Below are 106,392 nucleotides of genomic sequence, written 5' to 3'. Positions count from 1 at the left end.
ACAAATACAAAATATATTTATTCACGCAAAACACTTGTTGGTGCTTCTCCGAGAGAAACACAGATTACCTTTAAAATTTTCCTTTTTATATTTTTATTTTTTGGATAATAATCCAGAGAAATTTATAATTACTTGAAAGCATTTCATTCCACGTATTAGCATCAATGCACTTTTGAATTTTTTCTCAACCACTTCCTGCAAGCATTTTGGAGCTCTTCAGCTGACATACTGTTCAAAATGTCATTCATCCCATGGGTTAACCCATACTGCTTTTGCGTCCCCAAAATCCCTTGCCATGAAGGCTCCCCTCTTGATTTGGTGAAAAAAAAAAGTAAAACGTTTTTAGGGAATAGTGAGGTCTGCTTTTGTTACGTTGCAAAAAGTAGGTTTTGTAAGCTTGCCTGGTTTGGGATTGCCTTACGTAGTATGTAATCATTTGTTTAACATCTTTTTTCGCGTGCTTGGCGGGCCCATTCGTCAAGATGGTCCTGGGGGTAAGTTATATAAGAATGAGGCACTCTCATGCTTCTTCAATACAGAAACAAACAAAACGGGTGAAACAACACTTAATGCCTAATAATTAATTAACTTGCCCTCCATTGAAATTTGTTGAAAAACAATTGTTCATTGCTGATGTAGTGACATCATTGTTACAAATATATATTGTGAGCATAGCGAAGATGCGTGGGTATGCGTCCTTATGTTCTAAGTTTATTAATTTGTGATAATTAGAGTCCCCCGGAAGTGTGTGTGTTTAGGCAAAATTTCATAAATGCCTTTTTTTGTATCTTTTTAAAAATGAATTTTTTTTAATTTTTCTTGCCGCAAATGTTTATTTCGCTATTCGTGAATTTATTCGTGAATTTTAGATGCTTTATTCTGTAGAACTTAGATATTGTTAACATTGAGAACTTCAAAACGATTTTATATTTAAAATCTTCAACCCTAGTGAAAGACCGTAGTACGCCTTCTCGAGGCCGTGGGTTTTCCTCAGGGGCCAGACTTGCAAGGGTTATTATTATTATGAAAAATAAGTGTAAATTTTGTGTGGGGGCCCCCATTCGTCTCGGAACCCTGGGTCAGTGCCCCGGTTGCCCCAGCCTGGTTACGGGCTTGCTTCAGTCAGGGCCATCTTAAGAGCACCATGGGGCCCCCGGGCCAAGTGATTTTTCTGACGCCCTACGAGGCAAATTTACATGCATACTTTTCGAATATTTCAAATATATCTCATTTTGTGAGACCCCCGGGTCTTGCCTGGATGGGCCCTCACTGACCTCAGTACGAATTAATGGACTCGGTTGATTGCCATCAAAATGGAAGGGTTTGAATTTTCGTGTTCCCGCCGACAGGTTGATTGCCCTGTCTGACTTTCGTCATTGCCATTGAAGGTGATTGGGGTAGGAGGGGCGAAGTGCGAAAACTCTCAAATGTTATTTAAGTGATTAGTAATCATGCGTAAAAAGTATGAGCAATTTGGTCAAGAAATGCAAGAGCGATCAAAAATTCGTTGATACATATGGCCAAAGAAATGGTTCTACTGACGTCCTCTGCTGTTAAATTAAAACATTAATTTCTGAATTGATGCATATATTTTATAGAAGTATTTTATCTGTTTTTTTTTTAAATTGATGTTGTAAGTTATCATTTTACTGAAATTTATTATAGTTCAGCTCAGTTATAAAGAAATTTGATGCAGTCAAATATCGGTTAACACATTTTTACATTGTTTTGTTGAAGTGAAGGAATTTTATTTCGTTTCAAAACAGTTTAAGTTTCGGTTTTGTGCGTGTCAAAAGAAATCAGTTTTGGTTTTAAGCGTCATCTATTGTTCACTTTAAATATCGTTTTCTAGTTTTACACTTATAAAGTTTTGGCCATATTTCTTTAATTTATATCGTTCTTTTTATACAAGAAATCAATTTCTTTTCAATAATTTACAAAATAATTTATTATTTTGGTAAGTTATGCCCACTTTCGAAATGATCGGATACAATGAAATATCGGTTAATGTGATGTTTCTTTCTTATGAGCCACAACCATTAACCAATCCGATGTTTCTGACGTTATATTACGTCGGAAGTTCCATGGTAGAACTTTCCCTTGCCAAGTGTGTGCTGCGATTAATGTAATCTTGACAGTGCCGTCTTAACGCATGGGCCCACCCGGGCATGGCCCGGGAACCTCACAAAAATGAGAACTGATTGAAATTTTCAAGAATTTACCAAGCAGGGCTTCAGAAAACTTACTTAGACTGGGGGCCCGTGATGCTCTTTTGTGTCTGATTTTTCAGTGCCGTCATCTATATTTTAGAGGTGAAGTGACAAGTGTAATAATTGAATATTTGTACCGTTTTTACGCCCGTTTAAAACTGACTAGTGCGTTCAAATCAGATTCTATGATATGAATTGGGAGGGCTCAAATATATTGTGGGGGGGGGGGGGGCAAACCCAATATTTTTGTATTTTTGTATGTGCGGTAATTTCTCACTTATTCGTCAGTGCAACGGAACAAGAAAAAAAGACGCTTAAATGAGAGAGGCGTATAAGTGAAAATCAAGAAAAATGCACTCAAAAAATATTTATGACGTGAAAATTGACAGCGCAAGCGTGTGTATGAAATTTTAATAGATATACTATAATTTCATTCTCAGATAATATTTCTTCATCGAAACCATGAACTTGAAATCGAACATTGTTTTTGTCATCGTCTATTCTGGAAAGCCGTATTTTCGATATGTGATTGGAAGTTAGTTGCAAAAACTATGAAGTCTGAAGAGCTTCTAGCCCTGCTAAAATTTTTTTCAGATGTCCCTGAATGTGTTTAAAATTATCATCGCATTAATCATCTCTTCATTACTGTGATATGCATTTCAGACGAAATGTTTTGTAGTGCTCCTAACTCAGTTATACTCAAACTTTCATTCGTTCATTTTGTATGGAATCAATAGCTGTTTTCATTTACCCTTTTCAATTATGGGAAATGTACCAAAGCTAATACAGACTGAAGTAAGTAGTCAAACAGGAAATTAAATCTCTTGCCAAAAAAAGTGCCATCTTTGGCACATTTTTGGCAATTAGTTCTTAACCCTATCACCATACTTTCATCGCATCAGTTTAAGTAACCCGTTCAGTTGAAATCTCTGTGCACTTATGAAGGGACCTGAGCAATTGTTACTGATAAGCCGCATTTAACAAGGTGATGATGAGTATTAGAATCCCACCGTCAGGGTTGTACGGAATTGAAAAGAACCTTCACACACACACATAGGGAAACACATTCGGCCTAATCGTCAGTAAATAATAAACAGGTATACGAGGGGTATAGTGCAAAAAAAGAAGAGAATACGCTCTCTGACATAAGTATAACAAACTTAGTTCGCATGAAAGCTTCTCCATTGAAAATCTGTTTAGACTTTTTGAAAAATCATTTTTTGGGGGAGGGGAGCAAAAAATCCATACTTTCTGCGACTCATAAGTGAGAGGTAAACCGCAAAATGAGTCAGTCGTATGAATGAAAAGTCATATTAATGAAAGTGGTATAAATAAAAAAGAAATCGCATTCTTTCTCTATCTCTTTGACTGGAAGCTGAGAAAATCGTCTTATAACAGAGAGAAACGTATAAGTGAGAGTGTGTATAAATGAAAGGTAATTTTAATATCGAGATGGTGTAAAATACTGAGTGGGATTGGGCTCATGGACCGGGTAGAAGTTTAAGCCTATGATAGTTCAGCATTATAGAGTATAGTTTAATAGTAATTTATCAGTCATTATACAGTTATCTGTCCATTATAATATACCCAATATCCCCCCCCCCCCCCGACAAGATATTACGTTCGAAAATCAATTCCTCATTTCGTATTTTTTTTATTTAATAAATGGTCCTTTCCACGTCATTGATCTATGCATGGTGCTAGAATCTAGTTGTGCAGTTTGAGTGGAGGGAATTAAATTCAGGAGGTCGGAAGATTAGACCCGTGGTGCTCGGCTTGAGCTTCAAGTAAAAATTCTGATTTTTGAATTTTTGATATTTGATTCTGGTGTGCTCGGTCAAATGCTAAAAATATATATATACATCGGAGCACCCATGGCTCCGATGCAACAATTTTACACACGTAGCTCCTATTGCAGGAAGTTTTAAAATCTATCGTTAAAAAAAGAAAAGAACGGGGTTTGTTTCAAAACAAGAAACGAATGAGGTATCAAATGCTGTACCTGTTCCTCGGCTGAGAACTGCTACCTGCTGTAGCGACTGATATTCAATCGCAGATGCCGCCCCATCTATATATACAATACCACCAGGGCCGCAACTAGATGCTTGGTCACCCGGGGCAAGTGCGCATTTAGACGCCCCCTTGTAATGTTGCAGGAGAGGTCCGCCTATGCTTCCAAATTCATTATACGTCCCCCTTTCTTTTCATAGTATTTTATAATAAGCAATTTGTTCAGGGAAAATTTCCCATATTCTTCTCTACCATTCTTCTGTATATTATATAGTGTTAATCTTCTTCGCAATTGTTTGGATGATCCAGAATAAAAAGAAAAATGATATCATATTTTGTCCTATAAAAGGTGAATATCTTATTGCATCTTGCAATATTAAAAATTATAAATAATGGTATTTTACCTTCCCAACCTTATTCAGCAAAGCATACATATTATTCTATCATTAACTACTTCTTACTAATATGTTCAGAAACAAAATTCAATTAAATACTCACACATTTTTCTTAAACAATTTCTAGGTAATTCTCTAGGCTTCTCAGTACAAAATTCTATAATTAATTATATCAATGATAAAAAGATAAATTCGATTATAAAACATGTCTATACAAGCCTATATAGCTCACTAAATAAAAGGATAGTTAATAAATAAATGATAATTAATCGAAAAAAAAAATCTAAATTATACATTTTCATCAGGAAAACCTACATTATAATCCAGTACCAGTAAAAACCACTTTATTACCAATAAAAAAGTGTTTTCTATAATAATCTATATCTATATATCTATATATATATATATATATATATCTTATATATAAATGTGAAAGTATGTATGTATGTATGCTCTTTATACAAATCTACAGTTTTAGACCGATCGTCGCCAGATTTTGCATATATACCAAACAGGTCCAGGATTGAACCGTAGGCTACTTTAAAAGTTCGTCAGAGCTGGGCAAATGCCCGAAATGGGCGAAAAACTGTCGGGCAACAATGGTTTTGGGGGCCTCAACAATCACTTTCGGAACGTTTACTTTGGTTACCGTGGTTTCCAACAATGCGTTTCAGACGGGAATATATGCCTTTACAATGGTTTGTCACACCTTTAATTCTGTCATTATAACAGTTTATTCATTTATAACGGTTTGTCACTTTTCCAATCCTCCCAGTAATTGAAGAAAACCCGGGAAGAGCGCCGGGTATTGCTGCTAGCCTATATACAGGGTATCCTGTAAGTGCTAATGTGGCCTTTATCTCATCAACCGCCCATAGTATAGGTATAGTTTCAATTTAGAAAATGCTTAAAGGCGTTTGAATAATATTCGCTGGACATGGGACGTCACTAATAGCAGAGAACAACAACTACGGCGACAAAACTGAGAATAAAAATGTTCAACTCCAGCTGCCAGTCGTTAGATAATTATTAAGGTATACATATATAATTTTTTTACGGGGCGGGCAACGTCGCCGGGTATCAGCTAGTCTTATATATAAATGTGAAAGTATGTATGTATGTATGTATGTATGTATGTATGTATGCTCTTTATACAAATCTACAGTTTTAGACCGATCGTCGCCAGATTTTGCATATATACCAAACAGGACCGGGATTGAGCCGTAGGCTACTTTAAAAGTTCGTCAGAGCTGGGCAAATGCCCGAAATGGGCGAAAAACTGTCGGGCAACAATGGTTTTGGGGGCCTCAACAATCACTTTCGGAACGTTTACTTTGGTTACCGTGGTTTCCAACAATGCGTTTCAGACGTGAATATGTCTTTACAATGGTTTGTCACATCTTTAACACTGCCATCATTACAGTTTATTCCTTTATAATGGTTTGGCTCTTTTCCAATACTCCCAGTAATTAAAAAAAAACCCTGGAAGCGCCAGATATTTTTGCTTGCATGTATACAGGGTGTCCTGTAAGTGCTAATGTGGCCTTTATCTCATCAACCACCCATCGTTGAGGTATAGTTTCAATTTAAAAAGTGCTTAAAAGGAGTTTGAATAATATTCGCTGTAGAAGCTGGACATATGGCGTCACTAACAACAGAAAACAACAACTACGGCGATAAAACTGGGAATAAAAATGTTAAACGCCAGCTGATGAACTCAATGCTTGCCTCAAATCATCAGCACTCCACTTCACCAAACACCAACTCTAGCCATATCGCTACATTGCAATTTACTGCCATTAGTGAGATGGGTTGGAAGTGAAGGTTCTGTCTATCGGTGGTCGCCTCGAGTTTGTTAGGACATCAACACTCTGGCATGAAGCTAAAAAATTATCATTATCCACCAACATGCGAGCTCAACTGCAAAATGACTCAGCACTGCTATCATTTTCACATCAGTTGATCAAACTTGGCAATGGAAGAATTCCCGTAGACCCAAGCACTAGACTGGTAACGTTCCCAACTGGATTTTGCCAGTTATTATATATATAAACTCAGTTCAAGAACTTGCAGACCACGTTTTCCCAAACATTCAACAAAATCACCGAAACCATGAGTGGCTTTGTGAGAGTGCGATTCTGGCACCGAAAAATGGCAGTGTGAACAAGATCAACGGAAAAATCCTAAAAATTATTTCGGGAGACTCCACATCTTACAAATCGGTTGACACTGTCACAGACACAGCGCAGACAGTTCTGTATCCTGCAGAATTTCTGAACTCTTTGGATATTCCGGGTGTGCCACCACACAACTTGACCCTCAAAGTCGGAGCACCTATAATGATTTTGAGAAATTTGGAAACACCAATGCTCTGCAATAGCAACAGACTCTGCGTGAAGAAATTGCACAATTACATCATCGAAGCAACGATTCTAACTGGATGTGCCAAAAGAAGACGTCTTCATTCCACGTACCCCAATTATCACTGGAGAAATGTCATTCACTTTCAAGCGATTACAGTTCCCGATTCGTTTAGCTTTTGCCATGACAATCAACAAAGCGCAAGGCCAGTCGTTAGGCCAGTGGCAGGTATCAACTTACTTGAGCCCTGTTTTTCACACGGACACCTTTTCGTCGCCTGTTCGCGTGTTGGTAATAGCAAAAATTTGTACATCTACACACCAGATGGAAAAAGAAAAAGTATTGTGTATCCACAAGCGATTGCCTGAAGATTTTAATTAAAATATTTAAAAATAAAAGTAATTTTTTCTTACTTGATGCAGAAATTTTTTTGATTAAGAAGTAATTAATAAGCTATACATTTTTCACGGGGCGGGCAACGTCGCCGGGTATCAGCTAGTATATATATATAATTGATCTTCTGTGTGTATGTTCTCTATACAAATCTACAATTTTAGATCGATCGTCACCAAATTTTGCATATATACCAAATGGGGCCCGACTTGAACGATAGGCTACTTTAAAAATTCGTCAGATCAGGGCAAATGCCTCAAATGGGCAAAAAACTGTCGGGCAACAATGGTTTTTGGGTCTCAACAATCACTAACCGAACGTTTACTTAGATTACAGTGGTTCCCTAGCAATGAGTTTCAGACGTGCATATGCCTTTACAATGGTTTGTCACTTCTTTAATGCTGCAGGTATATGTATAATAATTTATGCCTTTATAATGTTTGCCCAATTTTCAATAATCTCAGTAATGAGGCTTTTTGAATATACGTCATAATCATCATCAGCATCGCTTTGAGGGTCAGGAGAAGGGTAATCCTCATAGAAATCAGTGTTAAAATTGCCGATTTTACTATAGAAATGCGGAAATTTGGCGGGGTCGCTTAGAGATATACGAAGCCCAGGAGATTAAATATGAAGTGATTAGCCAGACCTACTTTTGAGTTGGATGTCCATGCAGTAACATTGACTTCAACTTTTTATTTATATCTTCTCAAGTATGAAAATTAATGTCTCCTTATTGTCTAACTGCATAAATTCACATATAGTTTAGATTGTTTTAAAATTAATTATGGGCTCATAAAGTACATCGAAGAAATTCCACAGTTTTAATATTTTTGGAAGCAGAAACCGGCAGATGAATAACTAGAACTTCAGGGGGGGGGGGGAATCGAAATACTTGGCACCCATTGAAAAAGAAAAAAAAATATATATTCATTTCTACGTTTCTTTAAATCTAGATTTGGTTATTTCATGATATGCAGTAAGTCGCCATATTGGTCCAACTTGAACACGGTTTGTATGTCCCTCAAAGAAAGAGGGAGATATCACGTGATCCAGAAAGCCTCATTGAAGAAAACCATCGAGGAGAAATCTCCTCTAAGAAGAAAACCCGGGCAACGCCGGGTATTATAGCTAGATTTTCTATAATATATAGGCTATAGTTTGAAAGGAAAAAAAGAAAGTGCTTCGTTTATCAGGCCAATTTCAATTTTTCAGAAATTTTAGCAATCAGTTGGCGGCGTTGCTGATTTTTGGCAATAATTGGCGGTGTCCCGTATTTTTCCCGAGTCGTTTTCAAGAAATATGGTCATCTGCTATTAAACGCACAATTTGGACATTTTCACAATTTGCAGTCAATGGCGTCCTATCTGATAGTTTATTAAAATCTTTGGTTCAAGCCGCCTGAAGCAAAGCCGCTTTGGCCTGAAGTGACGAGAATCGTGAAATAGAGGCTTTTCACATAGTAATGTTTTTCTAAATTTTCCTTCACTGTTGTTTATTTTTGTGCAATTTAGAATCTTTTCTGTATCTAGAGCATGTTATTTTTATTCCTATCTCTTGCAGGGAATCCCCCTTTCGGATGTCATTTTAGGATTTGGTTTCCTCCTTCATTGACGCTGTTTTATTTCAAGATCTGTTCGTGAAATGATTAGGAAGAAGCAACTCGATGATTCTTTGAAGAAATGTGCTGGCTACAGATTTATTATGGTATTTTGACTTATTTTCCTGTTTATATCCGATATCTGTTTTTGGGGCCCCAACCGGTTCAAACACCAAAAATTCCAAAAGCTTTATTGATTTACAGTGAAAACTCAAATACAACGATACACTGCGGACCAGGGAAAAATATTATTGTTAAGGGCAGATTATCAAATTTATGCTGTTGATACCATCTTTTCTAAATCAGCATTATTTGCACAACCAGAAAATGGTTTTTTTTGTATCTATTGCCGCAAAAAATTGCAATTGATTATTTGATTAATAAAATTCAGGTGAATTCATTTCCACTGTGAAGTTGTTTACCACATTGCACTGTAGTGCCATACACAGGCACTGTGGTGGTCAAATGTTCATATTGATGGACTTGCGTAGCACGGACCCAGGTTCGAGCCCCACAGTCACCACAGTGGTGGGTCCGCTGAAGTTGGTTTTCGTGGTTCCCAACTTAAAGGTGCAAATGCGAGCTGATCTCCCCTTTTATAAAGTCTCGCCACAGAGAGCAGCACGGAAAAATCAGATGCAACACCAGATACACGCTCAGACTGTTAGGTACATGCACTTCTGTCACAACTCACTAGGTAGTAAATTGCCTATGGCTATAGACCTGAGTTGCGCTAGGATCGAAAGGAAAAAAGATGTCATACACAGAAAGTAGCAACACCAATCACTTCCTTACTGCTTTCATTGATCCTGCAAAGTATTGATGTAATAACATGTATTTGGAAGAACAAAAACAAGTGACGAAGTTAAAATGAAACTCTAAATTTTTATAAATTCCAAATAACAAATTCACTCTCCCGAGTTCAAAAGCAAAGTTTGAAATATAAAATTGTTGTTTTCTTACCTTTTTAGTCGTAAGTGATTGGAGGATGAGGCTAGTTACCCGGGAATTAGAATCATGTTACATAGTGTAATTTTGATTTGTTGAAAAGGATTTCTTTTCATTTGCTATTTTCATTTTCTAATTACTATTTGCATCATGAATTATTTTTGTGTTCACTGTCCATCACATACTTAATATACATGATAATTTATTTTATTAGCCTGCTGTAGCTGTTGGAAATGTTGGGCAGCTTGCTGTCGATCTTTTACTATCAACATTGCAGATTGAACACATAGGCTACTTGCAAAATTCCTTAGTTCTTCCCATGGTTGGACCAGATCCTTTTGAACCACAGAGTCATAGATTAGTGACAAATTGGGAAGGTAACAAAATTGTAATTTTTATTTGTCAGGCACAGTATGTACAACCAATTATAATTACAATAAAAGTGCATTACTATGAGAGCTATTACTCACAGGATAAATTTACTTCAAAAATGATTGCTCGTTATAAGCACATTTAAATTTTTTGCTTTCTCTCAGGCAATAGTTGTAGAAAATTAATATTTTATCCATAGGCGTAAGCAGAACTTTTTAGGGGAGGGAGTTCAATTTTTTTTCTTCTTTAGTGTTTCATGTTGTTTCCTGCAATGTAACACTATAATCCCCAATAGAACCCCAACCCCCCCCCCCCCCCCCCCCCGCTTTGCATATGCCTTGTCTTTTAGATTATTTCATTCTAATATTTGGGAATGAACAGGAATCTGATCATTAAGTTTATTTTTCGGTTCACATGACAAACATGTTTTTGCATAGAATTTCTCGAAAACGTTCAGCCAACTGACTGAACACTCGTGGTTTTACGGACTCGTTAACATCTTTCCATTGATCAGAAAGGTTTTCTTACTTAAGAAAGTCTTTCTCAAGGGATCTCCTGATTGTACATTAAAAAATTATCATGATTCACACACACACATTAAACTATTTTACTTATACATTCCAAAAGTTCAGAGACTTATTTTATTGTGGAAGAATGAGTACAGATAGAACCTGTTTATTTGGTGTTCCCTTCAAAGTAACTATCCTGTGTAATTATGTATTTTTGTCATTGTCCAATTCATTCGATTCAAAGAGTGTGGATTACAAGCCTTTTCCTGTGCCTTTGTTGCTGCTTGTTGCACTTTGGAAACGAAGAATTGCCCCTTAAGCAAATTCTTTATCCAAGGAAAAAGTCACATGGGGCAAGATCAGGGAAATAAGTTGGTTGTGGAAGTATCGGAATGTGATGTTTTGACAAGTGACCTGACACACCAGGAGGGAGCTGTGAGTCCTTGAACGTCTGCATGATTCTGTGAGACACAAGCGATAAGATCTTCTGAAGGCTAAGTCGTGGATGCTCCATCACGACAATGCACTGGCTCACAGATCCGTCCTGGTATCAGATTCTCCTTGTGATCTTGCCCATGTGACATTTTCGTTCTTTTGATAAAGAATTTCCTTAAGAGGCAAAGATTCTCAGGTTCTGGAATAGTGTAGCAAGCAGCGACGAAGGCACTGGAGGGTGTGACAAAAAAACTTTGCGATCCATATTTATATCTTTTTATGAACAGTGGTTAAGGAAATAATTTAATTATCAATGAAAATTCATATTAAAAATGAGGAAATAGTGTCAATGAAATTTAATATTAATGAAAAAAAAATCTCAGAATAAGTAAAATTTTTCAATAATTTAGGGCCGCCCTATTTGCCTTGAAGCCCTGGGCCCCATTGTTTTTACCAATTAAGATGTTACTGCAAGAATCAAGATATCACCGCATGGCTTATTCATTGGCTGTCAAACCGAAAGATACCCAGGTCACATCGCCATATGGCAATATCTGCTCATTGTCCTCACATTATTATTCATTGGCTATTTGGGATTCATGGAAATTTTTTTTTCACTCGCACTGTCTTAAAGGTTGAAAACACGTTTTTTTTTAGACCAGGTTATAGGGCTTTGGGCTTCAAGTTGGTGCCCAAGTGGCGCAGTGGTAAGAACATCAGGAGAAAGTTCTTTACTTAGCGAGCCTAGGATGACCACTGATAGATGGCATCTATTTCCCACCTAACTCCACTAGTTGGAAATTGCCATATGGCGACATATGACCGGAGTTGGTGTGAGGTAAAGTAATAGTAGGGCGTCGGGTTATAGGGCTTTTGGGCTTTTTCCATGTTGATTCTGATGGGGGGGGGGGGAGCACACCGGTTACTTCGAGGTTCAGAAGAGCACAAAGAAAAATCCACTCTCCAAAGAAATTTCAAGTTTTTAACCTTCAAAAAGGATTTCAAATTCACAGAAATAGATTAGAACTGCATTTAAAGAATTTCTTTCAATATTTTAACAGTTTTTAAATTTCTTTCTCCTGATTTTTGATCATTTTGTGATGTACAGCAGCAGGTTAATTAAATCGTTATGTACTAAATATTTTTAGGTCTTAATTAGAACTAAATGCCCCACCCCCCCTTCGTGTATATCTTTTACAGGGGGAGCATCAGGATTTTACAAGATGCTTTGGTGGGGCATGGCAGAAAAAAGGTTGGGAAACACTGGTATAGATCATAAGAGGTCTTCTGAAAATGGGTCGATTATTCAAGTTTTGATTTAGGGTATTAATTAAGTATATTTGTGTGTGGATAGATTAAACTAGAAGGCAACAGCCTAACTGGATGACTAATGCATTTGTCTTTCACTTTATTTATTTTACTTTTTCTTTTCTTTCACAGTTTACGCTTGTCATCAAGAAAAACTAGTTATAGTACAGCAAAGAGCTCCAGTTGTTCCAGTAAGCTATAATTTTTTATTTCATAATTTAGGAGTAACAGCATGGGTGAGATCAATATACACAAGTATTAATAAAATTTCCAGCGTTGCAAATATATTTTTTGAGAACTAAATATGCGTATCATTTGAGTTTTCTAGATTTGGCTTTGTTTTCAAGCAAAGAGTTGATAGAATAAATGTATATCAGATTAAGACAGGGGTTCTCAAACTTTTTCCACCCGCGGAACTCTTTTTCCCTAATCAACTCTTATCCGTGGCTTTCCAGAGCAGTTTAACAAAGAATCTTGTCAACAGGTTAGGGCTATGTCAAATCAAATCACATAACCCTAAACACCAATTAACTAATTTTTAAAAAATTTATGATGGTTGCCATTTGCAGACCTGCCAACTCTCCGGATTTAGGCGGGAGACTCCAGATTTTTCATCCTTCCTCCTGCTCTCCGGATTTTAGCAGAAAATTAGATTTTACACGAGCTTTCCGTTTTCGTGATGTTAATGACTGCCGTCATCGTTAGGGAAAGAACACCCATAGAGGACAGCCGTGGCCATTTCCATCGAGCGGCCGTAAAAAAAAGTCTCTGTGATCGTATTTAAGCAACTGGCAAAGACATGACTGTTTACTTAGCGTTTATCGGCAATCATTTATCAGGGGAAAGCCCTTGGTTGCCGAAATTCCTGTATAATCGTTATTGTATTCCATTAACAGCCGTGCGGTAAACACAAGTTTTTTTCGTCAGCAGCTTTGTATTTTGAAGTTTTTTAATTGTTTCCTCTGATTAAATATGTCTTCAGAAAGAAAATATAAAACTTTAAGCTTTATAAAGCTAAATATAAAGCTTTTAAGAGTTCATATACCCAAGATTTTGTCCTTGTTGTTGCTATTAAATTAAAAAAAACAAAACTTTGTCAGGACTGCTTCCTTGCGGTGCCTCTGACAAAGGTTCACGTCACTCCAGGGTGCCACTGTGCACTGTTTAAAAAGTCCTTTATCAAGGTCATGTTCATCGATATTATATACATATACAGGCCATATTGATTGAAAAAAACCCCAATAAACTAGAAAAAGGAACAGCTTTAACAAAAACCATTTTGTTGTAGGCATTTTGCAGAATTAAAATTTTAACAAGTTCATTATAATTGTAACTATACAATACTTTTATTACCTTTATCACTTTCTAATACTAACCTAAATTATAAAGCAATTTTGTTTTGCACCAGGCAAAAAAACTGCAAATGATTTCTTAGTCTTTTTCCCCTTCTATCATTCTATTGTTTTAGGGAAAGATGCAGTCATACATAGAGTATCTGGTTGATTGGATTAAAAGTCAGAGATTCAGTTCCATTGTTTTATTGTCAAGCAGTTTCTCACAGTTCTTTTCATCCAGCAAGATAGAAGGGTAAGTTTCTATATTTGATGAGGGGAGGGGAAATGTATGTTGTCTATTCATTCAACCATATTGCTTTTGTTTTGCTTCACACACTGTTGCAAAATGGTACAAATATTTTTTCTTGATATGGTAATGTGATAACATCAATCCATCTCATAGGCATACACAGAATTTTATTGAGCAGAAAATTTTCTTCGGAGGTGAAGTTTAATTTTTTTCCAGCAAAATAACACTATAATCTCGGCTTGGGGTTGTTCTACCCCCCCCCCTTTTCGTACACCACCAATGATCTGTCCAAGTTGAAAGGATTTACTAAAATAAAGTCATTTTGTGACTATATCATGGACTTTTCATTTTCTACAAGAACCATGATTTTTATGAGTTCTTTTTTTCTCTCTCTAATTCCTGATATAGAACTTATACAGTTAAGTGATATTTTTTTATGTGTAATATTCATACACATTTGTTTCCTGACTTTTTCGATTTCAGGGTTCCCATGCATTACTTGTGTACATCATCAGCTAAGTCTGTTGAAAATGTCTTGAAGGACCTGAAATGGAAGGAATTTGATGTAGATGCTTTTAAAGCAGATGATTCGAACAGACTGAGGATACCCGGAGGAGGAGCAACTGAACACTTGTTTCAGTCATGGTAAGGAATTATCTTCATCAGGAATTCATAAATGGTTATGTATATGCAGGGCTCCACTCATCCTATTTTTCCTACAATGTCTAGTTTTTGTCCTACTTTTTTACCAGAACCTATCAACAAAAATTTGTGTAATTGATTTTAATTAAGGAGGGAATCACCGATATCAATGTCAAATAATCAAATGTTGTAGATTGCAATTAATGATTCTGCCAAAGCAGAAATTGTATAGTTTTTAAAGTTATTTGGTGGTGGAGGGGCGGGGGTGTATGTGGACCATTGTGGTTTATTAATTTTTCATTTGCTTAGTTTGAAGGTTCAACAAGTAGAGTAGGGATTAAAACTTCTGCCTGGTTGAAAAAAAATAATATTGTAGGCTCCTGTATATATAAAAAAGAAAATTATTAAAAACCAGTTTGTCTTTGGACAGTAACATTCATCATTCAAAATTATGGTACACATTTTGTATATAGGTGATATAACAGTTTGCATAGCAAAGCAGCTGGATACATAGGCCTATTCATTCTAGGTTTGGTGATTCTTATGCTGCCTAATAAAATTCAATTGTCTTCTGTGTTTTTAGGGCATGCAGAGGCATAAACAATATTTACAATGCTCAGCAAAGAGCTAGAGAAATGAAAGTTCTTCATTTGTCAAAAACGATTACACTGGCATTGAGCGCTAAAATTTAAACAAATCCTTTTAAAAAAGGGATGGACAACTCAGTAAAACCATCTGGTCCACCTTGACATATTTATATCGGACCTTGTAATTTACACATTTTGCACTGTGCTTTTGGAAGTGGTCTCAAAAAGAGTGTCATTCTTAAATAAACTTACATTATGTCTTCATAATTTGCTGTGTGCATTGCTGATGAGAGTTGACAGGCTGGACTGTGGAAGACTCAAAGGAAAAAGAATGTAATATATATATATTGTGAGGAGCGACAGAAAAGAATTATCTGTGGTTGCTAATACTCTATTTTGGCCAAAACTTGCTTTTGTTACCAAGTCATTTCTGTCAGTTTGGTTTGGCTTAAGTCAATCTTGCAGGATACTGAAATAGTGCTATGAAAAAAAAAAAAAATTTTAATTAAAAAAAAAAAAAAAAAAAAAAGCATTTTTAGGGATTTTTTTATTATGCTGATTATGTTCTCTGGGGGAAGGAGGGTAACTACCCCATCCTACTTTTTCTAATTTTTTGAGTGGGGGTCCTATATATGATTTGAATACTGACTGTCAATATGTCCTTTGATGAGAACAATGAACAGAGTTAAAATGTTTTTATTACATATCTATAAATAAGGAGTTTATTTTCAAAAGAGAACATTTCCACTTTTGCTAAATTTACAGTAAAAGTAAAAATTTCGTTAGAATCTGTTAGTCTGATTTGTTAGAAATTCCTAAGAGGAATGTGTATGAGATGCATGTACGGTTAAGTAGTAGTAGTAAAAGTAAAAACCTTTTTTCTGTCAGGAATGGACTGCTTTATAAAAGTAGAAAATAGTTCAATATAGGTGGCATGTAGAAATGGTAGAATATTTAAATATTATGTTTCTTGATCAACATTCAGGGGAGCTATCTTCATTCAAATTTTGAAAGTGTTCCGTTTTGAAAGAAAATTAGTTGGAATGTTACCTTTTGATCAAAATTGTAACTGGTTTATGTCTGAAAAATTGGAAATTTCTACACCACCCGTTTATTCCAGACAGTTTCACCTAGCTAAGTGAGGTAATCTTACTTCTCTGTTGTGAATAACAAAAACAGAAAAAAAAAATCATAATCATTCTACAGTGGAACCTCCCATAAAGGACACTCCCATTAATGGACACCACCACCAACGAGCACTTCTTTTAAAATTACGTCAACAGGACTAAATGTATTTGACTACCCATTAATGGACATTCCTCATTAACAGACAATATTTTTGGCGCAATAAGTGTGTCTGTTATTAAGAGGTTCTACTATAGAATGCCACTTTGAAAAGGCGTTCGAAAAATATGCCATTTTGAAAAAAATACCTTAATGCCAATGGGAAAACTACTTTGTTACGTTTCCTTTTGAATGAAAAATACCAAAGTGAGTGAACAAGGTGGATATGCTCTCTTTTGGTAGAAGCGACCCACTTTTCATTATAATTTTGACACCAGAAATATTCCAGAATATTGAATAAACTCTGTTGGATAATCCGACAGAGCTCATCCCAAACATTCAGAAACCATTGAAAAGTGCATTTTGATAAAAGTTGAAATGTTTCCTCCCTTTGAAAATAAGCTCCTCAAATGAAAATGTAAGTGATTAATTATAAATTTTAATTTCCAGGTTTGTTGGTTTTTTAAATTCAAATTTGATTTTTTGCAGCCAAGAAAAAGAAATTTCTCTTGTCGTGATGATATGTGTGTGTTCAGAGGGCAACAATTATCCTGAAGGAATTAAGATGGCTGATTGTTTGAACAGCTGGCTTAATATATACCAGGCATGAAAATTTTTTAAATATTATTTTTCATTACAGTCAATTCTGTATATAATAAAGTTGCTTTGTTCCGTCAAAAAATTCATTATATTGAAAACTTCTCATAGGAAAATGATTTTTGATGTGGCATTTTGCAACAAAGATATGAGAAAATATGTTACGAAAAAATGAAAACAAATCACAAAGGAAAAATCTTGTATAGAAAAATTTGTTAATTAGTAGGGCTTATGTGTGTGTGTGGGAATCGATTAAAATTTTAAACTGGTTAATCAAAAAAAATTTCATTGATTAATTGACCGATTAACTGAATTTTAATTGATTATTTTCAAATGCTATTCATTCGTAGCAAATGTAATGTTGGTAACTATGTAACATTAATTCATGCTATAAAAACACATCCTATTCCTTTTACGTAGCTATCCACTGAATGGATGTAAATAAATATAGAAATAGATTAACAAATGAAGGCCGCTGGCTTGAAGCTATTTCATATTGCCCCCCTTTACCAGAAACACGAATGTGAAAATTTCTAGAACTTGGAAAACCACTTTTGAATGTTTATTCTATGGATGTTATTCTCCTAAAATGTTTTGTAAAATGTGCTTAATAGGGGATGCACATTTGCACGTTTCTGGAAAACTCAGCCAAATAAGTGATCCAACCAGCTGATGAACAAAAAATTGAATTTTTTTTGAGTGAATTTGGATATCAATTATTATTATGTACTAGCTATAATACCCGGCGCTGCCAGGGTTTTTAATGAGACTTTTTGGATCATGTGATATTGCCCTCTTCCTTTGAGGGACATGCAAACCGTGTCTAAGTTAACCAATACAGTGAATTCCTGCGCGACTCTTGAAATAAACAAACCTAGATTTAAAGAAACATAGAAATAAATATGTATTTATTTTTTTACTTTTTTAAGGGGCGTTAGGTATTTTGTTTCCCCCCCCCCCCCCCCCGAATTTCAAGTTATCCATCTGCCTGTTTCAACTTTCAAAAATGCTTAATTAAAGATGTGTAATTTTTTCAATGTATTTTTTTTATGGGCCCATAATTTATTATAAAACATCCTAATCCACATGACTTTATGCAGTTGAATATCAAAAGACAATATGGGGACATTAATTTTCATGCTTGAGAAGATATAAATAAAAAGTTGAAATCAATGTCATTGCATGAATATCCAATTCAGAAGTAGGTCGGGCTAATTACTTCATATTTAATCTCCTGGGCTTCGTAGATCTCTAAGCGAACTCAATATTTCAAAAATCGAGAATTCTATACAATTTTTAAAATTATCGATGTGACAGAAAACACCAAATTTCCGCATTTCTACAGTAAAATCGGCAAATTTAACACTGATTTCTATGAGGATCACCCCTTTCCTGACCCTCAAAGCGATTCTGATGATGATTATGACATCTATTCAAAAAGCCTCATTACTGAGATTATTGAAAATTGGGCAAACATTATAAAGGCATAAATTATTATACATATACCTGCAGCATTAAAGAAGTGACAAACCATTGTAAAGGTATATGCACGTCTGAAACTCATTGCTAGGGAACCACTGTAATCTAAGTAAACGTTCGGTTAGTGATTGTTGAGACCCAAAAACCATTGTTGCCCGACAGTTTTTTGCCCATTTGAGGCATTTGCCCTGATCTGATAAAATTTTAAACTAGCCTATTGTTCAAGTCGGGTCCCATTTGGTATATATGTAAAATTTGGTGACGATCAATCTAAAATTGTAGATTTGTATAGAGAACATACAGACAATCAATTTTATATATATAGATTTATTATCGATTATTGTTTCTGTATACTTTTAAGGGTGCAGAAGAAATTGTCCCATTGTGTTACTGTTTATGACTCATGGAAGGATTATGTTCCTTTGAGTCAAAGAGTGTTTGCTTTGTAGTTTTCTTTTTGTCTTTCTGTCATGTATGTTTTTGTGATGTTTTGTCGCTAAATAAATAAAAATTAAATATCTTTTTTCCCCCTTCAGAAGAAGGATGAATCTAGTTCATGGAAAGTTCCAGTGTCTTGGTCAGTGCCTTTTGGAAGCAGACCACCTCCAGCGATGTTCTGAACTTAAATGTGTGCGTGTATGATGCCTTACTCCAAAACTGTGATTTTTTTCTTCTGACATGTGAATTTGTATTATGTAATAAACTTTTTCTTCACATTATTTGTTTTTCAAATTATTTGTCTCTAGATAACAGTATTTCAGTTTGGCTTGCCAGCCTGATCTAACCTCTAGAGCAGTGATTCCCAATGTGGGTGTTAACGCCCCCTTGGGGGCGATGCAAAGTTCCAGGAGGGCCTTAGTAGCTACGTGTATAACATAGGATTCTGTGGGTTAGATTGTGTTGGGGGGCGATGGGAGAAAAAAATTTCTGAAGAAGGGGGCGATGGGACAAAAAAGTTTGGGAAACTATGCTCTATATATAGAGCAGCGGTTCTCAACCTTTTCTGACTCGGGAGCCCTTTTCAGTGTATAATTTCTATGGTGGAGCCCCTTTTAGTATATTATTTATACGGCGGTACTCTTTTTTTTTTTGTTTGTTTATCAAATTTAATGATTTATTTTATTATCCTCGAGTGGCTGCGGAGCCCCTGAGACGTGCACATGGAGCACCGGTTGAGAACCGCTGCTCTAGAGAAATCCGGCACTGGGCACACATACACTCAGAATACACATTCTGGCATGTATTGATTCGTTAGAAATTCTGCAGAGGAATGTGCATGAGGTGCATGTATGGATAAACATTGATCATTTTTGTCGCACCCACGGTCATTTTTTGCACACGAAGTTATTCAGATCGGGACTTGCACTTTACTGCCGATTCCGAATGGCAACCTTTTTATACTCATCTAGAGGTTGATAGCAATCTTTTTCTCTGTTATCATTTCGCCGCCGTTTCTGTTGCACCCCGACGTCAGGAAAGTTTCTGACAGACGAACTGGGTATCAAACTCGCGACACCTCCAAGCATCCTTTGGCACTTTAGACGAGTATCTTATCTACCTGGGCTACCACGCCTGTACTGTTAAGTGGTAATATGAGAGGGCCCGTGAAAAAAAAGCTCCCAGTCTAGGGGCTCTGCTACAGGATTATTTCTATAAATACAATAAAACCTCGATAAGTTGTCACCTCATGTTATCGAAAAATTATGACGACTTATAATTATTATTTAATGTGCAATAGTGTGAAAATCGTATTAATTTAAAGTATAACATTTATTAAAATATGAATTAAAATTTCAATATTAAGAAAATCTATAGATTGAAGAAAAAAATTGAAATTTTTATCTTTTTAGAGCTCTTATTACTTAACTTATTGTAGTAAAATATATTGGTACACTTTGATTTATGCTAGTAATTTAGACTAAGCAGAGCAACTGTTAGAATAGTTAGTTTTTCTTCACCATAGAACTACTGCACATCAATTTTACCATACAGATGAAATTTAATTTTAGTGTTTTATGTCTATCAGTAGTTTATGAAACAACTACAAGGTGATCTTGGTAAAATTTATCAAGTTAATTTTTCACATATTAACTACAAGGTGATCTCTCGAGCACAGGGTCCACTTTGAGGGACTCGTGGACAGTGGCGTCTTAAGGCATGTGCCCACCCGGGCACAACCCGGGGGCCTCAAGTGAAAAGGGGCCTTACAAAAATAAGATCTATTTGAAATTTTCAAGAATTTGCCTGGTAGGGGTATCATAGGCACCCCGGGCCTGTGATACTCTTAAGACGGCCCTGCTTGTGGAGGCGCCGGGTAGGGAAAAGCACACATTAGAATACCTCAACTTTGGAAAAAATGTCTTGGTTTTTCAAGAAAAATAATTTGTTTAAATTTTGAGCCCTAAATTAGTGGCGCACATGCAGAAATCAGGTCTAGCTCGAACAGTCCCTAATGTTTCAAAAACTTTAGTCACAAATAAACTTTCCCAGCGTAACTTTCGTTGCTTGAATTGTTCCGTTTTGGTACATAAGGTGACTTTTAAGCATATGACAATGCTGTTAACAAGCTATTTTTTTAAAGGAAGCCATAGAAATTATCTGTTCCCCTCTCTCAAACTTTTTCATGGTGACGAGTAAACGAGGGTTTAATAGAGATTGTTGTCTATAAAAGCTGGACAGACCTGAAGAAAAACGACTTAACCGGAGTGACGACTTATCAGGGTGACGACTTACGCGGTTTTACTGTATTAGTCTTTCTACAAATAATTTAAAAGTAATGGTATAATCCAGAGGTCCTCAACCCATGACCCGCGGGCCAAATGTGACCTTCTGAGCTTTTTGCTGCGGCTCACCGAAAATAGCTACTTTGCATAGAAAAACGTTAAATTCAAAAAAAAAAGAAAAGATAAAATCATTTATAAGAGGCTTCTAGAGCCACCGGAATCTGTACTGCTGTATTTAGAACTGTGAGATACTTTCCATATTTCATATTAATGCCATGCGTTTGATACATTAAAAGGGCCGTTATAACGAATTCAAAGGACCAGGAGCCAAACAGTTTTTGAATCAGCCAATATGAAATCATCGGCCTATGATTTTATTTATATAGGCTGCGTATTTCGAGAGGCCAATTCCGGCATCCAAAAGCTATATATTTTTATGGAATTTACACAAATGTTGCAAAAAACACCTTCATGAAAGAAATAATTTTAGACATTAAAAAAAAAATAACTTCATAATTGATGAAAATGTATAATTAATAAAAGAAAAATAGTTACAGAATTACTGAAAGAAATATTTGCAGAAGACAGTGACAGAAATAATTTCAGAATTATTGAGAGCAATTTTTAGAATTGTTAAGAGTAATAATTCATGAAAAAAACTTACGAATTTTCGAACGAAATAATTTCATAATTAATGAAAATTTGAAATAAAAAAGGATTTCAGAATCATCGGGAAAATTTCGGATTTAATATAAGAATTAATTTAAAAGGATTAATTAATCAATGAGAAATTATTTGAAAATAACTCAAATTTAATGAAAGAAATAGACACAGAGAAAAAATTAGTATTCAAAAAAATATATAATTTGTAGAACCCTGTTTAATAACCGAGAATACCGAGGTATGACTGGGCGGCCCTCGGGCTTCGTGGGGAATTTAATTTGGCCCGCAATGTGTGTGTGTGTGTCTGAAAGGTTGAAGACACCTAGTCTAATCCAAAAAAACGAATTATTTGGCCATGAAGAAGATGTGCCAGGGACTTGAGGATCGGGTTATTGTTCTCCGAAGGTTCTCCTGAGCAATTCTCTCTGGGATAAATGATATCATCTGGTCACGAAACATCGCCGTTGACAGCTGGACTCGGTCTTGGACGAGCGATAAGAGGAAGCAAAGATAAAGGAGAGACTAATTTAAATTTTAAAGCTATTTTATCGATTTTTGTGACCCTTTTTTTAAGACATGCCGCCATGCATCCGTTATGTACTTCCTTGGAAAAAAAAAGTTTTGCGGAAGTTGGTTTTCTTCAATATTCAGTGGCAGGAAGTCGACAGCTCTCTTTCTCTCTTTTGCTTCCTGTTTTGGTATTTTAGGACGGATTTCAATGCTGAATCACTTGTGTATTGTAAAAGTTCCATCGAAAAATGGACATCAAATTAACGGCGAGCGTTCTTTCGGTCACCCGTTTTCTTACGGTTGGATACATTATTTATTTTTGTGTTCTTCCTGTTAAAGGTGAGTAAATCTGTTGTGTATCGAATTTGTTTTCGCGTTTTACGGACCATAAATACTGTCGAATTTCGGTGAAAAATGCTAAATCCTCAAATTCAAGCATGAGCACAGGATAATTACTGAAGTGGTTGTGATTATTAAGTTATAATCAAGAAAAAATTGTTTGTTACATTAGAATAGTTTATGCGCTAAACTACACTGATTTTTGAGAGGTTTGTATCTTTGCCATGGTTTTTAGACTAGGAATACACTACAAAAGATCTTTTACAAAACTTCCAAAGGCTAGTGAGGAATCTGCCATTTTTATAGACTGATCGCAGTTTTATACTTGAAGTTCAACCTTATTGCCAGCCTCAAAACAATTTGTTCAATGCAATGCTCATTAATGACACTTCACCTAGTTGTCTGCAACTTTACTCATGCAGTTCGTAATTTACTCATTACAAAATAATCGGTCAATTGACAAGTGTCACTGAAAAATAACCACATTTTATGTTTCCTATGTGTGAATAGAAGAGTTTGTGTTTTAAAAAGTGATTGATTGAACAAAAATTATTTCTTGTAATATTAGTCAGATCTTTAAAATATATAAAGCACAGTCGAACTTGGTTAATCCAAAGTCAAAAGTCACTGGAAAAACATGAATTGTCCAATTAATCGGTTCTGGATCAGTAAAATTATTGAAAATTGAAACTTAATCATCAAAAACTTAATAATAACATAGGATAACAATTACCAATTATAAAAATTTTATTATCAGTTGCGAAACCGTTTTTCTAATTTTAATAGCTTATAATTATAATAATTGATCTTAGCTCCCCCATTACCCCGCTGTTCTGGAATCAGCATTACTGCAGAATTTCTTGACTATGTTCAAAGCCTGATTTACGGAAACAGCTCATTATTATCCGTTATGGAACTGTTTCCCAAATTATGCTTATCATTCAAGTGCTATCAAGGAAACATTACTTTCATTAAAGTATTACAATCTGAACTATACGCTATTCTTACTAACGACAAAAAATTCAGGTTTTAGAATACTATACCTTGATCTATAGCAGTGATTCCCAACGTGGGCGATGGAATGTTTGTTCCAGGGGGCGGTAGAAGCTACGGGTATGACATAGGATCCTATGGGTTAGATTGCGCTGGGGGGCGATGGGAGAAAAAAATTTCTGAAAAAGGGGGTGATGGGACAAAAAGGTTGGGAAACTATGATCTATAGGTTGAAAAAGCATAATCGGTATTAAGTGGTACACATTCTCGATGCATTCCAGCTGAAATTACCAAAAACAGAGTAGAGGAAAAACAGAATTTTTTCAGACTTTTATTAGTGTTAAAAATTTGTTGTTTAGCAACTAAATCGAGAAAAGCAAAAAGTCTGACTTCCTGTAGAATTTTTCAAATTAAATTTGCTTATACAAAAACCATGATCCCCCCCACCAACTTCGAATTACCCAAAAAGTTCAAATTAAACAAACAAATTTTAACATTAAATTAGATAGAAAATCCAACGGGGAGATCGTAAAAGTTCGAATATCCAAAATTAGAATTAATCAAGTTCTACTGTATGTGGTAGATGGAAAACGGGAATCCTTTATATAAAGCAGTGGTTCTCAACGTTTTTTAGACCATGGGCCCCCCTCTGAACCATATTTTTTCGTGGCTACCCTCGTCTTAAATAGGGCCCCACTATCCTCATGGAAGACCGTGACCCTTTCTACTTACTGAATTGAATTTAGTGAAACTAAATTTATAATCAACAAAAATATTTCATAAATAATCTTGATCTGTTACCCTGGGCCAGGCCAACGCCTTCTGCTTTGGTAGGTGTTGCATGTTCTAATTGCCCATACCTATTACACCTATACCTGTTCTCTATTCCAGGGTAAAATTTCTCGTGGAACCGTTGATAGTTATACCGCGGAACCCTTGATGATAATTAGGCTGTTCTACAGAACTGAAACAAATTTTTGTATATTTAACCAAAAATCTCTAATTGCTTCCCCCAACAAAATCATATCCCCATGGCAAAATGAAAGAGTGCCTAGGCACCTCTTACTTTAGATATTTATTGTCATATATCATTGTACCAGATCTTATCGTGGAAACTCCTATTATATGCAGGACTGAGATCCCTGCATGGCCCCTCGCAAAAAGAGTGGATCAGGCAGGGCTTCTGTCCGGGGGACCGATATAATTCTCATCACCGATATAAATTCATCACATTCTAATCAGATGTGATTATATTTTTGTTTTTCGCACTACAATTTCACATTGAGGGAGGGGGAGGCGTGAAGAGTCTGAACTGGCGCCCACCAAAGATTTCAGCCTACGGTGGATGTGGGGGGCCATGGATCTCCGCTGTGCCCGGTTGAACTCATGATTGGGATTCACGAGGTTGGAGCACTGTCAACCTATTGGGATGCATATTCACGGATATCGAGAGCTTTGATTATAACCATCATCAGAAGAAAAAAGCACCCGCAAAAAAACTCTAGCATATGCCTTCAACTGAAATAATCATAACGCTAATCATTGAATCAATCATAAAGTGTTCATCTGAGCTGTTGGTGAATATCTTCTGATTATGAAATCAAGCATCTATCCTCATTGGTTTAAGTGTGATCCCTATGATCAGTGCCGTCTTAAGGCATGGGCCCACCCGGGCACTGCCTTTGGGCCTGAACAGAAGAGAGGCCCCCACAAAAATGATAACTGGTTAAAATTTTCGAGAAATTTCTAAGTAGAGACCCAGAAAAATCAGTTGGCCCGGGGACCCACGATGCTCTTAAGACGGCTCGTAGGGATGGCAGGGCTCTAGCACGAGGGCCCGGGACAAACCTCACTGTTTTTCTTTTACTCTATAAATTCGCTATAGAGGAGGGGCCTCACCAAAGATCTCAGTCTCGGGCGCTTCAGCTCCAGGATGGGGTGATAAAATGCTCGCAATAAAATGGAAAAGCATAGCTGCCAAGTCTCCCGAATTTTAGCTTCATCTCTCGACCTACCGAAAAGTTCTTAAATCTCCCGAATTTTTACGAAAATCACAAAAAATCCCTAATTGTCCCTAAAAATTCCCTACTTCATGTAAAAAGAATCCCCGCTTCTGAAAACAATCCCTAAGGAATTTCTGGTGGGGCAAAAGTCATCGAGAAGAAATATAATTTATATTTCTTATTTCCCCTCTAAGGCAAAAGTCTTTTGTCTCTTTTTTCCCCTGTCGAAATGACGTCACACGTCGTAAATGGGGGAATAGTGGGAAAGTGGAAAAATATACCATCAGGGCTTACAAAACTCTGATGGTAAGAAAAGTTTGTCTTATACTGCAGAGAAATAGCTTAGCAGCCAATAGTCCTGGATAATAATTGAAGATTATAGTGATGCGCTTGCACCACTGAGCTATAAGTAAAGTTTACCTATAGCTCAAGGAAGGTTTAATAGCTCAGTGCGCGCATGTGGTCAAAACTTCCTCTTTTGTTCGAGTTACGTACGTGCGTGCGATAACAAAACATGAATACTGATAAGCAAAAAAATATTTAATCAATTTTAAAGATACTTATTCCCCGATGACTTTCCTTACATTAAACGTCCCAGAAAAGTGCTGACTATTGTTTTTTGTACAAGTTTAGTTACGGACATAAGGGGCCATTAAAGTATTACGTAAGCAGATTTTCAGCCATTTTTGACCCTCCACCCCCTGTCAGCATGTCAGCAAAACACTGTCCCCCCCCCCCCGTCAGCAAAATTTCGTCAGCAGCTTCGAATATTTCATATCTTCAAAAAGGGGTGGTTGATGACGTAAGCAACTTACAAACCCCCCTTTCCCCCGTCATCAAAAGTCAGCAAATCCGAAACCCCCTCCCCCCCCTCGATGCTGATGCAATACTTGAATCGTAATAATAATGTAATCTATATATATAAAATTGATTTTCTGTCTGTCTGTCTGTGTGCGTGTATGTTCTCTATACAAATCTACAATTTTAGATCGATCGTCAACAAATTTTGCATATATACCAAATGGGACCCGACTTGAACGATAGGCTACTTTAAAATTTCGTCAGAGCAGGGCAAATTCCCCAAATGGGCAAAAAACGGTTGGGCAACAATGGTTTTGGGGTCTCGACAATCACTTTCCGAACGTTTACTTTGGTTACCGTGGTTCCCTAGCAATGCGCTTCAGGCGTGTATATGCCTTTACAATGGTTTGTCACTTCCCTAATCCTGTTAGTATATGTATAATAGTTTATGCCTTTATAATGGTTTGTCACTTCACTAATCCTGTTAGTATATGTATAATAGTTTATGCCTTTATAATGGTTGGCCACATTTTCAATACTCTCAGTAATGAGGCTTTTTGAATAGACGTCATAATCATCATCAGCATCTATTTGAGGGTCAGGAAAAGGGTGATCAGAAATCAGTGTTAAAATTGCCGATTTTACTGTAGAAATGCGGAAATTTGGCTGGGTTTTCCATCACACATCAATAATTTTAAAATTTTATATTGAATTCTAGATTTTTGGAATATTGAGTTCGCTTAGAGATATACGAAGCCCAGGAGATTAAATATGAAGTGATTAGCCAGACCTACTTTTGAGTTGAGATCCACGCAATAACATTGATTTCAACTTTTTATTTATATCTTCTCAAGTATGGAAATTAATGTCTCCTTATTGTCTAACTGCATAAATTCACATATAGTTTAGATTGTTTTAAAATTAATTATGGGCTCATAAAGTACATCGAAGAAATTCCACAGTTTTAATATTTTTTGAAGCAGAAACCGGCAGATGAATAACTAGAACTTCGGGGGGGGGGGAATCGAAATACTTGGCACCCCTTGAAAAAGAAAAAAAAAAAAATTCATTTCTACGTTTCTTTAAATCTAGATTTGTTTCTTTCATGAGTCGCGCAGTAAGTCGTCATATTGGTTCAACTTGAACACGGTTTGTATGTCCCTCAAAGAAAGAGGGAGATATCACGTGATCCAAAAAGCCTCATTGAAGAAAACCCGTAGCACCACATATTCTTTGTGAATTATTCACAAAAATATTAAAAAAATTCACTTCTCTTACCTAATACCTAAGTTTTATAACTCTCTTCCCATTTAAATTAAGCATGCTTCTTCTCTGATATCTCCGTGCACTTTTATTTTTTTTTAAAACATTTGTTCCCACACTAATTAAAGTTATTGATTTTTTCCCATTATATTTACCATCTTAAATATTTTGCCTTTTCTCAATTATTAGCTCAATTATTCAAATCATACTTATAATCTCTAATTTTGATATTTAAAATGCACCAACCACACGTTGCCACAATCATGTTACTACTAATTTTGTTTTTTCCCCTTCACCGATCGATTACTAGATATTTAACTATCAATTCTCCCCATTTATATTTGCGTTTACATACACGTGTATATGCTGTATATAAGTATTCCCCCCACCCCTTCACACATTGTACTTTTTTTTTATCAATAACCCATCGTCCAGTATGTGACAGTCATGTTCACCTTGGATGAAAAGTTGTCTCTGTTTGTATATGTATGCTTGTACATCTCTTTGGCTAAATAACAAAAATAATAAAATTGAAACAAATGTTTCATTTGTGAGAGAAATTCAAAGTATGAATAGATTTGATGAAGTAATTTACAGAAGAAACTAATTTTCGATGCATTACTGTAGCTAGAAACGAAACCAAATAAACAACGAATATTGTTTTGAAGATGAAACGCCGCGTAAAAGCCAAATCGAAACTTATTTTTTTTTTCCTTTACGTTAGCATATTTTTCCTCGTTTTTTCCCCTTCCGCTGGTTTGACGATTACAAAAAATGTACAGTATAAAGATGGGTTTTTCCTAGGAGTAGTATTTTTGCGCCGTGTGCATCGTGAAAAAGCTGATTGGTTAAAAACCTGAAATTCAGGTTTTTTTCACCAATCAGCGTTTTCACGCTGCGTGCGCTGCAGAAACCTGCTCCTAGGAAAACCTGGCTTTTAGTACACCAGCGGAAAACAGGCATGCACTATGAGCACCCTCCCGGCACGAGTAAACCACGCCCACTACCTGATTCGGAAACCAGGATGCACTATAATTGCACACTAAGTCTCTCTACAGAGAGCAAGCAATGCACAAGGCTTTCAATACAATACCTACGTCGAGAAACTATCCATACTTAGATGAGACAAGCATAATTTTTTTTATGGGCAGTATATTTATATTTTATCATAAGTATTGGTTTCTTTTGGCTCTTATTGGATTGCTGTATTTTTGGTATAGGGCCCTACATAATGTGTAGATTGATATCCATATTTTTTATGAGTATCTTTTTTCAGCCACTTCGTTGGGCATTTTGTCTGATATGGCCTTTGTATTCATATTGAACATGAAAATTGAGGCATCTGTCACTTTCACTTCCAGTATGAAAGTCAAGCGGCAGCGTTTTTCAAACACGAAACATTCATTACGCAGACATTATAAGCACGCTACAGCCACGCTACACATACAACAGCGCTTTCCGGCATGTACCAGTCCGTGAAAAACTCACCGGAGGAATTATTACGAGGGGTGTATATGAACGTTTGGTAATTGTAGTAGAATTCCATACCAGCCCAGCTCGATAGAAACAACTGACTTGATACACTGCGCAAAACAAATAGGGAAGCAAGCAAAAAAGTGAAGAAAACCGTGCGAGACAGCCACGTATTGGCATACAATGGATAGTACACGCGTATCAATCCGCAATACAGAAAAAAGACGTAAAAAAATTGGAATTAAGCTTTAATTCTTTGAAAATATGGAAAAAATATGAAAAGATGATTTAGGGCAACAATTTGGTTACATGTAAACGATAAAAAAAAAACTGTTTAGACATGATGCATGAGTTTTAATAGGGCGTGTGGTCTCCTCGAACAGCTAAGACTGCTGCACACCTGTTTCCCATGGATGGGATGAGGTTATCGATCAGACTTTGGGGAATACTGTTCCACTCCTCAAGAAGTGCAATCTGCAAGTCTCGGACAGTAACAGGCGGCCATGGTCGCGCAGCAATGCGTCGTCCGAGCATGTCCGACATGCTCGATTGGATTCAGGTCAGGAGAGCACGCTGGCCATTCCATACGCTGTATTGTTTCAGCTTCAAGCATGTTCTCCACCAGACGAGCTCTATGCGGTCGGGCATTATCATCCTGGAAAACAAAGGAATCTCCAATGGCTCCAGCGTAAGGGATGACATGAGGTCGCAGTATCTCGTCTGCATACCTTCGGGCCGTCAAAGTGCCATTCCGAATGATACGCAGGTCCGTACGTCCGCCTATGCTGATTCCACCCCATACCATCCAACCAGCTCGTCTGTATTGTGACCTTTCACGAACGAATGCGGGGTTATTTCGAGTGCCCCTGTCCCTCCATACCAGAACACGTCGGGTGTCACACTCCAGACTGAATCGGGACTCGTCTGTAAACAGCACTTGGCTCCAATCATGTTGCTCCCAATCTCGATGTTCAGCAGCCCATCTTCTTCGGGCCGCACGGTGGCGTGGGGTCAACGGAATGCAGACCATTGGCCTACGTGCATAGAGCCCTCCCTCATGAAGCCGATTACGTACTGTTTGGCTGGACACCCTTCGTCCTGTTGCCAAGAGCAACCGTCTTTGCAGCTGCGTAGCATTCTCTGTTCTGTTTCGACGGGCTGTTAACCGTACATACCGGTCATCAGTTGCTGTAGTGGCGCGTGGCCGACCTTGCCCTGGTCGACGTCTAACATTTCCTGTTTCTTGGAATCGATTCCACAGCCTTGCAACAACACTTCTGGCGACTCTAACAGCGTCCGCGACACTACGTTGTGTTTGCCCGGATTCCAGTCTGCCTATAACACGCCATGCAATGGATTCCGGTAAATCACGTTGTTGAGACATCCTCAAGTCACCTTGTCTCAAAAAAAAATACTGCGCAATCGAATTTCACAGTTACGGCAGTAAAACAGACGTTTCTGCAACATCCCGATTTCTGCCCTTATTTCCTTTTTCTGGTTTTTGACGTCATGAACTTTGATTTGCATATGAAGTTTTCTTCTTCCGTTTCCTGCTAGGCTTTAAATTATGGATGATTCATTTTATGTTACTTATCGGTATACATCTTTGCGTAGTTTTGTTAAAACCATGTGCTCCCCTAATTGTTTTGAGCAGTGTATAACTTCCTTTGAGGTCTGCATAATAGGAATCATGACATATTTGGTTGGTAAGTGAGTGTACTAATAATAGTCAAATGTATGTCTCGACATATTACACGGTAGAAGGAGGTGCTTCCAAAATCGAAAACAGGATTGAGTGACGAGATGCTAATGCTGGAGGAAGTTAACTAGACAAAAAACTCGTGAGAGAGAGGAAAATGAGAGAAAAAACAAGTTAGAAATCTCTCAAATTACATCCAACAGAGTGAATCGTTGATGTATAACGGTTGATTCCGTATGCAATGCTGATATTACCAGAAAAGACAAAGTTTTAATTTAACAGCTTAAATTATCAATCGATGCAAAAAAAGCTAAAAAAATTGATTTGTTGAAAACCGAATAAAAACCCATGCTTGAAACATACCCGGAAAAAAAACCCCTATTTTACTTTTAAATTAAAGTTTTCTGTACTGGTAACCTGAGTTATCTGGATGGACAGAAACTCAATTTTTGTTTCTTGATTTCGCAACCCATTTTGTAGTATACAGTATAATCTGAAGAAATTATAATGGATGATACATAGCATAAAAACATGAAATACAAACTGCAAAATTGACATGAGCTGCATACGACGATAAGAAACGATTGAAATCAAACTAATGGGTGGAAGAGATTTGAGAAAAAAAATGTAATAACTCGGAGACAAAACGCAAAATTTCAGTATTAATGGACATGCAAGAAGACTGGGTTCGATTCCAGGTGGAGACTACTACAATTTTCACTTCAGCATAAGATCCAGAAAAAAGTCTTTCCTTTATACCATTTTTCCAACGTTTTTTCCATCCCGCAGCCCCAGTGAAATACAACTTACCTTCCCGCACACCCCCCCCCCCACTTCGGATAATGCGTTTTCTATCTCTGCTTGAAAATTCAGTTTTTCTGTAATTAATTACATTAATCATCCATATAATAATGCTTAGCAGTCAGTCTACTTATATTTACATTTCATTCATGTAATTTGCGTGTGAAAGAATATTCTTAGAATCCGAAATTTTTAAATAAATCAAGATTTGTGGTTGCAAAAGCAAAAAATATAGCTGGAATGGCAAAAATATATACCTAAAAGTAGTTCATAAAACAGGAAGGATCCAAAATGTATAAGAATAACTGTGTTTAAATCAGCCAATTCAATCGATTATTAGTCTAGATATTGAAGATTTTTTCGGGATCGTTGACTCGAATTTCCCAGATATTGCGCGAGGGGAATACGGTATTATTGCTTTCTTACCAGAGATACAGTTTCATTGCAATCGCTTACCTTATAGAAATAATTCTTTTCCTTCCAAATATGAAATTCTCTTCAGAAGCTACTTTACAAATATTTCGATATAGCGATCTCCAAATTTAATACACGTTTTATTTGGAGATCGCTGTATCAAACTATAACGCACGTTTTCCGTGAGGAGATAGCAGTCGAACGTCGACTGCGTAGATAAAACATTGCGGGGATCAGTCCGAAAATTGCAGATTTGTATTGGAACACACTCAACGACAAACAGAAGAAGAAAAAAATCAATTTTACATAATATATATATTATTTTCTAACAAAACACAACACAGACACCGTACCATGCAATCAAAATAAAATGCAAATACAAGTGAAAGACAACACAACAAAACAATACATAAACTATGCAGCTCTTAGGGATCAACTTGGTCCGTCCTACAGCGCAAAAAAAAATTCTGTATACAATAAACAATATAGTATAGATTTCTTTTATAAATGAATTTTTTTTAATTGCTCACAGGACAGTTCGAAGCCGATCTAACTCTTCAGAACGTTTGGGAACGCCTCTCTCTATCAAACGACAAATGTATGATCCAATGCATAAGCTCCGACGAGTTGCCGAACAAGATAAAGTTTTCAAGACCTATCGACACTGGGCAGGTGATAAATGCGTTACCTTTTAATAGAAATCTGAGGGTTTCGTACACTCAAAAGATGAACTCCAATATTTAAGGGGTCACATACCTCTTAGCATGGGAAAAAGTTAAAGTATTATTAAAAATACTATTTAATAAATTGATTTATTAGAATTTTTTTTCACATATTTTTGATTATATATGCTATCCCTATGCCAGTATATAAAACTTTACATATCCCTAATACTTAATTTTTTCAAAAATTTCAAAAGAATACATTAAAAACAGCTTGCGTGCACGATAAAATGGCATGACATCAATGCAACCATATAATATTGAAATTAAATTGAAGAAAAAACGGCTCATTTCGTAAAATTAACTAAAAGATTTCAGATCCATACATAAATATTTGATTTATATAAAAAAAATATTTTAAATAATTTTTGAAAATTTAAATTAGAAATTAAATTTTAAATAAGAATGAGTCAATGAAATTTCAATCTTTTTGTCCATTTTATGAAATGAACCGTTTTCTTCATTTTAATTATGATATTGTATGGTTACATTGATGTCATGCCCTTTTATCATGCGCGAAAGCTGTTTTTAATTATTTTTTGAAAATTTAAAAAAAATTAGGTATCAAAAATATTAAAGATTTTATACCAGCATAGGATAGCATATTTTATCAAAAATATGTGAAAAAATTCTAATAAATCAATGGCTAAATAGAATTTTTACTGTTAATTTAACTTTTCCCTATATTAAGAGGTATGTGACCCTTTAAGGTAGAAGTGTACTTCTTCATTTATTCTAGAATTATTTCTTTCGTTTATTCTAGAATTATTTCTTTCGTTTATTCTAGAATTATTTCTTTCGTTTATTCTAGAATTATTTCTTTCGTTTATTCTAGAATTATTTCTTTCGTTTATTCTAGAATTATTTCTTTCGTTTATTCTAGAATTATTTCTTTCGTTTATTCTAGAACTACTTCTTTCATTAATTCCGGGATTATTTCTTTCATTAATTCCGGGATTATTTCTTTCATTAATTCCGGGATTATTTCTTTCATTAATTCCAGAACTAATCATTTTATGAGTGTTCTGTTTTAATTTTTATGAGTGGTTAACGAATCATTGAGATTCGTCATGATCCTCATATAATGTGATGCACTTTCTTTCTTGAAGAAATGTATGTGTTGAATAAAGTTTTTTAAAAAGTTATTTTCCCATCAAAAAATATACGTAACGAGTGACAACATTATTTGTAGTTTTCTTGTGACGTCAAATCGATGTTTTGGCATAGAAATTTCACAATATGATGGGCTTTCTTTTATCAACTTGAGTTGAAATACAGACAGACTCAGTTATAACACCATTTCTTCCATTTATTCTAGAATTATTCCTTTTATTTATTCTAGAATTATTCCTTTCATTTATTCTAGAATTATTCCTTTTATTTATTCTAGAATTATTCCTTTTATTTATTCTAGAATTATTCCTTTCATTTATTCTAGAATTATTCCTTTCATTTATTCTAGAATTATTCCTTTCATTTATTCTAGAATTATTCCTTTCATTTATTCCAAAAAATTATTTCTTTCATCGATTCCAAAAAATTATTTCTTTCATAAATTCCAAAACTATTTCTTTCATAAGTTCCGAAATTATTTCTTTCATTTATTCTAGAATTATTTCACTCATTAATTCCAGAACTAATCGTTTTTCAATGTTTTCAACCATTTTCTGAAAATGATCAGCGGGCCATAACAGAAGCTCTGAGGGCCAAATGCGGCCTGCGGGTCATGTGTTGAAGGCCTCTGCTCAACGAGAGTCAGTGGAGACCGCCAATTACTAACGTTATCGTCGAGGCGTCATTACAACCGAGTTTGACTACATTATTGAAATTCCCCGTATAAATGTATACTTTCATTCGCACTAAATCAAAATTTTTTTTATTTCTTTCTATTGTATAGGGTACGAGGTTGCCAAAATACTCCCAGCAATACATCCTCGGCAAACCGCTTTTCGCTCGAATATTATCAATGCGAAAAGAAGACATGCTTTCAAGATTTGGAGTTTATCAATGCAAAGTAACTAAAAATGACGTAACAACAGAGGTCGTGACCCTTAAATTGCCACCTCTTTCGTTAGGTACAGAACCTTCTGCTTTTATTTCTACTAATGAAGTTTCTGATTGACTATATATCCTATCACTACGCAGTATGTAATATTGCTTTCATGTGTGGTTTAATTTCAGCGGAACTGGACATCACCCCTCACTATCGGGTAGTGAATGTCGGAACGGATGTGGAGCTGAAAGTAAACGTGCTGAAGAAACAAGATCTTCCGATCAGGTGGCGCCATAATGGGAAAAAATTACCAGCGTCTTGGGATGACCAGTTGACCGTCACAATAAAGAATGTGAAAACTTCGGACTCAGGGGTTTACGAAAGCTTCTACGAAGGTCGGAGAGGAGAAAGCTTGCATGCGCTGACAAGGCTGGTTGTCAGAGGTATCATGAAAATCCAGTGATTTTCGAAGCATGAGGATTTAATTTATTTTATATGTTACGATAAATGTGATAAATCGGTTATCGTGCATACTTACCAATCGTCTTGGTAAGTTTGATAAATTTATTACTTTTACCGGCAAATATGCATAATATCCAAGTATTGTTAGTAAATTTGATAAATAATTGAAATTTATCGCCTTTATCTGTGACTACGCATAATACCCTAGTGTAGTCGGGGAATTTGGTAAACATAAAAAATTCCAAATGAGTCTAGTATGTGTTATAAATATAGACGGACCCCATAATGATAACTAATTTTACGATCATACTCCGATATAAGGATGCAATACATATATAAATTACCGTGTATAGTATATCATATAGTACGATTTATCATGTTTACTAACGACACGACACTTGGGTATTATGCATAGTAACCGGTAAGAGTGATAAGTTTTTTAGTACTTATAAAATTTTACCAACGAAGCTGGGGTAGTATGCATAATCGCAGGCAAAAGTGATTAATTTAAGGAAATTTATCGAAGTTTCCAAACATTTTGGTAACTTTGATAAAAAATACCAAAATGTTTGGTAAATATGCATAATAACCGGTTATTATGTATAACAACCGAGTTTATCACATATACTACCGTAACATATACATTACCAGTATTTATATAAAGTACTGAATGCAGGGTAATTCTAAATTCATGGGACAAACTTTAAGAGGGGATATAAGACACTTATACAAACATTTTTGGTCATAGAATATGCGGTGGAATCGCAATATCAAAAGGTGGGGGGGGGGGGGGGTTAGATAGTGCCGAATACCACCTCACCAAAAACAAATATAATTTTTCCGTCGGATTTGATGCGATAAGTGCAATCAACCATTCGAGGGTGCAGGGGGTTCTAATGTGGTAGGCCTTCTCATTGTGCAACTTGGTAACGCAAATTCTACTACTAGTCATTGTATCGCTCGGCCATTTTTTGAATGGTCTCATGAATTTAGAATCACCCTGTATACTACGAGGTTATATGACATATCAACTTTTTGTGAATTAAATAATCATTTATATAATTAGCGTAGTCATGAAGCTGATCACTTCTGCAAAACTAAAGCTTTTTTGGCAAAATTGCACTTTTTGAAGAAAGAGCAAATTCATTTGCCATGATCAGTTAATCGATTTTCCAAAATTCATTCATTATGCTGTTACATTTATTTTCTTCAAGGATGTCCAAATGGTTTTTACGGCAGCGCTTGCGATCAGGAATGTCCACCTTGCTATAACGGCGGTGTATGCCACGCAGAACATGGTGTTTGTGTTTGTCCTCCAGGGTTTGCTGGTGCTCGTTGCCAAAAAGGTAATTCTTTAGTGATATGAATCAATCGGGACAATATTATTTTTCGACGGTAGAAGAAAATCACGAACTAATAATTAGAAAAAATATATACCGTATATACTCGTGTATAAGCCGGGTTTTTTTTGGGAAAAGTTCGTTCTTCAAGTGGGGGGGGGGGGGGGGGAGATTCGGCTCACACTCGGGTCAGTTTTTAATGAGAAAATATCGACCCCCGCAATCAGTAGTCATTTTTGTAGCAGTGTTCGAGAGACCGGCCGCTGTGGTGGTCGAGTGGTTATAGTGACGGACTCGCGATGCGAGGATCCGGGTTCGAACCCCACAGTGGTGGTCGGCTGAAGTTGGTTTTCTGTGGTTCCCAACTTCAAGGCGCAAATGCGAGCCGATCTCCCCATTAAAAAGTCTCGCCACAAAGAGCAACAGTCCTACAACGATAAATCATTCAATCATAACACTTCACTCATAGTTAGAAAAACTGGTGGCAGCACTACACATAACAAGCATTACAGAAAAACAAAAAAACTTCACGTCAGGTTTCACTACACGTACACGCACATTCCCGCATGTACCGATTCGTTGGGGGTTCCGCGGGTGGGGGGTGCATGTGTGGTGTAGTAGTAGTAGGTAGGGCCTCCAAAAACTGGCTCGGGGATCCATGATGTTCTTAAGTCAGCCACCTCGTTGGGCAATTTGCCTGTTGTGGCGGTGTGGTTTGTATTTGTATTTTCAATATGGGATGTGTTCAAACCCCACAGAACCGATAATGTCAAAGCCGAGGCAAAAAAATCGAAAACATCATTGGCTTTAATAACAGTTGGGCTAACGTCGATTATACAGCCTTTGAATCATTTTCTATTGCAAATTTCCGCAAGCTATCCATTTTTTGCATGAAAATATAATACTTTTTTTCTCTAAAATGCGCGGATTTTTTGGGATCGGCTTATACACGGGTTTTCAATTTATTGCGATTTTGGTGGTCCTGAAGTAGGGGGTCGGCTTATATAGGAAGTATATACGGTATTTTAATTTATCATTTATGAATGAGCTTATTCAGTTTCACTCATATTATCTTTCAAATACAATTAAGCTCCCTAATATAAAATTACGAATATTAATACCAATAATTAAGAATATCCATAATCTAAATAATGAGGAAGTATTGTCACACATCACTATTTCTATAATCATTTCTTCTTGGTTAAAAAAAAAATTGTTAGCTAATCAGTGATTTGAATTTTATCCTTTTTACTGGACTCCAGGGCCGTAGCTAGCCATGACTGTGCCCTGTGCAAGAATTTGAATTTAGACCCCTTCTGGCCCAAATTTGGGCCCCCTTCCAAGTGGGTCCTGTACGCCTGCCCACGACCTGTTGCACCTGCCTAGTTACGGCCCTGCTGGACTCTCCAATGAACTTCGATACTAGACTTTTTACACCTTTCAGTGAACTTTAATTCACATTCTCACACCCAATGAACTTAAATTTATATTCTCACGCCTGTTTGAATATGCTGATTTGCCAGGGGTGAGTCTGATACTAACTCTTCAAGCGGAAACACATAGCAGAAACCACTAAAAATCCTATGAAATGTCATATCTTTTTTAATTAAGTGGGTTTTCTTCCAATTTTCAGCAGGTGAAAAGTAAGGGATATAGGGAGAAGTGTTCCATTGAGAAATAAATTTTGCAAAATATCTAGGCTTGTCAATGCTGAAAATAAAAAAACTTTTAACGAGGTGAGAGACATCTCGCCAATGCCACTTAAAGGATTAAATAAAAAAAATGTTTAAATTATCGCATCATCAAGCATAAATTGCTCTCTATCACTCCCAAGATTGTTCTGATACACTTTTAATGAGTTAGATCATTCAAAAATGTACTAATTTACCATTTTTGTAAAATTAAAATGAACTCATGAATAAAATTAGAGTACTCTGCGCACAATGCATACAGAATAAACGGAAATATGTACAGAATAATGAATACGCGTGTCTGTAATTAAATTTGGCATGTTCTGAATTGCTCATAACCTGAACCCCCCCCCCCCTTCCCGTCAAAGAATAATGAAAGTTTAGGAACGCCTTAAAGAAAGAATGGGGAGAATTTTCGCTTCCCCCCCCCCCCCCCTAAAGTCTGAAAATCTCTACAAAGCTTTCGGACAATTTGCAATTGTATTTGAATAATCACAGTTTTCGTAAAAGCGGTTCAACAGCAAAGCACGCTCCTGTAAACTCAACATCATAGCTCTTCCGTGAAAAAATAAGAATGGAAACGATTCTGCTAGGAGATGCTTAGATACTCTGCCATCAATCTTGGGTCGCATGTTTGTAAAAATGTAATATGTGCACTACAATTCGCATAGAAAACATCTCCTAGTCGTGAAAATGTTGGAGCTATTTTTTTGCTGTCTATTTTTTTACTATCATTAGGACGTTCCTAAAACTTCATAGTTTTATGATGAATAGTTAAGACTTTGAAGATCTCATAACACATTGTAGAAAAGTAAATGTATTTCAGCTTGCGGAGGCAATTATTTCGGCTCCGACTGCACAAAACTCTGCAGTCCACCGAAGAATAACACGGACATGGACGACGGATGTGCTCTTTATCTGTTCTGCAAACCTGATCCATACAGTTGTTCTTGTGCGTCCGGTTTCAAAGGAGCTAAATGTGTGGAACGTGAGTGTAAAATGTTTCATTTATATTATTATAAGACCGGGATTAAACTGTAAAAGTTTGATAAAAGATCTTTTACAAAAAATAAAAATCAATCAATAAGCCTATTAGTTATATTCGCTCGAATGTTCGAATGTAACCGATGCGCTTAATGGTTGAATTTTTGAAGTTTTATAAAAGAACTATTATCAAACTTTTATAGTGAAATCCCGGCCAAATGCCAAAATATATTTCATTAATTTTTTATCACCATAAAAAATACTTCAAATGAAATGTTTTGGTTAACACCTGCATATCTCCTTTCATTGTAAATGACCAGTTATCATTGTAAAAAGCATTAATATCCTGCTTTCTTTGGACATTCACGTGAATTTCGATTACTCAACCATATTTTCCAAGAATGTATTAACCACTTTACGATTAAGGACGTAATATTGCGTCCAAACGTCAGTGGAATGAATTCAAAAAAGTTCTCCCTGTTTCCTCTCCTTTCTCCTCATCATCACGAAGCTTTGTTGTAACCCTACGAAAAAAAAGTTCTGTTTACCTTCGTTTATTTCTATACTCCTATTGGTGATTTGTTTTCCACATGTGACGTATCCTTGTACTATATGCATGTAATAGCGAAAGAATACAAACAGGTAAGGTGAGGGCGAAAAGATAAATCTACTTCGTACGTACTCTCTTATCAACTTATCTATCATACTATTTTCCTTTCATTTGCTTTTCTTTCCTTCCTTTTCTTCTACCTTTTTTTCCTTCTCCTTCTCTTCGTTTTTTCTAACGTGCGGTTAGGTTAGGATAAGTAACCTTATACATATATCTCTGATTCGTCAAATAGAGATCATCTGAATTTCTTGCCAATAGCTTGTAAGCGAAGGGGTTGATATATTCGAACTACGTCTCTCATCGACTGATATTTCTTAACACTCTAACAGTTCATATTGCCTTTCTGCGAGTATGAAATATCGTTTTTTAATGTAAGGATGATAACTTCCTCTATTTTCATGCTTAGATTGCGAGCCTGGATGGTACGGTGCTGACTGTAAACAGCCCTGTCACTGTGCTCTTGGCGTAAGTTCTTGTCACAGAATTACTGGCGCTTGCGATGGAGGCTGTGCTAAAGGATGGAGGGGTGCATCTTGCGAAATTTATGGTTTGTACAATAAATTCTCTTCCCTAAAATTCATCAGAAATTTTTTTCTGTAGCAAGAAAGAGGTTTAAAATTAATTTTCAAATTTCAAATGAAGAAGAATTTTTAAACATAAATCCATATTTGGAGGGTTGAGAATCAAAGTGGTCTAAGGCAAAAGGGGTTTCCAACGTAGTGTGTCTCCCAGAACTTTTGGTGGGTATATGGCTTCTCTACGGAACCCTTGATGATAATGAGGCCGTTCCACGGAGAGCTCAAAACACATTTTTGAATATTTCTTGCTTTATGTGCAATTTGCTAATAACTGACAAAATTAAAAATTGCTGTAAATGTGGAAATAAAGGGTTGCTATAGATTTTGATTCGTAACCTTGACAAATATAAAGCAAAATATCATAATAAAATTTAGTAATGATACAGTCAATGAACAAATTTTTAGAAATCGTGTTTCAAACTCAAGTAAAATGTCAAAAATAGCATTCTTCGTTGAACGCATTAAAATTCTCATTCCCAAATTTGTTGTTTGTAAAAACACAACACTAAAGTAGGCATAATCTTGGCTCTGAGCATCATATAAACAGTACAAGGCCTGTATTTTGGAGTTATAATAAATGGGCTTTAATAAAAAGAAATTAAAAATTCTAAAAAATTAAAAATTTAAAAAAATTAAAATCGATGTTTTCTTCCAAAATCACGTTTTCAACGTAGTCGGATACCTTAAGAGCACAGACGTAAGCGGAAAGGGGAGATAATAAGGGAACCATGCCCCCAACCCTCTCACAAGCCAACCAAAAATTTAAAAAAGTTCAATATTTCCTTAATTTTAATTACAATTTTCTTAATTTAGTTTCAGATCACAGTGAACAAAAATATATTTCACGAAAAAATGTTCAAATGTGATCTGATGATCATGTTTCATTTAGAAAAATAAAATTTGGTAAGCTGGGATCGTAAAATATGGGTCATCATAATTTTCCAACAAAAACCTTGTCAGAAGTAGGCGTAATCACCGGTCCATTCAAATTCCGAAAAAATAGTTGACAAAACGTTAAACCTGACAAATATGTGAGATGAATGGCTAATTATATAATTTTTGAAATAATTACCATAATGTAATTTATATTTTGCAAACTCTGTGTGTGAAAAAAAAAATCAGTGTGTCCCTGCTGCCGTCTCACCAGCATCATAGCCCTAGGGCCTAATAAAAGGTGGGCTTAGTCACCACTTTTTTATCAGGAGTATACGCAGAATTTGACTTTTTGGAGGGGTACAAAAGACTTGGGGGGAAGGGCACAAAAATTGTCTTCCCGAGAAATTTTGAGTTACCACTCTGCAAAAAAGCATTAAAATTAAGAAAATATTGAAATTAAATTAAGAAAATTGTAATTAAAATTAAGGAAATATTGAACTTTTTTAAATTTTTGGTTGGCTTGTGAGAGGGTTGGGGGCATGGTTCCCTTATTATCTCCCCCTTCCGCTTACGTCTGTGCTCTTAAGGTATCCGACTACGTTGAAAACGTGATTTTGGAAGAAAACATCGATTTTAATTTTTAAAAATTTTCAACTTTTTTTTATTAAAGCCCATTTATTATAACTCCAAAATACAGGCCTTTGTATTGTTTATATGATGCTCAGAGCCAAAATTATGCCTACTTTAGTGTTGTGTTTTTGCAAACAAATTTGGGAATAAATATTTTAACGGAGAATTTTAACGCGTTTTTAACGAAGAATGCTATTTTCGACATTTTACTTGAGTTTGAAACACGATTTCTAAAAATCTATTCATTGACTGTATCATTACGAAATTTTAATATGACATTTTGCTTTATATTGTCAAGGTTACGAATCAAAATCTACGGCCTATCACATATTTGTCTAATTAGTGTTTTATAGACGATATGTAGACGGAAATTTCAAGAAATTCACACTTACATTAGCAGATTTGAATGTAACTTGTGAGCATGTCATACAATCCTTTAAATTTTGGTTAATAACCAGCACCATTGCTAGCCGAATGTACTGTGAATAGACCTGCTTCTTTGCTCACAGAATTTCGATATCTGTGCAGATTGACTACATAACATGCAACCCTATACAATATAGGGAATCGTTTTATGCGCAGCAAAAACTCTAGATACACGGCAGCATTATCAGGCTCTAAACGACAATTTTATTCTTCATGAAAATAATGGTCATAACCTTTTTAGTCACTCTTGTCTATAACCAACAAACGGGGTAAAAATAAAAACTTTATCAACCAAAACGCCTTCTTGAAAATAACTTAGTGTATACAGTCGAATCCCGTTTTAACGAATACCGTTATAGCGAAAATCTCGTTTTAACGAACACTTTTTTCGAACAAGGCCTAAGGGCGTGATTACACTATAAAAGTTTTCTAAAATTTCTTTAATAAAATTTGAAAAATTCAACCAATAAGATTATCGGTTTCATTTGCTCGAATGTAATGAGTTTATTGGTTGGATTTTTCAAGTTTTATAAAAGAGATTTTATCCAACTTTTATAGTGCAATCACGGCCTAAGGCACTTTCGACTCTGAAGTATTTTACAAACAGAAAAGTATTTCAAGCAAAACTGATGTTTTTGGGAGCTTTCAGGAAAGAGTTCATTGCTGTCAAAAAAAATTGCACTCCAAACTCATTGACTTAGGCCACTTTGATCCTCAGCCCCTAATTCTACTTTAAGAATAAGAAATTATTTTGGTGGAGGTGTTGTACCGTATTATAAATTTATTTTTCATATGTTTTCATTCAGATCCAACTGCTTCTGCTGGAATCGAGACCACTACAACGGCGTCCTGTCCGATAGGAAGTTACGGAGCACGATGCGAAAAAAAGTGTCACTGCTCTGGGAACGATCCCTGCGATATCGTATCTGGACACTGTCCTTCTGGGTGTGAGGATGGATGGAGCAAAGCTACTGCTTGCAGCGGTACACGCATTAGATTTCATTATTTTCTCCTATTTGTAACATACGGATTTTCACCATGAAAAATTGAGTGTGAAAGAGAAAAAAAGTCTGACGTTACCAAACAACTCGTTTTTTCCTGGAATATTTGGATTTTCTCATTCGTATAAACGTGAGCACATGACGTATACTACAACTCCGATTCAAAAATATTAGAATAACGTGAAAAGTTGTCGTTTTCTTCTCGTTAACAGACGAGAACCGAAAAAATAAACAATGGAAGTGAATGAAAAAATAATAGAATCGTTTAGAATAAATTGAACCTACCTGACGTTTGTTACGTGTTCAAAATTGCAATAACATATATATTTTTTTAAATATTTAAGATATTCAAAACATTAGAATAATCAGAAGAGAAACTTCAAAATACATTAGAATAATGGGAGGAATTTCTGATTGGATAAGTATCAGTGCCAAAATTTGAATAAATCACGCTATCGCGAAGCCGTTAGACGTAATGACAGGCTGCAAACTCTAGTTTTATTCAGTTGGGGGTCATTCAAATATTACGTCAGCATCGAGAGGGGGGGGGGAAAGGTTGCTTACGTAATCAACCACCCCTTTTTGAAGATATGAAATATTCTAAGCTGCTGACAGGGGCGGGGAGGGGGTCAAAAATGGCTGAAAAGCTGCTTACGTAATACTTGAATGGCCCTTTGTGTGTTGAAAATGGGTCGTCGAAAGAAAGATTTAACAGGTCTGAAAGTCCCTTTGGTAGTGAATCTAAAGTGCTTTCACGCCGCTCCCTACAAGCAAATAAATGAATGCTAGAGTACGATGTCGCAAACAAAGACAGATATGGGGTAACTGGAATAGGGTTCTTTTCAGTGAGAATCGTCATTTTCAGTGCCCCACGGTGTTCAAGGTATTCGCGTCTCAACCACGAAGCATTCAATGAGCAGTGCATGAAGCGGCCAGTGTAATCCTTTTAATTTTTTTTGAGCGGTGGGAGTGATGACGAGTTCAAATAACACCACCTATAGAACAAGGTCTCCGCACGAAGCTTGTGACGTCAGTGAAGAAGGCCATTTCACCTATTGCCTGTGACGTCACGAGCTTCGTACGGGGGGCCTTGTTCTATAGGTGGTGTTGGTTCAAACTGGCAAGAGCCCCAATGATTGATCTTGAGAGGAAATACATATGATCTCTGACCACATAGGCGTCAAAACAGAAGTGGTTGATGAATGGGAGGGTCTAAGCACGTTCACCTGTAGAGACAAACTAGATCATTGACGATAAGGACATATTAAGCGTGATTTACTCGGCTATAATCATGTTTATCATTTTAATTTCCCATTGGCTTAGATTATTTATGTTTTATCTATCCGTTATATGATTCCAGACTGACGATTGCTAATGTTTCAAGATGATTGTATCAATTTATTTTATATTTTGCTGCCTTCGTCTGGGGTGATTTGTGTTTGTTTCTTTTTGTAAATGTTTCTTATGTTTCTTTGATTTTAATAAAACTTTCCGGATTCATCCTTACTTCGGGAACGCTTCGATATCTCTCCAAGACAGGGAGCGTGGTGTGTCCGGTCTTCAAAGGTCAGTGCAATTTGCTACTTCCGTTATGGCAATACCTTCTAAAGCTTGCTCTAGAAGGTGTTGGTTATGGTATGGGGGTTGCATGAGCGTGAGGTCCCAGGGAGGCTTTGTATTTTGACCGGAGGAGTAAATTCCGATGTATATCGAGAAATTCTAGAATACTGCATGATACTATTGGATGAAGATTTATTGGATGTTGATTTCATCTTCCAACAAGACTGCATCTTCGCAAATTTCGAAATCGACCACTGCTTGACTCGAAGTAAAAAACAAATTAAATTGTTTCCTTGGCCATCAAATTCATCAGATTTGAGTCCCATTCATAAGTCGTCGAGAACAAACACCTCCAAAAGTCAAAAATAAACGTTTAATGAGTTTGAAGACGACGTGGGCAAGTATCGATAAAAACGATTGAAAAATCCACTCGATTTTTCCAATCTTCTTTTGCAAAATCGTTTACGAGAGGTTACTAAAGCTAAGGGAGATGCCACAAAATATTCAACATTTAATTGAATTCATTGTGAGTGATTTCTTATAAGTTTTGTAACATTATCGTAATTTCAAGGAAACAGTTATTTTCCGGATATTATGCTGAGGTGAGCTCGGAAAGAAAAGTCATCACGTCTCCGCCGGGACACGAACCCAGGCCCTCTTGCATACCGGGCAAGCAAGTCTCCCGGCGGAGACGCGAGGACTTTTCTTTCCGAGCTCACCTCAGCATAATATCCGGAAAATAACCGTTTCCTTGATATCTCTGGCTGAGAAAAAAAGCCATCTATATCTCTCTATTATCGTAATTTTTTAACCAAGTTGAAAATTATTGTAATTTTGTGATTTTTCCCAAATGCCAATTTTTTTTATAAATTTGTAAAGTTTCAACTTTCATTTATATGTTAAATTTTTCTGTAAAGTATGTAGAATCAGTCGAGGTAGTTTGGAAATTGTGGACGTTTTCATACAGATGGAAATAAAATCAATGTGTAAATTATGTAACGTGTTTTTCACGTTATTCTAATTTTTTGAATTGGAGCTACAGATTCATTCCCCAAAAGTTACCCCCCATTTGGAAAAAATTGTATCTCAAAGCTATTTTTCTAGTAGTTAATATAACCATACTTATATTCACTTATTTTATGTTCTTTAGTTTGCAGTCCTGGAAGATTTGGAGCCAACTGCGAGTTTCATTGCCACTGCTCTGGTGGTAGTCCATCGTGTGACAAGGATGGTTTCTGCCTGATGGGATGTGAAGCTGGCTGGGCAGGCTTCACTTGTCAACAAGGTCCTATCAAATTTATTTAATAGATTCTTGAGTATTTATATGTCCATTTATATTATGTAAAAAATAATGATATTTTAAATCTTATAATTTGAATAGCTTTTCTTTACGATTCTATCTAACTACAGAATGTACAGCCGGCAGATTTGGCCAAAATTGCGCGTCCACTTGTCATTGTCTTGCTGGATCGAGCACTTGTGATAGAATGAACGGGAACTGCAATGGAGATTGTGAGCCTGGGTTCATGGGCAAGGATTGCCAAATTCGTGAGTATTATGTAGATGTAAATTTTTTCATCTAAGGATGCAATATATGATGCATTTCGTGAATATTAAACTCAACAATTCCAGCGTTTAATCATCATAATTGAAATGTTTACTTGCGACCTATATTTCCCAGTGTGCCCTCGAAATTCTTATGGCATCAATTGCAAAGAGACCTGCTCCTGTTTTAATAACGGAAACTGTAATCGCATCGATGGGACTTGCACATGTGAAGGGAGATGGCGGGGACGTCACTGCAATGAAAGTGAGTTTTCCATGCTTAATTTTCCTCATCAAATCTGAAAAAAAGCCAGATTTAATCAATTAGCTTCAACTGTTTTTAGAAATTTAATTTCACTTTTAATTTGTCCTTTCCGTTGCCTGTAGGTGAGCCACAGATCGTAGCAGCTACCGACGAGGAAGTCAACACGGGCCAGTTCGTAGTAATTTCATGCACGGCGGATGCTGTTCCCGAGCCTGAAATGAACATATCTAGCTCGTAATAGAAGTTTTCAAAATGAAATAAAATAACTACACGTGGTATATTTTACTGGATATACAGGGTGTCCTGCAAGTACTAATTCGGCCCTTATCTCATCAACCGTTTGTCGTAGAGATATGAATCTAATTTAAAAAATTTTCAAAAAGCGTTCAAAAATTACCCTGTACCAGTTTTAAGAGTGAAAAAGAGTTCACTCTTTATGCTGTCCTTTCCCAACTTTTCTCGGTTTTTTGAATTCAAATATCTCTGCGAATATTGCAATTAAAAACATATGATCTCTTTTGATGGACCCAAAAAAGACAGGGTAACAACTTTCTGATTAAAAGTTAAAGAACAGGGGGGACCGTATACAAATTTAATTTTTTTATTTTGTGTCGCACTGTATTGTATTTTCGTTCTCAAAACTGGTATAGAGTAATTTTTGAATATATTTTGAGCATTTTTTAATTTAGGACCATATCTCTACAACAGGTTTTCAACCTTTTTTTTCAGTCGCGAGCACTGTCTGAATGAATGAACGCCAGAACTTTGCCACTGGACTTATCCCGTTGCCGAGATCTCTTCCAGCCTAGCTTCGTGGCAGAGTCTGGAACACTTTATTTTGTGTCAAAAAAAGCAAAAAAAAAAACATACAAACTTTTTTACAACATATTTTCCCCGGACAATTGGGTACTGCCGCGATTAACAAATTTTGTGGTGATTACAGACGAGATTGGATTAGGAGTTGGAGAAGTTTCGGGGTTTAGTTAAGATGAATGTACACATATTAGGATGGAGGTATGTTTTAAAAGCAATTGAGCGCCCCCCTTCCCCCATGCCATCTCATCTGTTATCTTACACTTGCCATATTATTTTATATACACAGGATACAAAAAGAAAAATAAATGAGAATCTTATTGTGAAATAATATATATATATATCCATCGGAGCGAGTCATCTCGCTTAACATCTTATTGGTGAGCAAATGGGTTTGATAACTTGCCTTGACTAGAAGCAAGCATCAGTTTTATTGGGTTGAGTTCACTCGCTCCGGTGGATTTAATGAAAATATACAAAATAAAAGTATTGTGTGGGGGGAATATATACAATTAGGGAGCACCCGTGGCATCTCGCTTAGCACCTTATTCGGTGAGCAACACGAATACGACAATATGAGTACGCACGTGTGTACACACGAGAAACACACACATATACACACATTTATATACATATATATAACTGCCAGGTCGAGTCGTCTCGCCCTAAACCTATTTTGGTGAGCAATGTGGGCTTGGTTTAAATGGGGGATTGTCTGTATCCATCATCAAAAGAAGAGCACCCTTACGGCAAGTTTGACGTACGAGTGCAATCAGGATGATTTCAGTCCTTGAATGCAATTTGTACAAGGTGGTTCGATTGGAACGTTAATTAAGTGTTCGCGAGCACGAAATCGGGCATGAGCATTGAGCATTCTGGGTGCTTCAGGGATTACTGTGGTGCTCGCGAGCAACGGGTTGAAGATGCCTGCTCTACAACAAACGGTTGACGAGATAAAAGCCGCATTAGCACTTACAGGACACAGTGTATAGTTATATATTAGTATCTTTGCGTCATAAAGACAGTAAAAAAATGCAGTGTGAATTCGTTCTTTTTTTTTCCCGGTAACTACGTGTACTTTGCGGGAATCGCATTTACAATATTTTTTTTTAATCGATATTTATATTCATTGTATTTTTCATTCTAGTGAATTTTTTGGGTTGAGTTTTGGCGTCCGGTCCTTGGAAAAAGATCAGTATCAAGCTCTGATGAAAGTGACTCCAGAGAAAGCCAACAAATATGAATTTTTTTGCTCCGCTAAAAATTTACATGGCTTTGATTTTAAAATTGTAACTCTTACAGTGATCGGTAAGTCTTGACATTTTGTTAATTGTTAATTACATTAAAGTTAAATTTTATCAGTGGCTTTCGTTGCACACATTTAGTTTTCTCCGACGGTGGTGAATAACTGCCATGAAATATGAAACAAAAATGCTAGTTTTATATATGAGTTGAATCTTGCGATAATTATGTTAGAAATTTCATGAATGTGTAGATCCAGAAAATAATACTTATTGAAAAGCGTAATTATTTGATCTTAGATCCTCCCAAACTACAAGATCCTCCGGAAATATTGAATTCGACTTCTGACACTTTGACGATCAAATGGAAGCCTTGGAATCACTCCCGAGATTTAGGTGGCAGAGAAGGCGATACCATCGAATACATGGTGCGTATAAAAAACCCGTTCTTCAAATTTACTTTCAATTTTGACGGACAAATATTGGAACAAATAACGATGAATTATATACACCTATTTACTTGCATATATGGGTGTGCATCTACAGCAGTGGTTCTCAACCTTTGGAAGCCGTGGCCCGGTTTGATTTATTTTTGAAAGTGGAAGACCCGGTCAAATACACGACTAATGAAAAATGAATGGGAGAAAATGAAAGGGCAGATCAATCGTGGTCCGTTATGAATGATGTCACGGCCCAGTATCGGCCCGGCGGTTGAGAAACACTGATTCTACAGGGTAGTAATTGACGTCCCATCCAATAATTACACACTTGATTCCTTGTGAAAAACTAATATGGAAAAGTATTTTCCGTTTCTTTTTGGGATGGGACGAATATTAAGGAAATTATAACATTTTGAAATTTTGTAACGTGTAATTTTTCTAACGGTCAGTTACGCATCAAACAACCAACGAAAGTAAATTTCTCCCTCAGCAGAGTGGGGGTTGCCACTTTTCAAAAATGAACTGAAATATTCCATTCTGTTAGAAGCCAGGTTCAATAGCCTTCTTTCCCGTTTTGCCGCTTTTTCGTCTTCGTGAAGAGTAATGTTATAACTTTGTTATTACGCGATAAATTCTCCCACTATATTGGCAAATTTATCTACAGATTTTTAAAGTGTAAGCCAAAAGATATCTATTTGAATTTTTTTTCCAAAATCAACACTTTTTTTTGCCAAAATGTGCTAATTTGTTCTTCTTCACTATCAAGTCAAATCTTTTGAGAAAAGGTGCATACAGTACATAGTGTTTACTGAACGATCGTTTTTATACGCTGTCGTTTTAATCGGACTACATGCTAATCAATAAAACAAGGCAATAATTTTTGAGTTATTTTAAAATTTCATCGTTACTTTAAAAAATTTATGCTTAAAAAACTTCAATGAATAATTTAAAAATGGTAGCTTGCGACGAAGGTGTAATTGATTGAAGCAATAAGTTACTATCAACGGTTCAACCAGAAACTCTATCAAACTAGTTATTTTATGAATTCACAAATTCAAAATAATTGGTGGTTTCGGATTTTTTCCATTGATTATTCATCGCGAGTCACATTTTCATATCAAATTCTACAAGTTGCAATGACGATTTTTCATTTCCTTGTGACTGCAATTAATATTTATCGAGCTGAAATGTTAATAAATTTTTACTTTACCTTTTTACAAGAAAGATTTTGGCGATTTCGAAATTTATTTCGGGCTATGATTCGCGCAGAACTAGGTCATTTTTTCAGATGAAGTTCCATTCGGCCGCGTATTTATAAAGGGGCGGTTGCCCCGTTCCCCTCTTAGCAGAGACGGACTTCAGTCTCTCGCCGTTGTAAGCAAATCTAATTTTGTGCCCCTATGAGATGCTTTTTTATACTTCGTTTCTTAATTCTTTTTCATGAAAAATCATGCCCTCCTTCCCCTTAACTCTCACGCATGTCCACACAAAATCGGTTTGCTTAATCTAAATTTCTCTTTAGGGGTTATACCATTGTTACCCAGTTTCAAAAACGCCAATGTGTATGTTCGGTGAATTTTGGCCGGATTATGAAGTGACGTAATCAATTTTCAAAGTGTTACCAATCATTAATTGTAATTAATGAGTAAAAATCAAAGAAACTGGAAACACTTTCCCATATTAGTTTTTCACAAGGAATAACGTGAGTGAAATTATTAGACGGTCGATAGTTGCCACCCAGTGTAACTGATAGAGGAGTATTTAGATATCCAAGAGATTCCGCGGTGTCCCACCAGAGTTATTGACAAATTGAATATCATGTACATTGCAGATCTTTCGCAAAAGCCATGTTGGGGGATTATCTAACACCGATCTCCCAATTACAAAGTCGGGTGCGGTAGTCCAGCTAGAAAAGATACTCGCCTGAAGTACCAAGGGGTGTCGCGAGTTGATACCTGGTTCGTGGTTCGTTATTGTGAGAAACTTTTCTGACACAGGCGTACACACACACACACGCACACAAAAACGGTGACATGACCATAGAAAAAGATTGCTATCGAAGGAAGCCGCACCAATTTCTCGGTGACTATAAAAAAAGGTTGCCGTTCGGAATATGCAATAAATTGTAGGTCCCGGTCTTATTAGCCCTCGGGTGCAGACAATGATTGTGGTGCGACAAAAATATGATTAAATGATCAATCAAAAAGTCTCTCTACTGAGAGCAATCAAGTCTACAACATTCAGAATTTATGCATAATATAATGGGCAAAATAATCTGCCAAATTATTTGCTTCCGAGCTCCGAAGACAGAAGACAGCGCTTCTTAAACATTAGGCACATTCCTCAGAAACAAACTTCACATCAGGTACAGAACACATAAACGACACATTCCGGTATGCCTCAATGTGTTAGAAATAAGTTCTCTGGAGAAATATATTTAGGAGATTCATGTGTGATTTGCTTAGTAGTGGTAGAGCCTTTCAGAATAATTTTGAGATACAGTAAAACCTCGTTAAGTCATCACTCCGGTTAAGACGTCGTTTTTCTTCGGTCCCGTCCAGCTTTCATAGATAACAATGTTCATAACCCTCGTTTACTCGTTGCTAATTTCGGCTAACTCATCGCTATAGAAAAATTTGAGAGAGAGGAATATATTATTTCAATGGCTCCCTTTAAAGAAAGAGCTTGTGATAACAGCATTGTCATATGTTCAAAAGTGACCACAAAAACCTTATTTACCAAATTACAACAGCTGGAGGAAGTCAATTTTCCAACTAAAAACTAAATTTATCGAAACGTTAGGGACTGTTTGACCTGTACCTGATTTCTGCATGGGCACCACTAATTTGGAGCTTCAAATTTAAACAATATCTTAGGGGGGGGGGGGAATAACTGGTTCTTAACCAAAGTTGAGGCATTTTAATGTCTGCTTTTCCCAGCCCAGGGCTCTTATGTCAAAAGTGAGCCCCGTATTCGAGATTACCTTGTAGCTGTATCATGAACTACTGATGAAGAATCCAAATCACAGAAATTAAATGACATGCATATGTAAAATTAATGTGCAATGTATGGAGTTCTGTTTTAGAGAAAGGCTAAATATCCTAACAGTTGTTCTGATTAGTTTAAATTAGAAATAACTAGTTTAAATCATAAATTTACCAGTGTATTTTACCATAATAAGTTAAATGTTAAAAACTGAAAAAAGTTAAAAAATTCCGTTTTTTTCTTTCGTAATCTATAAATTTTGTTAATATTGTAATTGTATATAATTCATATTTTAACAAATTTTATAATTACTTTGAATTTATACGCTTTTCACAATATTGCATATTAAAACTCGCGACGTTTCGTTTAAGCCGTCATAATTTTTCTATAACGTGAGTGACGACTTATCAAGATTTTACTACATAAAGTAAAAACAAAAATTTAATTCGGGGAAATTAGAAAAAAAATATTACATATATATTGATCTTTTTTCTTTTTATAACGTTTCGTTTCAGGTTGTTTATCGTGATTCAAACTTGCGAGGATCTTGGACAAACTACGGCTCGTGGCTGAATACTAACAATACAACAATTACAATACATTACCTGGCACCATACACAGAGTACGAAGTTGCTATCAGATGTCGAAGACCTGGGGTTGGTGGTGAAGGGGAGCCTAGCTCTGCGACTATCTCGAGAACCGAATGTGGAGGTGAGTACTTCTTGCGCTTGAATTTAGAGCCTAATACCATCGAACTTGGTTGTAACGACCTGGGTTGCAACGTGATAATTGTCTGTCCAAACTGATTCTCATATAGAATGATGTTATTGAACCTTGGTTATAACGTCGATCAAAACGCAACGACCTCGGATATAACGACACATTTTCGCCAATTTTGCTTCTGTTTTTACAATTTTTACCCTAATGAATTCCTTGAGTAAGAGCTAATCACACTGAGGCGCGTGCACGCACGCACAAAAATGTTTGGTTCTTGAGTTAAAAAAAATCTATGTTTGATGCTCCGACATGCTCATTCATACAGAATGTCCCACAATCGACTGACGGTCTTCAAATTGGGATAGCAAGAAACCAAACAAAGTGCCCCAACGAGGTGGCTGAAAAACGATGCCGGTAAAAATATAGATGTCGAATACATATGTAAACTATATCAAAAACACAGCAACCCATTAAGAGCGAGAAAAAAAACCAATAGTTATGATAAAATATAAATATACTGTCCATAAAAAAATATGGTTGTCTTATCTAAGTATGGATAGCTTCTCGATTTATTCCACGGTCTGCGGAGGTAAGCTATTCCACTTATTCACAACTATTAGAGAGAAAAACTCCCTATGACACACCACAACCTAGAATTGTCTCTTATCAATCGATACTGGTGTTCCCTTGTCGAAGCATTGATTGACGATGTATTAATAACTCGTGGTTCATTTTATCCGTCCCGTTGAAAATTTTAAACACTTCAATCATATCTTCCAATGTGAACATTTTCAAAAAATGCAGTTTTTCTCTTCATAGCTTAAGCCCCGTGGGCCATCAAGAGCACGCATGGCGTAGCTCTTCTCTGCACCTCTCCATCAAGTCTATGTCCCTCTGTAAGTATGGTCTCCAAAACCTGACGAAAAACCCCAGTCCAGGATGAACCAAGCCCCGGAAAAAGTGGAAGGATCACTTTAGAACCCAAAGAGACCTTTTTGGGAATGAAACCGAACATTCTCTCTCTGTAAACTTTTTTAACCACCGCTAAACAATGTTCAGAAAAATATCTCGGTAAATATTGTACTTAGAAACGTGGGATTAATTTTGTTGGCATCAGGAAAGACAGGGCAAAAACTTTTGTAATTGGGTTTTGAACCCAACTGGTACCACTGAACAATGTTCAGAAAACCTGAGCCGCTCGTCAATGAGAATTCCCAAATCGGTGACCCTAGTTGCATCCGGGATAGTGACACTATTCAATTCGTAAGAGAAACGTGGGTTGTTCGAGCCAAAATGAGCGACCATGCACTTGTCAATGCTGAACTTCATGCTCCATTTATTGGCCCATGTTCCAATCCTGTTCAATTGGATCTGAAGCAACTCCCTGCCATTTTGAGTCCCGAATACACCCCTTTAGCTTCACGTTTATGCCAACAATCCCATCGATACCCTGATGGAGTTTATCGATAAAAAGTGAAAAAAGTATGGGGCCAAGGACACTTCCTTGAGGAACTCCACTTGTGACGTCTGTCCAATCAGAGAACTCCCCGTTCACTATAAGCCGTTGTGATCTATCTCTCGACCACGGTTCAATCCAATTCCCCAATCCCAATCTCGTGTAAACACCTCAAGAGTTTACCATGTGACCCGATCTAATGCCTTCTGGAAATCAAGGTAAACAACATCTATATATTTGTCCTTACCCAAAGCGGCTTAATCACATGATCATAGAAGTAAAGGAAGTTAGTAACACATGACTTCCCTTCCTGAACCCATGCTGATTCTACGACAATACATTATTATCGTCTATCCACTTCACCAATTGCCTTTTGATAATAATTGCCAAAATTTTCGAGAGGGAGCTCGCCAAACTTACTGGACGATAATTGGACACAGCTTCTCTACTACCATTCTTAAATATCGGAACAACATTAGCAAGTTTCCAATCCCTTAGGACGATACCCTTATACAGAGCCATCTTAACCTATTCGCTGCCACAATCCCCATTTGGAGATTTTGGAATTTTACGTGCTTTACAACTTTTGTGCATATATATAATTTATCCGACCAAAAATTATAAAAAAAAATTGGCAGTTAATGGGTTAATGCATGGGCTCACTTTAGTACGGCCCGGGGGTCTCAAGTGCAGAGGGGGCTCATGAAAATGAGATCTGGTTGAATTTTTCAGAGTAAGCATGTTAATTAAGGATCCGGAAATTTCATCTCCGACATTTCGAATACCCTGACGGTGTGAGCGAAGTGACCGTATAGTGAGTAACTGACTGTGTGAATGATCAAGTGCTTTGGGGTGAGTGGCTATATGAGTGGGTGAGTGGCTATATGAGTGGGTGAGTGACTACATCAGTGACTAAGTGAGTGTTCGATTGACTGTATGAGTGACCGTATAAATGACCCAGTGAGTGAGAGCATGAGTGACCAAGTGAGTGTGCAATGGACTGTATGAGTGACCAGGTGAGTGTGCAATGGACTGTATGAGTGACCAGGTGAATGTGCAATTGACTGTATGAGTGGTGAGTGTGCAATTGATTGTATGAGTGGTGAGTGTGCAATTGATTGTATGAGTGGTGAGTGTGCAATTGATTGTATGAATGCCCAACTTATTTGATCATTCGCAGGGACACTCATACTGTCATTCACATGGCCACTCACTTGGTCGATCATACGGTAAGTTCAGGCAAAATGTTGGGGGAAGGGCAAAGTTTCCGTAAACCTGTTAATTGGTAGCCAGTCACTTCTAGCCATGTAGGGCCTCAGTAAAATCACTTCGTCCAGGGACCCATGATGCCCTTAAGACGACTTTGATTCTAACGACAAAATTTCACAGAATCTTCTATGTGGTTATAACCAAGTTCGACTGTACTTTGACCCAGATGTAATACGTGAATGTCAATTATATTCAAACACGCGAATGATATGTTTCTTTTTTCTTTATTTACAGATCCACCAGCGGATGCAATACCCGAGAGTTTCGTGCCTGATATTCTTTCGGTGGATTCTGTGCGTCTCATGTGGAGGGTAAAACCATATTAATCAAGCCCAAGTCATCAAAACCCTCTTCTGATGACTCTCAATCAATTGTTTTTAATATTAAATTTCTTGTTCTAATCAAATTTTCAATGAAATTAATTTTTAATGTTCAAAATAAATTTATGATTTTCATTTGACTATTTATTTTTCAGTTTTACCTTTGTGATTGATGCCTTTTAGCAAGTTTTTCATGTTATTCATTCTCTGAACTCACAGGGGCCGGCGGACTCTGCATTACATTGCAAACTAATGGGATACGACTTGATTTACTATGACGATAGTAAACCCGAGGATAAGAAGAATATATCGTTGGCTGCTACAACCGAATTCGAAGTGTATAGTTTGGCTTACGAAACGCTTTATACGTTCCGACTTTATCCAATAACTGCAATGGGCATTTCGAAGTACTTTGCCGAGTTCAACTTTCGAACTGCTAGTCCAGGTAAATAATATAACTTTTCATAATTTCATTTTTTCATTAAATAAGTCTCATCAAGAAAAATGACCAGCGGTAACAATATTTTTCTTAGAAACGTCGCAATTTTTTGCACTTTGCAGCTTCGTACAGGGCGTCCCATAAACTCGCAAATAGCTCAAAAATTCATAAATTTTTTGAAGGAATTTGTCTATTTGAATGCGGTTTGAGAAGAAAGTTATTATCATGAAGGGGGACGTTTTTTTTTTTTAAACTGGAAAAAATTAGTTCAAATTTTTATCGATAGAGAGCGCTGCACGAAAGCAAATCTGTCGCAATATGAAAAAATCCTAGTCTTATAAATTGCGGAATGTACGATTGAGAGCTCATTTCTGAATTTCCCAGTTACTGACGCTTACACAAGGTTTTCATTGTGACAGACAGTGGTGGATAAAAATTCGTGAAGTTGGTTAACCTGAGCAATGAATCCACGATTGAGGTTTTAAGAACGTTTCGGACACGGAAAATATAGAAAGGTTCAGGACCAATCACTCCTGTTGGACTGCCGTGCAGCGCTTCTTATCGACATAAAAATTGAACTATTTCTTTTTTTCTGTACTAAAGAAAATCTCCCTTCGTGAGAATAACTTTTGATCAAACCGCATTCAAATATACCAATTCCTTCAATTTGCATGAATTTTTTAAAATATTTAAACTGTATTTCAAATATCAATTCGCGATAAGTCTAACTCCGATAACTCGAATATCTGTTTTAGTCGACGTTTTCACTCGTCCCTAGAACTTTTTCCGTATTTTAGTGTTAAAAATTTCCCTTAACTCGAAGTGTTTTTCCTTCAAGTTGAAGTTTTTGAGAATGAGAGAGAAATTTAAAAAAATAGCATTAAGCAACGGAACTCTCTCTCTCTCTCTCTCTCTTAGCATTTCAGCCATAGAATTTAGCATTTAGGAATGGTTATTTAGCATTTAGCAATACAGTTTGGCTTTTAGTAATAGAATTTAGCTTTTAGTAATAGAATTTAGCTTTTAGTAATGGAATTTAACATTTAGAAATGCAATTTAGCATTGCGGAATAGAATTTAGCAGTTGCATTTTTCTGCCTGCAAAAAGTGGATGAATTAAGAAATAAAAATATAGAGGGAGACAGTCAAAATCACTGTGATTTTTGACAGAAAATAAATCTTGCATCCACTTTCTTTATAATTCATTCCATTTATACGCGTATCATATATAAATGTTCCTCTTCCGTTTCCATAATATTCTCATTAAAAAATAAAATATAGTGTAAAATTGGAATAATTTTTTTCTTTCAAATTTATTCATCCCTAATAGTTTGACATGTTTCACTAATACGATATTCGTAAATAGCACTGTTATTTTAATAAGTCTTTCAGTTCTCTCTCTGAAATCGGATTTTCCCTCCGCACATTCGACTTACCGAGATTTGACTGTACTTATTTTTTAGATTTTTAAACTTCATCATCCACAGATAAGACAAATATTTTTAGATTAAAACAAAATCTTCCATTCAGCTTCCTTAAAATTATGGGTATGCGTGTTTCCTAGTGTCGTTATCTTAGAAGTTTGTAATTTATTTAAAATCTTTCTGTAATTTAAATCATTTTTATTTCGTTTTTGTTGTGCGCATTGAATCTTCATTTTTTACCGCATTGGCTTGTGAATTAAATACTAGAAATTTCATTGATATCATTCGCACTTGTTGTGCTCGCGTTATTTTTTTAATAACGTTATAATTTTATGCCCACAGTTATAAATTTATGCCATTTAAAGTAAATGACTTTCAAATACTTTTTTAATTCGTATTTAGTCCCGGGTGCTGTTCGTGATCTCTCTTATGAGGCGAGTGAGGAGTCTGTGACAGTGTCGTGGAAGGATCCTGCGTTGTTGTACGGTACCATCAGGGAGTATGTGATCACTTACAAACTTACCGACAAGGGACAGTGTGGAGAAGACATTGATGATGATCATCTGACAGCTCCGCAATCTACATCTACCGATCACAATGAGGTGAGTTGGAGTACAAACTACGGCAGTGAGCAAAGGCGCATTTATGGTTTTTTACCGCCTGTGGGCTACACGAATTTTGCCGCTCTTCTCTCATTCTAGTCTAATTTTCTTGACTACTCTTTCCTCGAATTCGCCGCCCTGTGCTCGGCCTCTTCCCCACTCCTGCAAGTACATAGTACACCTGTGTCTCCAAGTCACTATTTTGGTCTCTCCCATGCTCATATACTCTCTAAGTCACTCTTTTAGTCATTCGCATGCTTGAACACTGTTTTGGTCACTCACATGCTTGCATACTGTTTTGGTCAATTACATAATTGCACACACTGTATGTCACTCTTTTGGCCGCTCAATGACATGGTTCTTTGCTTTATACACCACTCTTTTGATCATTTACACCTTTACACATGCATTGGGTCATTCTTTTGGCCATTCACATGCTTACACATGCATTAGGTCACTCACTGACCCGTTCCCTGGCCCTGTAGGTCACTCTTTTGTTGATTCACATGCTTGCTCACGCTCCAAGTCAATCTTTTGCCAACTCATGTGCAATTTCTCTAGGTCACTCTTTTTGTGACTTACTGACCTAGTCCTTTACTGTCTTGGCAGCAGGACCGTCTTAGAGTATCAAAGCCCACCCCCTCCCCCGCGGGCAAAGCGATACTTTTGAGGCCCTACCTGTTTAGAAATGTTTATCCATAACCTATTATACGCTTATTCTCGAAAATTTTTACGGGAACTCATTTTTTTATGAAACCCCCTGCTTTGGGGAAGGAGGGGGTCATACCTAGATAAGCCCATGCTTTAAAATGGCACTGCAGATTTATTAAGGTTTATACAAATTTTGCCGCCTTAATCAAATTCTACTAATTTTCTCGGCTATTCATTTCTCAAATATACCGCCCCCTGAACTTGCCACCCTGGGTTATAGCCATCTAAGCCCCTCCCCCCCCTCCCCACAAATACGCCAATGGTAGTGAGATAGCCTGAGATAGAGATGTAGATGCGTTATTTATGCGAACATTGACACATGAAAAAAATTATACTTATTTTTTAGTCTTATTTAATTTTGATATATCTGAATTAGGTTTTCTCTTTGTTCATTGACTAGATAACATTGATTTTGTTGCCGTACTCAACTTATTTTATAACAGTGGCTGCTAAGACTGCAGCAGGAGAAGGCGAATCATCATCGTTGTCTGTGGTTACTTTAGAAACAGGTTAGATTTTTATTAAATGAGGTTTTTCGCATAGACGTCATGATATTCAGCATCACTTTGAGTACAAGCACAAGATAATCTCCATAAAGAATTCATGTTTAAAGTACCATTTTTACTGTGGAAAAGCGAAAATTAAGTTTTCTTCCACGTCAATAATTTTGGAAACTGAATTGAATTCGTATTTTTCAAAATATTGAATTTACTTAGGGATAGAAGTCGAGAAAAATTAGGTATAAAATTATAATGCAGAGCTTACTTTTGAGTTGGATGTACATGTAATACCATTGATTTCAACTTTTTGTTTATAAGTCCAGTATATAAATGAAAATTCATGTTTCTGTATTATCTTTTAATATTCAACTGCATCTCTCTCTCTCTCTCGATTCGCATTTTTTCCAGAAGCCAGTTAATTTATTCCGTACTCAACTCATTCAATTCAGTTTTATTCAAATCCCTTGTTTCATAAGAATACATTAGGGGTCATTCAAGTATTACGTCAGCATCGAGGGAGGGGGGGGGGGTTTCGGATTTGCTGACTTTTGATGACAAGTGGGGAAGGGGTTTGAAGTTTGCTTAAGTCATCAACAACCCCTTTTTTCAAGATATGAAATATTCTAAGCTCCTGACGAAATTTTGCTGACGGGGGGAGGGGGCCGTGCATCAGTGTTTTGCTGACAAGGGGGAGAGGGTCAAAATGGCTGAAAATTTGCTTACGTAATACTTGAATGGCCCCTTAGCTGAAATCCCTTACATGCCAAATCTATTCCGCTGATGAAGATTACGTGATTGTAATTTGCAAATTCCCACGTGTAATAATCCACCACGTGCCGGACACATTCTTACACATTCATTCTTTAAAAAAAACGCAGAACATTGGAAATCTTTGTCTCATTCGTAAGGGCACCGTAAGCATTTTGAAACACAAAGCAAAATTAATGCTATAAATCATCTTATACTTGGATTAAAAACTTTTGATAAGATTTTTTTACAAATTTCAAAAGTTGGAGATGTTTTAAGGAGTTTCATACCTTTCAACGTGCTGAAAAACTATGCTTTAATAAAGTGTTTTCCAAAGTGGGCAATATTGCCCCCCGGGGAGATGGAAGGATACGGGGAGGGGGGCGGCAGAAGCTATGGATTTAATATATGATCCTATAGGCTGACTTTAATTGAGGCGAAGAGAAGAAAAATTTTCTGAAGAAGGGGGGCAGAAGTTTGGGAAACTATGCTCTAATAAAAATGCCATTAAAAATACTACACGAGTGTATTTATACTACGAGTGTAAATACTACACAAAATTAAGAGAATTAGCCCATAAGTCGAATTTCTGTAAAACTAATAGATCGATTTTAATGAAATTTAGTACGAATACACAATTATAACAGAGAAAGAGATGCACCATACAAAAGTCATAGTACGCACGCATGATTGTCAGTAAGCTCGTCATTACAGGAATGTCCAAAATCCTCTTCGCGAGATCGAACCGAAAATAAGTCCAATATGGAATATGGTCCTCTTTCACAGTCAGACAGATTGCACACGGCATACTGGATACCAGGATGCCTAATTTTTCTTAAATTAAAAAAAAAAAAAACCCCATTAAAAACTGCTTGCTCTCAGGATAAAATACCATGACATCAATGTAATTCAATAAAAATTTATTCAAAATAAGGAAAACTGTTCAATTCATGAAACGAAGCAAAAGTTTGAGTGGTTATTAACTTATTTAAAATTAATTATATATTATTCATAATATATTATTTATAATTATTGAATCTTCTTTAAGATTAAATTTTAAGTTTTTGAAATTTAAAATTGATTGAAAAGATTGAGTCAATGGAATCTTTGCTTCATTTCATGAATTAAACAGTTTCCTTTATTGAATCAATTTTATTCAATTACATTGTAATGCTATTTTATCATGCGTGCAAGCGGTTTTTAATGCTTTTTTGTTGTTGAAAATTTACAAAAAATTAAGTTTCCAAGATATGATGAATTTTATACCAGTATAAAATAGCACACGCAATAAAAAACAACTGTAAAAAATTTGAAATAAATCAATGGTTAAATAGTATTTGTAATGATATTTCTATTACACAAGCAAAGTTTTTCATCATGTTAAAAGGTACGAGACCTCTTAAACTATCATTTCATAAACTCTGAAAAACGAGGAAGTGTATAGTTAACACCACGCAAGAATTACGTCATCATTTTTGTAAAAAAGATGCTCTACAAAGGCCTTCAAAAATAATCTGTACTTCACATAAGTGCCTACTATGTACTGAATATGTATAAATGTCGTGTGTATTGTTTTACAGCCCCCGATTCTGGTCCGACAAACTTGAGAGTTGAAGAAATAACACAAACGTCTATTGATATCTTCTGGGATCCAATCCCATGCCAGTTCGCTAATGGTTTGATCACCGAGTACGAGTACTCACTAATGGCATCCGAGTTCTTGGGATCGGATGATTTGCCTGGTTTTAAGAGGAAAGCCAAAAGAAAATCGGACGTTGATATAGGCTTATCATTTTCCAAAAAAGTGAAAGGTTGGTACTAGTCATGTACATGTAAAAAAATGTTGTTCAATATTTCTACTTATATAAACAGGGTGAAAACTTGTGCAAGTTCGTTTTAACTCAAATAACTCGTTAACGATTGGCTATAGAAACACTTTTTTTCAGAAAAAAATATTTAAATTACGGGCCAATATTAGATGTTTTGACGGGCCAATTCATTCATTTTACCAAGGGTTGTACAGGAACTAAGATACAAAATTTAATTTTTTACATGGTCCCCCCCCCCCTGTTCTCTAACTTCCAATTAGAGAAATGTTGCACTGTCTCTTGTGAGCCCTCCATGTTTCTAAGTGCAATATTTGTTGAGATATTTTAATCCAAACTCACTGAAAATGAAAGAAAGAACAACATACGAACGACGAGATTGTCCGTTGGATTATGCGGTTCTTTACCTCATTTTCAGCGACTTTGAATTAAAATATCTCAGCGAATATTGCATTTAGAAATATGTAATTTGTTTGTTTGATCCCAAGAAACACAGGACAACATTTCTCTAACTGGAAGTTAGAGGCTAGCGGAACCCATATAAAAAGAATTGAATTTGGTATCTCGGTAGATAGAAGGACCTTAGTACAACAAATTACACATTACTAAGATGTGTGGGCACATTATTTAAATACTTTTTCTAATTGAAAATATGTTTCTATAGCGAAGGATTTACGAGTTATATTTGAGGTGAAATGAACTTTTCAATCTTGCCTTATTTAATTAGATACGTACTAAACACTTCGGGTTTTTCATTTTCAGTCTCAAAACGTCAGTAGTTTACAACCCGGAGTTTTCGACTATACAGGGTGTCCTATAAGTCTTAATTCGACCTTTATCTCATCAACTGTTCGTCGAAGAAGTATGGCTTTAATTTAAGAAATGCTCAAAATGTGTTCAACTAGTTTCGTGAGTGAAAATTCAGTGTCATAAAACAACAAAAAAATGTTTATACGGTCCCGATCCTGTAACTTCCAATTGGAAAGTTGTTGTCCTGCGTCTCTTGGGCAAACAAAATTCGATGTTTTTAAGTGCAATATTCGCTGAGATAATTAAATTCAAAGATCTGAGAAAAGAGTTGGGGGGGGGGGAAACAGCATTACTAATGGCAACGCTTAATTCCCTCATTTATGCTGTTCTTATATAGCCAACTTTTCTCTGATTTTTGAATTCAATTATCTCAGTGAATATTGAATATTGAATTTTTTTTGTTGGCCTCAAGAGAAACAGGACAATAACTTTCTAATTGGAAGCTAGAGGACGGGGGAGCGAATACAGAAATAGTTTTTTTATTTTGCGACGCACTGTATTTTCACTCTGGAAACTGGCACAGGGAGTCATTTTTTGAACACATTTTAAACATTTTCTAAGTTAGAATCTCTACGGCGAACGGTTGCTGAGATGAAGGCGGAATTAGGACTTACACGGGACACCCTGCATACATATAGATAAGCCACAAGGTCGAAATGTTTGACGGACTCAAAGAAACATCCCTTGTTAGCTTCCACCTTGAACTTCAAGGACTCTTCAAGAGACCTTTCAAGTAAATTTGTAAAAAAAAAGAAACGAAAACTGATAATAATGGTCCCCGCCAGATCCCACGGACCCGGGTAATTTGATTTTTGTCGAAAAATATGAGGGGAAAATCACGCATACTCTTTAAATCCTGAAAATGTTGGCAATGGACCTGGAAAATCATTACGGAATACAAAAATTAAAAAACAAATCCCCAGGAGGTGGAAAATGTTTTATCAAAATGAAAAACATCCACGAAACAGGGCTTTTTCCGTAGACCGACGTATGATTAGCTGCCGGCCGCGGGCTGTTCAAATTCTTCCGCCCTTCTTCAGATCTACTTTAATCTTTTTGACCACCAATCACCAAAATTTACCACCCTTCCGAACTTGCTGAACTGAGATATATTCCACTTGCTTCGCGCCCCCCCCCCCGTAAATACACCTTCAGATAATGCCGAAATTACTTGCAGTTTTTTAAGAATGTAATGGATCCCAGCAGAGACGTATTGACAGGAAAGTAAGCGCGGATCCAGACTAGGGCGATGCCAACGATTGCCCCTTTCAAGAAACGAATGATATAAAAAATTATCGATTATGAGAAATACGGGACGATCCAACGAAACTGCAAAATAAGTCGCTTCCCCACTGAATCATCTTCTTGGCCCTGCACCTGCTAAGCGGGCTATAGCCCAGTGCAGCAAGTTCAAAATTGAATTCCGCGGAATGGGTAGTCTCGAGGATTAGATTGAACAGGAAACGGGTGACGAAATATTGATGCATAGGCCACAGCCGACAAAAACTAGATGCCGTCTCTATTTCAATGCCAAATGTGCTTAGCTTACATGTTGATTTAACATCGATACATTATCGCACCAACCTCTCGATGAGTATAAAAACAAGCCTGCCGTTCGGAATCGGCAATAAATTGTAGGTCCCGGTCTAATTAGCCCTCGTGCGCAGAAAATGACCGTGGTGCGACAAAAATGATCAATGATCGTTATACCGTATACAAGAATGTGTTGACATTACTAGAGTATGGAAGACAGGACTCTAGCTGGGGTGTGTCCGGGACGATGCGGCCGGGGTCCGCAAAAAAGATCCCAGCCTTAGACTGGAATATCTATAGGTTCTCTATAGTACGTAGGCTCTGCTATAGTACGGGGGTGGGGTTATGTTATATTGCGTCTCTACACTAGTATTCTTTGGTAGAATCAGAATGAAATTTGAGATGGAACAGTATAGATAAGTTTTGATTTGTAATGTGTTCCGGATCTCTCTCTCCCCGAGCATTTCTCAACGCATTCCATTTTCAGATCAACTCTCATTCCCAATAGAAAAGGTGGAGCGTCATCAGTGAAGGAGAGAGAGGATTCGGCAACCAGAGACCAGACTGTAATTGGTATCCTCCAGCTTGTCCTCTATGAGTAGAATGACTTCTTCGGGTTGATTCGCGTCACCATTCGAATATTCTAATTCCAACGTACAGAAACAAGCAGGGTCGATACTTTATGTTACTCGTCAAAATTAAATTGGGATTTTTAGCTGTAGAGGCCTATAGATGCAAGACATTTAAATGTTCAACATGGACGGAAACGCGAAGAGAATAGGGAAAAAAAAGCACCATTTTCCACACCACCCAAGAGGTATGGTGCCAGGCGCGTTAACCCCTTTCCGTACGGCGGGTTTCCCACGTAGGCCTATTTCCGTCTTCATCCTGCGCATCCGATCGAAGCTCTTCTCTCGACGGGCACCAAAGCAACAGCAACCGCAATGTTGGTTGCGTGCTCTGGTAGAGGGCCTCACCCGTACACCACGTTTCGGCCGAGCCCCAGATCCGGTTAAGATCCTACGGCTCGGCCCAACGATGGAAAGAAGCCTTTCGACACGGGCTGCTTCCTCTGCCTCGGCTCCCTTGCTTGTCGACCATCCCGCCCGAGAGTGACATGTCAACCAGCTACTCTATTGCAAGGGGGCCGGTTCGACCAATCTCTACGTGGCAAGGATGGGACAGGAAAAAGCCGTGGGCGCTCTACAGAGGGGATGGATAAGAATGAAGAAGCAAATTGGAAACACAGTATTTCCAAATGAAAAACAACAATAATACATTGTTGAAGAAGTTGGTTCTACTAGCTTCAACAATGGAGTTCTCATTACGCTATTTCAAACATAGGAAAATAATATAGAAGGGACTTAACATGTTACGCATATCGGGAAAGATTGATTTTCTGAATTAAACACGTGTAAATATGCTTGTATAAAATACTAGACATTTTCTCACCATTCTTCCTAAATGCCCTGTTTTCGGTCATCGGCTACTTCACCAAACACATCACTGTACTGCAATTTACTGCCGTTGATGAGTTGGGTTGGAAATCGGGGCCGGCACAACTGGGCAATCGTGTCCCAGCTTCAAAGCTCAGGTATTTCGCAAGCAGTTGCCTAAATGGTTTTCATTGCGCTGCCTCGCGACAGTTGCTCATACGGCGCAGCTTTTGCCCTCCTTCGAGTAACGTTCGCAGATGTTGTGGGCAGTTGGGTGGTGTGCTCCCAGGTGAGCCCACATTGCTCGATTCGGCCCTTAAAGGCATGGCAAGTCTTACATCACCACATCGAACTTTGGCTAGGGATCTCCGGCCACTTTGTGAATTGGCCGGCGAAATCCCGAATCATTTCTGAAAGTTGGATTTTGTCCAACACACTTAGGGCTTTGGCAGTAACAGTCATATAGGAATATGACTATCACGAAGGGGACAACTCGACCTACTATAGCAGTTGATAGACAAATTCGGCGGGGGGGGGGAATAAAAAACATGTTTGCTGCATAAAAAAAGAGCCTTCTCTCTAATTTTGTTACCAAACTTTGAACTAAAGCTGATTCTACACACTGGAAGTTGATCTGACAGGTTTGAAGGGAAGGGCAAAACATATTCTCGGGTGTTTCGTCACAAACGCGTTCGGGCTTGGCATTGTCGAAATAAACGTTTTAAGGAAGCGAGATATCTCGCAATTCCCGAAAGAAATGCAAGGCATCAACTTAGGCGAGATATCTCGTCATAGTCGCTGTAAGGGTTGAGGACGAACTCCGTTAATTTATTTGCAAAAAAAAGGAGCCGAGCAGATATAATTTAGGATGTTGTATTTGATCGAATGATCTTTGTTGGTCATTGGAGGAAATGGTTGGTGGGCGAAAAATAACATAGCATAAAGAGGAAATGGCAGTTGGGGCTAATCGCACTGGTCGTTATGATGACTGTATCATCTAATCATGATCGAAATAGTGTATACAATAATAATTTTTTTATGAAGTTTTTGATAGTTTTGGAGACTATATTTCATATACAGTACTGTATCTGATTCTAAAGATACTTTTGCATATTTGTAGGATTGAATGCTACAATAAAAGGCTTGAAACCGGACACGGAATATCTTTTTGGTGTACGAGGATACACAAAAGTTGATAGTGGTCCTTTCTCTGATTTCATGAGCGTGAGGACGAAAGAAGGAAGTAAGATAGTTCATATATATAAATTAAAAGAAGACTCTTTTGTCCATATACATATTGTGGAATTTGGGAAAAATACTGGGATTATTCGAAGTGACTGCCAGCCATCAAACGACGAATTTCAAAAATAATTTCGAAATTGTTTTTATGTGTTTATTTGAAAATGCAAGTTATTCTAGAATCCAAAAGTACTTCATTTTCATCTCTCTACAGCAGTGTTTCCCAAAGTGGGCGATAGAAAGGGTCCAAGGGGGGCGATAGAAGCTACGGGTATAACATAGGGTCCTATGGGTTGCTTGAATTAGGAGGCAATAAGAGAAAAAAAATTCCTGAAGAAGGGGGAGATGGAACAAAAAGTTTCGGAAACTACGCTCTACAGTAACTGCAAAGTCATTGCGAATTAAGTGAAACGAGTCTAATGCCCTTTATCTGAAAATGAAATCTTTGAATGACTTTTCTGAACATGGTATTTTTTTTTTTTTTTTGCTGCTTCACTTCCCGCATAACTTTTTTATTTTCCAGCATTTGAAATTGAATTCTTAAGAATTTTTCAAAATCTATGAAACTTTCCCCCACTGTATTTTAGATAGCTCTGACTGGGCAATGAAAACTAAGCGATATGTTTGAAAAATTTTGATTTAAATGATTTTAGTCTGAGAATATCAAGTATTTTTTACGAAAAATGTGTATGTATTTTTTTCCGTAAATAGTCACATTTCAAAAAGTTTCCGTAGCATTCTAATACTTTTAGTTCATTGCACAGTACAATAATCTTTATGAAGAACTGAAGAACATGTTGTAGTTTTTAGTGCACAATGTGTCTAGCAAAAGTACTGAAAATATATGCTAATTTTACATATAAAATTAGCAATAAAAATTTTTGCCAAAATAATCATGAAATAAGATTTATTTTTTAAATTTTATATCATATCCAAACCACAGCACATTAGTTTTATCTAAAATGAACTTTTTTTAAGAAAAATACGCTGAAGGCAGGATCCATAAAGCTCTATCAACATTAAACTTCTTCAACTCAGAGGATTGTGAAGGGTGTTCTACCGATCCAAATGATACCAAATTCAAACAGACATGTCAGACTCTGAATTTAAAATTTATCAAAATCAATAAAAAAAATTACAAATGTAAGTTGACCGATAGGCGATTCCATCATTTCTTTTAAATCACTCATTCGAAAAACATCTAGCTTGGATTTCCACGAAAAAATAGGTTTTATGATTGGACAAGAGTTGTTAACTAGGAGGAACACACGCAGGAAGATTTGTAAACAAATAGTTCAAATGCTGAACGTACGTAGAAGGATATGCCAAGTATCAGCGCCACCCAGGGGCGGTCTTAGGGCAGTGCGAAATGAGAAGGGGCGCCGAAACGCGTTAAATATACACTACTAGAAAAATATGTTTAAGATACTGTTAAGATATTTAAAACAATAACTAGAAATATACATGAAAAATGACCGAGATGTGAAAAAATTGGAGGTTTGTGTGTATATAATATTACGGTTATTTTTCGAAAAGAAATGTGAATAAGAAAAAATTCGATGGGCAGTGCACCTATATACGTACAGTACATACCGATTTTGGCCAGATAAAAATAGACGCTCTCTCTCGAGCTCTTTTCGTTTACCCCTGCAGGAGATATTGGGGGGGGGGGAGACGCAATTTCTTTCTCTTTTGTTGTGCAGTAAAAAATAAAAATAATGGAGGAATCACCCTTGGCCACATATTGGATACAAAACATATTGGGAAACATTTGGATTGGCGCCGCGAAACAAGAAAAAAAAAAAGAAATCTTCCTAAGAACTAAAAGTTCTTAGGAAATGTAAAGATAACATCTGAAAGAGAGAAATGCGAGATTTTCCAGAAGCAGATTGAGTGGTCTTTTGTTGCCATTAAAAGATGTAGGAAGAACAGTTGGAAGTTACGATTAGCTGAGCAAATTCAAAATAATAGAACCATAGATCCAACTCCTTTTCAGAACAGTTCGCTATGTACAAGTCCCACAAACACCAATCGTTTCGGTAAGTTTGATAAATTTCGCAACATTTATCACTTTTACCGGTGATTATGCATAATCATTTTAGACCCTGTATGCACAAAGGTTGCTTCTTTTCACTTTAGATATTATTTTTTTAACATCTCAGGGGATGTTCAGCCCAAACTTCAAGAATTGTGCGTTATCGTTGAAATTAAAACCGAAGTCCCTGAGGTTAAAAAAAAATCTACAGAGAGAAAAACAACCCCTTCTCAGTGCCGTCTTAATGCATGGGCCCACGCTGGAGCGGCCCGGAAGCCTCAAGAGTAGAGGGGCCTCACGAAAATGAGATCTAGTTAAGATTTTCTATAATTTACTGGGTAGGGCGTCAGAAAAACCACTTGGCCCGGAAGGGGGGGGGGCATGATGCTCTTAAGACGGCTCTGCCCCTTCCCAGGGCCGTAGCGTGCTTTTTCGGGAGCAGTCTTTTCTTGGAGTCTCCTCGATATAGTTATGCCTCAGAAAAAGAAGTTACAAGCGTCCCCCTCCCATTCGGCTCGGGGCACCGCCCAAGTTGCCTCAGAATAGTTACGGGCCTACCCAACTTGAAAGCGCCCGGTGCTTTAGCTGGTGTTTGCCTGCCCTTTCTGTTTCTCAGTACTGGGTCTGAAAGGGATAATTTCAAATGAAGTTCACGAGTCATAAATATGAAAGAAATCATACGTAATTTCACTTTAATTTAACCATTTTTATTATCAGCTTTGATGCGTGCACCATATACATGAATTTTACCATAAAATTCAATTAAAATAAGTATGAAGAAAAACAGGTAGATCCTTTGTGAGTATCCTGCATAAATGTGTGACGTTTGGTTTTTAAAATTTTTTTTTTAAATCTCATAATTAAATCAAACAAGTTGGGGTTTTATGCTTGTTTACTAGTTAAATAGCTAGTATAATTTACTAGTATAATAGTAATCCCATTCTTTCCAAGCTAATTCCAAACTTTTCTGACTTCTGCTTCCGTTAATATCCAACGAAGAGGTGGGGGCGATGGGGACGATCACCGCACCTAAGAGTCTCATAATATGGTAGAATGAATCTGTCCCTTATTTTACGGGACAGTAATGACTACCAAAAATTGCTTCTTCTGACACATCACTCTGGTTTCGCGCCTGGGGGGGGGGGGACGCTGACTACTGTTCTTGCACCGGGTGCCACTAGGTCTAAGACCGGCCCTGGCACCACCTATAGGTGTCGTTTCGTCTTGTTATTTGATAAATGTTGAGCATATTTAAAGTATCGGTTGTTTGAATTTGGTGCCATTTTGACAAGCAGAACACTTCACAATCCTCTGAAATTTAATTTCTATAACCTTCTATACCGTCCGATTGCGCGGAATTATGAATCAATGTAATGCAGAGCAAGTGCGCTACCGATGTTCCAGAGCCGCAACACGTCCTTAACGAGCAAAAACGCATACTAGCGTGTGGGATGCGCTGAGTGGAGGCGTTTGCAGCGTCTCTTTTTCCCTTCAGCAAATATACCCTAGATGGCGACAGTAGAGGAAGACGCTACTTTTCTGGTTTTTCTTTCTTTCAAACCGAGCACAACTGAGGTCTATTGCCATTGGAAATTTACTACTAAGTCAGTTGTGCCGGAAGTGTAAGTGCGTATACGTAACAGTCTGAGTGCGTGTCTAGTGTTGTGTCTAATTTTTCAGTGTTGCCATATGTTTCAGAAGTGAAGTGTAATGATTGAATATATATTTGTACCGTTTGTTGCTCGCTGTGGCTAGACTTTTTTAAAGAGGAGATCGGCTCGTATTCACGCCTCGAAGTTGAAAACCACAGGAAACCAGCCGATCACCAATGTGGCGACGGTGGGGTTTGAACCCGGGTCCTCCGTAACTATGACCACTTGACCACCACAGCGTCTACATTTTTGGTCTACAACATATCAAAGAAAGATATTTTCTTTAAAATATTAGGGTAATTTTTTACGCCCCTTTCTATTTTTTACCATCTGGGACGTATTCTCTGAAGTAAAAAGTGAGGCTGCGCATCAAGCTAGGGGCCATTCAAGTATTACGTCAGCATCGTATTCCTCATTGTATTTTCATTCCTCATTGAAATTTGGAGGAGTAAAATTGAATTTTGATGCACGAATCCCCCATCCAGAAGCTTGTTGGTGGAAACTGCACGCTACTGTGAGTGTTTAACTGAGTAAGAGGAGTTGTACCTCTGGCGCACTTGCCCGAGGACACCGCAAGAGGACTCCGTGCTTATTTATCGGTGGAGACAAACAGCTTATCTTTCTGAAATTCATTTCGGCACTAATATTCAGAAAATATTTTTCTTTGATAAGTTATAGGACAAGAAAAAAAAAGTAACGCCTTTTCTCCAATGCATAGTTTTCCAATTTTTTTTGTTCCATCGCCCCCTCCTTCAGAATTTTTTTTCTCTCATCGCCCCCCAACGCAATCTAAGCAACAACCCGTAGCTTCTACCGCCCCCCTGGGACTTTCCATCTCCCCCAAGGGGGAGTTAACGCCCACGTTGGAAATCACTGCTCTCATGTAATGCAGGGTTTGAATAAATTCAGCTTTATTGTTATAGGCCACAGTTAAAAAAAAAACTTATGGCTACGATTGGCTTTAATTGAAATATTTATGGCATGCCATTATAAAAAATTATTTGAAAATCGGAAACTGTATGTATTGAAATTACAAATGAAAATTTCTTTTCTTCCGCAAGTTCCATCGGCTCCCAGCCAATTACAAATAGCTCAGACGGAATCAAACCAGATCACACTAAGCTGGCTGAAGCCCCGTCCAACTAATGGCGAATTGCTTTCCTATAAAGTGAAATACAGAGAAAGAAACAGTAGCCGAGATTCATCAAGAGAGCTTATAAGTAATGCCAAAAAAGAAAATGGGGTGCTGCTTCCGAATGCTCGTGTCAGTGTTACGGTTGCTGAGCTAGATGGCGCTACTGATTATCTGTTCAAGGTGAGCTTTATTTCAAAGTTTTTCTTATACACGGTGCATGTCAGATATATACTGAGTGGGATGGCAGCGTCCAGTTTTACCTGAATACCCTTAGGGGTGGGACAGGGATGTTTCCATGGATTATACAGGGTGCATAGCAAACGGGGGGGGGGGGGGTTATGGCACTTTATTGACAAACCGTTGATCCTATCGGCATACTTACGGTTAGAAAAAGTATCCAAATAACGTGTAGTACTCAGATATGTCCATGTTTCAAGGGTTTGAGCGTTTATTAAAATATAAAAAAAATTAACTTCTTATATTATGGACAGCCTGTCTTCAGAAACTCAATTATTCGTCAGTAAAATGGCATAATACGCATCCTGTTCATTGAAACCTTAAAAAATATAATTACAAAAATAGCTAACAGATAAAGCTTCAACAGATAACAAAAGTGGGAATTGGAATCAAAATGCAAAGATGAAATAACATATATCAACTAAACATAGATCAAAAATCTGTCCAGTGGCAGCTGTTGGCCATTTCTGTAATTTTTGTTCTTTTTTGGGAGGTTTCAATAAAGCACCTTGTCATTTCCGGCGTTTGCGTCGATTTTTATCCTTCTACGTACATTATTCAGAGAATTATTGAACTTTCAAATGTGTCAATTGACTTTTGGATTACCCTGTACTTGAAATGAGTGAACAAAATCAAGGAGTCGAGAACAGTTTCGTGAGAGCATTTTTGTGAATGAAACAGCAGTAAATTATGTATATTTTTTCGAAATTTCTCATATTTTACTTTAACCCCCCCTTTACGATCACAGTCTAAATATTTCGTCCATACGCCAGTGGAAGAATATAATACAGAATATAATACTGAAGAATTCAATAGAGTTTTCTCTGCGTTTTCTTTCCTCTCTCCTCACCACCCCAAAGCCCTATTAACCAAAGTTGTTTTTTTCTATATACTATAGTTTTTTTTATAGTATAGTAATATACTCCTGTTAGAGAGTGATCCCCCCCCCCCCACATGTAATGTATCTTTTTACTATATATACATGTTAGAGCGAAGAGAATACGTAGGGTGGGGTGAAAGAGAAGTCTACTGTATACTCTCTTATCTATTTATCTAATATTGTACTGTTCCCCCCCCCCCTTTTCTACTTATTTTTTATTCCTTTTCTAATATTTTTTTCTTTCCCCTTCCTTTTTCTAACGTGCAGTTAGATTAGGACGAAATTCCTCAGAGGAATGTGCACAAGGTGCATATTCGGTTAAATAGCAGTTAGATTAGGACAAGGTTATTAGATTTATCGCGGATTCGTCAACCCATCCAAATTTGTTACCAAAAGCTTGAACACGAAGAACTTGATACTTACGATAATAACAGTATAATATAATGAGATTTTAGCAAAATGTGAAGTTAGTCTTGAAACCTTTTGTACAGAAATTCTTTAGTAGACAAATCTTAGAAATTTTTATTTAATACCTAGATGAGTTATAGAAAATTCAATTTAATTATAAGAGATTCCATTTAGAGAAGTGAGGAATATAAATAGGCAATTGTTATATACACACGTACTCGCATGTTATTATTATTATTTTTGAATAATAGTTCGGCATCAAAATGTCGTAAAAAATCATATGAATATTTGTTTTGGGTCATGTATGAATTTGAAATAATGAACTAAATATACCAATTAAAATTAAATTTCATGAATGTGATTTTCATCGTAATACTATTTGTAATTGCGCTTATATAGAAAGGGTAATGAAGTATAAATATGTGTTGGATTGGTCATCTTTCAATCTTTCCCTGGAGCTCGTGTGCACTAAACGTGACCGTACATGGACGGTCGGACCTAACTCAGGCCAAAGCTCACAATTGCTGACAATGCCACCAGATGGCGGCTTATCCGAGGATGATGTCACTCTCCCCTATCCATGCAAAGGTTCATTGTACGGTCCCGTTCAGTGCACACGAGCTCCAAGGAAAGATTGAGATATTCGCTGTCTCTGTAGTCTAGTGATCTAAGGCGTTCACCCGGAAAGTGAAAGAACGTGGGTTCAATTCCCCGCAGGGGCAGTTGAATTTTCTCTTTCCAAAATATATCTTCGCATCAGCCAGTAAAAAAACCTTTGTATGGAGAGTGACGTGATATTCGGAGATCATTTCATTTGATAATTAACTAATCGCTGTAGTTTGAGAGGGAGGGGGAAGGAAACATTTAAGTGATATATTCTCCAAAAAAAATAAAATAAAGTTAATTTGGATATTGATTATCATTGTTTATTGTGTATTTACTATCGAGTATAATTGTTTTTGCACACTTTCAAGGTTGTCGAGAAAACTGACGCATTTGTGTTACTGTTTATGACCCATAGAAGGATTATATCGCTTTGGGTCAGATAGTGTTTGTTTGTAGTTTTCTTTTTGTCTTCGTCTTGTATGTTTTTTGTCTAAATAAATAAATAGTATTTCGTCTAGGTCCAAGCTGCCACGGCAGAAGGCTGGGGAGAATGGAGTGATGAAATTCTAGGTCGAACCGGAGAAGATGGTATGAGGGAAAATTTATTATTTTTCGTCCCTTATTTAATTGTTTCCCGTAAGCTTTTAAGAATTCTGCAAGCATGCGGTTATTTACAGTCAAATTATTATACCGCTTATGAATTTCCTGTGGTTTATATCCATAGAGGTTGAAATTAATTTTATTTATCAGAGAATATGTAACGTATACTATATGCATGCGTTAGTCTGGAGCAATAATAAAAAGATCGTCCCAAAAATTTCAAAAGTTTTAAATTAAATTTTTATTATTAAAGTGAATTTATAAGTTAATAAAAAACGAATCTTAAAGTTTTTTTGTTTTCTCTACGTTAGTACCCGGCAAGCCAGAAAATGTCACTGTAACGAAAGCTGATGAAACAGAAATCGGAATTTCTTGGAGGCCGCCAACTGTGACGAATGGTATAATTACTAATTACAGGGTACGGAAAATTACTCGTGTTATTTTTTCCATCAAAAATTCAATATTTGAAGTACAGGGTATAGCATAAATTCGTAAATAGTTTAAAAATTCATAAAAATAGAAGGAATGTTTATATTTTAATGTGATTTGTGTGAAAAGTTGTGCGAAAGAAAAGTGATTTTTCTGGTGCAGAATAAGTAAAAATTAATTCAAATTTTTGTTGGTAGACGACGCTGCTCGAAAGCAAATCACTGGAAATATGTAAATCAGCGTCTATAAAATGCAGGATGTGCGATTAACAGTTCATTTCTAAATTTTCCTGTTTCTGGCTCTTAAGGTTTACATTGTGCAGTTGTTATACCTCAGTCACGAATCACTGGTTGAATATTTACGTACGTTTCGGACACACAAATGATGGAAGAAAGATTCAAGTCCAATCACCGTAACCAAGAAACCGTAACGAACGACGGGCAACAACTTTCTAATTGGGTTTTCTGACAGACTGTTGTGCAGCACCCTCTATCAACAAAAATTCGCCTTTAATTTTTATTCTGTACCGAAAAACTTCCCGTTTTCGGGGGGGGGGGGGGGGGATAACTTTTCGCAAACCGCATTTAAATTTTTATGAATTTCTAAATATTTACGAACTTATGGGACACCTGTAATGTTTACTAATTTTTTTCTCTTTTTGGATTAACGAGAGAAAACAAAAATTTTCAGGTCAAATATACAGCGGGGCCATCTAGAAACACCGACGGGACAGTTATTGATTTGACTGGTGTCGATACGAATGTTATTCTGCAAAACTTGAGTGAGGACACTGGGTACTACGTTCGCATCCAGGCTAAAACATCTCTTGGTTTCGGACCATCAGCGACTGTCCATTGCAGGACTATGAAAGGTATAAAACAGCGTTAAAAACTTACGACTGGAAGGAGTAGCTAATTTATAAAATAGCTCACACCCATTCACCTCTAACTAATAAGCAATAGCATAGAACTATTTCGTAGCTTCTACTGATAAAACATCAAATATTTAAAGTTAGACTAAAAATAACAAACTTTGGTTTCAGTTTTCATTTTTTAAATTGCAGCAAATGAAATACCACCTGTTTTTCATGCTCTGAAATCAAGAAACACAAATGATTCCATCAAGATATCGTTTTCAGCTAAAAAGTCTTCATCTCACATGTAAGTTCATTAAGAATGATTTTTTGCGTAATGTGTGTTGTGTGTTGAAAGTACAGTCGTATCCGGACTTACGCTACCTTGTTTTACGCGATTTTCTATAAAAAAAAAGCCTGATTCTTTAATTTTTTTTCAGAATTCAGAACATTTCATGAGCATTATGGGAATAATAATTGACATGGAAACTATAATTTTATTATGATGTGACGATCAGATAAGTTTATATTGCCTATTCAATCAGTGCACCACATGTAGCCAAGTTGAGCTGATTTTCAAGGTGCTAAAAGTAGAAACCGGGGGAAGCAGCTGAAGATGTAAAATTTGCCAGAGATTTCGGAAACTAATATGGGCCTCAGCATCATTCGGAAATCATTTGATCATTTTTGTCGCACCACGGTCATTTTCTGCACACGAGGGCTAATTAGACCGGGACCTACAATTTATTGCCGATTCCGAACGGCAGGCTTGTTTTTCATACTCATCGAGAGATTGGTGCGCTAACCCCTCGATGGGGGACTCCCTGCGGTAGCAATTTTTGCTACGGTCAAGTCGCAGTTTTTTGTTGTACCCCTGTGTCAGGAAAGTTTTATGACAAGGACGAACTGGGTATCGAACTCGCGACACCTCTAAACATCCTTTAGTACTTTAGGCGAGTATCTTACCGATCTGGGCTACCGCGCCCCATTCGGAAATCAATTTGGGTCTCAGCATCATTTGGAGAATCAAAGCTTCCATTTTCAAAGAATGATTGGGTCACCTTTGACTCAAACGCCAGTCGTGAAAACGTTCGCACCGTTTAATATTTATCGACGATGCACTAGTTCACTCACCCGCCACTCTAATCAATTTCAACACTCTTGGAAGTGTGTTGAAAAAACTAGAGAACACAAAAACTATATTGTAACAAAAACTAAACACGCACGCACGCGCACGCACACACACACACACACACACACGCACGCACGCACGCACACACACACACACACACACACACACACACACACACACACACACACACACACACACACACACACACACACACACACACACACACACACACACACACACACACACACACACACACACACACACACACACACACACACACACACACACACACACACAGAGTATTCATATAATTTTCTCAATCTTTTTCATTTTCAAAGAATTTGAAAAGATGATGTTAATTTGTACACATTTTGGAGAAATCATTAATGCTAATTTTTTGACTGAACGTAGGAAAATCTTCGTTTTTTATTGCAATTTTTTCGTAAAGACGGGTGTTTCTTAATTCTTGTTAACCAATATTTAATGTATTTGTATGCCAAATTGCACCCCAGACCTAGGCGCTTATTGCCGGTCACACGTATTGCGTAATTTCTGGGTATTACTCAAAAATGCAATGTAAAAACAGCAATGAGGAGAGATGCGAACTTTTCAGTTATTTATCGTGTTTAAATATAAATTGAGAAATTTTCTTTTGTGTAGGAAGTATCAGGTTATCGTGGAAGACTCACTAAATAAGGATCCCATAGACGAAGATTCCCTGAAGGATTACGACAACGCGGTCGTAAAAGACGGTCTTCCTTATTACATCGCAGCGGAAATCGATCCAAGTAACATGTCTAGTGATGGAGAACGGGAATTCATCGTTGGCGACAGGAAAGTCTGGGGCGGATACCGGAATGTTCATCTCAATCCAGGACACAAATATCGCATACGCATCCGAACCATCATGAAGAAAAATGATGCAAGTTTCCGTAATTTATACAAAAATTACTACTTTCAGATTTTAGTTGTTTGGTATTGCGATAGTAGACAAGGTCGTAACTAGGACTTTTGTCGCACGGGACAAACATGATTTTGACGCTCCACAATTTTAAAATTCAATAATTTTATTCCTTCTTTCCCACCCAAAACTGCCGCCTCCTAAACTTTGCCACTCGGGGCAGTTGCCCCCCCCCCTTCCTCCACCTAGTGCTTCCTAATCTGATCGTAGATACGTAATCTGATAATTTTTAGCGACCACTTCAACTTTTTAGGCATAAGAAGAGATGAAGACCAGGGGTGGCCAATTTCTTTCTTTTCGTGGGGCCACCATAATGGCCCTCTGCAGCATCGCGGGCAGCACCCCACTATTTAAATTAAATAATTATTTATTAAATTACTTTCGTAACTGGAAATAAATAGCTTCTAAGCAATTTGTTAATCAGGAAATCTGCTGTTGGAACCGATAGCTCAAATAATGATCACAAATTTAATTTAATACTAATAACAAATAATTTTTTTATTCAGGGGTGGCCACCCGTGACTGAGACCACATGCAAATACAACCTGAAAAATTACTTTAATATGAAAAGTAAGTTGAAACACCTGACTCCCAGTTTTCACCGTTCAATTCCAGTGAAACACTTCGAATACTAGTAAAAAGTTTAATCCCTTGAATTATTACCAGACCAGACCAGAATTGAACGTTTCCGTCGCTGCCCAGCCTTTGCAGGCTGTCTGGCGACTTACAGATCACCAGGGGTGGTATGAGAAGGAAAAAGACAAGTTTGTGCATGTGTGTAAGGTATGTAGTGTATGTGTGTGTGTAGAGAATGAATGAGCCAGGAGAGTATTGTTTACAAATCTTCGCGAAATGAATGCTCATCGAGATAAAACACAACACAATCGAAGAACAAGGGGGAAATGTCTTAAGGGAAGTAGCTGATGATATGCTACCCAAAAACCCCAACATTATAAATATTTACATAATCGAGAGACACTGACCAGAGATGTTTGAGGTACTGTTGAACCCTCATCAGTCATATAACCATAATCAAGAACGTCAAAGAAAAAGTTATAATGAAGACATGACACATACCATCTCTGTATTGTAATAACATCAGTTTCAACACGACACGAACCCAATGCACCATTTTATGCAAGCGCAAATCACGAATAAATGAGAAAAATTATTAATTGCGATAAAAAAAAAAAAAAAAAAAAAAAACATATAAATGCCTCTGAATTGCGATCACAGCATCCGCAATATCAAACAAAACTGATATTAGATTGATAAATTGTTTTCAAAAAAAAAAAAAAAAAATCAAAATCATGAAAATGTTCTGCAAATTACATCAATTCGTCACCCAATCCACGCTCAGCAAGTCCATTGGCCTAGAGTGTACTGTGGGTATTCTAGGGTCATAATAGACAATTTCTCTAAGATGCGGGTGTTCAGAAGATCGTAGCCTGTCAAAATGAGCATTGGCAAGCTCCTTGATATAGTCCAAGATTAGTGGTAAGTCAAGATCTTTACGGATGTTTTTTCCTCTCACATACCAGGGGGCTCTGGTAAACTGACGAAGAATGATGTTCTGCTGTGTCTGTAAACGTTTCATATTTGCAAGACTGGCATGAGCCCACAATGGGGCAGCATATGTCAGAATAGGACGAATAATAGTTTTAAAAAGAATTACTTTATTCCTCAACGTTAGCCTGGCCTGTGGGAATGTGATTCTGGATAGCATCCCAACTGCTTGTGAGGCCTTATTTCTTACGTACATCACCTGAGGAGAAAATGAGAGCGACTTATCTAGTATACAACCTAGATACTTGACTTGGAGTTTTCTTGTCAACACCGTATTGCCGATGTATATGGGAGTTCTTGGAAACTTGTACCGTCTTGTGAAGAGAATATATTGACATTTTTGATGATTCAACTTTATATCGTTGTCTTGGCACCAGTCCTCAACGTCTTCAGTTGATTCTTGTAAATTTTCAATACATTTTTTCCCTTTTTTGTGATTGGTCAACAGGATGGCATCGTCAGCAAATAGACCAAGCATTCCGCGCTGAGGAGCTGGGAAGTCATTGATGTATAGCGCAAAGAGCAGTGGTCCCAAACAAGAACCCTGCGGGACAGACGCTCTTATTGGTCTAACAGTTGAGAGACAGTTGCCATTTTTGACTTGGAATCTTCGATTGGAAAGGTAACTGTTTAAGAAGATGATGAAATAGTCAGGCAAACCCAGGTCAATTAGTTTGGATAATAAGGTCGTGTGATTCGTTTTGTCGAAGGCCTTACATATATCCAGACAGAGAGCACAGACATGTTCCTTGTAGTTGAACGCAGTCATCACAAACTCGGTAACTCTGTGCAGCTGAGTAACGCAAGAATGCCCCCGCCTGAATCCGTGCTGCTCACTTCGAAGAATGCTGTTGAAGGACAGGAAAGCGTCAAGACGTGAAATATAGATACGTTCAAAGACTTTAGAAATGTTACTGAGTAAGCTGATAGGTCTGAAGTTTTGAGAGAAAAGTGGGTCAGTTCCAGATTTATGAAGAGGTTTGACAATAGAAAGTTTCCAGACATTAGGAAAATAGCTTGTCTGAAGCATGCTATTAAATATATTAGTGAATGATTTGAGGATAGAAAGAGGAAGATTTTTAAGAGCAGAGATTTGAAATTTCATCATGACCAGAAGCTTTTTTAGTTTTGAGTTTGTTAATCATGCCTCTGATTTCGTCAACATTGGTCAAACCAGCAGCACCCATTCCGCGCAAGGCATCCGAGCGAACTCTATCCAGGAATTCTTGAACTTTTCCATGATGAGCTGAAGCAATACTTCGAGATTGCAGACTGTTTGGCATGAATTGCTTTTCATAGTTATCAGCAAACGTTTCAACAATCTCTTCATTTGTATACAACAGTTGACCTTGTTCGTTTGTAATTTTGTCCACCGCTGGAGATTTTCGTTTACAGATTTTCCACGCCTTCCAAAGTGAGCCATCGGATGCTGTGGCCTCCTCAATGAAGTGGGTGAATCTCTCATTGACATATTCAGTTGTTTCTTGTCTTATTTCCTTTTCTAGTCTGTTTAGAGTGGTTTTGTCAGACCGTCTTCTAAATCTTTGCCAGAGTTTTCGGACCCGGTTTTTTAGTCTGATTTTGTCCCGTAATTCTTCCGAAATGCCAAATCTGTTTTCTTTTGCCTTAATCTTCCTGGTAGAGGCTTGAATAGCTGTTTTAATTTGTTCAGTCACATCAACTACTGCATTTTCAATACAGTTCGTCGTCAATTCCGCTGAGTTCCACACTGGTAATGTTTCCAGCGTAGAGCGGAAGATTTCCCAGTTGGTAACCAGTTGATATGGAATATCCTTTGGTCTAGTTATATCGATGGTGAAAATAATAGGGTTGTGAGTTGAATTAAGTTTGGCAGTTGTTTCGAAAAAGATGTTGTGCCTAAAGTTTTTGGAGATTCCATAGTCCAGAACATCGGGTCGATAAAATCGACTAGTAGGATAATTGGTTGGAATGTTCGATGAATGAATGCACAAGCAATTATTCCTACAAAATCTTTCTAGAACTCTACCTTGTCTATTTGTGGAATGGCTGAAGAATGTAGGGCTTTTACAGTTCCAGTCGCCAGCAATTAGTACCGGATTGTTGATATTAACGAGATAGTTTAGGAGATTGATATCAACATGGTTATTAGGTGGTTTGTAAATTGCACAAATGGTTATTGGTGATCTGTTGATGAAGATGTTTACTGCCAAAGCTTCCATTTCAGTTGAAGAAGGAATCGAAAGTTTTTGGTGAGGAATGTCCTTTTTAACGAACACCGCAATTCCACCACCCCTTCCATGTAGACGGTCTTCACGTAAACAGATAAAATTAGAGATATTGGAAGTATGAGAAGGTTTTAAAAAACTTTCACAAACCAGTGCTACATCAATTTGTAGGTCATAGAGTAATTGTTTGAATTCTTGTAGTTCCTGTTTAAGCCCAGTGGCATTCCATGCCAGAATTTTCAGCGGTTTGCTGATAGTTGACACTGGTGTATTAATTTTTGAGCGCTGAAATAAAACCAATCAGAATTTGAATAAGGTTATGAGCCTTATCTTCAGAAATGCCCATATTGACCAAAAGTTCTCGCACAACATTGGAAAAGTTCTCCATGTTGTTCTTCTGTGAATTCTCCACTGTTTCATTAGTAGTTGAAGACATACAAACTGAATGTACAGACGCATCAGTGGCATCAGTTTCATCAATGACAAGGTAAGGTACTGGCATTTGCCTGTTTACAGAATTATTATAAGATTTGGAAAGTTCAGACGGCTTAACTATGTGATCGCCGAAAGAATCATCACGATTATTAAGATGTTTGTTGAATTCATGAATTACATCTGTGAAATTAATTCCAAATTGATTATTTTTGTAATCTAATATTTTCACTTGCTCGGCTTCGTTATACTTTCTGTTCAGCTCCTCGACCAGTTCGGCTTCCGTGAGATGCACTTTGCCTATTCCAAGAATATGTGGTCCCTTTAAGACTTCGTCTACAGAACGTTGTAATACCAACGGGATTGTACTAGCCTTGACCCAAGGATTTGACTCTGTTTTAGTAGACAACTCATTTTCAGAAAAGCTGTTTTCCCCATTTCTGTCTCTTCCTCGTTCTAAAACTACGTTATTTCCTACGCTGCCTAGAAGGGGGAAATCTCGAAGCGAAGGTGGAAGCTTGGAGATGAAGGTTCTTCCAGATTCACCTGTGGAAGCAGGTCTGGCAGGGCACTTAGAATACGTTCCTGTATGAGGGCCTCCACAGAAGTAACACTTTATCTTGTTCAGATCTCCCTCAACCAAGCAGCTTCTAGTACTGTGTCCTTCTGAACAAAATGCGCATATGGCTTGATTATGGCAAAAATAACTTGTATGTCCGAATTTCATGCAGTTCCTGCATTGCAAGGGAAAACGATTTCCTCTGTATCTTTCAATCTCTATTGGAACCCCGTCGATGTCGACCAAGTTGGCAATTTCTTTAGAGTTGATCGGAACTTCCACCAAGAAGAGCGGGAGTACTCTTCCTGAAGTATAGTTTTTGAGATTGCATACTTTTATCACATCGAATCCTTGTTTTGATAAGTCATTAGTGATGTCAGAGTGGTTAACATTTGCTGGTAGACCACGTATTACAAATTTTAAGGACCTTTCACTATTCATTTGGTACGTATGATACTCGAACCTGTTATCGTCCAAGAACCTTGTGACGTTCCTGTGATCATTTTCACTAAATAAATTTAACAGAATGTTCTTCTCTGTCGTTTTAGACACTGGAGCAAATTCACAATTGTTTTTTATATCTCGAAAGGTTGCAAGCCAGTTGGATCCCCAAGAGGATAAGACAATTTGGGGTACATTAACTTTTTTTCGTCTTCTGTTGACTTGAGTGAATTCATCGTTGTCACTATTAGGATAATCATTGTCAATTCTAGATTCTACCCTACTCGGTTCCACTGAATCCGACTCTGCATTGCACTCTCCAACCCCACCTGAGTCTCTCACTGGACTTCGATGACTTGTTGAAGCGATTGCAAACTCATTTGTTGATTTATCTTCAAATATGGGGGTAGCAGTAGCTCCAGTGGAGTTGTTATTTCCCGTGGAGAGCATCACCTCATTTGCTCTTGTAGACATCTTTTTTGCCTTTTTTCTAGCTTTTGATCTCTGTGACTTCGTCAATTTTGGCTGATTATCTGGCTCGTCAGTTGTGACCATGGAACCAAGTGCTGGACCCGGTTTCTCTTTCGAGATCCTGGATTGAAGAGACGGCAGATAACGATCTGAAGTTTTTGCCATACATGCATTAGATGGAGGGGCCTTGGCAACAGTGATATTTTTGTTAGCATGCTTGTCACTTTTAGAGTTCTTGGTTTTCAATTTTCCCACGTTGAATCTGCTTTTTTCGTTGCCATTGCCTTCGTCAGGGATCACTGAATTTCCAGTTACAGATGGCAAAACTGGATTAGCCGTTGAATTAGATAACTTAACACAGTCGGAAAGTTCCTTGGTGATCCTATTTACTAGTGCCGGATCATCATGATCAGTATCAGTGTCAGAGTCCGATCGTTTTTGCTGAGGCTTATCACACTCATTCGGCACTGGGCATTGAGATGACACAAGGTTGGATAACACACATCTTTTCAACTTCTTTTTAAGGGCTTCATTATGCTTACGTGATTTACATTTACTTGAAATATGACGCTTTTTACTGAAACCATTGATTGAGGCCTTCACCAAATTATCAGATATGTTGGCATCATCATCACAACCTTCACTGATAGTAACAAATTTACCCAATTTCTCAACATCAGAATTAGGTAGTAGTGTGACATTATTATTCATGACAAGTTCTTTTACCAAACAATCGGTTACATTGACATCATTGATACCATGTTCATCATTACAGACCACATTACCCAGAATTATAGCATCAACAACATCTGTATTGTTAACATTGACTTTTGGGTTACTATTATCATTATCAAATGCTAGCTTTTCATTTACACCACACTTGTCATGATCATTATCATGAATAACTCTGTTTGATACATACATGGAACCATTAACTGATTTGATAACATTTTCGTTCGATTTGTTGATACATGCATCATGAATTAATACCATCTTAACATTATCACATGGTTTCATATCATTGACACTCTTTTCAAAATTAAAGTCATTTTTATCACATAAATATACAGAATTATCGATTGATTTGACACAATCATAAATATTATTTGGGCTGATTACCTTATCATTTATCTTTGAAACATTTCCATTCACAAATTCTTTACCTGTAGCAGAGTTTTTAACACATAAATTATCAGCCATTACCTTCTTACTCTTACGAATTGATTTAGCACACTTGGGACCAGGATCAGTTACCAAGTTTACAGGCGTTTTCTTAAAGCTGTTAGACAGCTTATGAACACAATCAATACCCTCAAGATCTCCAAAAAATAAACAACCTGTACTAATTAGTTTTTTGAGTACAGTATCATTGTTATGTGACATTTTGAACTCAACAAAATATGTTATCAGATTTTGCAATTGATCAACCACAGAACATTCATCACTAATGCCATCGTTACTCAAATCATACATGTTCTCAATCCAAGGCAGAAATTTCTCTGTCAGTGTCTCAAAATTATGATTCCCCTCGAAAACGAAACTCTCTGCCATCCGGCGAAAAGCCACAATTTCAGCGATTGCCGCCGGATCGGCATAGGGACAACGAAGGGGCATTTTAAGTTTTTAAGTGAGCACTCAAAAAGCAGACTTACCCCTGATGAGCCACGTCTCTGGTCTGGACCGGGTTTCACTTCACAACATACATATCTCGCCCAAAAGAAACAACCGTAGATAGCGGAAAAACACAGATCGATCCGCGACACTGAAATACAAAACAGGTTGAGGGTTCTTTTGTCCACTGATGACCAGAACTCGAACAAAAAGTCGATGATAGTCGAAGCCTCTCCTGGATTCACACTGTCAATGCGTGTCGTTGTTTCACTTCCAGCTGTAAATCCACGCTATCCAAGTGCATTCAGAAACCTATAAAAAGGGAAAATATGGGGCAGACGTATGCACTGGGGAGGGGGAAGAAACACTGGTCGATCACAGCACACACAAAGTATCACTGGTATTAGAACCAGCGATATTGCAAGAATCCATCTTGACTTGCACAGAAAGCCGTTGAAAAAACCGTTACGAACACCATTAAAGCGACGGTAGAAGCTGGGGACGATGGATCAGTTGTCACGACCTCGCGAGAATGCGGTGCCCCCTTGAATTATTAAATTTCAATAAAAAAATTTTGATACAAATTTTCTTACGGAATGAACAACTTATACCTAAATAAAGAAGGGTAGTAAAAAGTAATTAACACATTCAAAAAAACTATAAAAAAATTAATAATTTGAAGTAAATTTTGTTGTGTGTGTGTGTTTACTTTAAATTACTTATCATGGCCCCAGAGATTTTTCCTCGAAAGATTGGAAATAGTTTAAAATTTTACTCACAGATGACGCTACAATAAAAAACTCGACATAATGCATAAAATGCTCCACAAACGGTGTATAATTGATGTTCATGACAATATTTTATGCACTACGTAAAAACAACCAACACCTAACTTCAACATAAACATTCTGACACGTATAGATCTAGCCAGAGCTAGAAAGGGTGCTCGTATTCAAATGTGGTGGTTTCATGTAACGCGCAAATCGTAATAAACATTTATTATGTACTGTTTGTGCCGCATTTTATGTGTTATGTCAAGTTTTTCGTGATGCTGTGAGTGGAATTTTAAACTTTTGTCTTATTGATGAGAAAAAAACCTCTCTTGATAAGTATTTTAGTGTAAACCGCACTTTATTTTTACTTCTCAATTGGTTTATTTTTCATTAATTTTTTAAACGCGTCCACGAATTTTGGTCTACCCTGTACTATATTCGATTAAAATGCTGATACCGATTATTTCGCAAATTTTGCAGACTGAGAAAACACTGATGTCTGAACCATATGAACAGATTACAGGTCAGTATTATTCAGATACCGTTATCATCAAAACACATAATTTTCTGAACAATATCTTTCATTTACCAGTAAAAATAAACTCACCAGCGTGAGAATTAAAGCTTTCCAAATTCTCTGTTGTACATTTTTGATTTTGAATATTTGCCATGCTACTGTTAAGACAATGTTCCACCGAGGACTGTTGTCGCTATAGGATCGGGTTGCGCTATGGCGGCCGCAGCGTTGTCGGTGCGAGAGGCGGGAGCGTTGTGGGAGATTGGGAGGGGCGTCTGGCTCTCGGAAAGGCTGTGATGTTGAGGCTCATTTTTCCGCTATAGCTCACCCAATTGGGTAAAGGGCAGAAAATCACTTCATTGTGGTAGGCCTGAGCTATAGTCGGTTTCAGATAAAGATAAAGTAAAAATAAACATCATTAAATTGAGGAAACATCTTGATCGAAAGTACCTGAACGTTTCTATGTGGTTTTCCATCCAATACCAGAGAAAATGGAATTTTAATCATACTGCACTCTTAAATAATGTTATATAGATACTTTTTAAAATGAAATATTTTTATTTTACACTCGGAATTAAAAAAAAATTTTTTTGTTGAAATTAATGTTGAAAACGGAATCATGGTTGAGTAAATAAATGGAATAAAATTTAAAAATTAATGACTAATACTAAATTAATAAGTGAAATAATTTATTATTGTTTGTGATGGAGATAGAATTCCATTGATAATGAACTTTTGGTAGTGAACGCATAACTGTTTTATTTTTCTTCCGACACTTTAGATGATTCAATTTTCAACGTCAATTATCAGCAAAAGGAAAGAGTTCTAGGTTTTGAGCTGTTGCCTTTCGTACTTCTGATACTCAGCATATTTGTGGTCACATTTCTGATTTTTTTTTTCACTATACTAGTCATTTGCAGAAAGAAGTAAGTAGTCATTTATATTTATTATTATCAAACCTCTGTTTAAAAGTTAAAAAGTTAAAAAGTTAAAACTACTGGTAAGATATACTCGTATAGGATGTTTAAAAAAATCACCGAAATGAAAGGGCAATTCGGGCATACGATAACAATCGAAAATCACATAAAATCGCAAACGCCATCTGCCTGCAGCAGGCGACATTTAAAATAATACGTAATACAAGGACTACGAAGAAGAATCCTTCTACTATGATTTATTTACGAACAATACTACAGTATGCTCAAAGTTTTTGCTAGACGCACTGACACGCGCATTACATCGATGCTGCATGTACTGAATCACTTTCTCAAAAACACCAGATGTATTTACAAGTACGTGACGCAACAACTCCTTGTAGCAGCTCCATATGCCGTTTGCACACCTATGTTCTTATGCGATTTCGGATTATTATCATATGCCTTAATTGCCCTTTCATTTTGGGCGATGCTTTTTTCAAACACCCTCTATGAGAAAATGATTAAAACTCGCTATAAAATAGGGGGGGGGGGAGATCCACTGAAACACATAAAATACTGATATTCACTTGCATATAGAAATGTCCTCTCCACGTGTCAATACAAGATTCATTGAAAGACTGGTTATTTGTGGAGTTGAAGATTACAAGGAAGAAAATTCATCACTGCCCCCCACGGGGACTCGAACCCCGGTTTCTCACTTGCCGTGCTATATATACTCTCCAAGGTTGAAATATTCTATGAATCTTGTATTTATACAAAAATTGCCACGTTTTCAAGACAAATAAATTCAATTGGTCGAATGGTCGACGCATTTCGGCTCTTCAATGGAGCCGAAGAATCTTGTATTGACAAGTGAAGAGGACATTTCTACATGCATGTGGCCATCTGGTTGACCTATGTCGTTCACGAGCTATTAGTTGATTGTTGACGCCATTAATGTACGGTGCCTTTCAACATATGTATATATATATACGCTCTAAGGTTGAAATATTCTATTTGCTTCCATAGCTTAGATGGTAGAACGCTCGTCCGGCAAGCGAGAGACCGGGGTTCGAGTCCCCGTGGAAACAGTGATGCATTTTCTTCCTTGTAATCTTTAACTCCCCAAATAACCAGTCTTTCAATGAATCTTGTCATATTCAGTTGTAAAAAGCTGAAAATGTTTTTTATTTATATACAATTCACCATATTGGCGTACGCAGGGGAACCCCCCCTCAAGCCGAGATTATAGTGTTATTTTGCAGAAAAACCGTAAACCCCACTCCCCTCCCCCGAGAAGAAAAAAAAAATTGAAACCACCCCTGAGAAAATTCTGCGTACGCTTATGCAGTGCACACAGAGCTTAATGTGACCACACAGAGATTCAGAACACCAACTAGAGCTTTTGGTTGGACGGAATGGATGAAAACGGGAGAACTCCGTTTTTCTTTCCAATGTAACAGGTTTCCAAAATGTTACATTGTGAATTTTTTTTCAATTGTTCTAAAACACAGGACTCCACCCCCCCCCCCTCCGAGCTCAAACCCTTCTTTACATAAGGGTTACATAAGGGCCCCTTTACATAAAGGCCCTTCTTACATAAGGGCCCCTTTATAGGAAATTGCGAAGAGCAAAATGGAATTGTCTAATGTATATTACGAATTCCCTTACTTTTGTAATGTGTAGGGTACAATCCTCTCTCGTGAAAGTGATCCGGCCGAGGAACTGTGAATGCGGTTCGGCCATGGAAAGGAACTGGCCATGAACTGATGAAGGGAATTCTTTTTTTAACCTTATGCATGCATGCCTTCATTATAGGAAAGAAATTGCAAAAGAAGCGCTACACGCACTTCGATCATAGCGGCCATTATGGTCTCATTGTGAACTGAGTACGTAAATGTTTGTCAACAATGAAGCCTTCTCTGACCTTCTACATAGTTTTTGCAGCTTGATAACGATAAGTTACAGAGAAGATATGAGCCTGGTTTAACCTTAGCTTCGAAATATGCAAAAGGAAAAAAAAAAACTTTATACGGAAAAAAAGATAACATGAACCAAAATTCTGATAACTATAAACGAATTTTTTTTCCTTGTTATGATATTAGTCCGTTCCGTACTTAGCGATGAAAATACCCGAATAACAACATTATTACAAGATATACAGAAGACTGGATGTTGTGAAGATATTTATTATTTGAGATGTTAATTTTCTAAGGAAGGAAAAAACTCGTCTCTGCCTCTACCGGGAGTCGAACCCGGGTCCCTCGATTGCCGGACGAGTGCTCTGACCACTAAGCTACAGAGGAGATAGAGATTTTCCTTCGCTAGAGCGTATATATGCCGAACGGAACCGTGCAATGGACGGTGAAACCGATCAGCTAATAGCTCATGGACGACGAGCCACCAGAGGGCTATATATATGACATGAATGTCGCTCTCCACTATAACATTATTCGTGATTTCAACAATCGGCGATTGCTGTACTGTTATTAACTTATACTAAAACTATACTTTTATCATTTCCATTAATTCATCTTATTATTAGAACGTTCATTAAATCACGTTCACGGTAAGAAAAATTTGGGAACCTTTCTCATATTTGACCTTCACTTTACAGATTTCATAATTTGAAAATTCACGAACAGAAATATTTTAAGTCGGTCTAGAAATGATCGAATTCATCTCATTATTTAATGCTTGATGGGTTATTATGAATGAATTTCATTCCAGTGAATCAATTATTAAATAAATGACATTAAAGGAACTCAAACAATATTTCAAAAAATATATCTCTAATTTTTTTTTTTTTATTATCTAGAGAGAAGAGAAAAACTGGAACGGCAGCATTTTCAAACAGGAATTCCGGATTATCGGAATCATTGACCTGGTCAGTCATGTATAAAGTTTCGGACACGGAATCAACCGACGGACCTCTCGTAAGCGAAGGATGGAAATACTCCTCAAATATTGATAAGTGTAAGTAAGTAACTGATGGAAAGCAAAAAACAGTTTAATTTTAAGATTTATTTTATACGTAATTTCGAAAAATCTATTAAAATTTCGTAAGTGCGACGATTGCCTTCGGGATGTAGTAAGTAAATATTTTTAAATTTCTAGCGACTCTGAAGAAAAGTAGAGCGTACGAAAAAAGCTGCCAAGGTATACCGATAGAAAATCTTGCTGAGTATGTGCACAATGCTATTGCGAACAACAAGCTTTCGGATGAATTCAAGGTATATAAAGGCATACATGTGTGCATGTATATATAGGGCGAATTCGACCTATTCTGCCAAACGAAAGGGGGTGATAGACGAGCCCAAGGTGATCATGAAACAACCTACCAACCCTGTCTTATCGTGAACCGTTTTCGAGTAATCGTGGGTAATCGATTCGATTAGGAGAAAAAAATTCGTGAAAAATCAGAAACAAACCCAGATTTGTGAAGTTTCTGAGACACCTACATGCAAACTAAGTACATATTTGGAAAGCGCAAAAACCTTATAAAGTCACGTCAGTTTCATTGAAATATCCGGATTTAATGCCGAGCTACAGGCGCTGAAAGATTGGCGAAGTTCAAAATCGAATTGTCAAAATTTTTAATTACCAATTCCGCAAACACCCTTGTAGCTATAATCAAATCTGCCGAAAAACTTGTACAATCCACCAGCTTTCAAAAAAGCTTAGAATAAAACAAATTGGCCATCTGGTTCAGGAGAAATTAAATTTCTCTAAATTGCAAACAAACGACTAAATTTTAGTCGTTTGTTTGCAATACATACTGAAATCTGCGTTCGTCGAAGTAATTTTAATAGGTTTTGGCAACTATTAGATTTTTCACTTCAACCATATCTCAGCGCTCATGTAGCTCGCCATTAAATACGGATATCCTGTTGATACAGGTAGTGTTTTCTTTATAGGAGTTTTTTGCGCGAAATCAGAGTGTAGTCAAAATCTGCAACCGGTAATTCCGAATTTTCATCGAATATATACTTCGACAAACACTGATATTTGCAAACAAAAGACTACATTTCTCCTGAACCAGAAAACAAATATAGAGTTTATTGTAAACTCTTTTCGGAAGCTGGTGGAATGGACAAGGTTTTGGCAAATTTGACCGATTGTAGCTAGAAGGGTGTTGGAATAAACGATTAAAAATTTGATTTTGAACTTTGCCAATCTTTCAGCTCTTGTAGCTCGCCATTAAAACTAGATATTTCAATGAAATTGGTGTCACCTTATTTCATTTTCTTTCTGTTCTTTCCAAATAATTATCCACCATAACTCAAAAACGGTTTGGATAGGATAGGTTTGGTGGGGGTGTTTCATGGGTTCGTCTATCACCTCCTTTCGTTTAGCGGAATAGGTCGGATTCACCCTGTATACAGGGTGCATAGGTAACAGGGCGTATGATATTTCACTGGGGAACCATTGATCGTAGAAGCATAATTCTAATTAGAAAAGTATCCAAATAACGTGTAGTACTCAGATATGCCATTCCTGTTATAAGGGGTTATATATAGCTACTAAAATAAAAATATTAATTTTTTACACGATCATCAGTTGTTGCCCTGTTTTTCCTAATACAAAAAAAAAAAAAAAGTTCCATGTTTCCAAGTTCAATATTAACCGAGATATTTGAGAAACGGAGAAAGTTTGCGAAACAACAGCTCTAAATGCGGGGAAAATGGTTTTGCTGCAGTTAATACTGTTTTTTCTCAACTTTCCTCCGTTTTTCGAATTCGAATATCTCGGTAAATATTGCACTTGGGGAACATGGAATTTTTTTTGTTGGTCTTAGAAGAAACAAAGGAAACAACTTTGTAATTGGGTTCTTGAGCTCAGGGTGTTCGTCTAAAAAGGTAAATTATTTTTTCTTAATAACTATACAAAATCCCTTGCAACATGAATGACATATCTGAGTACTACACATTAATTGGATATATTTTTTAATGTTTTTTTATGCCGGAAGTGTAATTGTGTGTGTACCAAACAGTCTGAGTGTGTATGTAGTATTGTTTGATTTTTCAGTGCTGCCATCTATATTTCATTAGTGAAGTGAACGATGTGTTATGATTGAATTAAATTTGTACTGTTTGTAGACAGGGCCATCTTAAGAGCATCGTGGGCCCCCGGGCCAATTGGTTTTTCTGAGGTCCTACCTTGCAAATTCTAGAAAATTTCAATCGGATCTCATTTTTGTGAGGCCCCTCTTCTCCTGAGGCACCACCTGAGGTGAGCCCATGCGTTAAGACGGCACTGTTTGTAGATCTGTTGCTCTCTATGGCGAGACTTTTTAAAGGGGAGATCGGCTCGCATTCGCGCCTTGAAGTTGGGAACCACAGAAAACCAACTCCAGCCAACCACCACTGCCGCGACGGTGGGGTCGTGACCAAATGACACCCCCCCCCCCCAATCATATACATGCACTCATATTGGCAATATACGTTCTATCGAGAAAAGTAAATTTAATCGAAATAAATCGGAAACAATCTACAGACGAGCTAACCTAAAGAGGCATCACTTCCAAATACCAACGGTCAGAAGAGATTGCTTTTTCTACGGGTACAGATGCCGTGTGTGGAGAGAATATGGAACAGCCTGCCATCAGAAATCATATGCACCTCCTACGCAAGATTTTGTTTCCGCTATTGAAGATTTTGACCTACTGGCTCCGCATGTGAAGTGCTTTCACTTCTGATTATTTTTTATTTATTTATTTATTATTATTATTATTATTCATATTTATAATTACTTTTCCAGTGTGAGTGCATTTCATGCCTTTTGGGGTTATTAAGTAAATGAATAAATAAATACATGAAATCGGAAAGAAGTCCCTTTTTTTTTTAGCAGTTTTTACAGATGGTAGCACTACACAAAACAAACATTACACAGAAGCAAACTTCACAGAAGGTTCACTATACATACACACACATTCCAACATGTACGGATTCGCTAGAAGTTCCGCAGAGGAATATGGACGAGGTGCATGTCTGGTTTAGTAGTAGGTTTAGTTATTTCTACTGTGCCAGTTATAATGTGGATCAGTGAAATTTATTTAATACCACAGAAAGGGTTAAAGAAGTGTCTGGACTTATACAAAGAATTTCTTACGTAACATCGAAATTACCTCAAAATTTCTGATATAAAATTTTGTGAAGTATTATGATATAAATTCTGCTATTTTCTAAATTTTTTCTTTGTTTGTTTTTTAAATTTTTATTTCACTCCGAATGTAAATTTCCATATAAAATGGCAATGTATGAATGTTCAGTAATATTACCTTTTGTTTCAAGCAACTCGTATCTGGTCAAACAGCGCCATGGAGTATCGCCAGGAAAAGTGAAAACTTGAAAAAGAACAGATATGGAAACATTCTTCCTTGTAAGTGAGATAAAACGCATCTCTTCGAATTAATATCCATTTCAGGACATTGAAATTTTTAAAAATTTAATTAATTATAGCGTCTTGGGGTTGTGCTCTATCACTGATGCGGTGCATTCCTTAGTTTTTGTTTGGAGAACGAAACCTTCAAAAGAAATCCACAATGAATATTATTGTATTAGTCTGAAACATAGGCGTACGCAGAATTTTCTCGAGGGGGGCGGGTTACGTTTTTTCCTGCAAAATAACACTATAATCTTGGCTCAAGGGGCGGGGGGAGGGTTAGAACCCCCAAATTCCCCCCTTTGCGTACGCCAATGGTCTGAAATATAAATTAATTAAATTACATTTTACCTATCCAGAATTTACTCTTACCATTTATCAAGCGTTTTCTATCAAAAATTTCTTTATAGAATGCATGAAAATGGTAATTACAGGGAAGTAGTTCTATTTCGACAAGATACGGCGCATACACTAACTTATGCGTTTAGGATTTTTCTTTGAGACTGTGGTGCCCATGTGGCATTTACTGAGAAATACTGTAGTACTTTTCGAATTACCATAATAATATGTTATTGTTCAAAATAAACAGGAATGCAATAAGCAGCTATGAATGTTCATTTTGCTTTTATTAAAATGAATTTGATAAATAGCATATACATATTACTCAAAATGTACTCACTTCATTATAAGATCACTAAATATCCATTATAATATTGAAAACATTCGTTTTAAGAGATCACAGTTACACTATAAGTATTTTTCTGTCTCGTGTATAGACGATCGTTACTGTGTTGCTATACAACCTGAGGCTGGTGTCAGTGAATCGGAATACATAAATGCCAGTTACGTCGACGTAAGTCAAAATTTGTGATTCGTTAATTCAGATATGTTCTGTGTGTATTGAATATAAATTGAATGAAGAAACAAGTTCAAAATAAGGCAAATCGTATTGTAACTACACCGTAATAAGGTTTTTTTCCCCATAAGCACTTGAACCAAACAATCTGGTAAGAAGCAAAATTAATTTTGCTTATTATTTATTTGATTTTTAACCATACGAATGTGTGTTAATTACTTCATAGTTTCTTTATTTTACAATTTTTATTCTTATTTTTTTTTTGATCTAATCTAGGGTTACAATCGTCCCCATGAGTATATAGTCACTCAAGGTGAGTTCGCTTTATTTTCAGTTATCTGTAATTTTTGTCTTGTGTTAAAGGTGTGTGCTAAAATGGTGTTATCTTATATTCTGTTGTGATCTTGTTATACATATTCAGAAGAACGGGAGCGATATGGAACACAAAAATTTTGGGAATCTCTGATCTAGAGTTATGCGTTAAGACAATAGTCATGGTCCCAAATCTTGGGGCAGAGCCCATGGGGTCGGGGTTTTTTTTTCGGGGTCAAAAATAATTTAAAGACATAATTTTTCCTGAAGGCCCCCCACTGCCACCCCTTGCGTACTCCAATGGTAACTGGAAAAGTAACAGCAAAAATAGTTCCGAATATAAGAATCAACCGCTTATAAAAATCAAAATGGATGAACCAAATGTGATTTTTATAAGCGGCAACTACGGTAACTATAAGAGTTGGTGTTTGGTGAAATACAGAAAATTCTCGGAAAATCCTTATTATTATTATATTATATCGATCGCATATATTCTTGTAGAACATTATAGCCGCTATTGTACAAACGGCCTTCTTTCCACAGTACTTTTATCTTAAATTTTAAGGGTATCATGATCATATTTGCTTTAGAAGTGCATTAAATTTAGAACATATTAAATCGAGGGTTATATCAAGAATGAGAATCCTTCTCTCTCTCTCTCTCTTCCCTTTATTTGGGATTCCTTTCCCAGAAGGAATCCTTTTTTCCTTAAACCGTAAGTGAAATGAAATTGTAACAAATTTTGACATACTTTGAACTCAAAAATAAAATTAGAGACTTTACGTTTACATAAATGACATAAGAAAATGCTGTTATAAAATTAGACTTATAACTCTGAACTGTAAGAAACCTGCAAAAAAGCTGAGAATAGTTCGAGAGAGAAAGCTGTTACACAGTATATACATATGTAATGCATTCCTCATATAACTTATAGGTCCTTTAGAAATAACTGTGACAGACTTCTGGAGGATGGTATGGCAAGAAAATGCACCTGCTGTTGTTATGCTCACGGATCTCGTCGAAAATGGGAAAGTATGCAAAAACAAAGAAATATTTGCATGAATGATATATTTCGTTCGGCCATTTTAACAAAATCTTTAAAAAAAAAATGTATGTATAAAATCTAAATTTTGCTTTCTTCCACAATATAGAAAAAATGCTTCAAGTATTGGCCGGATGACTCGATGATGTGTGGAAAGATACAAGTTTTACTAATTCACGTTGAAGAGAACGCAGATTTCGTCGTACGCACCATACTAATGCAGAAGAAAGATGTAATTGGAATTCACTTATTACTCATATTTACACATATTTACACATAATTACGAGAGACCTGGGTTCGAATCCCAATCAATTAACGTTCGTTAATTAACACGTTCATTGTTTTAAAGACACATTAAAAAGAACGTGTTTGCAATCATTTGTGTAATTCAACATTTAAAATTATATTATTATTACTTTACCTGTCATATCTCTTTGCACAATACCTGATTCGTTTTTGCTTTAGGAGAGCTGTACGCATAGAGTTCTCCAGTATCAATTCACTGGATGGCCCGATAGAACCGTCCCATCAACTTCGCATTTCTTGTTGAGGATGATCAGAAAAGTTAGAGATGACCATCCGGTTTTAGGTGGCCCGATAGTCGTTCACTGCAGGTGAGAGCAGTATTTATAATTATACGGTATACACAGGGTGAAAATCTAAGTCATTTTCAGCTGTAATAATTCGTGAACCTTCGGTTATAAAAACATACTTTCGATTGCGAAAGTATCTAAATAACGTGTTAATTTTACGTATGTTATATTTTTCCCCTCTGGGGCCGTATTTCTGCTGAGATACAAAAGTAAATTTCCCTATATGGTCCCCTCTATCCTTTAGTTTTCGATCAAAAAGTTGCTTTACTGTCTCTACCAAGCCTCTGAAAAAATATCCATGAGAGAGAGAGAGAGAGAGAAAATGAGGGAAAGAACATCATTACATGTAGAAAAAGCTTGCCTTTTGTGCCTCGGTAATACAGGGTGCCCTGAACGTGTTAATTCGGCCTTTATCTTATCAACCATCCGCCGTAGAGGCATGTTTCCAATTCAAAAATTGCTCAAAATGCATTCAGAAATCACCCTGTACCAGGTTTGAGAGTGAAAATACAGTGTGTCACAAAATAAAAAAATAATCTAAATTTTTACATAGGAAGTTGCTACCCTGCCTCTTCTGAGGCCGGTATACCAATTCCACGTTTCCAAGTGCAATATTCGCTGACATATGAACTCAAAAATCGGAGAGCAGTTGGGAAAGAACAGGATAAAGGAGGGAAGGAGCATTGTCCGTCAGTTTATGCTGTTCTTTCCCCATTTTTCTCCAATTTTTGAATTAAAATTTCTTGGAAACATTGAATTTTTTGACGGTTTCAGAAAAGACAGGAAAACAACTCTCTAGTGGGAAGTTACAGAACTGGGAGGGGAACCGTATAAAAATTTAGATTCTATATTGTGTGAAATACTGTATTTTCATTCACAAACCTGGTACAGTAACATTTCTGAACTTATTTTGAGCATTATTTAAATTGGAATCATACCTCTACGACTAACGGTTTTTTTTCATAAGCCGTTAGTCGTAGAGGTATGATTCCAATCTAAATAATGCTCAAAATAAGTTCAGAAATGTTACTGTACCAGGTTTGTGAATGAAATACAGTATGTCACAGAAATAAAGGCCGAATTAGGACTTACAAGATACCCTGTATGTACAGTCTCTAGTAAAATAAACGACATTGACCCCTAACCCACCCCCCGAAGAATACATATACAGGATAATTTAGTAAATCTGACTCTACAGTCCTGCCCAGCACCAATACTTGGCAGGGCGATCTGCGATTATTTTGACCGTCATGAGATAGGTTAGTTTTGCTCTACTGTTGCGTAATTTGTTGCCCTTGCGTGTAAATCGAATTTGACCTCATTGGTACTCCAGTGCCAATGACGTCAGATTCGGGAGAAGTCCCGCTCTCTTAATGTCCGTCGTGGGATGTGTGTTTGAGCTATAAATACAAATCTATATATAGTCTTCAACCTATAGGGCTTAGCACTGCATAACGGCAATGACAAGCTGAAGTCCTACCCTACACGCAAGGGCAACAAATTACGCAACAGTAGGGCAAAACTAACCCATCTCACGACGGTCAAAATAAACGAGATGTCTGAAATGGACATAGTATATCAATAATTTTTCTAATTGAAAAAATTCCACCCAAAAAAATTCTGGTTGCACTTACATTATGTTTCTATAAGCAAAAATTCACGAGTTATTTGAGTTGAAACGGAATTAAGTTTTATTTCTTGTATAAGATAATGTCTCTTGACTTGACTTTGCATCTCAAAATAATTTTCACACATTTCATCGTTCTATTAGCGCCGGGGCTGGAAGATCAGGAACGTACATTGCTTTAGACTCTTTGATCCAACAAGCAAATGAAGAAAATCGAGTGGACATATTCAGAGTCGTCAATAAATCTAGACTGCAGCGCATAAATCTCGTGCAGACTGAGGTAAAACAAATTTTTCAAGACCTTATTCTTTCTTTCATTCTGCTTTTAAGAATATGAATTTTATTTTAAAAATGAATAAAAACCGGAAAAATAACCGAAATAAAAAACGGTTTGCAGGGTTAGCATCGCTAGGTAACGAAAATTTTAAAAAAAAATGGAGAAAAGAACTCAAAAAAACATCCGATAGGTGACGCTGGTACGAGCGACTTCAGTGGGAATATGCAAATGAGACGATTATAAAAAGCTTGCGCTCCTAATCCACAATCAGTTCACCATTGTAAACAGTGTATGTGGACCTGCTGCACTCTGCCGTTGCCGGATTTGTGACTCCCCTAAAATGTGTGGTGGGGGTCATGTGGAACACATACTGCTGTAATAAGCGATTTGGAGGCATTCTGTTCGTTATTTGCGTATCTTTTCTTTGACTTGTGTACGTCAGCGTCACCTATCGGCTGTTTTTTGAGTTATTTTGCCCGTCTGAAAAAAATTCCCGTGACCTAGCGATGCTAACCCTGCAAACCGTTTTTTATTTCGGTTATTTTTCCGGTATTTATGAATTTTTAAAGTTTCTCTATATGCACTTTTTACCCACCCTGTACATGAGCTTCACTTTCCTAAATTTACGATTCCAGGAACAATACCTGTTCATACACGAAGCTTTATTGGAAGCCCTTTTGTACGAAGAAACAGCGGTTGCTTTGGAAAAAATTCCCTTGTACTTAAAGCAGATGAGAGAACTCTCTCCTCATCATGGGAAATCATTCATTGGGAAACAATTTCAAGTAAGGCATGATTCATAATATTGAATTATTGAAACGTATTATTAAATTTAAGATTGTGTGGTTGTGAATGACACTTAAACATTACTATCGCGCGAGCTTCCATATTTCAAAAACATGTCCCAATATTCGAAACATTTTCACCGGGACGTTTGTGAGCCCAATGTTTAAATTTTTGGAGAAATAATTCACGAGGTTTCTGTCAAACGTTCATCCTACGATGGCTCCATGTCGTTCTGTCATTACTGTTAAAAAAAGCACGAAGAGAATATTGTATAAGTATCTTGTATGAAGAACCTTAACAAAGTAATGCGACAATAATAAGAGATATTTATACTACTACTGTCAGGACCGCTCTTACCAAACGTGGGACCCGGTGCAAAAATAATAGTGGGGCCATTTAGCCTCGATTTTTTTTCTTCTGTGGGGGAAAGGAATCATGAAAATTCAGAATAAATGAAGAAGTAATTCTAGAATTGATGAAAATTTATAATTCCAGAACTGCCCCGGGTGGCAAAATTTAGGGGGGGGGGGGCGCGGCAATTTTAGGTGGGAACAAAGAACACCGCTATGAAATTATCGAATTTTAAAGTTGTGTGGGTGACAAAATAATGTTTGCCCCGGGAGGTAAAAATCCTAATTACGGCCCTGGGTAGACGTGTCCCATAATATTTATTTCTGCGACCTGTAGCCCCAATATCATAAACGTTTAGACAATAACTTCTTTCGTCTTAGTTAATTATCATTCATTATATAATTTCAGGTATTAAAAGATACGCAGAAACTAGAAGAAGTGTCGACATGTTGCTCAGTTGCTCTATCCGAGTACAATGTCTTCAAAAACAGAGACGTAATGACTGTCCCGAGTAAGTTTCGACTACGAAAATTATATACAGTAAATTTAATATAAATGATTTTTTGCATACGTGTTGGTGATACTGGGAATAATTCATACACGTACATCCTGTTGTAAAATCTGGTTTAATAAATATCCGAATTTGCAAATGAGATAAACATTAATCGTAATTATGTAATGTTAAAGTGGATTTTAAAATGCAATAAACAGATTTTCATTTATTTATTGATTATCTGTTTTTCTTCCTTTTTCATTGAAAAGCTGATTCGACGAGAATTTTACTACAATGCGAGCTAGATGTTGATAATTCCGATGATTACATCAATGCCGTCCTCGTACCAGTAAGTTTTAATTTTATTCTTCGTCATCATTGAAAATATTTTTCATTGCAGTATCTTCATAAACATTTTATTGACGTTATAGCTGATATTTTTAACCTGATATTCTATTCAATTCCATCGATTAAGGCAGCGTCTCAACCTATGGTCCGCGGACAAGAGCTGGTCCGCGAAGATGGCATGGGTGGTCCACAGGCAGACTTAATAAAGTTATTCATTGATATCAGTAATAGGCACATATATAGATTCAAATAAAATTATACATTCATGCCTAGGTTCACCATACATAATCGAGGAGCATGCAGAAAATTGCGATATTCAATATGGGATATCACTAAATTTTGTCAAAAAATTCAATTTATTGCTTCGAATAAAATTTTACAATTATTGCTAAAATGGCTGAAGGGTATGGAAATAAAGGGCTGATACAAATAGCTGTCAACAAAAATATGCAATAGGCCTATTTCACGAAAAAAATGCTCATGTGACCTGATAACTATATTTCTCACTGAGGAAAAAAAAAAAAAGCTACACTGTGGGATAATAATTCGTAAACTACGGAAACTGCCAATCGTCATAAAAAAAAATGCCAAAAGTAGGCATAATCACCGATCGTTATTAAAATTTCTGAAAAATATGTGAGATGAATAGTATTTATAATTTTTGCCACAGTTATAATCCATAATATGAAAACGTATGTATTGGGACTTGAGTAATTGTTACAAATTCAAATAAGTACAGTTGAGAAACGGGACAAATGTATAAAAAAAAATTTGAACAACGAAAACTACTGGTATGCCCCAAAATACGGGACACAAGTGGTCAGTGAGATTGTTTTAGACATTTTACTGGTCCTTGTTTTCAGAAAGGTTGAGAAACACTGGAATAAAAGAGATGTGAATTTAACGCGTTAAACTCTGCCATCTATCGGCATTTTTAAAAACTATAAAATATTTTTTCGACTGTGCTCTACATTAATGTGTGCTATATTGATCGGTAGATGGCAGCAGAACTTCCAAATCTGATTCTATACAGCGGGGTCAGAGTTGCCGGATTGGCGGTTTTCCCGCCAAATTGGACTGGTTTGAAAACGGTTCAGCGGGAAATTTTTGGCTTTGGGGGGGGGGGAAAAAAAACCCATATTTTTACGGAAAAGGGGGGGGGGGGAGTTGGACCATAACAAGAAAAGCTATAAACCACACCTTTGCAGACTAGAATATCGTCAAACTGTAGCTCGTATGTTGCTTCATAGATGGCAGCACAAGTCCAAATATTTTGGGCTACTTTTTGGCTACTTTTGAATAGGATTTTGGCTGGAAATTTTTTAAGGACCTGGCAACTCTCAGCTGGGTTAACATTTCAGACCTGGCAGGCCCTAATTGAAACTTCCAGCGGACCCCGCGGGCTACCAATTCATCTACTTTCGAGAATTTAATGACATCTTAATCGAAGAGTCCTATAGGGCCCCGGAGATAAACAGGGGGAAAAAAATTTAAGACTATTTTATTTATGACTAGAATTTATTCCAAATTGTATTTTTTGTAATAATTATCAATTTCGATTAGTTCTGAAATAATTTTTTTTCACTAATTCAGAAAAAGAATTTGACTAATTAATTCTGACATTAACTTTAATGAGAAATCCCTTTAAATGATTCTTTAGTTACTTATTTCGGTAATTCTAAAATTATTTTCCTTATCAATATACTATCTTTAAATAATTTCTTTTAATAATTATGCACTTTCTCTTATATTGATTGTGAAATATGTAATTTCTATCAGAAATTACAAAATTATTTCTCTCATCGATATATGTTTTTTTTTCATTAATTCTGAAATTATTTGTTTCAAAATTCAAAAATTCTTTCAGTAATTATGAATTATCTTCAATGCTGGAATTATTTCTTTCAATATAATTCTGAGTTTTAATCAGATTGTTATTGCTTTCATTTATTTTAGAATTATTTCTTTCATCAATATCTCGAACATTATCTCTTCCATTAATTCTCTAATTTTTCAATGTTTTAAACCATTTTCGGAAAATGATCATGCGGACCACGGCAAAAAGCTCCGAGGTCCAAATGGGGTCCTACAACAAAACGCGTGTATTTACCCATTACCTCCTAGGTACAGAAAACTACCTCAGGAGGTAATGATTTTACAGGGTTACGAAAACAGCGCTACTGCAACGTAGCGGTGAATATTAGAAATCTAATGAAGGTAGGCTTGCTCAACAAGGGCTACGGCCCGGCGGAATCACCGATTACTATGCGGACTTGTAGCAATCAGCTTGTAGCATGCATGTTTCAATAATTTTTTCTTTCTGGGACAAAGTAACACCCTAGGGCCAAAATAACCCGTGTTTACGGTTTACTAGAAAGCTCCGTTTCAAGGAATGCAAGTGCATATAATTTACAGCGTTGGAGGAGAAGCCGCAACTACATACTTTGTCCCCCCCGGGGCAAGCCGGAATTTTGGCGCCCCTTCCATGTAGAGAAAGCAGTTAAAAGGTGGATTTGGCGGCCCTTCTGGTTCAGCGCCCGTGGCACCAGACCCGCCTGCCCTCCCCCTATTTGCGGCCCTGCCTGCTCCAAGACAAGAATGCTGCAAATACATTGGTCACCCTTGTGCAGTTCGTAGAAGAAAATTTAGAGAAGGTACACACAAAATAAAAACAAAAATACGAGTTAAAAGCTTCACCTGCATCGACGAGTTCCTCAGACTGGGAATCAGAATCAGAGCACTAGTGTAGAAACACGGGTGGAATTGGGGATTTCGCATACTAGTATATAATGCAATAAGTTGTAACAAAATGTGCCATAACGTCACAATTTCTTGTATATATTTGCATGTATTTTCCTGCATTGATATTTGTATTCCTATTTCCTGTAGGTTATTATTTTTATTATACGTATAAATAAAGCCCCGACCCAACGGGGTGGGGCTTCGTTGTTGGGTTCGATTTTCGAATTCGGAGTGTCACAACTGTATTAGAGATTAATAAGCTGTTATACATTTTTTTCTCGTTTGATATTTCTCTATGTGATGTTTACTTAGGGTTATCGAAAGAGAGATGCTTATATAGCCACTCAAATGCCAATGAAGCATACAATGAATGATTTCCTTCGCTTGGTAAACCAATCGCAATCGTCATTGATTCTAATGCTGAATGAACTTGAAGAGGAAGACAGCGACGTAAGTAGAATTCGACGTAAAACATCGAAATGAAAATGTATACTGGACATGGCATTCTAATGATATATATCATTGCGCAGGACAACGGACAGTACTGGCCTGTAGATGGTGAACGTACTTTCGGAAATTTCAAAATCGAAATAGCGGCGATCGAAGATCATGATGACTATACGGCCAGAACTATGAAGATATCGAAACGTGGAGAGGTTTGAGGCTCCTTGCCTTTATTCATTTTAAACAATGTACTTACTCTATTTCTTTTACGCAAATAATTATAATGATTAGAGATTCACATTTTATTTTTATTTCAAGGTTTCGAAAAAACCACGTCAGTTGATACAGATACAGTACAAAAAATGGGAACAATGCATTGGGCAGTTGGACGATGCGAAGTCGATGTTGAACCTTATAAAAACGGTTGATTTGTGGTACAAGAGGACGGATGGCGGACCTATTATTGTTCATTGCATGTTAGTACTCATGATCTTTATTACAGTATAGATAAATTTGGTAGAAGTAAAAATTATGAGTCAACAAGAAAATTAGTTTAGGAAGTTGGACGCAGATTTTCTTATCAACGAACGCGTTACAGTAAAGTCTAGAGATATACTACATGCAAAATCAAATATCTTCTATCATATTGAACTGTTGTTTATTACTGTATATTTGAAATTAAAAAAATGTATAATTTTTCAGAAATTTCATAATTCCTAAACCGGGAAATTCCGCTAAATTAAGACAAAACTATTTTGAGAATAATTATGATTTAATAAAATCATATGTTTCAGTTGTATGTAAATATCTAATGTTCATCAAATGTGTTCCAGGGATGGAGCTACAAGATGTGGACTGTACTGTGTCTCAGCTTACGTTTGCGCTCAAGTGAAGGCTGAACAAGTGCTGGACGCTTATCAAGCTGTCAAATACATAAGAATCAATAGGCAGGAATTCATTCCCAATTTGGTAAGTTCCAGAAATGCAATCAATTAATTGTAGATTAATATTACTTTAGTACAATGATTGAATAATGTTATATATTTGCAGAACCAATATGCTTTTTGTTTCAAACTCGCCAACGAGTTGCAGAATACCAGATGCACAGATCGTGATTCAACAGCATCCAATTCTTTCGGGACGTTGAAAAGACTACCTTATAAGATATGAAAATTCCATAATATAAATGAACATAACAATTTTCGATTTTGATAGCTGTTCGACAGTATTTAAAGGGTTGAAACGAAATTTCATAACGAAAGAAAAGGACACGAGACTTCAAAATTTGAGCATGCTTGTTTCACAAGTGCTTTCGGACTATCCCATTAATGAAAATCCTAGCTTAAAGTATGACAGAATACGATTGCTATGAATGTTTTTGAATAGTATTTGGATTTTCCCCATAATAAGAAGTGTTAAATATCTTATTCGGTTTGTTATTTAAAATTTTATGTAACCCTGTAATGTTGATTCCATGAAGAGTTTATGTAAATTGTGTATAACTTGATGTGAGGTTAATATTTGTTTTAACATTTCTTAGTTTAATGACATGAAAAAAAGAGTTTTCAATGTTATACATTTTTTGATACCATTTCAAGAGCAAATTATATAATCCTATTAAAGATTACTGATGTTTTCATGCTTCAACGTTAAAAAAGTTTTAATTATTTTACAGTAATATTTTTATAGTTTGTATCCATTCAGTAAAACAACCGTTTACATTCAAAAATGATACACTAGTTTGATGACACTTTCTTAAACTGTATTCCTTTATTAAAATTCTTTAAATAAGACGTCTATTACATAAACTGTTATTGATTGATTGAAAAGTCATTGAATTTTTTAGTCAGTGTACATTCCGAGTAAAATTTGTATTTTATCAACGAAAATGAATAAAACTCCACAACTTTGTGTTGAAATTCCGTTCATTTGCTTCGTACGAAATGCTTCGTTTATTTTCAAGACAACATCAGAAAGTTCAATAAATATTCACCAGGGGGCGCTTTTATTGCCTTCTCGTCTAGCACATGGCTTATTTATTATACATAGAAATTTCTTCCATCCCTCTATCTTTATTCGTTCACGAATTATGAAAAATCTAACTTTTCCCATATAAAGACATGCAGCCT

At 36.7% G+C, this 106,392-nt stretch overlaps 2 protein-coding genes across 3 annotated transcripts; both read left to right on the top strand.

The window, feature by feature from the left end:
• Positions 1-8,769: 8,769 nt before the first annotated feature.
• Positions 8,770-19,433, top strand: LOC149078462 (proteasome assembly chaperone 2). 2 transcript variants are annotated; one of them, XM_089240565.1, is made up of 8 exons: positions 8,770-8,831; positions 8,933-9,076; positions 10,132-10,294; positions 12,674-12,732; positions 14,010-14,128; positions 14,609-14,770; positions 17,128-17,242; positions 19,251-19,433. In XM_089240565.1, exons 2-8 carry the CDS (start codon positions 9,014-9,016, stop codon positions 19,332-19,334), a joined length of 765 nt encoding a protein of 254 aa, XP_089096691.1. In that variant the 5' UTR covers positions 8,770-8,831; positions 8,933-9,013; the 3' UTR covers positions 19,335-19,433. The 2 variants fall into 2 exon arrangements, with proteins under 2 accessions (XP_089096691.1, XP_089096692.1); XM_089240566.1 differs by having other exon boundaries at positions 8,793-8,831; positions 8,961-9,076.
• Positions 19,434-22,807: 3,374 nt separating this feature from the next.
• Positions 22,808-106,190, top strand: LOC149078461 (receptor-type tyrosine-protein phosphatase S-like). The gene is made up of 46 exons (XM_089240564.1): positions 22,808-22,949; positions 32,929-33,068; positions 35,016-35,193; positions 35,300-35,554; positions 36,788-36,919; positions 39,431-39,592; positions 40,605-40,745; positions 43,515-43,691; positions 46,420-46,554; positions 46,680-46,817; positions 46,951-47,079; positions 47,202-47,313; positions 49,040-49,200; positions 49,434-49,561; positions 53,074-53,269; positions 56,235-56,311; positions 56,540-56,765; positions 58,585-58,784; positions 59,896-60,004; positions 62,323-62,553; positions 67,468-67,590; positions 72,335-72,588; positions 75,058-75,127; positions 75,451-75,557; positions 76,259-76,439; positions 76,632-76,728; positions 78,214-78,475; positions 87,055-87,097; positions 87,873-88,017; positions 90,827-90,984; positions 91,126-91,241; positions 94,302-94,389; positions 95,169-95,245; positions 95,525-95,561; positions 96,495-96,592; positions 96,712-96,834; positions 97,068-97,216; positions 98,967-99,102; positions 99,735-99,884; positions 100,645-100,747; positions 100,999-101,078; positions 104,132-104,269; positions 104,350-104,475; positions 104,582-104,739; positions 105,097-105,232; positions 105,314-106,190. Exons 1-46 carry the CDS (start codon positions 22,859-22,861, stop codon positions 105,431-105,433), a joined length of 6,393 nt encoding a protein of 2,130 aa, XP_089096690.1. The 5' UTR covers positions 22,808-22,858; the 3' UTR covers positions 105,434-106,190.
• Positions 106,191-106,392: the final 202 nt, after the last annotated feature.

Source organism: Pholcus phalangioides, unplaced genomic scaffold (assembly GCF_987345545.1).
Source record: "Pholcus phalangioides strain wild (caught in Gottingen) unplaced genomic scaffold, Ppha-v1.0 ptg000013l_1, whole genome shotgun sequence".
Taxonomy (NCBI): Eukaryota; Metazoa; Arthropoda; class Arachnida; order Araneae; family Pholcidae; genus Pholcus; species Pholcus phalangioides.
Note: the sequence above shows the minus strand (reverse complement) of the source record. Positions and strands in the feature narration are given on the sequence as shown.

What these genes read in the sequence shown, in the direction of transcription:
- LOC149078462 (XM_089240565.1), top strand. Translation starts at nt 9,014, where the DNA reads ATGATTAGGAAGAAGCAACTCGATGATTCTTTGAAGAAATGTGCTGGC. An exon ending in AAAGAGCTCCAGTTGTTCCA is followed by an intron (nt 12,733 to 14,009) that starts GTAAGCTATAAT and finishes CTATTGTTTTAG; the next exon opens with GGAAAGATGCAGTCATACAT. An exon ending in TCATCCAGCAAGATAGAAGG is followed by an intron (nt 14,129 to 14,608) that starts GTAAGTTTCTAT and finishes TTTCGATTTCAG; the next exon opens with GGTTCCCATGCATTACTTGT.
- LOC149078461 (XM_089240564.1), top strand. Translation starts at nt 22,859, where the DNA reads ATGGACATCAAATTAACGGCGAGCGTTCTTTCGGTCACCCGTTTTCTT. An exon ending in TTGTGTTCTTCCTGTTAAAG is followed by an intron (nt 22,950 to 32,928) that starts GTGAGTAAATCT and finishes AATTGCTCACAG; the next exon opens with GACAGTTCGAAGCCGATCTA. An exon ending in AGATATCGAAACGTGGAGAG is followed by an intron (nt 104,476 to 104,581) that starts GTTTGAGGCTCC and finishes TTTTATTTCAAG; the next exon opens with GTTTCGAAAAAACCACGTCA.